Source organism: Terrapene carolina, unplaced genomic scaffold (assembly GCF_002925995.2).
Source record: "Terrapene carolina triunguis isolate 2854851 unplaced genomic scaffold, T_m_triunguis-2.0 Scaffold199, whole genome shotgun sequence".
Taxonomy (NCBI): Eukaryota; Metazoa; Chordata; order Testudines; family Emydidae; genus Terrapene; species Terrapene triunguis.
In genome coordinates, this window is record NW_020664550.1 from 3,905,466 (window position 1) to 4,047,000 (window position 141,535).

The following is a 141,535-nucleotide window of genomic DNA, read 5'->3' on the forward strand; positions in this document are numbered from 1 at the left end:
GGTTCTTGGTCTATCTCTGAGAAGGTTTTTGTGCTATAACTCCAGCTAGGATCCTGGATGTTCCAGTCACAGTCTATCTTTGGACTCCGGAGATGGCTATAAATAACCAGGCGCTTTCTCTCCTGTGCGTTTGTTTAGGCAAGAGGGCGTTCAGGATGGTGGTGAACTTCTCTTTGGAGGGATTGACTCCAATTTGTACTCTGGTCAGATTGTCTGGACGCCTGTCACCCAGGATGCTTATTGGCAAATTGGAATTGAAGGGTAAGGTTGTTGTCATTGGTATTTTTTGTAGGAATGTAGGGCCTGATTCTGAGCCCATCATAATCAGTGGGAGTCCTTCCATTAATTTCAGTGGGCTTTGGAACATGTTTGATCATAATAACAAACATAAGAATGGCCACACTGGATCAGATGAATGGTCCATCTAGCCTGTCTTCCAACTGTGGCCAATGCCAGGTGCTTCAGCGGGAATGAACAGTACAGGACAATCACTGAGTGAACCATTCCCTGTTGTCCACTCCCAGCTTATGGCAAGCTGTGGCTAAGGACACCCAGAGCATGGGGTGGGTTGCATCCCTGACCATCTTGGCTAATAGCCTTAACCTGTCCTCCGTGATCAGACAGAGGACTCTGGGAGCCAAGACCTGGACTCCTGGCTCCTACTCCTGACTCGGCTCCTGGGTTCTACTCCAGACTCTGCCCCTGAGTCTCTGTGGGACCTTAAATAACCCAAACTTAAAAAGTTCCAGAGATGCCACGAGAACACAAAACAGTGGCTCTAACATCTCTAATGGCAGCACCCCCATGTTCTTGGTTCATCACGCAAGAGATGGGTACATCGCTGCGGAATTTTCCTGCTGAAGTGTCCTGTGTTCTGTTCCCTTAGTTTCTCTGTTGCCGGACAGTCCACTGGCTGGTGTAGCAGTGGCTGCCAGGGGATTGTGGACACTGGAACTTCCCTCCTCACTGCTCCACAGGCGGTTTTTTCGCAGTTGATGGAGGACATTGGCGCTCAGGAGAACAGCGATGGAGAGGTATGGAGAACAGCTGGCCACCGGGAGGCTTAAAAGTGGAAGAGGGGAAGAACCTTGCTGCTAAGCAGGTTTCTGTTAGGTGAAGCAGCTTAGAGAAAGTGTGGTCTAGTTGTTAAAGCAGGTGACTGGTTGTCTGGACTATTCTATTCTTGGATCTGCCACTCACTCTCAGTTGGGTCTTGGGCAACTCATTTAACCTTTTTTGTGCCTGTTTGCCCATCTGTAAGGTGGACCTAATAATCTCTGCTTGTTCAGGGTGTTGAGGCCTTTCAACTGTAGTAAAGCATTTGACTTCCTTCCTTTTCCATGTGATTGTTATAAAGAGCTTTCCCAGGCTGATGGAAGGCAGTCTGTGTGGAGAAGTGCGGGGTTCGAGAGTCCCATGGGATGTAGCATTTTGTCTGCAGTGGCTGTACATAGTACGCAAACCTGCTCTTGCTTCCTCTTTCCACAGTACATGGTTAGCTGCAGCAGCATTGACAGCATGCCTACCATCTCCTTCACCATCAGTGGAACCAGCTTCCCGCTGAGCCCCTCTGCCTACGTGCTCCCGGTATGGATTCTCATCGCAGTGCGCTATCCTCACCTTCCTCTACTTGCATAGTCTCCTCTGGGTGGGCTCCCGGAGAGCTGTATATTTGATATGGGTCTGCTGGGCACATCCGTACTTGTGTTATCCATGTGACGGGGTATGACCAGAGCTTCCAAACCAAAGGGCTTTAACTCAGCTTTCTATCTTCTTCTCAACAGAGCAAAAGCACCGAGTGCGTTGTGGGCATCTCACCCACTTACCTGCCATCCCCGAACGGGCAGCCCCTCTGGATCCTGGGTGACGTCTTCCTCAGGGCATATTACTCTGTTTATGATGTAGGCAAGAGTCAGGTGGGCTTTGCCCCAGCAGCGTAAGTGCCATCGACTGTCTTCCACGCTGCTCCGAACTGTCTCCTGCCTCTGCTCCAACCTGCTGGGCTGTGACACTCTGGCCCCCTCATGCCTCTTGCCAAGGATTTTGAACGTCTCTGTGTACTGAACTTTTGCAAATTTCTGAAGCCTCTCTCCGGTGAATTCTGGGCTCCCCTTCGAAGGTGACTGCAAATAAATAAAAGGCATTAAAAACATGAAGCACATGTGTTTTGGTTTGATCTCTTGGTGCAAAATAAACACCTGGCTGAGGGAAGCATGGCATCAAAGCAGTATGTCCTGGGCAGAAACATGCAGCTGCTCTGAGTAGGGGCCAATTTAAAGCTAAACCAACCACAGGAATTTCATTTAAATACCACCCACACTTAACATGGTGTTGTAGGATAGTCATGCTGCAGCTCCAAGTTTAAACACTACCTGGCTCACTACACCTTCCCTTCCTTTGTTGGGACTAGTGGCTTGATAATATGCATCTCTTTTAATCTGTAGATCTCAAAGCACTCTGAGATGTGGAAGCAGAGGCCCAGGGAGGGTGAGGTTTAAGCAGAACCCTGGTCACTTAGAAAATGATCGTCCCTCCTTTAGTTAAGATAAGGTTGATAAGAATGTTTGGTGGTTATGGCAAAGGCCTGAGAATCGTGAGTGCTGGTTCCATTCCTGACCGTGCCGCTGAATCCCTATCTGAACTCAGGCAAGTCACTTCCCTGCTGTGGGCCTCAGTTTACCCATCTGTTAACTGAAGACTACAGCTGGTCAGAAAAACTTCCAATTCAACAATTTGCCAATTCAGCAAGACCACAACATTTCACAGATCTGGTCCGATTTCACCAAAGAGCCAACGGAACCAGGAAGGTGGAACTCTAGGGAACCTGGCACATTTCAACACCCTGGAGGTGGGGCTTGTTGGCCCTTAATCTTCTGCTACAGAATCCGAGTTGATGTCAATGGGACATTGAACTCATGGGCAGAAACATCTAGCCACTCCTGATGAGCTACTCTGAGCACGGGCAAATCTAGGGGCCAAATTTTGCTCTCAGGTACAGTGCTGTCAGCTGCAATCAGTGGGAGTCGCTCGTATCCTGCCTTGGGGTAACGGTGCTCCAGAATTCCAGTCCTGGCTCTACTGCTGACATTTGATGTGACAGAGAGCAAGTCACTTTCCCTCTCTGCCATATGGGGATAGGAACACTTTCCTCCTTACTTAATTTACCCTCACAGCTGCCTAGGGTTGCCAGTTTTGGCTGGATGTCTTCCTGGAGGCTTCATCACCTGACATAATCTGTAATTAAAGTTTCATCTTTAATTCCTGGAGACTCTGGGATGATCCTGGAGGGTGGGCAACCCTGCAGCCTCCTCTTTCGACTTTTGTGAATAGAAGACAAGGATCCTGACTGCAGCTTAGCCTCCCCACCCAGCTCCGGGACTGGCGGGGCAGAAAGCCTGGGTGCTCAGTCTCCAGGCCCCCTCCAGCTGCAGGCAGGCAGAAGTGAAATTGACAAGAGCGCCACAGCCTGCCTGCCTGGGAGCTGTCACTTTGACTTTCCTGACAGGGAGTTGACATTTTTTTGGCAAAACCTGAAATTTTCCCATGGCTTTGCAAAAAGGGCATTTTTCTTGGGAAATGGTTCAGACAAATTATTTCCCACCAGCTCTAGTAAGAACCGATGGTACTAAATGACCAGGCCCCAGAAGGCATGTAACTGTAGGGCACGTTTTGTGGCTGGGTCGTGCTAAGGACAGCTTCAGCTTTCTCTTGGGATCTATGCAATCTGTCTTGGTCAGTGGCCACAAGATGTACGTGACTCTGTGAAAAGTTCACATTTCCCCTTGTTTGCTCTAAGCCCCTGCCCAGCCAGCCTCACAAGTACCTTTTGGAGGGTCTCAAAATGCTCTTCATAACTATCGCCAGGACTAGTATATTGTCTTAGTAAAACCGAGTGCCAGGAATGCCCTATGATACACAGCCCATGGCTCACTGGCAAATAGCAGGTGCACAAACTATTCCAAACACTAGCCTGTTAGATTGGAGTAAGCCTTTGTGTCTGTTAATTTGGAGACAGGGTTGGACAAGGTTGATCGTGGAGAAATGCTCTTCACAGCTAATGAGGCAAATATAATCTCTCTTCCATGTAAAGTAAGCTGATCCGCATGCAATACCGGCTTTATGGTAGGGTAACCAGATGTCCCGTTTTTATAGGGACAGTCCCGTTTTTTGGGACTTTTTCTTATATAGGTGCCTATTTCCGCCCTCCCCCCCCCCACCGCCTGTCCTGTTTTTTCACAGTTGCTATCTGGTCACCCTACTTTATGGGATCCTTGAAACGGCCACTATAAGGGTGCTGCATTCACTCCAGCTAACCTTGGATAGATTTCCAGAGCCCAGTAAGTGATATCTCTGTCCCTGGCTGTATCGCAAACGGTAGTGGATGAGCTTGAAAAAATTTAGGCATTGCCCCCTGGTGAAGTTTTTGCTTTCATGTGTGTTACCTTGAAATCATTGTAAAGACCGACAGCCCCATTCTTTTCCTACTGACGCTATAAGGGTGCTCCATTCACTGCAGTTAACCTTGGATACAATTTCAGCATCCTGTAACTGTTGCAGCTCTTCCTCTATCTTTTGGCCATATCACAAAAGGTTAGTGGATGAGCGCCCATCATTAAGCACAATTTTTGCTTTTATGTCTTATATTTGCTTTCGGAAGTGTTGGGGAGCAGTGACTTAACAGAATTTCCATAATCTCAGCAACTCTTTCATCGGTTGGTTTAACAAGAGTAAGGCTGGTAGGCATAAACAGCGGTCTTTCATTCAGGATAAATGTAAAACAGAATGGACCTCCTTTAAGGGATAAATAGCTGACACAATAGAAGCCTCCGCCCAAAGCAAAACCACAGGCAAGACGGGAGTAGGAACCAGCTTTGAGGCCCAAAGGGAGTTCTGTTGCGATCACAGCAGAGCAGAATTTTTTGGCTGGAATTTTTCCACAAAAAATGCAGATTTGTTTCAAAACCAAAACGTTTTGAAAATTTGTTTCAAACTCACCAAATTGTTTCAGTTGAAAAAACAAACAAAAACGAGTGTTTAGTTATGACATTTTATAAATGAAGCTTTTTGAGTGATTCACAACAAATTTTGTTTAGAAATGTACTCCTAGTTTGTTTGTTTTTATTTCAAAAAAAAAAAAAGCTCAAAAGCAAAACCAAAGGCTTTGTTTTGGGTTGAACAATGCACTTTGACCCAAAATATTTTTTTGGGTACATCCAATGATCTAAAAAATCAGTTATTCACACAGCTCTAACTGTGATCCGATAAACTCAGGACCGGGGGATCGATTGGACTGGAGTGGTGTGTCTGTGTGTGTGAGGGAAGAAGAGAAACACCACAGAAACAAATTCAGGAAAGGCCTGGGAGCGTGGCTCTGAGACACAGCCTAGAAAGAGGGAGATTTTGGGGCTAAGTGCTAGCTAGAAAGGGGCTTGGAACTGTGAGAAAGAAACTTTCTCCTGATGTTTGATTCCTGTTGTTTTCAGGGAAACAGGACTTTGTACGGTCTTTGTAAGTGAACCAGATTGCATCAAAGAAATATCTGACTCTAACATGACTTTCTTCTCCTAAGCAAAACAATCAGCTAGGCCTTGAATTTTGGCTAACCACTAGGGTCAAAAAGAGAGAACTGTATCAAATTTCCATTCATTGCAGCCAGCGATGGATTTCTTCATTTTTGGCAGGGAAGTTTCGAAGCAAACAGATAACGCTCCAGTGTGTTGACATTTTGACAACACCTTTCTTTTGTTGTGAGCAGAGGTTTGCTTCTGAGCAGATCTTAATTGTTTGATCTTGCTGTCAAAAGTGCTAATTGCTTTACAATCTCAGCACCCAACAAAAGAAACAAACATCTTCATACTTCACGGAGAAATAAAATACACCAAGTGTTGACGCTGGGTGAGCACCGTGATATGGGAATTTGGGTGCCAGCAGATAATGGAGCAGGGGGCAGTGCCCAGGATATAAAAGTAGGGATTGTAGATTAGATGCGTCAGCCTAGTTTTGTGGCAGTGACCGACGTGTTCTGATCAGGAGCTGCTTGGTGGAGAAATCGAGCACCATGAAGTGGCTCATCCTGGCTCTGGTTTGTCTCCAGCTCTCAGAAGGGCTGGTGAAGTGAGTATTCCAGAACAGATATTGTAGTGAGGAGTGCGTAGAAGTACCCACATAGTAAATAAATCAGCATTTCTGTATTCTGCTAAGTTATGTCCTTATGTTCCTTACAAAGTACTATTAATTGTATGATATTTGTAAATATATTTCTGCCTCTGCTCAGGCGTTCTCACTTTGAGTGATAACACACTGATCTGTAAGAGGTACTTAAGAGGAAGGAACGGCATTATGGCAGGATACAGAGAGGAACAACATGAGAGATGCTTGGGAGGACGAACCATTTCCTGAGCTGCTCTTGTTCTGTGCAGAGTCACTCTGAAGAAAGGAAAGTCTATGCGAGAGGTGATGAAGGAGAAAGGAGTTCTGGAGGATTTTCTGAAGCATCACAAAGTTGATCCTGCCAGGAAGTACCACTTCAATAATTACAATGTCGCTGATGTACCAATAGCCAACTACCTGGATGTGAGTATTAAGGCTTTCTCCCTGTCTCCTTTATTTATGTAGTCTTGCTAGCCTTCTTTCCTTCCCTATTACCTAGTCAATCTGTGTACTTCTGTGGTCACAAGTCAATAGATCCCTCTTTTCAGTCCTTGGAAATCTGTAACTATTTTGAAGTGGTTTGGATGAAAAAGATCTAACGGAATACAATGAACACACAAGTTCTGCTTCCAATTGTATTTCCATTTGGAGAAAAAGCAGAGTCTAGGTTGCCCTGCTTCCTCCCACTCCCACTTTATCACTCTCAAGTGTTTGCTTTGTATTCCCTGGGACACATAATGTGTCTTCTCCAGAGACTTGGCGTACGGTTCTAGTGCAGGACTGGGAGTCGAGAAGTCACAGTTCTGTTCTTGTCTCTGCGACTGACTTGCTGGGTGAATTGGGCAAGTCACTTTTCTTCATACCTCAATTCCCCCATATGCAAAATAATGGACCACCCCTGTGGAGCTTAATTCCTTAAAGGCTGTAAAGACCTTTGGCATCTTCAGATGGAAGATGCTAGAGAAGTCAAAATGTTGGAATCTGATTAAGAGCACAAAGGAATCCCCCTGCCCACACGTCTTCTCTCTTTGCAGTCCTTCTACTTTGGAGAGATCAGCATTGGAACTCCGCCCCAGAACTTCTTGGTTCTCTTCGACACCGGCTCCTCCAACCTGTGGGTTCCATCTACATACTGCCAGACTGAGGCCTGCTGTGAGTACTGCTCAGCTGTTAACTATTCAGTAGATGCATGTCCTGGGCGCATTGCTCCTGAGAAGCGGAGTCAAATTCCAACTAGGCAAGAAGATGCAGCATCTTCCAAATCAAAAATGATCCTCTCAGACAGTATTTGTGAATGTCATACTAAGATATCTGCTAGTCTCCTAGAGCTCTTTTCTAAGCCTTGAATACCGTATGGATCGCTCTTTCCTTATAAAAGGTACTACAGTATTCTAAAGTGGTAGTCCAGAACTCTACAGCTGAGAGACTGCACTGTAGAATACTGTAGTGTGTATACTAAAGTTTAAGCAGTCATGCTGGGAGTCAACAAATGCTATGAATGGCATAACTATTACCCAGAGCTTTAGCTGGTATAAATTGACTTCAATAGAGCGACACTTATTTATACCAGTTGAGGATATGGTCCATAATTCTTAAATGTTATGGTTACAGGTACAAGATAGGTAAATAAAGAAGATGGGCATTAAAAAAAGTCTGTTTGAGGTTATCTGGCTTAATATCAGTGCTTTGCTCTGCCATATAAGAACTCCCGGGCTGACTCTTGGTCCTGTTCTTTCACTCCACGTCAGCTGTTGGGGAAATGCTGCCTCGTCAGGGCACTCAGTCTGCAGTTGAATGGGACCGGCTCAAATCACATTGCAGCCACCAAAGAGAATGACCATGATGTTGCAATCTTGTTTTTAATCTAGCCAATCATGCAAGGTTCAACCCCAACCAGTCATCCACCTTTTCCGACATTGGAGTGACCTACACCCTGGACTATGGGTTTGGAGACCTGACTGTGGTTTTAGGTTACGACACGGTGACAGTAAGTGAAATTTGCGCCACCCCCATCACGCGTTGTCATTTGAGCTGTGTCTCTGGCACTGTCAGAGGGCATTGGGATTAAAAACATGTGGGGTTGTGGATAATAAAGTCTTGTTTTGAATGCAATTTACTGAAGCGTGTACCCCACATAGCAGCAGGAATACGTGATCCGTCTTTCTAGTTTAACTGCAGTGGGCTTGGAGACATTTATCTGAGGACACTTTATGAGCTAAATTCCACTGGCATCCGTGTTGTGACACCAGCAGTGAATTTGGTCCTGTACATATGATTTTTATGTTGTTAATTAGACCCTGTTAATACAGGACATAATAAGGGCTTGTGTACATGAGAAACTTGCACCAGTTTTAACTGAAGGTGTGAATTTAAACCAATTTAGTTAAATCCATGCAAACCCCAGTGTCGACTGTCCTATGTCCGTTTAAGAGTGGCTTATTTGGGTATAGCTGAATTGATCAGAAACATAAGAGGGCACAGTCATCTGATTTCGTTACCGTAATTTTGTGTAAAATTCCAGGTTAGAGCAATTGTTTTCTTCCCTGCTAGGTCCAGAACATTGCCATCACCAATCAGGAATTTGGTCTGAGTGAAGATGAACCTACCAGCCCCTTCTACTATGCTCATTTCGATGGGATTTTGGGAATGGCTTATCCTGCCATGGCAGTAGGGGGCTCCTATACACCTATGCAGGAGATGTTGAAGCAGGGCCTGCTTACTGAACCCATCTTCAGTTTCTATTTCTCCCGGTAAGATCTCTCTCAGTACCCCTCTCTCTCTCTCTATTACCACATATAACACTCTATTTTCCCATTTCTCTTTCACATTGTATCTGTCTATATATATCATATAGCAACTCACCCACCCACTCTTTATCTGACTCTATTTATCTATACATCACCCACCCACCCACTGCTATGTCTCTTCACCCACTGGGTGACAGGGGATGGATCACTTGATAATTACCTGTTTTGTTGATTCTCTCTGAAGCATCTGGCATTGGCCACTGTTGGAAGACAGGATACTGGGCTAGATGGACCTTTGGTCTGGCAATTCTTATGTCCTGTCTGTCTACTACCATAAGTACCCCTCTGTTTATTTTCTCTTTGTCTAACCATTGACCCCCGCCCCACCACACATACCATCCCACCTCCCATCCACATATATGTTACAGCTCCTGCTCCATCGGAGGGTAGTTTGTGTAACATATGTCTGACGTGTAACCATGTGTGTTTCCAGCCAACCAACATATAATTATGGAGGAGAAATCATCTTTGGAGGCATTGACACCCAGCTGTTCTCTGGCCAGATTACATGGGCACCCGTGACCCAAGAGGTTTACTGGCAGATTGGTATTCAGGAGTAAGTTCTGTTTGCAACCCCTGCCCCCCCCCCCCCTTTATTAACATAGGCAGGAGCCTTTCCTCCTTATGGTCTGTAGGAAGCCTTTCTGGCTGTAATTAGTGGAGTCAGTTGCCCTGTGTCAACTCAAACTCTCCATGGAGGAGGATGAATTCGGATCAGATCTGGATTTCAGGCACCCTAAAAAGGAGTTTGGATCCAGATTTTTGGTTCTAGTAATAAAAGCTCCTAACCTAGGTTTCTATTCTGCAAACCAATTTGAACTTTAAACACGTGAGGAAATCCCATTCATGTTAATGGGACTTAAGCGTTTACTTAAAGTGAGGCGTATGCTTAAGTGCTTTGATGAATAGAGATGGGCTTAAGCTTGTACTAAGAGTTAATCATGTGTGTCTGTGCTTTGCTGAATCGGGGCCAGGGACAATGCTTGGCTGAATAGAATAAGGGTCCCGGGGCTGCCGGTTATTGTGTATCCAAAACTGGGTCTCATCCTGCATCAGAGGCAGTTCCTTTTGCTGACAAGTTGCTATAATGAGGTTTCTTGTATTTCCCTCCTTAGGTTCGCTATCGGACAGCAGGCGACTGGCTGGTGCAGCCAAGGCTGCCAGGCTATTGTGGACACTGGGACGTTTCTGCTCACTATCCCACAGCAGTACATGGGGTACTTCCTGCAGGCTGTGGGTGCTCAGGAATCCAATGGAGAGGTAGGAGCAACAGGTGCCTTGCCGTGCTGCCGACGACGTCTGTGAGGGATTTTGCAATACCTGACACAAGGAATTTGAGACACAAGAAGATGAGAATGATGGGCTTTTGGGTGATCAGGCAAGGGTTCCTAGAGGAGCTCAGGGACAGAGTCTTAAAGCTGGTGATGGCACTAATTACATCTGGGGAACAGGAAGTCTCTCCTGAGGTTGGGGAGAGAGCTCCTGATCTCCCGTTCCCCGATGTAGATCAGAAGTAACTCTACCGACATCTGTGGGCCAGACCTGGCTGGTGTAAATCAGCACAGCTCTGGAGTGATGCTGATTTACCCCAGTTGAGGAGCTGGCCCAGTGTAAAATCAGCAGGAGATCTGAAGCCAGCGTGGTGAACGTAACCTTGCTGCTGTTCCCATGCAAGGCAGGGGAGCGTGCGTGGGGCTGGGGAAGCTGCTGCCCATGGGAGGGCGGAGTGCAGCAGGGCGGTTTCTCCCCTCTATTGGATAGAAGGGTCAATACCTGGTAGTGCTACTCGCCTCTATTGGAGGCCCTGTAAGGGCAGCTTCTGCTCTCGATTGTCACAGTTGTAACCTTCATTTGTCTTTCGTTTCCACAGTACGTGGTGAACTGCAACAATGTCCAGAACATGCCGACCATCACCTTCGTCATTAGCGGATCCCAGTTCCCGCTGCCCCCCTCTGCCTATGTCTTCAACGTATGTATTATCTGAACAGCATAAAACACTTTTATCTCGCCGAGACAGTGAGCCAGCAGGGAGTCAGAGTTTCTGTGCAAATGCAGAGACCTTTCTCCTGCACTGCAGCTCTGTTTGCCTGTCTTTCCTACCAGCACTCTAAATGACGGGGTGGTTGCATTCCAACACTGTGAGCTTGCAGGGCCTGCTCCCATCAGTCACTGCAAAGCTGCCACTAATTCTGCTGGGCCTTCCGTGGCTAGCCTACATAGCCCTCTGCCTAGTCAAACAACAGCCCTGATGCGACCTCTCTCTGTTTTCCCCCCTGATAGAATAATGGCTACTGCACAGTTGGGATTGAGCCCACGTACCTGCCTTCCCAGAATGGGCAGCCCCTCTGGATCCTGGGAGACGTCTTCCTCAAGGAATATTATTCGGTCTATGACATGTCCAATAACAGAGTGGGCTTTGCCCCATCAGCCTAGACAAGCAGTTCATCAACCTGAACCGGACGAAGCCTTTCCCCTTCCTCTTTTCCGCTGGACACTGATGGAATCAGACTAAGTTAATATGGACAGATTGCATCCTTCTTAATATGCCTTCCGTAGCTTTTCTTTGGCTTGCATGCAGCAATCAGTGCTCTCCAAATGTATTGTTACAAATAAACTGCAGTGAATCCAATGGTCTTGTGTCGTCTTTGGAGTTTGTTGAGTGAAGGTTGAGCCCAGCTGTCTGTTTGTGGGTCCTGCAATCTTATGATGGCGCACACACTACCCACTGGGACACAAAGCAGCAAGTTAACCTCTTTGGGTCCGTCTACACTGCCGTAAAACCCCTGCAGTACCGAGTCTCTGAGCCCAGCTCCGCTGACATGGGCTGGGGCTGCAGGGCTACAAATCACAGTGTAGAGGTTCTGGCTTGGGCTCTGAGACCCTCCCCACTCGTGGGGTCTCAGAGCCTGGGCTCCAGCCTGAGCCTGAACATCTACACTGCCATTTTTAGCTCCGCAGCCTGAGCCCCGCAAGCCCAAATCAGCTGAGCCAGGCCAGCTGTGGCCATGCCCTGGGTTTTTTATTGCAGTGTAAACGTACCCTCTGTTATCCACTCTGCGCCAGACTTTTGAAAGAGCTGGGCACTTAGGGTATGTCTACACTTCAATGTAAGCCTGGGCTCAGACCCAGACTTGAGCCCAAACCCCTTTCTGTCTACACACAAATCCTATCATGAACTTTCCTATTATAAATCAACCTCTGTGGTCTGAGGGCCTGCTTCCAGACAGTTATAGTAACCTGCTTCTGGACTGGCAAGGCTGCCCCCTTGCATGTATTGTTACACTGGAGGGTTAGGCCAAGCTGCTCACAAAGTTCCATATGCAAGTTCTGGACACGCTGCTGGTCAGCATGACAATGTGATCCCACCAGTCTGTGCTTGTGGCCCTGCTCCAGAAGGGCCGGTCTGCATAGGGGTGTCAGCGGCTATACCGGCTGTATTGAGCCACATCAGCCAGTTCACATCTGCAGTGTCTGTGTCCTCCTCCTGATCCATCCATAAAGTCTGCCTTTGGTGGGTCAGGAAACGCCATCAAAATGTCCACCAGTAAGTCATGGAAGCTCTGTCCGTTTCCTGACACAGGAGTGAAAGCGCAAGCCACAGAAGCTCTTCAAAAGGCGCCGCCTCCATGTTGCTGGCACCGGTAGATGGGAGCACACAGACCAAAATGGTGGCTCGGCAGGCTGTCTTAGTGGACTGTTCAAACTTCCTGTAACATGCTGGGTGGACAGGCAAGATTTCCCACTCTACACCACGGTCAAAGGACTAGAGTAGCCACATTTCAGTAGGGTGCTGGGGAGTCCGGGGAATGGTTGATTTGACTTGCGTTTGCGTGCTGCAGTGTGGGCACCAGAGCCCCAGGTTTGCACCCAGATTAGAAAATTCTTAACGTAGGGTTAACCATCAGTAGTTCCCAAACTGGGGTTCAAGAAATATTACAGGGGTTTCTCGGGGGGAAAAATCCCTAATGGCGGACAGAGCTGTCCCTAAGCAGATCAAAGCAAGCAGATCTATCACACTGAGGAGATTTAAACTTCAAGACTCCTTATAAGAAATGGAAAGGGAGGTGGATATTTTTTGCTGTTTTTAAAATAAAATAGGCAACTAGTATTGTTTTTAAAATTATTATGAAGAACAAGTTTAAGCTTTGTTGTAATGTGCGCTGTTTGCCTGGACTGCTCAAGACCTGAATGCTTGTGTAGGAGGAACTCTGAGCAACTCTGAGTTGGCTTCTTAAATAACTTCATGGTCACAGGTTGTTAAAGTTTGGGAACCACTGGTGTAGATGCTCAAGGCTGGAGTTTTTAAGCCAAGGTGAGCTGACTTGAATCCCACTAACCTTGGGCTTACATTGCAGTGTAGACAGACCCATGAAAACAGTGGAGAATTCCGCCTATATTCCTATTGGAAACCAAATTTCCGAATTCTCTTTCTTTGCACAGCTGTGATGGAGAGGCTGATAGTTATCTAGCTTGCACAGGGGACTGGGGAAGCTTCATTCACTGATATTTGTAATATACTTTGAGATTCTCAGATGGGAGAGGGCGTAACAGGACAAAATGTGGTTGTGGTGAAGGAGGGAAGGGCCCTCTGTGTTTCTTACCCATGTACAGTACTCACATGCTGTAACCCTGCATGGATGCCCTGAGGCTCTGCTTCTGTTCCTAGCCAAGACTATCCTAACCAGTGGAGTGGTACGTGGTGCCCCTGCCTTCTCAGAGCCGCACCTCTGCAGATTTAGTTTTGCCTGAGACTCGTTACTGTTTCACACGTTGCCAGTGCAGAACCTAATACGGAAACACAAGCTCAGCCTTAAAGAAGTGATGGACTAGAACAGGGGTGGCCAACCTGTGGCTCCGGAGCCACGTGAGGCTCTTCAGAGGTTAATATGCGGCTCCTTGCACAGGTGCTGACTCCGGGGCTGGAGCTACAGATGCGAACTTTCCAATGTGCCGGGGGGTGCTCACGGCTCAACCCCCTGCTCTGCCCCAGGCCCTTCCCCCACTCCACCCCTTTCCCCAAGGCCCCTGCCCCTTCCCCCGAGCCTGCCATGCCCTCGCTCCTCCCCCTCCCCCACAGAGCCTCCTGCGCATGCGAAACAGCTGATTGCGGGAGGCGCTGACTGGTGGGTGGGAGGCGCTAGGAGCAGGGTGGGGGAGCTGACGCGGGGCTGCTGATGTATTACTGTGGCTCTTTGGCAATGTACATTGGTAAATTGTGACTCCTTCTGAAGCTCAGGTTGGCCACCCCTGGACTAGAAGAAACCATGAGCAGCAGCTGTGCAAACCCTGCACCCATTGAAGTCTGTGGGAGTTCCGCCATTGACTTCAATGCGCTCAGGATTCGGAGGTGCAGTGCAGACAGACAGAAGCAGACAGCACCAATGAGCTGCCGGAGTGGCTGAGGATTCAGGACAGAGGAAGGTTCTGTTATGTGATGAAGCTGATGGCGAGGAGCTGGCGACTACAACGTCGTCATTTACCAGTGGATGGACGAGACAACTCCATCAGCCATGAATGCAGCATTAGCTAATTGGGCCTTTGGGCACCAGTGAAAAGGGGCGTCTGGCCTGGAAAGCGAGAGAGATTAGATCATAGAATCATAGAAGATCAGGGTTGGAAGGGACCTCAGGAGGTCATCTAGTCCAACCCCCTGCTCAAAGCAGGACCAATCCCCAGGCAGATTTTTGCCTCAGATCCCTAAACGGCCCCCTCAAGGATTGAACTCATAACCCTGAGTTTAGCAGGCCAATGCTCAAACCACTGAGCTATCCCTCCCCCCGATACTACAGTATACAACATGGTTCAGTCTGTGTCCAAAGCATGTCATCACTTACTGCACTGCTAGAAGGTGCTCAGACACTATAATGACGAGCATGGGATAAGAACCTCTATAGAAAAGAAATTCCTAGAAGGTGCAATGTGGCTTTTCTGCTATTATGTTCCCTTCAATGTGTGTGGGGTCCATTGGATGCGACCTAAAAATCAGGATGGTTTAATTCCAGGGCTCTTTCATAAGGTGAAGGATTTTCCCTAGAGACCTTGTTATCATTACTTAATATTGATATTACAGTAGCATTTAGAGGGCTGAATTGAAACGGAGGCTTATTGTGCTAGATGCTGTACAGATATATAAGGTACGGGGCAGCAAATTAACCCCTCTGAAGCAAAGAGAGAACACGCCCCTGGTCTGACATTTTGATAGGAGCTACATTGAAATAAAGCTAACTGTATATCGAAACAAGAGCATTCACTGAGGGGTTTGCAGTGGTTTAATTAATTGGTTGTAAAAGCTTTTTAAGTTAAACTAGTGCAACTTTTTCATGGAGCCAAGCTCTGACTTAATCAGAGTGTGGGTCAGTTAGGAATAATGTTAGCTACACTGACCATTACTAGGCATAAGCAGGGCCGTAGCAACAAAGAACGTGGCCCCCTCCGAACGGTGGCCCCCTCCGAACATATGTCCGGGCGGGGCCCCTTACAATGCAGAAACTGGAATGCGGTATTTATTTTGCCACTTTTAGGGGCCCCCTTCCTTGCTGGGCCCCCTCCGGTCGGAGGGTACGGAGGGCGCTCGCTATGCCTCTGGGCATAAGTTCCACAGCTATACAGATGCCCCCCGACTTATGCAATCGTTCCGTTCCGGAAAGCCTTGCGTAACTCGAATTTTGTGTAAGTTGGAAATGTATACCCATATGTTACGCAAAAATTTCTGCAACTTGAAAATCCTTTTTCCATAAGTGCGAATTTGCGTAAGTCAGGTCTTGCGTAACCCGGGGAGCGTCTGTATATATAAAGATATAGATATTCATTTGCTGTTTTTCGTCTATATAGTGGCCTTGAATTTTCTTCTCTGAGGCAGTGTGGTCTCCACTAACTCCCGCTCCAGATCAAGTATATGCAGCTGTTAAGAAAAGCAGCAGATCAGCATCTAACCTTTGTGAGATGCTTTATCTCATTTTTTTGAGCATCACTTACCCTTAATAATGAGACAGTCATTTGATTGTTACCATAATTTTGTGTAAGATTCTAGTTGGGAGCAATTATTTTCTGCCCCTCTAGGTCCAGAACATTGTCCTCAAACACCAGGCATTTGGTCTGAATGAGGATGAGCCTCCCAACCCCTTCTGCTATTCTTATTTCAATGGGATTTGGGGAATGGTTTATTCTGGCTTAGTGATAGCAGGACACAACACAGTTATGCAGGAGATATTGCAAAGAAGGGCCAGCTTACTGAACCCATCTACAATTTCCATTTCTCCCGGTAAGATCTCTGTCTCTCTTGCTATAATTCTGTATATCACCAAATGTTGCTTGTCTGTCTTTGTCTGTCCATCCTTCACACACATCCATCAACTAAACCTCCATCCCCATGTATTTTATGTTCCCTGCCTCACAGAAGGGTGGCTGCTGTGCATCTGATCCTTGTCTGATATCTGTTACCATTCGTGTTTCCTGCCAGCCAATGTATAATTATGGAGGGGACATCATGTTTGGAGGCGTTGACCCTCAGCTGTTCCCTGGTCAGATTACATGGACATCCGTTACTGGCAGTTCAGTATTAAGGAGTAAGTCCTGTTGGCAAACCCCTATTATCAATGTGGGCATGAACTTTTCCTTCTTATTGTCCGTGGGGAGCCTCTCCAGATGTCATCAGTGGAGTCAGCTGCCCTGTGTCAACTCATCCTCTCTGGGCAGGAGGCAGAACAAAGGAAGAAACATCTGTGCCATCCTCAAGATAAAGTGGAGGGATTACTGCTTAAAAAGAGGTCTGAACTTGGCCCAGGTGAGCTTGGCATTGGGATCTGGATTTCAGACACTCTCAAAAGGTGCTTGGAGCCAGTAATGATAAAAGCTTCTATCCTAGGCCCCAGTTCAACAAAGTTCTTCAGCATGTCCTAGACATTAGATACATGAAAGCCCTTAAAGTTAGCTGCATGCTTTGATGAATAGAGAGGGAGATAAGCATGCATTGAAAGTTAAGCGAGTGCTTCTGTCCTTGGCTGAATCAGGGCCAGTGACAGTGCTTGGCTCTATAGAATACGGGTCTCTGAACTGCAGGTTATCGAGTATCAGAAGCCTTGTGCTCTTGGCTCAGCCTGCATCAGAGGCATTCTCGTGGCTGACAGACGTGTACAGTGAAATCTCGTGGGCTTCCCTTCTTAGGTTCACTATTGGACAGCAGGAGACTGGCTGGTACAGCCAAGGCTGCCAGGTGGCTATTGTAGACACCAGGACGTTTCTGCTCACCGTCCCAGAGCAGTACATGGGGGACTTCCTGGAGGCTGTAGGTGCTCAGCAGAACAACCAGAATGTAGGTGCTATGAGTGCTTTGCACAGATGCTGAGGATGTCCTGTGAGGGTTTTTGCAATGCATGATACTAGGACTCCAAGACCATAAAGCTGGCCTGTGGTGTGTTCAGGCAAAGATTCCTAGAGGACAGGGCCAGCTCCAAGCACCAGCCGACCAAGTACGTGCTTGGAGCGGCACCGTGTAAGGGGTGGCCAATCTTGGGGTGGCTGGGGGCGCTCGGGGTTTTTGTTTGTTTGTTTTGGTTCGGCGGGGCAGCACTCAAGGTTTTTGTTTTTGTTTTTGTTTCAGCGGGGCAGGGCGGCGCTCGGGGGGGGTTGTTTCGGCGGGGCGGCGCTCGGGGGGGGTTGTTTCGGGGGGGCGGCGCTCTTTTTTTTTTTTGCTTGGGGCGGCAAAAAAGTTAGAGCCGGCCCTGCTAGAGGAGCCCAGGAACTGGAGGCTTAAAGCTGTTAACACCATTAACTACATTTGCAAGTACGTACAGCAAGTCCTTCCCTGAGTTTAAATTTGGAGAGGGAGATCCTGACCTCCCTTATATCGCTGTAAATCAAGAAGCCCAGGGGGGCCTATCACTGACTGGTGTACATCAATGTAGCTCTGCTGAAGCCAGAGGAGTTATGTTGACTAACCTCAGCTGGCCCAGTGTAAAATCAGCAGGAGATCTGAAGCAGGCTTGGTGAACGTAACCTTGCTGCTGTTCCCATGCTAGGTAGGGGACAAGGGAGCATGTGTGAGGCTGAAGAAGCTGCTGCCCGTGTGATGGCAGAGTGCAGCAGGGTGGTTTCTCCCCTTTGTTGGATAGAAGCATCGATACCTGGAAGTGCCAATCTCCTCTGTTGGTAGGCACTGCAAGGGCGTCCTCTGCTCTCGTTTGTTACAGACTTAAACCCTCTGTCTCTTTGCTTCCAGAGAACATGGTTGACTGCAGCAATGTCCAGAACATGCCGACCATCACCTTCCTCATTAATGGATCCCAGTTCTCTCTGCTTCCCTGAGTTTCGGTGCAGATTCAGAGACCTTTCCCCCATGCTGCAGCTCTGTTAGACTGTCCTCTCTAACAGCACTCTAAATGATGGGGTTAGTCTTCTAGCAATGTGACTTTTCCTGCTCCTATCAAAGCCACTTAAATCTCCCAGTATGTGTGCCAGAGCTTCAGGGTTTAGGCTACGTAGTCAAACCACAGCACTGAAGCTGCCTCTGTCTGTTTTCTCTCTTACAGAAACATGGCCGAGGTTGAGATCACTTACTTGCCTTCTCAGAACGGACGACCTCTTTGGATCCTGGGTGATGTCCTTCTCAAGGAATACTCTTCTGTCTATGACATGGCCATCAACAAAGTGGGCTTTGCCCCATCAGCCTAGACAAACCAGGAGTCAGCTGGACAGGACCACGCCATTCCCTCTCCTGTCTAAATCTTCTCTCCTTGATGCTGATGGAATCATACTAAGTTTATATGGACAGAGTGTATCATTCTAAATGTATCATGGGTCCTGTGTGAACCTGCCTTCTGCTTTTGTATATTCATCAGTGCTCTCTAAATCTATGGTTGCAAGAAAACGGCATTGAGTCAAATTGTCTCTTGTCTTCTTTGGCGTTTTGTTGAGTAAAGATTTAGCGCAGCTGTGTATTTGTGGGTCTCGCAGCCTTCTTATTGCACACAAACTAGTCAGGGTATAAAGCAGCAAGTTAATCCCTCTGTCGTATGTTTCTGGTCAGACTTTCAAAATAGCCGAGACCTCAGTAGCTTCCCAGTGAGAACAGTGGAAAATCCCCACTATATTTCTGTTGGGAATCATGGGTACTACTCTGTGCTGAGCACTTGTAAAACTCCTGCCATTTCATTTAGGTGTTTAAATGGGAACTGAGCTTTATGGAAAATATGGTCCTTCCTAGTCCACTTTTAATTTTAAGGGCCACACTTTCCAAAACAGCCTCTGAAATGGCACTAGCAGATTTCCAGGTGTATGTTTTTACATGGACAAATATCAGGTTGGAGCCTCAGCTAGCGTAAATCAACCTAACTGCATTGACTTCAGTGGAGCTGTGGCACTTTGCATCAGCTGAGGATCTGGCCCTTGCATCTTTGCACACAAACTGGATTGGGGAAGGGGAAACCTTGTGGCTGAGGCACAAGACTGGGGCTCAAGACAATTGGGCTGTAGTTCCCTGATCTGCTGCAGATTCCCTGTGTGACCACTTGAGATCACATCTTAAACCTGCCGAATACCTTGAATTCACATCAAATTCAATGGGAATTGCAGGTGCTCAGCACCTTTCAGGATTTGACCCATTACTTATCAGGGCTTCATCTTCCCTACTGTAAAACAGGGATAACACTGACTGACCTCACGGGGGATTGAGAGACTTAAATTAGTTAATGTTTGTAAAAAGAACAGGAGTACTCGTGGGCTACAACCCACTTCACTCGGATGAAGTGGGTTGTAGCCCACGAAAGCTTATGCTCTAATAAATTTGTTAGTCTCTAAGGTGCCACAAGTACTCCTGTTCTTTTTGCGGATACAGACTAACACGGCTGCTACTCTGAAACCTGTCATTAATGTTTGTAGAGTGCATTGAGATTATCAACTGGAAGGCAGCTGAAAAAATGTCAACTGTTACGGTGTGACTGCTCCGATCAGGGCGCAACATACAGAACTGTTTGCTTTTCATGTGTAAATGCCGTTTGCACACACAAGTCCAGGTGTTTGCATGCACACACACAAAAACTTAGAGGTGAAAATGTACGGATACAATTTTAGGGGTTGTTTGAAGGTCTTTTGAAAAACTCCATCCTGAACAGTTGCTCTCAGTTCCAGATGAGCCTGAATTGGAGGACGCGATGTGGAGTGGAAAGTTCTAACCCACCCAAACTTTGGGACAAGTTGGTTTTGGTTCTGAACTGCTAGCCTCACTCTATGACTCCTCTTCAGTCCTCATATTCTATCTCTTTATTACTAACATAGACTCACAGGGTCGGGCGAATGGCTTTATGATCCCTATCCGACCTGGTGCATCAGCTGCAAGCAGCTTGCAGGCTAATTTGGTAGGTACTACAGCAGAGAGGAAACAGAGTGAGCCATCATATACACCATTTAGCATTATCATGGAAATCCTCAGCAACCCGTCCACATGCAAAGATGCCTAACTTAGGAGGTGTTGGGTGTGCAGACAGAGCAGTGACATGAACATCCCTTTATTGTCTTAAGACCTCAGTGCTTTTCAGCACATAAACATTAAGTCCTATGCATTCAGGGTGGGATTTTCCAAGGAGTCTAAAGGGTCTAGATGTCCAAACCCCAGTGAAAGCCAGTAAGATCTGGGTTCCTAATTCCATTACACTCCTTTGAAAATTCCAGCCTCAGCAGCTGGCTGTATTCACCTAAACTGGGCTAAAGATTGCTCAGGGTCCAGGAGGATAAGGAAAATGAGTTCTGTCTTCAAATACTAACTCTGAAAAGTTAACTCTAAAGACCCATGGGGGAGAGTGAAGGTTCTATTAATATTTTGCACAGACAGCGGCCTTTCATCTTTGGATCTCGATGGTGAGATAATTTCCCCTCTTCCCTGCAAGGAGGTAAATAGTTTACAGTGGGCAAAACCGTGGCACAGAACGTGGAATTGATTTGCCTGAGATTACACTGTGAATCAGTGACAAAATGGGGAACAGAACCCAGGTGTCCTCCTATCCCTTCTGCTACTTCAGTGTGTGACATGAGTGTAACTGAAGGCTGGCTTTGGCTCACTGATCACACTCCTTTGAGAGATGTATCATGGGCTAAAGGCACCAGGAACAGCCTAATTGTTTATTATGCATAACTTGTGATTGTTATTACCGTGTTCTGGAAGGTTTGATCTCGCACTACTATAGTGGGGTTTCCTATGTGATACAATTACAGACAGATTCAGTATTTCTCATTCCCCTGACCCCTTCCACATTCAGCCACTCACCAACTCTTTCTGGATGTGTTCCCAGAATCCTTTGCACTGATTCCCATGCCTAATCAACGGAGGTAGCTGGGGCATCAGGAGAAGATGGTTTAAGAGATGCTCTTGAGGTCTGAGCAGGACCCAGTTGCAGCCAATAGGGCAAACCTGGTTCAGGAATGGAGCTGGTTCATGAACTGCCCAGGTGAGCAAACATTGTACTTCTTTCTCTTCTCTCACCTTCTCTTCTCTTGACCATACTGAAGAAGTGTGTTAGGAGGCGAGCCCGAGGGCTGAATTCCCTTCAGCTGAGTTAATTTATCACTGGTCACCTACACTGAGCAGGGGAACCTGCAAGTCCTCAATCTGTCCCTGGAGCGCCTGCCTTGGCAATCCTCATAGGCTCATGGAAATAACTTAAGCCATTTCTATTTTTCAATATTTGGAGAGTGCTCAGGTACTATAGTGATGGAGACCATCTTGGGGAAGAGATGCAAGCCAGCTCTTGAACATAAACCTATTGAAATTCAGTGGGTGGACTGGAGCTAGATGAATTTAGATTAGCAATAAGGTGCACATGTTTAAATGAGGGTTAAATTAACCACTGGGACAATTTATCTAGGGATGTGGTGGGCTCTCCATCACTTGAAGGTTTTAAATCAAGCCTGGATGTCTTTCTAAAAGATATACTATAGCTCAAACAGAAGTCATGGGCTTGATGCAGGACTTATTGGGTGACAGTCTATGGCTTGGGTTATGGTGGAGGTCAAACTAGATGCTCATCATGATCCCTTCTAGCCTTAAAAATATGACCATATAAGCACTAATGCAGGTAGACAGGCAGACTGAGAGGGCAAATGAAAGGGGACACGAAGGAAAAAGAGGGGAGGCTGAAATGAAAATAGTAAGTTACCACTTTTCTATGCCTCAGGACGCAGAGGTTTGTTGGACCCCGTAGACTCCATACCTGGTGTTTTCTGTTTCATGAGCGCCCAAAAAACCTTCTTGGATTTTTTTTAAGCAAAACATACCTGGTAAGTTGAGGTGAACCTTTGCCATTGTTTATTCAGTTTGTGACTGATAAGATTTGTCCACGTACTCACTCCAAGGAAAATTATCTGTCCGCTCCCGCTGAATAGCAGGGGACTGATAAGCACAATTTCCAAAACTGCCTTTAATAAATTAACGTGGATTAAAGTGTGTTAGTGGAACACCAACAAGCCCCAGGCGTTGGCAGGCAGGATTGAACCTGGGGCCTCTAGAGCTTAGTGCATGAGCCTCTACCGCCTGAGCTAAACGCTGTTAGCTCAGGCTGTAGGGTAGACTCATTTTACCTCTCTCTCTTAAGTGGTCTCAATGCCATATGATGGGACAGAACACCACACCCAGAAGGTGTGTTGGTTACATTTGGTTAACCCTTCTCCATGCTGAGACCATGCAAACTCAATTCCATCTGGACCGGTATAGTTAACAATGTGTGGACCCTGGTATATCGGTCTGGATACAGCAATGCACCCAAATACAATTGAATTGAATGCGTGTGCATTCAAATTACAAAACCATATATACATATAAAGCATTGGACATTCAAATTAATATGTCAGTCACCTTATTTGAATGTGAAATCAGATGAGAGGCGTTGGGTTGACTTTCTAGTTTGGAAACGTGTGCTCTGTATGTTACTGTGGGATTGCCCTTGAGGACTGACTAAGACAGTCCTATAAAGCCTGGTCCATGTTGTTTCTAACCCTATTTTAACCTTGTTCAGTCAAAACAAGATCAAGACCAGCAGAGGTCAAAGATGTTTCTTCAACAGTATTTAGAATCTGGAAACTTCAGCACCAAAGTACACATCCCTACCACTACTTCAGCTAAAGGAGTAACTTCAAGAGCAAACAACAGAAGTAGGCTGTTATCCTATATGTAAACCAGCCACTAGAGGAGGACATGACACATACTTTACAAATATTTTACATTAACACTTTGAAAAACATATTATTTCAGTTACATGGTTTAAAAGCCGCAGGAGCTGAATGCTCTGATTGAGGGTAAATCTGGCTGTAATACCATTAACTTCAGTGCCGTTACTCAAGACTCATTTTGGTTTAAATGAGAACAGAATTCACCTCACAGCATGGACAAGGACTAAAATATTTAAACTCTGGCGAAGTGTCTCATAAATAAAATCTGTTTTGCTTAATTTTATAAACACATGCACCAACTAATGGATGTTTTATTTTCTGAAAGAAACTTTGGACTGAGGTGACTAAAATAACTGAGTCTTTTGACTTCTTGATCACCCCAATTTTTCCCCTAATTTATCAGCAAGTTTGTTCCCCCTTATCAGATCCTAATCACTTCATGCTACTGTAACTGGCAATACTTGCTTTTACTGAAAGGTCAGTGGAGCTGTAAGGACTTTCTTAGCATACTTAAGGCAAGAAAACACACAGAAAGTTTTGACCTTGGGTGAGTGCAGTGATATGGGAAACTGAAGTGTAAACAGATAGGGCACCATGGGGCAGTACCCCGGGTATAAAAGTAGGGATGCTAGACTTCAACTCACTTCTGCTGCATTGCCCAACGTGTCCCGTATAGGAGCTGGTTGGTGGAGAAACCAGGCACTATGAAGTGGCTCATCCTGGCCCTGGTTTGCCTCCAGCTCTCAGAGGGGCTGGTGAGGTGAGTATCTCAGCTCAGAGGCTACAGTGGTGATTGTGGTCAGAGTAACTCACTAGCCAGCCAGATAGCTGGAGCAGTGCACACGTATGCAGCAAGGCCGCACCTGGCTTTATCGCTAGCAGAGTAGGTCGTGTTAGAACTCACCCTTGAAGAGCCACAGTAACTAATACTATGTTAAACTCTCAGTGAAGACAAGGACATTGCACCAGCTAGTCATGCTTAACTCGAGGGCAAACTCTACAGTTAACCATCAGCTGCTGACATGATGCTAAACACAACAGTCCCTGTCTATAGTGAGTGGTAGTTCATGGCTAACCTTTAATTGCCACAACTTCTCAAGTCCTGTGAGTGGCAACATAATTAGCTGTGGGGGGACCCAAGTGTAGGGAACAGCATCATGGTAGGGTTCCTAGATGGACAAATGCTTGAAGGATGAGCAATTTCTCTGCTGAGTCCCTGGCCTCTTCTCTTCATTCTGTGCAGGATGACCCTCAAGAAAGGCAAGACTATCCGAGAGATATTGAAGGAGAAGGGAGTGCTGGTGGAATATCTGAAGCACCACAAAACTGATCCAGCCAACAAGTACCGTTTCAATGAGTACAATGTTGCTTTTGAACCAATGGCGTATATGGATGTGAGTAATGGTTTCTTTCTTTCTTTCTTTCTTTCTTTCTTTCTTTCTTTCTTTCTTTCTTTCTTTCTTTCTACCAACACAAATCACTCTCTGTTCGTCTCTCTTCCATGGGCCCTGTCACCACAGGATACATTATCTTTAAGGGACATGGCTTGTACCATGTGCCAGAGAAGATGCCCCCAACTTGCAAGATCTTTGACAGGCTTCTTGTCACATTTCATGTTCATTTGGCCAAGGGGCGCATCTGGAACTCAAATTTCCCGTTCCCTTTGTGAGCGCCCAGCCATCAGTGAAGAAACAGGAAATTGATCTGATTTGGGGATTACTGTCTGTTCTCCAGAGTGTACAAGGGACCAGCATTATTTCTAGTGTAACTCTCTGGCTGCACGGGGAGTTACACCACAACTCAGTCCAGCTCACTGTCCTCTCTGGGAGAACCTCTGTTGAAATTCATATTGCAATATGCCCTCTCTAGGCATCCTACTATGGGGAGATCAGCATTGGAACCCCGCCCCAGAACTTCCTGGTTCTCTTCGACACCGGCTCCTCCAACCTGTGGGTGCCATCTGTGTACTGCCAGAGCCAGGCCTGCAGTGAGTAATCCATCCCGGCCGGCTGTTAAAGAATTTTGCTTCTAGGTGATTAGAGCCTTCAGTTAATGCACAGAGACACGTCCTCAGGACAGCTCGATTCCTGAGAAACCGAATTCATACTGAATTTTCATCAGTCAAGAAGCCACAGCCAACTGGATTCTGAAGGCCGATCTCTATATAATAGCCCCTATAATGAATCATGACTACCTGGCCCTTTCACCAGATGACTGCAACACACTTTCCAGGCATCAATTAGGCCTCACAAACTCCATGGGAGTTCAGGAAGTGTTACTACCTCCAATATACAGATGGGTAGCCGGAGGGATGGAGCCGGAAATAGAACCCAGGAGTCAGGGCTCCCACTTCAACTAGGGTTGCCAGGTGTCCGGTTTTCGACCGGAACACCCCGTTGAAAAGGGACCCTGGTGGCTCCGCTCAGCACCGGCGACCAGGCCATTAAACGTCTGGTCGGCGGTGCTGCGGGTCTAAGGCAGGCTAGTCCCTACCTGTCCTGGCACCTGCTGTGCCCCACCCCGAGCACCGGTTCCACATTCCCATTGGCCAGGAACCGTGGCCAATGGGAGCTGGTGGGTGTGGGGGGGCAGTGCCTGTGGGCAAGAGATGGGCGTGGAGCCTCCTGGCCCCCCTCGTCTAGGAGCCGGACCTGCTGGCCACTTCCCGGGCACAGCATGGAGCCAGGACAAGCAGGGATCCTGCCTTAGCCCCACTGTGCCATTGACCGGGAGCTGCCCGAGGTAAGCTCATGTCCCAACCCCGAGCCCTAACCCCCTGCCCCAGCCCTGAGCCCCCGAGGTAAGCCTGTGCCCCCAAACCTAGAGCCCCCTCCTGTACTCCAAACCCTCATCCCTGGCCCCAGCCCAGAGCCTGCACCCCCAGCCCAGAGCCCTCCCCCCCACACCCCAACCCCCTGCCGCAACCCGCAGCCCCCTCCTGCATGCCAAATCCCTCGGCCCCACCCCCCAGCCTGGAGCCCCCTCCTGCACCCCAAAACCCTCATTCCCAGCCCCATCCCAGAGCCCGCACCCCAGCCGGAGCCCTCACCCCCTCCTGCACCCCAACTCCCTGCCCCAGCCTGGAGCCCCCTCCTGCACCCTGAACACCTCATTTCTGGCCCCACGCTGGAGCCTGCACCCCCAGTTAGAGTCCTCACCCCTTCCCACACACCAACCCCCTGCCCCAGCCCAGTGAAAGTGAGTGAGGGTGGGGGAGAGTGAGCCATTGAGGGAAGGGGAATGTAGTGAGTGGGAGTGGGGCCTCGGGGAAGGGGGAGGGGCCTCTGAGCAGCGGCGGGGCTAGCGTGTTTGGTTTTGTGTGATTAGAAAGTTGGCAACCCTAGCTTCAACCCTTCAGAGCTGGGAATCAAACCCAGGACTCTGGTCTCCCACGCCCATCCTCTAATTCTGAGACCACAGAATATATGAATACATATTTATATGGAAAGCAAGATGGGGGGACAACTAGCGGTAAAATTGCATTGTGTTTCTAGGCAACCATGCAAGATTCAACCCCAGCCAGTCCTCCACCTACTCATCCAATGGGCAGACCTTCTCCTTGCAGTATGGCAGTGGCAGTCTCACCGGGTTTTTCGGCTATGACACCATGACAGTAAGTATTATTTCTGTGACACAACAATCCGTCGAGTGAGTCAGTCTAGTGATGACTAACAATCATTAGGATCTTTTTGGCCAAAACCTACCGACACAGAGCCCTGGGGCGGCACTCCGCCACGAATCTCTAGGCCTTCCCTCCCCTCTCACAATCGAGTTGTTCTGGTGTGAGTGAGAGGAGAACCAGGCCCCGGGGCATATTGTGGCTACGAATCCGAGGCCTTTCACAATCCCTTAGTACTGGTGTGAGTCACCGCTGAGGAAGCTTCCCCTCATCCTTAGGGCTGTGGTAGCCAATCTGCTCCCCATGCCCCCCCCCCCCCATCACTAGTGGAAAGGGTGACAAGGAGACCCTTGAATGTCATCAGTGAGGCCACTTGGCCATAGGACAGCCATGAGCATTCTACCTCTCCATACCTCACAGGTTGTATCAGTGAGACAAGGTGAGTGAGGTGATATCTGGTATTAGATCAACTTCTGTTGGTGAGAGAGACAAGCTTTCAGCCTACCCAAAGCTCTTGTGTAGCTCAAAAGCGTGTCTCTCTCACCAACAGAAGTTGGTTCAGTAAAAGCTATTCCCTCCCCTACCTTGTCTCTCTCATATTCTGGGATTGACACGGCTACACCACCACTGCAAACAGGCTTAGTGACACTTTCCCGCCCTCTCTTTAGCTCCAGAACATCGCCGTCACCAACCAGGAGTTCGGTCTGAGCGAAAACGAGCCTGGCACCAACTTCATTTATGCTCAGTTTGACGGCATTCTGGGCATGGCTTACCCTAGCCTGGCGGTAGGAGGCGCTACCACTGCTTTGCAAGGGATGCTGCAGGAAAACCTGCTTTCTCAGCCAATCTTCAGTTTCTATCTGAGCAGGTAAGGGAGCAATCGAACCATCCATCTGTCCTATTATTTATTTTAGTGCCAAGAAATAAAGGCAGTCCAGGCCCCAAAGTGCTCACACTGGCTCCATCTCTCCATGTTTTCTCATGTCTCTCTCCCTGCTTTGTGTTTTCTTTTCTTTGCCTTTCTTTTCCCCTCGATTTCTCTCTGCCTCAACTATCCACTCGCTCTCTGTGTCTCCTTTCTCTTCTCATTGGTAACATAGGCAGCTGTAGAAATGCTAACCGAGGACGTCATCACTTTTGATGTCACCACTGTTGGTTGTGATGGCCCATGTGGCGCTCCCTTCCTTGCACTCCACTGGCCTTGGCTGTATTGTGTTGTGAATGTAGGCAATGTCGAGAGCCAGAGGGACATGCTTCCTTTGTTTGCGTGTTTTCATTTAATTTACCTTGAATTGAAATCCCATCCCCGTGTTAACTGTCGATCTGTCTCAGACCCATTTGCTTTGCTGGGAAACCAAAGACAAACAAGAAGGGGCTTTTCTGAATGCTGACAAATCCCCATCACCAGGCAGGGAATGATGTTCTTGTCCTTTTAAGTCTGGAGAGCTACTGAAAGTCTCTAATCCCGCTGGATATACAGTGTCTTTGCTAGATTATTTAGAGATTACTGTGTGTAGCTGATCCTTTCCCTTTGTGCTCACAGCCAGCCAAGCTCTCAATACGGTGGGGAGGTCGTTTTTGGAGGAGTAGACAGCAGCCTTTATTCCGGGCAGATCTACTGGGCTCCCGTCACTCAAGAGCTGTACTGGCAGATCGGCATTGATGAGTGAGTTGAGTTTCCGATCCCTGATTTCAAAATCATTCATTGTCTGTAGTGGGCTTCTGCACCTGAACATGTGGGGCCATATCGCTGGGTCTGACCCTTGCACACAGCTCAGGAGGGGACTTTATCATCCTCAATATAAAATGCATTGATGCCCCCATGAGCAAGGAAAACTCCTGGCTCTAGGGGTTCAAAATAAGGAGCTGAATTCTGCCCTTGTTTTGACTCATACTTCTCCCACTGCACTCAGTGGGATTTCAGGGGTGCGACACAAGGCATAACTTGGCCCAAGAGCTAGCACTGGAGCCTGGCTTCCTAGCAGGTAGGCAATGCTGAGTAAGGATCCTTAAGCCATTAGTGTATACGGGGAGCTTCTCACACTTGGCTCAACGTTTGCACCATGAGCCCTGCTGCATTTATCTCCTCCTTAGGTTCGCTATCGGTGGACAGGCAACGGGCTGGTGCAGCCAGGGCTGCCAGGCCATCGTGGACACAGGAACCTCCCTCCTCACCGTCCCACAGCAGTTCATGAACAGCTTCCTGCAGGATGTAGGTGCTCAGGCGAATGAGTACGGCGAGGTAGGTGGAGCAGCTGCACTACAGAGTCGCTGGTGGTATCCCTATGCCAGTGATTCTCAACCCGTGGTCCAAGGGCTACTTGAGGCCCAATCAGCACACAGCTGCGGCCCATGTGACATCCTCAGGGTCATAGAGGTAGTATATATATTGTGTGCATGAGGCCCACATAACACACAGAGAGCTGTATATGCGGCCCACAATGGTAAAGAGGTTGAGAACCACTGCTCTATGCTCATGGAATGCCAGGAATTGAGAAGCATGGCACATTGGGCCTGGTGAGGCTGAGTACGGCCCCCCAGTGCTTATGAGAGCCTGGGTGGAGGAAGGAATGAGGCTGATAATCAGCTTTTCTATCTGCTGAAACTGCTCAGTGCACTGTGGCGGCCGGGGAACCTCCTCATGGTCAGTGCTACAGTGTCCCTCCCAGAGTCCCAGCTCTCTGCTGGTACAGGCTGTTCACGTGACCTTGCCTTTCTTTTCACAGTATGTGGTTGACTGCAGCAGTATCCAGAGCTTGCCCACCATTTCCTTCACCATCAATGGAGTTTCATTTCCTCTGCCTCCCTCGGCCTACATCCTCAACGTACGTATTATGGGTTTGGAAGGGACAAGCTCCTCTGACATCTCTTTATAATCTGATCGACAAAGAGGAGAGCCAGGATTCTTAGTCAGTAGTGGGACTGTGTGGAAATATTTCTGATGATATGATATCATACAGTGCAGTGCACTGCAGTACCGTGCACTGCAGTGCCACATAGCAGAATGCAAAGCAATGCAACGCAGTATCATGCAGTACAGTACAATGCACTGCAATATAGACTAATGCAATGCAACAGAGTATATTACAGTGCACTGCGAAGCAGTATGGTACAATGCAATGCACTACAGTACAATGCAGTGCAATAGAATAAAATTAAATGCATGTCAATATAACTTTGTTTAGCATAGCCTTCTTCACACAATAACTGCGTTCCAAATAATTTTACACTATTAAATAATCACTAGGAGAGGGAGGAAAAAATTAGCAGACACAGGCAAAATTGAAAAGGGATATTTCCAGCTGAGACTGGGCATGAGATGGAGAATCAATGAAGAGCAGGCACAAGCAGTTAGTTCCAGACTACAGGACTCGGAGCTTCAAAGAATCATGACAGGTGGAACAGAAGAGTAAGAATAACAGATTTCTTTGCACCTGATCCTCAGCTGGTGTAAACTGGTGTAGCTGCATAGACAGCAATGCAGAATCTGACTCTTTGTTTATATAAAATAGACATTTGTGGGGAGTTCAGATAAAGCTATGGTGAGTGCGGTATAAATACCTAGATAGAGAGAAACTTCCAGTATTGCCAACCGCAAGCATATAAAAATCATGTGTGAGGCTGCAAATATCATGAAATTCACGTACAAATCCTGAGATCTTTAAAACAATACATTTTGGGTGCTTTTTATTTGCCTATTGAATTCTGAGCCTTTAAGACCCATTTGCTTCATGTTTTTAAGCTTTTCTTTGCAACCATGAGAACTAGAAATGTACTTAAAAAAAAAAAAAAAAGCTTAGACTCTCATGCTTTCTCCAGATTCCAGCAGCTGGGGCTTTAAAAAAACGCACCCATATTGAGGGAGTTAGTTAGCTACAGTGCTAGATTGATGGAAGGATGGATACGAGTGGCCAGGTTGTATGAATAGCCAGAGAGGAGGCTGATGCTACACAAACAGTGGGTGCAGAGAAGGCAGAAGTTTGAGATCATCTCTCCTTGTGTGTTTGGAGTATGTGTAGCTCCTTGTAGGCGCTGTGGCAATATAATAAATAAATCACATGTCAGGCTGGCAGCAACAAGCCTGTGGCGCATTTTACAGATGAGGCGGGCAGCTCTGAGCTGGCTCCTGCAACGAAGAGGGTGTCAGCAGAGCTGTATGGGCCTGGGGATGCTGCAGTCACCTGTTTTTCTTCTCCTTACCCATTGTGTAATGGCCCAGCCTGTCACTTGCATTCTCACAATCCCCACAGAGGGCGCTGAAGTAGGGGGGTGTTTTCACGGGTTGGATGTAATTTGTTCAGTTTTCCACCCTGGGCTACCTTGTGCTCATGATGTCCCAACCCTTCTGAGTCTCACTCATCATGTCCTACCTCCTTGCTTCACAGAACAATGGCTACTGCTCCGTTGGGGTTGAGCAAACGTACCTGCCCTCCCAGAACGGGCAGCCCCTCTGGATCCTGGGAGACGTCTTCCTCAGGCAGTACTACTCCGTCTACGACATGGGCAACAACAGGATCGGTTTTGCCGCTGTTGCCTAGACCTCCTGACCATCACTTGAGCTTGTCTGAGTTTTCCCACACACTCCTGTTCCTTTCAGTTCCTGTGGACGGATCCTTCTGAACTCACCTTCCTCTGGGCTCTCTTTTTCCTTCCTTCAATCAATAATAATAACCTTTGCTGCAATAAGTCATTAAAAGCAATGGATGCTTCGAAGTCTGTCATGTATGCCTCAAAGTCTGTTCCTGCCCAGGGGGGTGCGAGAGCAACACGTATTGCTACAATGCTCAGGGTCTGCCTGTAATGGTCCTGCAAGGTCAGATAACAGCGGCCAAGCTGACACCCAGCACCTGCCGTAAAGAGTTTGGGGGAGGTTATTGGGGTCTCTATAGCCTCAGTCTCTCCATGCTGCAAGTTCCCCTTCCTTTCCCTTTCATGCTCTGCCTCAACATACGTACTTTTCCCCGTGGATCTTTGCCACCCTGTTGTCTGGAAGAAGGAGACTCTGCTGCCAGCTTCTCATCAGGAGGCCAGGGAAGAGTACAGCAACCTTTGCTCTGCTATCACAGATAAATGATCACTTCGCTGAGGCAGCAGTATGACCCACAGAATTGCTTTAAGACCCCCCAAACAGCAAAGAATTTAAGCACATGCTAAAGTCCCATTGAGGTCCATGTTCAAGCGTGTGCTTAAATACATAGCAGAATCGGGACCTCAATGCAGAATTGCCCTGCAAACAGCTTGCACAGCATCCTCGAACCCCTGAGCAGTGGCTGATTGTTCACTAGCCTATGGGAGTGTCTGTGGCTTTTTCACAAATACACAGGAATGATCACATAGAATCATAGAATATCAGGGTTGGAAGGGACCTGAGGAGGTCATCTAGTCCAACCCCCTGCTCAAAGCTGTTCACGAGCTGTTCCTGAACAATTCACTAAGGGCTGGTCTACACTTACCGGGTAGTTCGACGGCTGGCAATCGAAGTTCCGGGTTCGATTTATCGCGTCTGGTCTGGACGCGATAAATCGAACCAGGAAGTGCTCGCCGTCGACTGCGGTACTCCAGCTCAACGAGAGGAGTACCGCGGAGTCGACGGGGAGCCTGCCTGCCGCGTGTGGACCGCGTCTGAACCGCGGTAAGTTCGAAGTAAGGTATGTCGAATTCAGCTACGTTATTCACGTAGCTGAATTTGCGTACCTTACTTCGACTTGGGGGGTAAGTGTAGACCAAGCCTAAGTGTGCCCAAATATTTGAGTGCGTGCATGAATTTTTCATGAATCATTCATGTGTATTTGCAAATAATTGGGGAGCAGAGCAGGCAGAGCTTCATGACTTGACTCTGGATTCGAACTGCCCCAAAGTTTGGAGGTATTGGAATCTATCCCAACATGCAACCCCACATCTAGATGTTGCAATGTCCAGATTTTTGTCCTATAGGACAAATAGAGAAGGTGGTAACTGTAGGCAATGCCTTATGTAAGGTGATATCAGTGATGCTATATTGCCATCCAGCGGTCTAACTGATAATCTAGTGGTAAGGGTGACAAGGTGGGTGAGGTCATATCAGCTTTTATAGTCAAAGAATCAAAAGGCTGGGAAGGAACTATCAGCTTATGTAGTCTGACCTCCTATATAGCACAGGCCACCATAGGGTGACCAGATGCCCCGATATTAGGTATTTTGTCTTATATAGGACCATATTACTCCCCTCCCCAATTTGTCACACTTGCTAGTTGGTCATCCTAGGCTAGTGGTTCTCAAATTTCATTGCATTGTGACACCCCCCCCCCCCCACAACAAGATTACGACACGACCCCAGGAGCGGGGACCAAAGACCGAGTCCGCCTGAGCCCCACCACCCCGGCCATGGGGGGGGGGGCAAAGCTGAAGCCCAAGGGCTTCTGCCCTGGGCAGGGGACACGTAACCTTAGCCCTGGGCAGTGGAGCTTGGGCTCGGGACTTGCTGGGGCCCAGGGCCAACACCAGCCTTGGTGATCCCATAAAAATGGGGTCCCGACCCACAGTTTGAGAACCCCTGCCATAGGCCACCAACTCCACCCACCCACTAGACCCACCCACTGAAATTAGACCACAGGAGATTAGACTATTATGTGCCGCAGGCAGGGAACAGGAGGGACTCAGGTGCACCAGTGCCCGAGGCTCTGCAGTGGCAGGGAAATGATTCAGAAGAGCCCAGCACTCATTTAGACACCTAATAAAAATACTCCGGCCAGGGCTACACTACAGACCGATATCGATATAACTATGTTGCCCAGGGGTGTGAAAAATCCACACCCCAGAGTGACGTAGTTTAACTGACCTAACCCCTGGTGTAGCCAGCCCTATGCTGGCAGGAGAGCATCTCCCACTGACACAGCAACTGCCTCTCACGGAGGTGGATTAACTACGCCGACAGGAATTTCTGGAGCAGCGTCACTTAAGCACTACAGCGGTGCACTGCATTGGTGCAGCTTTTTAAGTATAGACCTGTCCTCAGACTTGCAAAAGGGCTCAGCAGCGGCCACTGAGAACAACAGAGACTCCTCCCACCCAGGTCTGCCCAGAGGATTCAGGGGGCCTGAGGCAAAGCAATTTTGGGGGCCCCTTCCATAAAAAAAAGTTGCAATACTATAGAATACTATATTCTCATGGGGTCCCCTGTGGGGCCTGGGGCAAATTGCCCCCCTTGTCCCCCCCCCCACCCCCCCAGCTCCCACCCCGCGAGAACAATGGGAGCTAATGAGAGCATTTTTGAAGCTCTGATGACTTCTCGTGAGAGGCCTAAATGGGAGGTGAGCGCTTTTGGAAAGCTGGCTGTTTAGGTCTGATTTGAAGAGGTGCTGAGCACGTGCAGCCCCCATTGACTTGTGAGGTGTGCTTGACACGTTTAAAAACCGGGCCCAGGGCATGTCTAAACTTAAAATGCTGCTGTAACACTTTAATGAAGACTTTCCCATCAGTTTAGTTAATCCACCTCCCTGAGAGGCAGTAGCTATGTGACAGGCAGTGGCGGAGTAACGCACGGGCCCTGGCCAATTTGGGAGTCCCCGCAGGAGCGCTGGAACCTGGGTAGAAGTGGGGGGACACCGGTGCCGGAATTGTGGCCCCGCCCCCTGCTCCTCCTCTTCTACTGCGGCCCCGCCCCCTGCTCCTTCTTTTCCATTGAGGCCCCGCCCCTGCTCCTACTCTTCCTCTTCCCCTCCTGGCTAGGCCAAAAGCCAGAGACGGGCAGTGGTAGGAGCTGCCCAGGTAGCTTAGGCTGCTGTGGGGAGCTCTGGACCCTCCACCTGTCCTGGACTGGGGCTGGGGTGCCCAAAAGCAGCCGCCAGCCTGTGTCTCTGCCCTCCCAAGGCACGACACTGCTGGTGGGACCCAAGGACGGGGGCTCCTCTCTGGCCTCTTGACTCCTCCCCGGGGCCTGCAGACATGCTCTGCGGGGAGAGGAAGCACTGCCCCGACTGGGAGGCAGTGGGGAGCCCTGGGACAGTCTCAGGCAGCAAGGAGCTGGGCAGGGAGGGCTTTTCCAGGACAGCTCCCGCTGCTACTGGCCTGGCCTTAGCAGCCACCGCACTCTGCTCGGGCTCGCTCAGTGTCTGCAGCCGGCTCCTGGCCTCCCGCTGCCAGGCTGCCCCGGACCAGGTCCCTCCTGCTCCCAGTGACAGGCTGCCCCCGCTGCTGCCTGGGCTTTGTGCCCGAGGCAGCAACCATGTACGGCACCATTCCTCCTGTCGCCTCTGGCCTGAGGCTTGCAGCTTTGGGGGTCAATGCCTCTTTCCCCCCCAAACTACGCCCATGCTGCTGCCGCGCCGCACCTGCCTGAGGCTACTACCCATGTTAGAATGTGGACAGGCATGGCCCTCCTGCTTTTAAAAGTGTGGGGAGCCATAGCCCACCGGCCTCCCTAACTCTGGCACCCCTGGGCCCCCAAGGTGTGAGGGGCCCAAATGTTCTTTGTGCCAAGGGCCCCAATAAATCTTAATCTGCGTCTGGCGACAGGAGAAGCTCTCCCGCTGACATAGCGCTTAGGTCGGTATAACTACATCGCTCAGAGGTGTGAATTTTTCACACCCCTAAGCGATGCAGTTATAACAAAACAGGGCTGTAGTGGAGACCAGACCCTGGTGTGAAGAAATGTCCCGGATGTATTTCCCTGTTTGTCTCATCTCTATTTATTATGATTAATTATTATTTTATGTTGTATTGCAGTAGCACCTAGAAGCTCCTGTCTCAGATCTGGACCCCCACTGTGCTCGGCGCTGTACAAACCCTGAACAAAAAGAGGCCTAAATACCTCTTAAAACTTTCCCTGTGAAAATCAATCTGGGGGGAAAATATAGTAAAAATGAAAAATTTAAAAGAAAAGTTATGTGTGTGTGTGTGTGTGGGGGGGTGAAATAAATAATTAACAACTTCTATGCTGGCGGGTGGGAGGAAAAAAAAAAGCCACAGGGAACAAGGACAAAACTACAAGTCCCATCATGCAATGGGCACCGGGTGGCTCTGGAAGGGCAAACCCCCCCAGCGGCGCCGGGGAACTACAAGCCCCGGCATGCCCCGCGGCGGCGCGCGCCCGGGGAGTGCTGCCCTCTTTTGGGTGCCGCGAGGAAGCGGGCGAGAAGGTGCCTGACAGCGGGAGGGGGGAGCGCTGCCTGCCCGCCCGGGGTCCCAGGGGTGACGAGCCCGGCCGGAGGCGCAGCGCGGGGAGGGCGGGCGGCAGCGGCTGGAGCGGCCCCCCCCCGGGGAGCGGCCGGGTGTCCGGCCAGGCGCGCGGGGCCGCCGGGACTTGGAGCAAGTTGGGGAAAGTCCGCGGCGGGCGCTGACCTTCACGGGAGGGTAAGTGCGCGGGGCGGGGGCGGCGGCAGGAGCCGGCCCCTGCCCGCAAAGCAGCCCGGGGGGCGGGGGGCGAACGCAGCTGGGGCGTTGGGGGGACGCTGGGGTCCCCCCCGAGTGGGGCAGGGTGCGTGGCCGGAGAGCGGCCCTGGAGCTAGCGGCGGACCCAGAACCGGCTGGGGGCGAGCGGGCAGGTGGGCTCCCTGCCCGGGGTGGTGGCGGCAGGGGGTCTGTAGCCGCTCAGGGAGAGAGGGGGCAGGCGGGACTCCGGTCCCAGCACCCGAGGGGCAGGCGTGAGTGGGTAGCTGGGACACCCTCGCGGGGGGATGGGGGCGGGAGCACGCACACTCTGGCCCCGGTACCAGAACCGGGAGCTGAGCACAGCAAAGGGGGGGGGAGTTACCCCTTTTCCCAGCAGACCCCATGGCTGTGGGAGGGGGGGAAAGCAGGAGGGTGTGTGTGTGTGTGTGGGGGGGGGGTGTCTGCTTTCGCAGCCGCGCAGAAAGCAGATTAAAAGTGAGTCTCCTGGATCTTATGTAACTTGTTACGGTGGGAAGCCAGCGCTTGTGTGAGCGTCAGGCAGGGCTGCGCTGCTCGCAGTAACGCCAGGCAGCAGAGTTGTTTTGTACTTGTTCCTTTTGCCTTCTGGAAATAACTGCCCAGGCTTTTCTTTAAAGATGAAATCAACTTTGGAAAGTCCTTCCCTGTGCTTGAAAACGGCACTAGAAGTCCAGCAGGAAGGAACTTTCTGGTGTTATTGATACTGACAAGTGTTTGGAAAATATTGGGTGGCAAACTCTCTGGGTGGTTGGTGTGTGATTGCAGTGGGATGTTTAGACTGAATAATGAATAAATACTTAGTGCTCATCTGAGAGTCCGGCTCTCAATGGGCACAGTGTGGATGCAACAGCGCTTTTTGCTTTTGAAGCACTCTACAAACATGGTCTGTGCTTTATTATTTACTATCTAAGGATTGAGTGTACGCGTTTGGTGCTGCATGCTACAGCTAATGTTTAGACTCTGAGGCACTGATCCTGCAGTTGTATCTGGGAAGAGGTGAGTGGAGCCTGTGCAGATCCTGATTCAAGATTAGAACCTTTAACACACAAAACAAATCAGACCCAACGGGCTGTATTAGCGCTATTTTTTAAAAGCATTATTAATAATAACTTAGCACTGCTATTACAGTACTGTTATTATTTAGATTGTGGTAGCTGCAGGCACTTTTCGGACACAAAGGAAGATACACTATCAGCCTTAATCTGTGTGCAGTTTTAACATGTTTTCAAAACATGTTGCAAACCTTAGCTAGCTAGTACTCGCCAACCCCTTCTGAAGTAGAAGGCCCCAGTCCTGCTTTGGGATCCATTAGTGTGAGCCCCTTTGCGTGTACTGATTCCCACTGACTTCAAGTGTTGTTAATCCCCATTTTATTGATGGGGAAACTGAGGCAGAGAATCCATATTTGCTGTTGCTCTGCACCTTGCCATTGACACCAGTGTAGAGTGGATGTAAAATGCCCTTCTGATTTGGTGTGGTTTTCACATCCATGATGCGTTGGCGTCAATGACTCCACAAAGTACAGGTCAACTGTGAGTTGGGCCCAGGGAAGCAGGTCACTCGATAAGCAATGCATTGTGTTAGTGTCAGGGATAAAACGCAGGGATGCCTGGCTTCCAGTCTTGCGCTGTTAGCGGTGAGAACACACTGTGCCAGATTCAGATTGGGTGCAACTACAGCCTCTGATTAATTAATTGTAAATCAGGAAGGATTGCAACAGCCCTCCAGCATGTTTCCTGATTCCACTGAACCTCAGCAAGTCAGATGATGGGGAAATTTCCCTTTTAAAAAAATGTGTTTTTTTTATTATTGTTTCTTTTAAAATGCAACAGATTCTTCATGTGACCGGGGGGGCTTCTCCTTGAATTGTTTGCAATGATTTTGGGTTGCTTCTTGTTTCTCTGAGGGCCTGGAGACTTTCAACTGGAGAGAGTTGAATAGATGGTTAGCTTTTTCTTTTTTTCTTTTTTTTGCCTTTTGATTTCCTCTGCCATGTTTATTTGACTTCATGCCACAGTGCTCCTGTGCGTGGGGGCTTGGACTGGGGCTGTGTGGAAAGATCCCTGTTTAGTGCTTCTCCTTGTACTTCTGTTTATGAATGCTGGATCTACACCTAAACATGACTCTCTCTTTCTCTGTCAGGTGGGCGGATCTAGTAAATAGCGGTAGTGGTTTGCTTTATTTCCAGAGCATTTGTCTCTCAGATTCAAAGACAATTAGAACGGGACTACTAAGGCCCTGATCCTGCAATCAGATCCATGTGGGCTGGACTTCCATGCTTAGGGCTCTGGCTGAGTGGATCCAACTGCAGGATCAGGGACTTGTCAACTGATTATTTGTACATATGTAGCGTTCATGTCGGTGAAAGGGTCTGGATTGACATCCCTGCAGGCTAACCGCAGGGCAGGCAGCAGGGAAAGTGATGCCCTATACTTGTAGGGCTATGGAGTGGCCACTGTTGAAAGCACTTTAGGTTTTGGGAATAATCCAATTGGACAGCAGAAGCCATGTGATTTAGGTGACCAATCGTGCAGCACCAAAAGCAAAGGATGAATCCCAAGTACTTGAAGCAGTAGTCAGGGAGCAATCCTTAGCAAGCGGCTCAGTAACATGTTTACTGGTGGATAATCTGCAAATGCAAAAAGGGACGGAGCTCTTGCAATGAATTGTTAAGAAGATAAGAATGATGAGACTGGGTCAGACTAATGGTCCATCTAGCCCATAGCCTGTCTTCTGACAGTTGCCAGTGCCAGATGCTTAGAGGGAATGAACAGAACAGGCCAATTTATCGAGTGATCCATCCTGTCATCCAGTCCCAGTTTCAGGCAGTTAGGTTTAAGGACAACCAGAGCATGGGGTTGCACCCCGACCATCGTGGCTAATAGCCATTGATAGACCTATCCTCCATGAACGTATCTAATTCTTTTTTGAACCCAGTTATACTTTTAGCTTTCACAACATCCTCTGGCAATGAGTTCCACAGGTTGTGTGCTGTGTGAATAACTATTTCCTTATGTTTGTTTTAAATCTGCTGCCTGTTAATTTCACTGGATGACCCCTAGTTCTTGTGTTCTGTGAAGGGGTAAATAACACTTTTTCTCCACACCATTCATGATTCTGTAGATCTCTGTCCTATCCCACTTTAGTCATCTCTTTTGTAAGATGGAGAGTCCCAGTCCTTTTTAATCTCTTGTTGTATGGAAGTTGTCCCATAGACCTAATCGCTTTTGTTGCCATTCTCTGTGCTTTTCCAATTCTAATGTATCTTTTTTGAGATGGGGTGACCAGATCTGCATGCTGTATTCAAACTGTGGGCATACCATGGATTTATATAGAGGCATTGTGATATTTTCCGTCTTATGAGCTATCCCTTTCCTAATGGTTCCTAATATTCTGTTAGCATTTTTGAATGCTGCTGCACGTTGAGCAGATGTTTTCAGAGAACTATACACATTGACTCCAAAATCTTTCTTGAGTGATAACAGCTAATTTACACCCCATCATTTTGTATGGATAGTTGGGATTGCATTTTCCAATGTGCATTACTTTGCATTTATCAACATTGAATTTTATCTGCCATTTTGTTGCCCAGTCCCCCTCTTTTGTGAGATCCCCTTGCTACTCTTCGCTGTCAGCTTTTTGAACTTACAAAATTACCCAGGATAGTTATCTGCACACTTTGTCATCTCACTGTTCACCACTTTTTCCGGATCATTTATGATTATGTTGAACAGCACTGGTCCCAGTACAGATCTTTTGGGGACTCTGCTATTTACCTCGCTCCACTATGAAAACTGACCATTTATTTCTACCCTTTGTTTCCTGTCTGTAAGGACCTTCCCTCTTATCCCATGACTGCTCTTTTAGCTTAAGAGCCTTTGGTGAGGGACTTTGTCAGAGGCTTTCAGGAAGTCAAAGTACACTATATCCACTTAATCACCCTCCTCCACATGGTTGTTGACCCCCTCAAAGAATTCTGATAGATTGTAAAGGGAAATCATGCCTCACCAAAAGCCGTGTTGACTCTTCCCCCAACATATTGGGTTCATTCATGTGTCTGATTGTTCTCTACAAATGGCTCGCCAATCTCTAGTGCGTGTACTCGAGGAACTTGTTGCATTTATACCTGTCTCTGTATTTGCACGCATAAATGTACATGCGGATCTATTCTAATCTATTATTATTTAATTGATTGTAGTACAGAAAAGACATTCTCTGCCCCAAAGAGTTCTGCCTCTCTGCTCATCCCATGATGAGCGCTGTGGTATCTGAACATTGTCACTGCTGCTTGAGCTCTTTCTGTAGAGCAGAGGTGGGCAAACTACGGCCCGCGGGACCCTCCTGCCCGGCCCCTGAGCTCCTGCCCTGGGAGGCTCGCTCCCAGCCCCTCCCCTGCTGTTCCCCCTGCCCCGCAGCCTCAGCTCACTGCGCCGCCAGCGCAATGCTCTGGATGGTGGGGCGGCGAGCTCTTGCCGGGCAGCGCAGCTACAGAGCCGCGGCCTGACCCGGTGATCTGTGCTGCGCGGTGGCGTGGCTGACTCCAGCCGGGCGGCGCGACTGCCTGTCCTGGTGCTCTGGGCGGTGCGGCTTTAGCGCCGCCAGCTACTGATGCTCCTGGCAGCGCGGTAAGGGGGCAGGGAGCGGGGGGGTTGGATAGAGGCCAGAGGAGTTCGGGGTGCTGGTCAGGGGGCAGGGGTGTGGATAGGAGTCAGGGTGGTCAGAGGGCGGGGAACAGGGAGGTTGAATGGGGGCGGGATCCCGGGAGGGCAATCAAGAAGGAGAGGGGGGGTTGGATGGGGCAGCGGGGGGCAGTCAGGGGCAGGGGTTCCGGGGGTGGTCAGGGAGAAGGGGTGTTTGGATGCGGCAGGGACCCCGGGGGGCAGTCAATAAGGAGGGAGGGGGTTGGATGGCGCACCGGGGGGCAGTCAGGGGCAGGAGTTCCGGGAGCGGTCAGGGAGAAGGGGTGGTTGGATGGGGCAGGGGCCCTGGGGGGCAGTCAATAATGAGAGGAGGGGTTGGATAGGGTGGTGGGGGGCAGTCAGGGGTGGGGGGTCAGGGACAGGGAGGGGTGGATGGGGCAGAGGTCCTGGGGGGGCTGTCAGGGGACAGGGAACAGGGGGGGTTGGATGGGGCAGGAGTCCTGGGGGGGCCGTCAGGGGTGAGAAGCGGGGGGCAGGGGCCGGGCCATGCCTGGCTGTTTGGGGAGGCACAGTCTCCCTTAACCGGCCCTCCATACAATTTCGGAAACCCGATGTGGCCCTCAGGCCAAAAAGTTTCCCCGCCCTTGCTGTAGAGGCTCCTGCTGTATTAGTGATCAGTGTGTGTGCTGTGGGCCGGTCGCCTTGTGGGAGGATGAGCAAAAGGGTAGCAGGTCAGCTTGTGTGTCTATAGACACATAACTGCAAAGTACACACTCTAACATCTGGGGTATTTGCAGAGGAGGTCAGGGATGTTTTCAAAGGGACACTGGGCTCGCCTGATTCCAGGGTTTGCCCTTATCAGTAGGAAATTACACCAAGGTGTGGCTCGGTGGGACAGCATGAGTCCAGTTTCCGGGTGCTTTGTTTGAAGCCTCCGTTTTTCGATCCAGAGCAGCAGGTCCGCTGCACACATGTCCCAGCAATTGAAATCAGGCTCCGCCTCCCACCCTGCAATGAGTTTTGCAAAGCCGGCCAGGGGAGACAGCAAACTCTCTGCAACGCTGTCTGGAAAGGGAAGAGAGAGCCCTGCATTTCCTAGGAACTGAAGTGATTAGTCATTGTGTGTGTTTGGGGGTGGGGGTCAGCCACAGTGCTAGGAGGATGTAATGGTAAAGCCTGACCTGCAGCAGTAGCAAAACCTATTGTATAATTTAACACAGAGAGGCTGTGGAGGCAATGCAAGGGACTTCCCCAGCACCACACTGGGGAAAGGGGTTGAAGGGCCACTCCTGTAAATGCCCTTCTGCTTCCCCAGCAACCTTTCCCCACCTGCCGAGAAGTACCAAGCTGGGGCTCAGCCTGGGAAACCCGGTGCTCTCCTGTCATGGTGGTGTGTTGGTTGACCTCTTGTCTCGTGGCATGACTCTGTGTGGTGTGCTGGGAAGCTCTGTGCAGTGTTGTGGTGCCTTGGCCGGGCTCGTTGAGTCATATGGTGCGATGCAAGCCCTGGGCTGTAAGTGGTGCTGGGGCTGCTCTGGCAGTTACGATGCGGATCTCTGGAGCGCTGGCTCAGCATGGCTTTCCCCGGGGTTTGGTTATTGCTTTAATGACATGATTAGCTGAGGTTTATAGAGTCTCTCAGCACCTGTAGCCGACAGGGAGGCAGGCTCTGGAGAGGAACCTAGGTGGTGAACTGCAGACTGTGTCTTATTCCTTGTAATCTAATTTAGTCCTAGTGAAAGTTGCTAGAATGACTGCCCTGGAGAATAACATCTTCTAGTTCAGAGTACGGCCCGGGCCGTGGCAGGGCAAGCTTCTCCATCATGATGCATCAACTGGCTTTTAAGGGGGCCCCTAGCGAGTAGTTCTCCATGGCCTATTTGGTTGTTTTCCCTGCTGACGAGGCCAGGTACAGGGGTGGAACGAACTCCCACAGGAACAAAGAATGGTCACAGACCTCACTATCTTCCCCTCCCTCTGCACGGTGTGTTTCTTCAACCTGCCTTCTCTGACATAAACACAAAGCAGCGCGGACGTTGAAAAAAGCCAGCCCCCCAAAAACAAAACTCTCCACTCCAGGCACAGTTCTCCCCCTTGGATAAGGATGAGAGAGCGAATGAACCACACCTGTTAGTCATGTCATTTAATGCACTGCTGGAAGGCGTTCACGCACTGCCGTGAGGAGGACAATAAAGGAACCTATTTGGAATAGAATTGGGATGGGGCCCGGAAGGCACTGGACTGACACCCACCAAACTGATTCCATCTCAGGGCGATCCAGCTCCCCCTTTCCATCAGTGTCTGTGTTGCTAGCTCTTGGTCACTTTCTTCCTGTTTCTGTCCATAGATACGGCGTATTTGTAAATCTCCCACTGAGATTAGCTGAAGGCCAAAGGCTTCCATTAAACACAGAAAACTAGGGTGAGTCTGACTTTCTTCTCCATATAGATTTCCTTCAGCAACACTGACAATCCAGATTTTGGTCTGTCTAGATGCTTATATGGCCAACATTTGGATAGCATCTGAGCGCTCCCCAAGTGTGTTTAGAAATAGCACTGAAATCTTCCTTCTTCCCTCCTGGCCTGTAGGAGAAATAGCCTGATTAATTGTGTGTCTGCAAGTGGGTGTGTTGCGTGTTCATGTGGTTGTGTTGTGTTGCGTTGCTTGTCTGTCTTTGGGTGTGTGTGTGCATGAGATGATTATTGAGAGGAAGCTGAGTCTTAAGCTTTGCATTTAGTTCTGAGCATGGTGAGGCCTGTGTGTCTAATCTCATTGTTGATCTTTATTATCTATGTACTGTGGTAGTACCTAGGAGCCGGAGTCCTTGCTCAGGACCCAATTATACTAGGTGCTGTACAGATGCAACAAGAAGATGGTCCCTGCCTCAAAGAGCTTACAATCAAAGTATAAGGCAAGAGACGACAGGTGGGTACAGACAGACAGATAGGGGAGCGCAAGGAATGAGACAGTCTCTTGAGGCAGTGAGTTCCACAGTCTAGGTCAATCTCTTGTGAAAGTTCCATCTCCTGCATTCATGAGCCTTTGCCTGTTGGTCAATCGTTTCATTGTTCTGATGGGATGTAGCCATCTGGGCAGTGCGGGTTCCAGAGAGAGACGACCTCTCAGGTAGTCAGGACCAATCCAACTGGAGCTCTTGTGTGTGCTGCACCAGTAATTTTTTTGGTCTCTTAGACTTAACAACTCTCAGGCTTTTGATACCCTGCAACATGCTGCTGATAATTCATCAAAAGGTTCCCACAGAAATTCCTCCTCGAGAACCTATGGCTGCTCCCACAGAAATCAATAGCAAAACGCCCATTGATTTTAAAGGGCCAAGTCCTTAGTCTTTAACACCCCCCCCGTCCTGGGTAAGTGTGTTTCCCAGACAGGAGGGGTCAGGGACTGGCGCATCCATCCCTTTGTTTCCTCACTTAACCAATAATGCTTTCTCATACTCCAGAAAGGAGGCAGCACCAGCTGGCAGAAAGAAGTCTGTTGAGGGCACTTGCTGGAATTGATCCTGAGGAGGATCTGAATTATACTGGTAGGAGAGAATGTGGGCAATTGTAAGTCATGGCAGTGGGAGTGAAGACTCTGGGGTATCCTGGCCTATTCTTAATGCAGATGCTTCCTTGCCATGGGTATGTGAGCCCCAAGGATAAATTCTCTCTGGGCGGGCTGATCTAGCTGTATCCAGGGGGCAGAGATCTATTGTAATGTTTGTTATTGTTGCACATATTTATTGTGGCAGCACCTAGAGGGAAAAGGGTGGGAGAGGAAACAGAGGGGAAGTGACCTGCCGGAGATCAGACAGCAGGTTAGTGGCAGAGTTGGGAGTAGAATCTAGCTCTCCTGAGTCCCAGTTCGGTGCCCTAGCCACTAGCCTATGCTGCCGGTCAATGATACTGGTTACTCCATTATTCCAAGTCTGGCAAGGTGTCAGGAACTGTGATTTTCCAGGGCAGGATGCCTCTCTTTGTAGCACTCCCCAGTGCAAAAAGGCAAGGCCGGCTGGAGAAAGCATGGGATTGTGTTTTCCTGGGTCTGATTCATGCTGGCTCACGGTCACTGTTTCCTGTCAGGGGCTGCCATGGTGCCGTATTTGCTTTCGGAAATTTACAAGGAACTTTATAAGCTGCAGATGCTGATATACTCAGCATTTTACAGTATTGTACAAGAGTGCATGGGTTGAGGCTCGGCGCATGTCTAACGTAGCACTGCATCGCTGCTGGGCTATGCAACAGGGAAGCAGACGTGCCGGGTACCAGCTCTTGAAGCTGTGGATGGCGGAGTCAGACAACGCAATTGTCCCTGTACTCATGGTTGATATTGGTAAAGCACAGTATGCGGCGGGAGGGAGGGAGGAGAGAACTTAGGATTGCATGAGCAACTGGATTCCTCTTGCACCAGGTGTGGACAGTCCGCTCAGGTCATAGCTTAAGCCTGGTGTCATGCTGGGGGAAACAACATGGTTTCAGTGGAAGCTCAAGACTGGATGAATATGGAGACTGCATTTCCCCATGGTGACAACAAGAGATGGCTCTTTTACAGTTGCGGCCTCTCTGAGTGGCGCACCAGCCTCTGGAAGGCAACTGATGCCTGCAGGACTCTATGCCAGCATGGGAAACCATGGTACCCCAACCATACCGTATTAGCACCTTCTAGGTTAGGATTGTGTTACATGGAGAAGCTTGTTAGCATGTCTTCCCACTTTTGGAAATCACCAGAAGGCAATTCTCACTGCCTCGTCCCGCTTCCCAGTTGGCTGATGGCTGTTTCCCAGGAAAGGTTTCTGGTGAGCCATGTTGTGACTGAGAGGAAGACGAAAGCTGGAGGGGGCCGTGCTAGAGAGTCCAAATTTGCTGTTCTTATTTTAATAGCAGGAAATGCTTTCTGAAGTGCAGAAAGAGAAGTTTGGGCTTTAACGTGCTGGAAGACAAAGGGATTTTTTTCCATGATGTATCACAGTGACAAGAAGTATGAGTTAACTTTTTTTTTCTCCATGTATCTTCCTCAGCAAGATCCCTGGAAGATCCCCTGTGATTTATAATAATGTCATGCCTCTGCCTTCTGACAGATTTTGAGGCTTTGCAGGTTTCCTGTTGGAGGAGAAATCAGTGAGACTGAGACAGGGCGTTTTCATAGTGTGACTTGTTTATTTACACAGAGACACACTAGTCTGGGAACCCAGGTGGTCACAAACGGCATACAGGCAATCTCTTCTTTCAGAAATCTCAGATCAAACACCTGTGTCCTGTTCTCCAGAAGCAACCCTGCACTGAGAATTAAGTCTAGAAAGAGAGAGATCAAGGCAGAGACCAATCCTTCTTGGTGTTTGCAACAGCTCACTCCAGGTAATCTCACTCAAAAAGCTAGTACAAATATAGCATATCTTCAAAGACACTACTCCCACACTAAGAACCCCGCCCCCTTGTTACACAGTTTTACATTGCCATCTGCTGACTGCCCCATAGCAATGATATCTCATGTTTATATAGTACCCATCACCTTGAAAAATGCCAAAGTTCTTTACAAACTTCTTTGAAATTTTTGCTTTGAAATTTCAACATTGCTTTTGCTGATGTAAACAAGTAATGTACCTATAGATAGTACATTATAAAGAAAGAAAAATGCCACACAATTTCCCTGTGAATAGAGGAAGAGAGAGAGAGAAAGAACCACATGTGACAGATGTTAGTCATATTGCTCAGTGCATGTCTGGGAAGCGCTCGTATTATGGTGATGAGGACAGTACAAGAACTTCAATAGAATGTAACTTCAGAAAAGTTTAAGTGAATTTAGCACTGGCCACAGGTGCTGAATTGACTCCTGGATTCTTTTCCGGATTCTGTCATTAACTTGCTCTGTTTCTAACTACTAGACCATTAGAAATAAGGCATGCATTTTTAACGGTGGTGGTGATTCACCATTGGAACAAACTAGTGGTGATTCTCCATTCTTGGTGTCTTCAGATCCAGACTGGATGCTTTCCTGGAAGATAAGCTTTAGTCAGACACTAGTTCTTGAAGTCAGCCAGAGATTATGGGTCTACTTCAGGAGCAAGTGGGTGAGGTTCTGTGGCCTGTGATGTGCAGGAGCTCAGAGTAGATGATCATGATGGTCCCTTCTGATCTTAAAGTCTATGAGTCTGTGATACAGAAGTGTAATTCTGTGGCCTGTGCTATACCGGAGTCAGATTAGATGATCACAAATGCCTTCTGATTTTAAAAATGTGAATCTAGACCATAGTCCAGCCTTGAAATATATTTTGGGGAGGCCTTCATTGGCTGGGTAGGTTAACTACAGGGTGCTGCTCCTTCTCTGTTCTGTCTGTGCCTCTGTTTTCCTAAGTGGGATACTAATACCACCTAAATAAGGATGATCATACTTAACTGCATCCCAGGGAACGTGTGAGATTTCATTGCTACTTTTAAAGTGACTTGAGGCTCTTGGCTAAGAGTTACTCTCGAGGTATTATTATTGTTGTTGATTATGTATTATCAGCTTTCATCATATATTATTAACAAGGGCAAAATCCAGCAGGTTTTTGGGGGTTATTGGATATGCTTAGGCTCTAACTTAGGTTATGTAGTATAAAGCCTTGCTTTTATGGACTTAAATGGTGTGGCAAACTTGGCACGAGGCGTTGGAGTGATTTTATTTTTATTTTGCTTTAATTTTAGAAGCAAAACACCTGGGGTAATAATTCAGTGATTTGTGGTGGTTTTGCCTTTTTTTAAAGCTTTTATTTAAAATATATACCGTATATACTCGTTCATAAGCCAAATTTTTTTTAGTAAAAAAGGGAAACATCAGAGTAGGGGGTCGACTTATGAACGGGTATAGAGGGGGGAGAGGTGGGACACAGCCCCCTCCCCCAACAGAGGGGGCAAGGAGAGGCAGCAGAGCCAGAAGGGAAGAGGCGGGGCCAGAGTCTCTCCTCTTCTGGCCACGCTGCTCTCCCCCCCAGCCTCCGAAGCAGCTGCAGCTTCGGGGCTGGCAGGCTGCGGCTGTGCCGCTTGGCCCCGCTTGCCGGAGCACGTTGCAGCCAAGCCAGAGACATCCTCCCCTGGCCCACCCCAGCTAAGGTGGGAAGGGATGGGATGGGGAGAGTGTGGAGGTCCCGGGCTAGGGGTGGGTTGGGGAGGGGCTACACGGGGAGGGGTCATTTGGGGAGGTTCCAGGTTAGGGGTGGGGTCATGTTGGGGTTGGTCACAGAGGTTACTCCCCTGACCCCCAGCTTCTTCCCTCCCAAAATATTTCCCCACCAGTTGCTGTCCCGGCCTGTCAGGGTAAGCCGCTGGCAGGCCAGGACACTTTGTTTACTTAGGTTTACTTCCGTGCCTGCAGACGCTCAAGGTAAACAAACCTTCTTGGCCCGCTAGCAGCTTATCCTGATGGCCCGGGAACCAAAGTTTGCCGACCCCTGAATTTTAGGGTCGGCTTATGAATGGGTCATAGAAATTTGCCATTTTTACTTAGCCATCTTGGGGGGGTGGGCTTATAAACGAACCGGTTTATGATACGGTACTTAAGAAATCCGAACAACTTAGAGCCAAATGCAGTGCTAGTGCAGTTCCTACGGACATTGCTGTGGTCCCACGGTTGTAATGGAGAACAGAATGTGGACATCCAGGATTTAAGGAGACTTTGTCTGGGTAGTGTGTCCAATAGAAGAAAAAAGGTGGGCTCAAACCTAATGGAAATGCTCATGAAATGGATTTCATTGCATTTCTCTGCCTCTCTCTATCCACGCCTTTCAAATGTTCCTTGTCTTGGGTCTTGTCTACATGGGAACATTGCACTGGTTTAACTTAAATCATTTTTAAACTAATATAATTAAACTGGTGTGAATGCCATTGTTGATGGTCTTGTTTTAAGAGTGGCTTAGCCTGTTCCCAGTCGATGTAAGTGAAACTGAAAAATGCCACTTTTTTATTGGAATAAGAATATTCACACAGGGGTGTGACCAATTGAACTGAATTATTATTTTGTGTATTGTGGGAGCAGCTGGGAACCTGAGTCTGGGATCCAGCCCTCACTCTTCTAGGTACTGCACAGACACAGAACAAAAGCCCCGGCCCCAAAGAGTTTACAGTCTAATCTGTTTAAGTTCATACTTTAAATTAAGCTGGTACAACTTTCTTGTATAGATAAATCCCAAGACCCAGGGTCACTAATGTTTCATGCAGATTGAGTGTCTCCCCATTTTTATTGTTGAAAATTTACTTCAGAAATAAAGAATCCTGAAACTGAAGTTATAGGTAGTCATTTATGTTAAAGGGAGGAATCCCAGAATATTTCAGGATACCTACACGAAGATTTTATTGTACTGCATGCATCTAATCTAATCTATCCGTCGTCCTCCTCCATCACTGTGATATGTGGGTAGCTCTGTTTTGGATTTAAATAGCCCCTGAGAGGGCTGAAAGCTAAGCACAACCGTGCAGTTGTTGCATGAGAACCAGGAAGGGAAACTTAGCAGAAACAGAAAGTGAAACTGACCAGGCTGGCTTCACCGTTGTATGTGGGGGCTAGCTCCATAGATGGTACTGCCAGCACTTGTGCCATCAGTGGTGAAAAATAAGCCAATCAAGTGTTTAATGTGGGTGAGTTTTCGCTTGAGGAGGGAATTGCTGATTCATCCTTTGTATTTCTGAGAGCAGGGTGCCTCCTTGGTACTGGCTGGAATCAGAGCAGCCAGTCACCTGACTGATTTGTCAGATTCCCTAGCAGCCTGGTGGGAGCTCTCAGAAAGGCCTCAAAGCTGCAGCAAGACTGAGGTAAACAGTGTGTTGTAATATTAGCAGATGATAATGCAAAACCACACGCAAGCCAGAGGGTGGGGTGGGGAGGAGGAGGGAGGCAAAAGGAACAGATATGCTCCCCTCCCCTGACTGGAAAGACATGTTTACAGCCAGAGAACAGAGAGGGGACTTTTTGGAAAGGTGGGAGGGAATGGGAAGAGATTCCTCTAGCTTCCTGAATCGCTGAGAACAGCACTAGCTTTAGAGCATTTCCTCCTAGCATGAAGGCTACTTTCCCCAGTCCTTTGAGGGAAGATGATGGGTGAGGTTTGGTTTCAGCATGAAGTGACTGGGGGGGCCGGTGAGAGGAGACCCACACCCTATCCATGGGGTGAGGCTCCCAGAAGATGCCCAATGAATTGGGACCGCAGAGTTGTGTAACCTAGTGCGGAGGGAGCTGTTCCATGCTATTGCCCTGCAGAGCTCTAGCTCAGGTCAGAGGGACGTGGGGAGAATGATGCGAGCCACCCTGGGTCAGTCGAATTGCCAGATATTTCTCCAAGCCACTACATATATTTAATATCCGCTAATGTGGGAAATACAGCCCTGTCACCTCACCTCTTTCCTTGTCTGAAACAGGTTCAGGACACAGCGGCCTATTCCATCTCCTCCGTGCGAAGGCCCTTCTCCTTTGTCTTTCAGGACTCCAACCTGTGCCCTTCTGCTCCTCTGGATTGTCCCTTTCATAGGATCCGTCCCTTCACGCCCCAATCCTTTTCTTCCCATACACTCCTCAAGGAAGCTAAGCGACAGTGCTGATAATCAGACACAGCTGCTTGGGCCAGAATCTCTTGGCTCGCTAGTGATTGAGTTGGCACCTGATAGTCGGAGCCTTGTGGCAGCTCTCGACCCCACCGTTGCGAACCCAGGCCTAGGGGGTGCCCCGTTAGGGCTGGATCCTGATCTTGGTTGTGCCAACATCACTCCATAGTTTTCAATGGGATTACTCTGAGGTCAGACTCAAACGTAACCTTCAATAAACTCTAAAATGCGGGGCTTGCACCGAGTGGGGAGGGGGGGGAGGGGGAAGAAGCAAAGCTGGTGTTGCTGATTTCTTCATTGTCGGTTACATTTTTACAGCTCGGAACTCTGCCCTCCGTTAATTAACATGCCTGAGAAGTGGGCTCGGGGCTGGGACAAAGGTAGATCCGGGTGTGAAAGCAGGGACAGTTGTGAGGGCTATTTGGGAAGTCAAGTCACACTCTGTCCTTTTGACTTGTTTATTATTGGGTATGAGCAACAGCTGCAGCTCCTGTGTCCAGAGAGGCCGAGAACTCATGGGGCGACGCAGGCACGGTACAATTACATGCAATCCACCTTGTGTTAACTCTCCCGGCCGCCCAGGGTGGGCTGGCTGATGCACATTTATAAATACTACCTGCTTCCCAGCACTGCGGTGCATCTTCCAAAACAGCCAAGGTGAGGGGAGACGAGGGGGATGGTTGGAGGTTTCATGTAGGTCCACCTCCCTTAGGAAGGGGTATAGGGTTCCTTCAACGACTGGATGCTTTATCCCTTTAGTTTGAGATTGCCAGGAGCTTGCAGGTATATCTATGCTTCAAGCTGGAGCTGTAATTCCCAGCTCAAGGAGTGCTAATGCGAGCTAAGAGCTAGTGTACTGGTCTGATTCTGACCCCCATTGCCCCTAGTTTACATTGCTGTATCTCCTTTAACCTGTTTGAGTCCGAGCAGAATCAGATTTTGCTTGTGTACCGGTCTTCTGTGGTAACTGCTGGACCATGATCCTTTTTTTTTTTTTTTTTTTGTAGGTTCCCCCCTTCTCCCCCTCCGTTCTCATGAGCCGTATGGGGGATCGCTCCTCCAGGGGTAGCCATTAGATGAAGTGGGCTGTAACCCACAAAAGCTTATGCTCAAATAAATGTGTTAGTCTCTAAGGTGCCACAACTACCCCTGTTCTTTTTGCGGATGCAGACTAACACGCCTGCTACTCTGAAACCTGTCATTAGAAAGTGCGGCCTTTGCTGAAATTAATCTGAAGGGCTGCCATTTCCCCTGTGTATGTGCGGAGAGCCTTTCACAAGCTTTGGCCAAAGTCATTCTGATTTTCCCTTTGCCCTTTTGCTCAAGGGTAAAAAGGATGGGGGTGGGTGGTGTTTTACACGCTCAGTCCCTGAGTGTTGCTGGGTTCCCTTTGCCTCCTTTCCTGGGTCACTGAGCTCGAGTTGATTTACCTTAAATGGAGGATTGATCTCCTGCCGTGTCTTCAGGGTGTGTGGTCTTGTGACTCGGTTAGGACAGAGTTTTAGTGAGCTTTGTCCCGCCTCCCCTCCGCTGCCTGGCTTGTGATGTTTAATTCTGGCGGGGGATTGCCACCCCTCCTTATGAGTGCACCGCTGGCTAGGTGCACTACGGAGTAGTTCTCCCTTTGCTCTGAAGCATCGTCTGTTGGTGGCCGGATCCCCAGGCAGAGCGGAACACTGGGTTGATCAGCTACAGAGATCCCCGTCTGTGTTTTCCGTACCGCCTTCCAGCAACTTGCGTCTGGTTTGCCTTGCGTGCGTACCCAGAATCCTTTGCAGCAGTTGCATGGTTCCTAAGTCAAGGGGCGAGGGGAATGAGTGCAGAGGCACCCAGTGTCCGAGGAGGACCAGATGCCAGGGACGGGCATGGGGCCTAGCCGATCCTCCTCCTTCCACATACGGGCACTTTGGAGGCTGGGGGCCATGCTTTGAAGTGTGATTGATCGTTGATCTCCCTGCCCGGGGTTTGCTTTCCCTCACCTAGGATGAGGGCACTGGCAGGTTTAGAGAGCTGGTTTTATTAACTCTCTCACTGCTGCCACAGAGGCAGCCAGGGGCATGGCAGTTTGTCCAAGGGGATGGATGTACCTGGCACGTTGGGTCAGAACTGGATCCTACTGTGTGCCTGGGGCAGCACCTGTCCAGCTCAGGTGGCTGCGGATGCTCCGGTAACCCTGACACAAGTGGAAGTGCCCCAAGGTAAATGGGGCTTGCGTGTCCCCCTCAGCCCGGGTCCTGCTGTTGCACGCCTGCCTGGAGGGGTAATGTTTTCACTGTGCTAAATGTCTGGGCTGCTTCTGACTGTGGTATTTAAAGTAAGGGAAGGGAAAACATTTGGCCTCTGACCCAAGTGCCTGTTAACAACACAGCGGTCCACGTTGCTGAGATGCCGGAGCTAAAAACAGGCCCTGTGACTCAGTCACTCGTTGGCCTCCTGCCCTTATTTGCTAAGGTCTCCCCTCCTGGTGGGCTCCGGGGGGCCTGCCATGCCTATTAAAGGGCCGCTTCTCCCTTTCAAGGCTGCGTGTCCCCGGTGACATGAAGGGGGCCCAGCCCAGGATGCCGCCCATGCGGCTGTGGGCGGTTGTCTTCCGTCCATCTGCCTAATCGATCTCTCTGCCCCTGCCTGCTTCAGCTGTGAGGTATCGAGGGCAGAATTTCACAGTTTGCCACTGGGCTTATGCAGCCGGATGCCAAAGATGTTTGGAAACAGCGATGTCAATTAGCTCTCCCCTTTGGTCTCCATCCCCTTGCGTCTCAGCCCCTTCACAAAGCCAAGTGAATGGTTGGCAGGTTTCATTCCTGTTCCATCTACTGGTGAGCAGCAGGGCCTTGTTTCCACATAGGTGTGTCGCCCGTGCTGTGCCCACATCGCTTAGTCTAGAGGCCTGCACTAGATGGGATTGGATCGGAGAGTGAGTCGGTTGAACTGTCCGGTAGTGCCCACCACGAAACTTCACTAGTGTGACAAAAATAATAATAATAGTATGTTGGTGGTGAGCCATGAACGCACAGCGAGCGTGCAAGTGGTGCAGAGCTCGGACACCAGTGATATACTACCAATGCACAACTGATATGCCAGTGCACAGCTAGTATGCCAGTGGTGCGCGAATAGCACACCAGTGGTGCATGACTAGTATGCCAGTAGTGAACTGGTGGTACATAAATAGCATACTAAGGCTACCCTGCCAATTCACAACCAGTTCTCCAGAAATATGCCACTGCTGCTCCTCCAGTGCACTAGCAGTTGGCTCTTTCGCTATTCGTACGCCCAAACTACGCTGCTGGCACCCCAGCACACCATCAGCTTGTGAGAGGGACCCCGGCGATGTGCGCGTGCAAACCCCTATTGCCATTGGCCTTTCTGGGGTCGCAGAGGGCTTTCTCATGACTGAGAAGTACCACAAAGATGGCAGGTGCTATGAAGAAGGTACTAAGGATCAGTCCTAGAGTTTAAGGCCAGAAGGGACTGTTAGATCATCTAATCTCACCTCCTGTGTCTCACAGGCCAGCCCTCCCTTCAGCGTTCAGCGTGCGAAGAGACATAGCCTCGCGGGAAGCTGCCTGAGCCACAGAGATGGCTTTCCGATGATACAGCCTCCCAGGGCCTGCCAAGGGCTGTAAATAACCCGAGCGTCAGCAGCCAGCCGTCGTCTCAGTGTGGGCTCATGGCATATGTCTCCTCAGGTTTGCCCTATGCTCCGCCACATAAAACAAGACTTGCAGTCCTTTGGGGACACTAGCTTCTTGTTCATAGTGCCCCTCTCATGCCTGCCTGGGGTGGGACGTGCCTCTGGTGCCATCTGCTTTGACCCTTCTGTTTCAGAGGGCTTGGGTGAGGAGGCTTTCGGCAGCTTGTGGTCTCTTCTCTCCGCTCATTTTGGGCCTGATCCTGGGAATTGCAGGGCATGGCAGTTTGGAATCCATCGGGATCAGGCCTTTGGAGAGGTGGCAGGATTAGCTGGACTGGGCACTTCGTTGCCATGGCGCACTGAGAGATGCATGTTGCGGCAAAATGTCTGGCTTGGGGATGGGCTATGGAGCCTGGCACTGGTTCTGATCCCACCCGGGTCAGTAGGTACCAGAGTTGTTCCCGTCTGGCTATTCGACGTGATGAAGGTGGGAGTTGGTCTGTTGGGTAGCAGACAGGTGCCCAGTTCGCATAGGTCGCCATCATGTGGCTGGGGGATGGGAAGTGCTGCCCCTTGTGTTAGTCTAACAGGAGGGGCAAGGACTGGACACTGAACTCCCCACTCACGCCCCACAGGGTCCCGCCAGGGGAAGGCTGGGGCCAGTGGGGGAAGCTTGCCTTGCGGCTGCCCTGCTCTGTGCTCGTAGTGGGGGACTCCATTCTCCAGAGCCGTCAATCCAGTGCTTTTCACCAGCACGAAACCAACTTCGAATCAATAAGGTGTGTCTGATTTCCCTGATCCTGCGGGCGACTTTGGGGCTGCTGCCATCAGCCAGCTAAACCCTAGGAGGCCCCCCAGCCGAGGGGGGCATAGGATGCCCAGGAGATCTGTGCCCCATCCCCCTACACATGGGGAGAGAACTAGCCCCTGGCTTGCAGTTGTATGTGCCCAGTTCTGATCTGTGTGAACGGGACCTAGAAGGATTCTGTTGATGAGAAGGGCGCTCAGCCCTGCACCCTCCTCCAGCAGTGTGTGGACGAGGTTTGTATGCACTAACTGGTAAATAAACAGAGGCCTTCCATGTCCCTCCTAGCTATTTAAATCCACAGACAAGTGAAAAGATAAAGATAGGCCCTTCAGTTCAGCTGGCCTGGGAATACTGGCAGCGGGAGCCCTGCCGTAGGAGCCTCTCTGACCCCAAACACAAAGGGGGGAGGTGGTAAATAGACTCTCCACAAGGGAGGGTGTGTACTGGAGTCCCTGGGCAGCAGAGCCAGCTGTGTGAGCCTTCACACAGAGTCCTTGTCGCTGTCCCCCTCTGAATCGGACTCTCGCCCCGGGGGTTCCCGCTGGTGCCAGCTCGGAGTGAGAGGCTCCTGGCGTCAATGCCGCATCTGTCTGAGCTACCGTTGTGTCTCTGGAGTGTTCCGATGGCCACAGGGAGCTCAGGGCTCCTGCTATTGAAGCCTGGGTGGGGGCAGATATTAGTGAGAGTGTAGTGGGGGGGTTGGGGAAGGAACATCTGGCTGTGTGCGTGCAAGAGCCATCATCCTTCCCCTGGAGTATGGGAGCTAGCTGTGAATGTCCTGCACCATTACTTGGTCACTGTCAGCTGTGGGTGTGCCCAGGGGCAGGGGAAATGCTGCAATGGGGTTTTGGTTTGTAGCCGCAGCTGCTCCCCATCTGCTTACCCCTGCTTTTCTGCATACACCGTCTTTCTGAGCGCAGCACCTTTGCCTGCTCGTTTGCCCCTGACAGGCCAGTGCCGTTTCACGTGGGTTGGGGGCAAAAGCTGTGGCGGTTGTGCTTCCTCCCCAGCTTGTGCAAACCACAAATGATGGGTGTGCGGGAGACCAAAGAATGAGACAACCTACAGGTTTGTGTGTTCAGAATAGACAGGGGCGTGGGTTGTTAGGAGTAGAGATGAGGCCAAGCCAACACCCCCCCACATCAAGGCACCCTGAATTTGGGGGCCAGTTTGGACCCGAATCCGGACTTTGTACCTGTCAGGTTGGGAGCTGACGGCCATGCCCTGTGCCACTGGAAATTCTAAGGTCTGATTCTCCGTGATTCCAGCGCCTTGTGCAATCAGTTACTCCAGTGCAAAGGGAGTGTAAAATACTACTGAGTGGGAGTGGCAACGATTTACACCTGCTCTGCCCTGGTGGAAATGACTCCCCAAGGTGTAGGGAGAATCAGGCCCCTGATGTGGTCACTGACAACACCTGTGCAAGGTGGGTGTAAAACTCGAGCACATCTGGCTTCTTCCCTCATTCACACTCAGGGCAACAGTCAATGTCCTCTTTGCCTAGGTGGCATTGAGTCTGCAAGCTGCAAAGCAGGGCTTGGCTCGGGGTGTTAGCTTAGCTCTGTGTTAGCTCCTAACAGCCTGGCCAGGGACCCAGCTCATGTCCTGATCCTCAGCCGGTATAAATCAGCACAGCTCCCTTGAACGTAGTGAAACTACGCTCACTTACACTCGCTCAGGATCTGACCAAATATGCCCAGCCACTGGACTAGAATGAGATTCATTTGCAAGGGCAAACGCAAATAGCAGAGCTCACTCATCTCTGAAATGCACCTTGTTTCCCTTTGACTTCCCCAGCATGTGCGCCGGGAGCTTTGCTACGATGGGGTGCATATTAGCTGTCTTTCCCTACTGCTTCCCCATCATTGCTCCCACTGGTGGTAGGACAACAAGGGTAGACAGGACTCTGGTTGGCAGCTCAGGGTCTGACCATTGGGATGTCTAGCCCTGCTCAGAGCAGGTCTAGGTGACGCAAGGGTTAAAATGCTGTCACCGTGCCTACTATAGGGCTCTGTTGATAGAGCCCCGCAGGTGATAGCAAGGGGGAGTTCTAGGGGGAAATCAGGGGAGTTTTACTGGAGAAGATAGCGTAGGCAAGGTCTGCGTGAGAGAGGAGTTGGTCCCATGGCTTTTCACCAATTGTGGCCGTGTGAGCTGAAACCAGCAGCCTCTGTTTCATTAACCCTGTCACTAACCTACTCTACCCAGAGTAACAACACTTGATTGCATCATAAAAGGGGCTTCTCTGCTGCCAGAAGTGCCATCTTTGGGGTGAGCTGTGAAATCAAGGCCCTGACCCTCGTGGTCAATAAGGATCACATGGCATTTATCGCAAGAATAAGGATGTTAGTCTCAGGGTCCTGGGCAAATTCCAACTTGGGTGACTGGATCCTTCCTATTAAAATTCCACCCTCTCCCCCTGCAATTTCAGTTAGATCCATGATTCTTCCTGCTGCTGCTCGGAATTGCTATGCAGCTGTTAAACAAGTCTCCTTCCCCAGAGGCAGCTGCATTTCAGCTGTGGGAACTCTGAGTCCTCCAAATTCGTAAAGCGCTTTGAGTGCCATTTGGACAAAGGGCAAGTCTAGTGCTGAAAGCACAGGTGTGGGGGCCGGTATCCCACAGACTCCCCCTGGCCTTGGGTAAGTCACATCACTTGTCTTTGCCTTAGTTTCCCTGTCAGTAAAATGTAGCTGATAATTCCTGCCACACACGGGTATTGCATGGCGTGGTTAATAAATGTCTGTGTAGCTCTTTGATATCAGTGGGCAGAAGTTGCAAAGGAAGGGCGGAGTAATATTCCCTGGAGGCTCATTAGCCTCTAGGAGAGGTTTGTGGGCCTAGTGGTTAGAGCAGAGGACTGGGAATCAGGCTTACCTTGGTTCTATTCTTGGTTCTGCCACTGACTTCTTGTGTGGCCTTGGGCAATTTCTGTAGCTTTGCTTCGTATCTTCGTTTGCATATCTGTAAAGGGAGGATAATGACCTATCTTGTGGGGTGGGTTGTGAAGCTTGCTTAATTGATTTATGACTGCAAAGCACTGAGAGATCCTTGGATAATACCAGGTAATAATAGTTCCTGGCTGTTATGAGTGCCATGGTAAGACTATGCCCGGGTTGAACAGAGCCGCCGAAGCCTTACATGCTGGCAGAGAGGAACTATAGACATGCGCCCTCGACCTGTCCCCATGCAAGGGGCATCTGAGTGTGACTGCAGAAGCTCTGCCCCCTTCCTACACATCACAGGTGGCTGCTCACATCCCCTCCAGCTAGTGGGCAGCAGTTGGGAGGTGCGGGAAATGTGCGTGTCGTCTTGGAGAGGTCACAGTCCGTGCGGTAGGAGGGCAGGAGATGTGGTGACGCCTCGTGGCCGTTGGGTCTATTTATTTATTTATTTTAGCCTGGCTTAGTAATTTCTTCGTCTCGTTAAGAGAATGAGACAAGCAGTCCCGGGGGCCTTTTGCAACTTCCTCTCCCCCGGCGCTACATTAAAAGCGGGGCCCTGAGGAAATGAGGAAATGCAGGAGTCAGACAGATTTACCCGGGCAGTGACGGGGGGATGCTGTTGGGTGTCCCCGTCCTAGTGAGGATCTGATCTCATCTCTCTACTATTCCTGGCTGCGGGGAGCCACGCTCGGCATTCAGGTAATGAGAATCGTGAGCAGCGGGCGTGTTGCACGTTCCTCCGTCCCCACTCCCAGTGGGTGCCAGATAGAGCAGAGCAAGTGGCTGTCCTTGCAGGACAGGAGAGGGGGGCACAGGTGAAGAGGGCATCTGTGGGACTATGTGATGACCGAACTTGTTGGTTTCCCCCATGCTGGAAGCAGAGCTGAAAGAGGGTGTGGTTTAAAGTGCCAGGGGGCTCTGTTCCTGGGACGCCTTGTAGGAGAGTAGCCAGCTCTGGATGGGGAGGAAAAAAGTTCTGCAACTTCGTGGTGCCCCCAGAGAGCACTGTGACTGTGGGACTGGGGTTCCGAGGGCAGGGGGAGCTGTCCGGAGGAAGCTGGATGTCCGAGCTTTCGGCTGGCTGTTGTCATTACAATTTCATAGTGGGAAAACAAGAACAAACCAAAGCCACTGGTCACGGTGGGGTGAGGACAGGAAAGGCCTGGCACCTGTCGGAGCAAATCTCAACGCAGAGTAAGCGTCTCTGCTCTGCGCCCTGTCTCGGTTGCCGGTTCTTACTGGCTCTGCGTTCTGAACCGGACAAGCAGGCATTCGGTTTAGAAGGGAATAGGGGCAATTTCGTCACCCCCACGTCTGCGTGCCTCCCTCGTTGTTGCTCCCTGTCCATCCCCGTGGTGCATACCAGCACCACTGCAGTGCCCTCTGGGTGCAGCTGGGAGCTCTGCCTACACCTGCTGTGCAGTACAGCCTTCGCAGTGTGACGTGCACAGCGTGAGCACCTCCATGGGATAGAACGCTCCATGCCATCTGCAGTGCAGGGCCTGTTTGTTACAGCTGTGCAGGGTTGCAGTGAGCTCAGTGTGGAATAACCAGCTGAGAGATGCAACCGTGCAGTGGCTTCTGTGCCAGCTGTGAGTTGCGCCCCCTCCTTGACTCCTCCTGGCTCTGGTATCCCGTGAACTCCTCGCTGGTGGCACAAATCTAGAGCAGGGACGCTCAGATTGTCGTCCCCCCACCCTGTCAGCCTGTGACGTGACCCCCCAACTTTTAAACCACGAGCTGGGGCTTGCGTCACTGGGCCCCCAGAGTCTCTGTGGGCTGTCCCTAAGTTTTAAACTTGAGGATGGTGGTGATCGCCTGTGTGTGTGTGTGTGTGTGTGTTATTTTTTTTTTTTTTTTTTTGGGGCCCTGCGAACTGGGTGTGGCTCTGAGCCAGTAGCAGCTGCTTGGTTGGGCTGAGTTTGGGTGCCCCGGTTTTTTGGACGTGTCTGTATATCTCTTGGATCTGCTGGGCCTCTGCCAAAACTGTGCGAGGCTTTTGGTGCCGAGCCGGGCCACCCTTTGGTGGGCACTGCCCTTTCCTTCCCTTAGTGGCATTCAGAAAAGAGAAACAAGGAAGGAAGATTGCTCTTTTGTGTGTGTGTGTGTGTATAAAGAAACAGAGTTATTTTCATTTCTTTCTTTTCTGTTTCCTTTCCTAAACACTTCTGTTTATCAGTGAAGCAGCACAAACTGAGTGTCGAAGGTCGGATCTCCCCCCACCCACCGGGCCTTCCCCACTCCCCGTTGGCTCCCTGTAGCAACCTTTCCACTGCTTGGGAGTCAATATTCTAATTGATCTTTCCATTCATAAAACACCATGATCAGCCATGGTTGGGTGGCTCAGGGGATTAGCAATGGGCCATCGAGCCTCCCCCTTCTCGGCCTCCAGTTCGTATCTGTTCAGCAGGCCTGTGTGGAATGAGTTTGGTGGCTCGTAGTTCAGTCTCCAGCTGAAAGGTGTCGAAGGCACCGCAGTTAGTCCCCTGGGTTGGGCTTCTGAGCAGAGAGGCTTCCCCCTGCTCCCCAGAGATCTTTTGAGAGCAGGGTTGTGGGGCAGTATGTAGGAAGCTTGCCCTGCTGTACGTGGCGCTGTGGATCAGTCTCTGGGGCGGGCACTCTGGCCCCCTGTGCTCAGTGGTGCTGGAACAGTTTTGTATAGTGTGTGTGTGGGTGAGGGGGGGGAGGCTGAGAGCCATTGAACCAAACTGTAAACCTTGCATATAATGGAAACCGCTTCAAGCCAGGGGGTGCGGTAGCACCCCTAGTACCAGCACCTGTGCCTGTGCCCTAGGACTGTGGGACACTCCAGGCAAATCTGTTACTCCATAGGGGATCCTGTCCACCTGTGCGTAGCATCCGGTGCCCAGGGATGTAAATCAGAGTGACTTCTTATAAAGCTGATGTATCAGTGACACCAGATCACACAACCTCATCTCCCTGTAACAGTGCAGCTGCTCTGCCCTGGGCACTCAGACTGTGCCCTGAAAGAATGGTGCTGTGCGTGTGCCTTGGCAGCTGGATGTATACTATCTGTGGCAGGGACAGACAGCCGTGCCCAGGATATTGCATCCAGGGGCCCTGTCACCAAGGACTGCTTGGCCCCTCTGCCTTAAAGCTTTTATCTGTGGTCTTTCTATGGATATATTATTTACAGGGCATTAAATGTGTCTTCTACGGTGAGGCCCAGCTTCTCCTCTGCTATGCAGGACAGTGTTCCTGCCAGTGTGAATCTCTGTCAGCCACTCACCAGAAGCGTAGATAGTGCTTGGAGAGGCAGCATCCCCTCCTTCTGTCCCATCTGTCTGGAACACGCCGTGCGCACAGAGTGAAATGGAGAGCGGAGGGGCCAGCACGAAGCGCTGCGGAAGTCTCATATAAACCTTGATATTCACCCCCCCTGCAGGGGAACCCTGCATGAGGCCTACAGGGGTGCCTGTCCTACCTCCTTTTCGGCCTCCCAGTGAGTACCATGACAAGGCTGGCAGTTGGTTCCCCTTAGCTAGGGTGGGGGCCTGTAACCTGAGCCATCCTGTGTGCTTTGCATGTGCTATATCTGGAAACTGGCTCGTTACGAGCTTTATTTTTAGTTCTGATTTTTATTTTGTTCGCTTCCACTGACTGCGTGGCTCAGACTTTCCCCAGAGCCATTCGGTGGCAAGGAGGGTCCCATTGCTTGGGGGATCTGGACGGTAGGAGATTGGGGGCGTGGGTAGTTCAAAATGGCAGCACCTTGCTGTGTGAAGGAGAAGCTGAGCCCTAAGCAGCGCTGGGTGTTAGGCTGCCATTCCTTCTGTATAAATAACTGCGGGGCATATTTTAAAATGTCACGGGCCGTACTGAGCCAACTGAGTGATAATTAGCTTCTGGGCAAGCACAGCGGTGCCTGGTAACAGGCAGCTCCACAAACCTGGTCAGTCGCTGAGCTACGGGTGTATGCAACTTCGGAAAATACACCCTGTTGCCAAGCAACTGTCCCGATGCACCAGGAGTTGCTGTCTGTTGGTTGATGCATGAACGGTCAGTAAAAACGACTCCAGGGGTCTGATTCTCTGGTGCTTCACAAGTGTCATTTGCACCTGTGCATAGGGAATGCAAAGTCCTCCCACAGCACAGCCTTCCACTCCCACCACTGGTAACATTTTTGTACCTGCTTGTACTCACTTTGCATAGGTGCAAGTGACAACTCAGGTAGGGAATCAGACCCTGTGGGCTTTCGTCCCGTGGTGACGTGTGCTGTATAAAACCGATCATAGACAGACAGGGTCCAGTTCTGTCCTTGGTTTGCACCAGTTCTGTTCTTGGTGGAATTACTCCAGATGAACATTGGTGCAAATGAGAGAACAATAAGATTATGACCCCAGTGAAAATGAAAAAGATCCATCAACAAAATGTGCATTGGTAAATAACAGTGAGATACTTTTAAGGAAGATTAATTCTTTATTCTGGCATCATCCGTTGTATTTCAGTCCTTTAATTTAATTTACTGTGGATATCAGAAATAAGCGGTTAGCTCCCATGCTACAGACTTTCTCTCTGCAAAATCACTGTGGGAGTGATTGTCTCACTTACTCTGGTGTAAAATGGATGAGATTGGGATTAAGTCTAGTATTTTATGTTTACACAGCAACTTTTCCCCAAAGGATCCCAAAGCCCTTCACAAACTTAGGGCATGGTCCTGCAAACCTGTATGACTAGGGGCTGGTCTGCACTACAAAGTTAGGTTGGATTAGCTATATTGCTCAGGGCAGTGAAAAATTTCACACCCTGTGCAATATAATTAAGCCGCCATATAACCCAGTGTGGCCATTGCTAGGAGAGGTGGATTTACCACATCGATGGACGAACCCCTTCCATTACTGTAGTAAGTATCTATGCTGCAGCTGTGCTGCTGGAGCGTTTCTAGTGTAGATATATCCTAGATTTTCCAAAGATCCGAAGGCCAGAGTGCTCAGCACCCAGGATTGGGGCCAGGCTTTCCAAACGGCTCAGCACCTAAATGTGCTGTGTCTTTTGGAAAAATTGGCCATTTATTATGCTACCTAAGTGGGAACACAGCTCTTTAGAAAAACGGATTCTTAGTGTAGTGGATCTCCAACTGTGATCCATGCTATATAAATCCAAGCTGTTGGTTTCTGTGTGTGTTCTTTTCTCTTTACTCTGGAAATAGGTCCTAAAGTGCTACAAATTCAGAACCATACAGATATTATCTAAACCTACCCTTGTGCGCGCTGTTAAAGATTTGCCGCATGCCACCCCAGAGACAGCTCCATTTGAGTGGTAAGTGAGGTGATCCCCATGTAGAATTTGAAGATCAACTTCTAAAGCTCACTGGGATCCTTTGGACTTAATGGATTTTAAATGCGACGGGCCTGAGTCTGATTGTCCTTTAAATTATCCCTGTGTAAATCTGGAGTAACCACATTAGTATCAGGGGTAAGTGAGGAGAATCCGAGAAATAGATCAGTTCTCTCCTGCCATAACTCTGTTGGCCCAACGTGTTGTTCCTAGAGTCCCACCTGCCAGAGGGCAAATGCCATCATGGTATCAACGTGGAAATTCCCCAGCAGGTGATAGCAGCAACCTCCCTGCACCTTGGCTCATGCAAGGAATATACCCCAGATTCTGCACGGAATGAATCTTCCTCTCTTGGTCCCTGTCTGGCACCCAGTGGGTGATCAGCATTGTGTTAGCGTGAGGTATGAATCAGCCAGTCCCCACCCCGATGTGGCTGATACATGCCCTGCAAGCCAGGGAGGAGCAGCTCTCTGCACTGTCGAATTCTTGGCCTGACCCCCAGCTGTGGCTCTGCGAGGCTCCCATTTGTAGCTCAAGGCTGCACACACAGTGCCTTTGTTAGCCTGAGCTCCAGCCAGTGGGGTTGGGACGCAGAGCACGTTAACTGCAGAGCATCGCTTCTTCTGAGTGGGCCACTCCGTCCCGCAGGCAGGGAGCAAATTCATGGATGCCATTGGAGACTGCATAGGGGAGTGAGCAGCCCTTTAGCTCAGGGACATCTAGCACCCTGATGCAAGGGGCCAAGACACCAGCCCTCAGCAGCGTAGTTGGGGACCAGGCCCTGGGTATCGAGTTCCTAGTGCACATTGGGCCCACTCCTGCTGGTCAGGCCTCTTTTTCTCCTCCGTCTCCCTTACTGCTCTGCGCCTGCTTCCCATCCTCCTCCACTGCCCATGCTGCTCTGGACCCTTCGCCTCCCTGCTGTTCCCTAAACCATCTGAGTTTAGGATCCACCTTCTGCTCACCATTCACGGGCTGGACAGTGTTTGTAGTGGGGTGTGAACAAGACTCCAGCTTTCGAGATCCCAACAGGTCTCTTGTGCAGGTATTCCAGCCCCACAGCTGACCAGACCTGTCCGTCTCCCCGTCCCTACTGCTTGCCCTCTAGGCTTCCCTGAGGCATAGGCTACCGGACACCTGTATTTTCCCAGGCTCGGGACTTTGTCCGAACCGTGTGAGACTGAGCCCTGTGAAACAGCTCGAATGCAGTCTGGCTGGGATGGCTGTGAGGTAATCTTCAGAATCTGATGTAAATCCCCCACCCCTATTGAAAGCTGCTTGTGCTGTCTCATCACCTGGTGTAAATCGGCTTTGCTCTATTGACGTGAATCTACATCCGTTGAGGCTCTGATCTTCTGAGAAACTCAGAATGTATCCCTGCATGATGGGGTCCTGGCTTGTGACTGGGGCTCCTAGGTGCTGTGGTAATACACACAATAAACAATAATTCATCATGGTGCAAGAGATGCAGTGAAGCTAGGGGAAAGGGGAAGTTATCCTGCATCTGGCGTGGGGTCAAACCAGACGTAGCAACACATGCTATCTAGAAAAGTTCACAGACCGCATGGATGTGGGTGTATGTCCAGTAATAGAATTGCCCTGCCAGCATGGGACAGATCGGTGACCGTAAGGACCAGCCCACAGGTAGTGACCCTAACAGGATAGGAACAGGTTGTTAACCCCTTAGTGCATGCTGTGTAACCAAGAATGTGGTTGGTGGTGAGTTAAAGGCACCAGGAAGAATGTTTCCCTGTAAGCAGCATGGTTGGCCTCTGAAGTGACCCTTCCCCTCCCTGTAAAGTGGTCTCCTATCCTGGGGCCGGAGGTACCTGATAATGAGGAGGGGAGTGGTACTGGTCGATCTGGCCCCAGGCACCTCTACCCCTGTGTGAGTGAGTGTTCTTGGGGCCCTCATATGACCTCCTTCCAACCCTGGCTGCCTCTCCCTTGCCCCACTGTTGACATGAAATCCAATGTCTTCCTAAATATATAGAAGCCTGGAATCCAGAGAAGGGTCATCCAGGGACACAGTATGAGCTGAAACAACAAGGAGTCTGGTGGCACCTTAAAGACTAACAGATTTATTTGGGCATAAGCTTTCGTGAGTAAAAACCTCACTTCTTCAGATGCAGCATGAGCTGAGTGATTTATAGAAGGCACCTGGGCTGTTTGGTTGGTTGCAGCGCCCCATTTGTGCCATTCAGGCTCCTGCAGTGCAACAGCAGATGCTGCTGCAGGGAGAAAGCATCACTCCCAGAAGCATGGTGGGTCCCTGCCTCTCCTGCTCCACTGTCTTCTCTGCCCCTGGAGCCAGTGGCCTTTAGAGCTTCCCCAGCTCTCCCACCCTGGGGCAGCCACACGGCTCCTGGAGGCTCATCCCTCTGAGTTTCTTCCTCTCCGTTTCTCAGCCCCAGGTCAGCAGCAGCAGCCCAGGGGCCATTGAGACCCAGTGTAACCTGAGAACATGATCCTTGCCAGGGTGGTGGAGTAACTGCCCTGCTTGCTGGAGCCCCCTGCCCTGAGCTTCCAGCAGGGAGGGTGGCTTCTGGGGTGGGTGTCTAGAGCTCTGTTTCAGATGATCTCGTCCCAGATTCTGGGGCAGAAGGCAAAGAAATTCTATTCTCTTCCTCTTTTTTCTCTTCCTTTCTTTCCTTCTCCACTCCCCATTTGTTCTCTTTTGTCCCCTCTCTTTCCTTCCCTCCCTCTGTTCTCTCTATTTTCTTCTTCCATTCCTTTCTCTCCTCCCCTCCTCCATTGCCTATACTCTCTCTCTCCTTCCTGTCTGCCGTTCCCACTCCCACCCTTCCCCTCCTTTGTTTTGCGAGTCCTCTGGCCTTACCGCCCAGTGACTGACAGGAGGCACTGCTCCGAGTGGGGCCAGTGGGAACAGGTGTTTGGGTCGCAGGGCTGGAAGGAAACCCAATCCCATTGGCAGGGCTGCCTTGCTGGCTGACTGCTGATGCACCCTACAAGCCCCGAGGTTGGGCCTGGGGGCTGCTGCCCGAGACAGAGCAGCCAGGTGGTGCCTTTCGGTTGGGGTCTTGTCTTGGTTGGGAGGAGCAATTGCTTAGATTCATGTCAGGCCCTGCCTAACTGGGATGGTCCCTCTCCCTGGCCTTGTCCAGGTTTAATCTGGGTTTAGACTCCGATGCGATTGCACTAGTGCAGGTAAGACCTTGCACGAGGAAGGGCCCTTTTTCTCTCCCCCTTGCCAGAGGCCTGCCCCTCTGCGAGTCACTTGTTTCCTTCTCCGGGGTAGGAGCCAGTCAATGGGATATCATTCTAGCTGCAGGGAGGGATGGAGCTAATAAAGGTAGGGAAGGGGTTACAGAAGTGGGGAACGTGGCTGGAGTGGTGGAGCGAAGGGGGCAAGGTGGCTGGGTGAGAGCTGGAACCTGAGAATGATCTGAGCTGTAATCTACCTCGTCTATGTCTGTCTATACTTAGATCTAGTTTGTCCATGACTATTTGTCTCTAGATCTAGATGTTACTGGATGACACTGAGGCTAACGCCTCTCATCTTGCAAAGAATAACAAGAATCTTTAATGGTCCACAGCTCGCCGGGACCTCACTTGTACGTCCGGCCTGAAAGAAAGCACTGCTCTGGGCCAGTGGTTTGGTTTGCTCTCGGAGGGAAGAGCGCCCCCCTAGTGAATCACCAGCACCACATCCTGCAGCACCCTGGGCTTTCCTAGGGTGGGTCTCTCCTCCAAGTGCTGACAGGCTCCCCTCCCGCAGCTTAGTTCAGGAAGGTTCATGAGACCCCAGTCTGTGGTGACCGTTCTCCAGGCTGAGCTTGCTGCCTTCAGTTTTCATGGCCCTTGTGACTCCAGTGGTTTTCATTCTCCTTCTGTCAGACCTGTTAGCCTCCCCCCACGCTGCGGGTGAGTCAGAGCGAAAGCAGAAGCTGCTGAGCGTTACTGAGGGTGAAGCCAAGCAGAACCGGCCGGGCTATTTTAAAACCGGCCTGATTTCCCCCTCCCCATTTCACATCAGGGGCCTGCCCTCACTTCGGCTTCCCTTTTCCCCTCACCCTCACCTCTCCCTCTCCTCAGGTGATTGGCTGAGGAATTTCCTAAGGGGAAATAGCAGAATTCTCCGCTCACCGCCACCCCCTGTTTCTTGTAAAGCAAGTTCACAGTTAGGGGAAGGAGGGAGGCACTGAGTGGCGCAGATTTCTTGGTTGTCCTAGGCCGTGTCTGTGCTCACCGACAGCCCCACTGAGAGACCAGTGGCCAGCAATCAGTCGTTTGACTCTTGCTTGTTGTCTCTTATCTTGTGTATGTAGAGTGCAAGCTCTTCGGGGCAGGGGCTGCCTTTTTGCTCTGCGCATGTACAGCGCCCAGCACAGTACGGCTCTGACCTAAGTATAGGGCCTCTATGTGCTACTGTCATAGCAATAATGAACAATGATGGTGACCTCTTAAGCCTCAAGACGGATATGCAGGAGTTTGCACCCACTGAGCTAATCAAGATCAATACCTGGTTACCTGCACGTGGTGGTGGTGGCGTGTGATATGCAGGAAGTCAGACTGGTGGATCTGGTGGTCTCTTCTGGGCTTAAACTGTATTTATTTACTTGGCATATGCAATCCGGTCATGCCAAGCCACAGCATTCTTCTCAACAATGTTCAAGGCACGACCTGCCTAAGCATAGGGGTCAACCCTGGCCCAGCTACACCCACGGCTAGGCATTGATGGCTGACTCAGGGCATGTAAATAAGTTCCTCAGTCAAGATACGCCATGGATGGTTTTCCTGTCCCCTAGCGTGTTTTACAGCAGTGTGAGGGAACCTCCTTGCTACCTGCTAATCTGTGCATTGATTCTCTGTGCCGGTGCATTTTTCTGCATAGACTCTCCAGTGCTTCCAGTTGTCTTTGATCTGCCGATATTTCAGGTGCTTTCATGGCAATCCCAAGCTGGATCCTGAAGGGCACAGAGTACCCTCAGCCCCCCCTCAAGGGATGTGAAGGCACTCGGCACCTGACAGAGTTCACCCCCCATGTCATCTCTCTCTTTCATCTCTTGGTTGTGTCAGCAAGGAGGGAGAAATGCAAACCCGACCAGAAACCTGGAGTCAGGAGAAGCAGAGTTGCTTGGGCATCACGTGGCAGAGTGAGGAGGCAAAGGTCGCTGGGGGCTCTGGTACTACGGCGATGAAGGGGCCATGTGAGACTCTGGATGGAGAGGGGCTGCGTTGTGTTCTGTTGCGATACCATGAATCTGGAGTAACTCCACTGAAGTCAGCGCAGCTGTTCCACATTTATGTCAGGGTCGCTGAAAGCAGGGTCTGGACTGGATGGATGGCCACGTTGCTGGGCAAGGGGGACGGATGCCATCATTCTGTCTGCACTGCCTGGGTCCGCTCCCACGGGAGTGTGGACTTTCGGCTGCAGCGACAGGGCAGGAAGGGAAGCAGGTTCTGGTTTACGGTGACTGTCAGGGACAAGCCTGCATTGTAATCTGAAGTGGGTGGTCATGGCTCAGTGCATGTCACATGACCCCCTCCTCCCCAGTAGATAGCCTGTTCTGACTCTGAAGGGCCCAGAGTGGGCTACTGGCATCCTGTAGGACCCGGCCTCTGTTTTGGCAGAGAGAGGCAGACTCATCCTGGAGCGGAAGCAGAGCTTACTCAATGCCCTAGGCTGAGAGCCGTTCTGTGCTTTCATTTCCTACTCCTCCCTCTCCCATCCTGCTCATCTCTAGGTTTGTCCCTACAGCTTCCCCCTCTTTGGGCGCTTCCAGCCCCTGCTGACCTTGGACGTGAGCTGGGGATGCAAATTCAGAGCCTCCAATGGCAGCACTAACTCCTCCTATTCCCTGACCCAAGGGGACCACCTGTGCATGTGAGAAGGGAGTTGGGCCTCTCTGGTCCAGGCAGTCTTTGGCCTGGTTGCTGCTAGCAAGTGCTGGTGGGTTCTGTGCTGTGGATACCGGTCTGCAAGGAAATGGACTGAGGCCCATTCTCATCACAAAGGTGACCAAGCAACTTCACAAGGGCTGGGTTTGAAATCCCTCACCTGCACAGCTGTTCTCCGATCAGCCTTCCCAAGCCACCCTGTCCTCAGTGGAAGGGATTATTAACTGCTTCATTGCCAAAGCGTGCCCCAGGTATATTCATGAAACGTGCGCCTCCAGTTCAGGGTTTCATTTTCACTTGCTCTCCTGACTGTGTAGAGTTGCGGTGTGGCTTTTAAACAGCTGCTGTTTAATAGGGAAGCAATTTCAAGACCGTTTACAAAGTGCTTTTGGGTGCCTCCAAGATGGGCTCATATGATTTGTTGTCACTGCTGCTTTAAGGCTTCTCCTTGCATGGGACACTTGATGTTTATGATGATTACTCCTCACTTGCATTAGCTGAGACTTGTCCACAGTCAGCCTTATTTTATTAGTTCCAGGCCAGTCTATCATCTCTCCCTCCCTGTGGCGTTTATTTCTGCACTTCCCTTGACTCTGCTGCCCCTCAAGGCTTAGCATCATCTTACAAATTTCGCCATGTACTCTGCTGTGTCTTCTAGCTAGTTTGCAAAAATCATCTAACTGAAATGACACTTAATACCCCTCCCAGTGGGACCCTATGGGCACCCCTCCCCCCCCCCCCCCCCCCCCCCCAGCGAGATGAGCCACCACATATAATTAATTACCTTCCTCTTGCCGTTCAATAGCCAGCTTTTGATCCATGTAATCGTATTTCTGTCCAAGCTGGCTTGATTTAATTTCCCCCTTAGGATATCGCGTGGCACTGTGTATCAGATGCCTCATTGAAATCCAGATATATTGTATCCACCACGTCTCCTCTGTCTAACATTATGTATTTTGTTTAAATAGAAAAACCCTTCAGATTTGTCTGGCTACATTTATTCCTAAGTAAACCCGGGTTGTTTGGCTTCTGTGTTCCCCTTTAAATATTTCCTCATTCCTTTTGGTAGAGGATGCGAGTTAACTCACAAAGAGGGTCTTTACCCTGATTGTTCTTTGTTCCCTCTTTAAAAATTGGTATCAGGCTGGCACAGGTTGTGCCCTGGAATGAATGGAAAAAAACCAAATAAGCTACTAGCTGGTGCAGTTTTTTCCCCTCCTATGGACCCTGGCCTCGATTTTTCAAAAGTGACTAGTGCTTTTGGATGCCTAGTTAGAGACACCGTAAAGGGGTAGAGGGGCTCAGGGCTGTCTGATAATCAGGCCCCTTTTAAGAGGTCTCAGGTTAGGCCCCCAAACCTCTAGTGCAATGGTTCTCAACCAGGGGTAGGCAGAGGTCTTCCAGGGGGTACACCAACTCATCTAGATATTTGCTTAGTTTTACAACAGATTACATAAAAAGCACTTGCAAAGACAGTACAAGCTAAAATGTCATACAGACAATGATTTGTTTATAGCATGCTCTGTATACTATACACTGAAATGAAAGTACAATATTTATATTCCAGTTGATTAGTTTTATAAATATATGGTAAAAATGAGAAAGTAAGTAATTTTTCAGTACCGGCATGCTGCGACACTTTTGTATTTTTATGTCTGATTTTATAAACAAGTCATTTTTAAGTAGGATGAAACTTGGGGGCAGGCAAGACAAATCGAACTTCTGAAATGGGTACAGTCATCTGGAAAGGTTGAGCGCCATTGCACTTCTGAAACTCTTGGCCTGTGTCTTTTGCCTGAGATGTAAAACTCCGGCCCTGCCCACCTGTAGGTCATGAGAGAGGGAGGATGGCCTAGTGGTTAGGGTACTAAGCTGGGACTTGGGAGACCTGTGTTCCGTTTCCTACTCTGCCACAGACTTCCTGTGAGAGCTTGGGCAAGTCACCTAGTGTCTCTGTGCATCAGTTTTCCCCGTCAGCCCTGCCCTGCCTCACAGAGGGTTGTGAGGAGAAATGCTTTAGAAAAGACTGTGAGGTGCTCAGATGGGCCATATAAGTGCCACGGATAGATGATGATGATGCATCTCTCTTCCCCCCCATAGATCTTAGGTTTCTTATAACAGTGGATCAGTATCATTGTTCCTGTTTTACCAATGGGGGAAACTGAGGCACGCAATGGGGATGTGACTTGCCTGGCTGAGGTCACACCGTAAGTCAGTGGCTGTGCCAGGACCAGACCCTAGAGCTTGATTCTCAATTACTCCATTTCCATGCTGGAGGGAAGGGGGCTTTAAGCCACTTCTTCACTGCCTGGATTCTGGAGCCGTGCACGGGCCTGCCCAGTCCCCTACAGACCTTGGGAAGCAAAGAATAACTACAGCACAGTACACTCTGCCCATGCCTTTGACCCCCCCCCCCCCCATGCCAGGGGCTGGGAGCAGGGGCCATATGGAGCCTTTTCATTAGCTCACACTTGGGCGTGCAGTGTCTTTTCTCAGAGGTCCGTTCCACACCCTTTAAGGCCCTTTTATGCTGCCAGAGTAGCACAGAAGGGCCATGACATCGCTGAGAATCAGTCCTCCTGTCTCTTGATTTGTACTCCAGTGCCCTATCCCCCCTAGGTCATGTATAGCTCTTTTTGCAAGCGTTGTGATGTTAGCTCAGGTGTCCTGGACAAATTCCCTTGGAGCTAATTGCATCCTGCCTCCACGAATACCCTTTGCAGTTTCCACTGGACTTATTTTCTCCAAAATGCAGTGCATCCTTAAACAGCACCCTGTATTTTGCCTCAGAGGTGACTGCATTTTAGTGGTGCGAGAATTGATTGCTAATACAGCAGCAACTCTGTAGTGAAGGGGATGAGACAGTTTCCATTCTGAGCCCAGTTTTGACATGTTCCCACCCCCTAGAATATTAAAATGCTTTGGGGCCTTTCTGAATGAAAAACACTCAGTAAATGTAAGTCAGTGGCTGGGCCTCTGGACTGGATTATTATCCAGAGCTGTTGATTGGTTTGTGTGTGTGTGTTGGGGAGCAAAGATATGGTATTTAAAAACAATACACCTGTTCAGACAGTGTCTCCATGTACCCCACACCTTCCACATCAGATAGGTAGCATTAGCCTCGCTTTGCAAACAGAGAGAATGAGGCGCAGAGAATTTAGGGGACTTGCTGGTGGTCCGAAAGCCACAGATGGAGCTCAGGGGTCCTGGCTCTGAGGCTTGTGCCTTAAACACAAGATCATCCTTCCTCCCGCTTCCGTGGTTATCAGCATCATGGGTTCCCAGGTGTTCGAGTGTGCAGACCTTGGAGAAGAGAGAGAGGCAAGGGTCAGAAGTGAAGCGCTGACAGGACTGTGTGGGATGGGAGTTAGACAAGTCCTCTCCCCCTGCTGCATTTTTCTGCTCTGGATTGGCCTCTGTAGGACACTTTGTAGTGTCACCGTTCATGGGAGTGGCATGTCTTGGCTGAGTGGGAAAGGTACCCCATTTCCCCCTGACCACGCTCAGTTCCTTAAGTCCATTCAAAATATACAAGGAAGCATCCCTTCCCTGTATTGCCAGATTCACTGCTCCTGCTGCTGAATTGTGCACCTCCTGCCGCCTTCTTCTCTACTAATATCTCTCCTCTCCCCTCCTCCCCCCCACATGTCTTCAGCCACTGCAGTCTGGAGGGAAAATTCTGCTTTGAACCACTCACCATCTTCCCCAGGTTATGGATGATGGGCTATCCCAGTGTGAGCTAGCAATTAGAGTAGTGGACTTGGAGTCAAGACCCCTGGGTTCAGTTGCACAGCCTGCATCGGCAGGTGGTTTAGTGGATTTGTTCCCAAACTTTTCCTAAGGCGACTCACTAACTGCATTTTGTCTTATTTTTATTTTGTTTTTGCGACCCATCATTACATATAAGCACACTCCGCCCCGGCACCGCAGCCCTAACCCCAGTGAGCCGTGCCTGCACTGACCCAGCAGCTCCTGTCCCGCAGGGCCAGGCCAAGCTCCGGGCTCATGGTGGGCTCACCCCCACCCCTGCAGGAACTCCCCCTGGCCCGAGACAGAAGGAAGGGTGTGTTTGCTTAGGCAAGGGCCCCGTGATGGGTTAATCCGGCCCTGGATGTGGTGACCCACTTAGAACCTTCCCGCGACCCACCATTTGGGCGACTCTTGTCTAGTGGGTAGAGCGGACAGTCCCAAGTCAGGACTCTTGGGTTCTGTTCCCACTGACTCCCTGTCCCCATCTGGAAAATGGGGGTAATGACACTGAGCTGTACCTACCTCGCAGGATGGATGAGTCCGTAATACTCAGTTATGGCTCAGGTAGGGCGGCTCCCTCTGGAGCCCTCTCGTCTCTGCAGGCTTCTTTAGCACTGCTTCACTGCACCTGAATGGACTCCCATCCCCTTTGTATGGACAAACAAGAGCCCTGTCTGTGTCTGGCTGCGTCGCTCTCCGTCGCCTCGTGCTGCCTCTCTCGCCTCCAGACTCTTGCGTGCAGGCTTGTGGGACAGAAGGGGCATTGTTTGCATTGTTCGAGGGTTAAGGTTTCACTCTGGCTTTGAGTTTAATTACTCCTGACAGTCTCCCCACCACCATGCTATGGGGAGCACCTCTAGGTTTAGGGGACAAGGGAGACTGGGTGTGGGTCATGCTAGGTCAGCGAAGAGACAGTTAAACCATGTCATTCCACTTCCCGTGGAAGGTTCTTTTCTTTCTTCCTCTTTCTCTCTCTGGCTGTCTTTCTCTTTTTCATGTTCTCTTTCTCTTCACATATCTTTCTTTTGAGTCCCACCAGCAGCACATCAATGGGATTTCCTTTGAAATCCAGGAATAACTAACCGGCTATTACCCTCTTTCTTCTCTCTCTCTGGCCTATTCTCTTGTCTTTCCCTTTGTGCTCCCACCCCCACCCCCAGCTGGGTTCCTGGGCTTGAGTTTCTCTTGTAGCAGTAGAGACATCACCTGGAAGCTCTCCATGGAAATAAGAGGCAGTCTTGGGTCTGGGTGGGTGGCAGAATATCTGGAACCCTGACTGGTCTCTTGTCTCAGAGCTGGGAAGTGCCTCAATCCAGGGCATCGATTTCCAGCTTCCAGGAGAAACTAGCACAAAAAGATCAGTGAGCACTGGGGTCTGGATTCGCCTCACTGCAAGGATTCCACGCATTGCTGGTTTTCTTCACCCACCCACTTTCTCTCCCTCCTATCGGGCAATGGCTCTGATTAGGAGCTCTCTCCCCTTCTTCTGCCAACTGGCCCATGTTTGACAGCAAGGCAAAGTGACTTTGTCATGAAAGAGCCTGGCATCCGAGTACACGCAGGGACCAGGCCTGAATCATTTCCTCTCCCAGAGCAGGGACAGCAGCGAGTCCAGGCACAGTGGGACTAGAGACACGAAGGCCAAGATTGAAAAGAAATGGCGGGGCCTGAACTGAGGCTCCTTGGCGCCTACTTAGATATGTGGCTGTGTTCAGCTGCTATGCCCACAGGACCTTCTGGTGCCTGGCATTTCTGAAAATCAGGCCTCACTTATCTAGGTGCCGAAATATCGACCAGGGCACTGCATTTTAGACCCCTGTTTTTGAAAATCTTGGCTGAATTTCCAATCCCTCAGCAGAAGATGGCCTACTGAGGTCTGGGGGGTGGAGAACATCAGGCCTGAATCACTGGAAACTCGTCTTCCCCCCCTTCCCTAGCAGAGGGTTGTGCCTTTGGTCCCGTGATATGGCAGCATCCCTTGGGAAAGGGGTTTGGGTCAATGAATGGGGAGCGTGCACCATGGCCTAGTGGATAGAGCACTGGACTAGGACTCAGGAGACTTGGTTCTATTTCCAACTCTACCGCTGGTCTGTTGGGTGAGTTTGGGCAAAGTCTCGTCCTTGCCCCGTGCCTCAGTTTCCCCATCTGTTCAGTGATCTCCTTTATAAAGTGCTTTGAGCTCTCCTGATGAAAAGCGCCAGATAAGAGCTAGGGATTATTATTTATTCCGAGCGCCTTCAGTGGGTCATTCCAGATCAGTGGTCGAAGGTGGAAAGATGATGATTTTGGCCCCAAGTTTAGTGTTGTGTTTTTTTTTTTTTTTTTTTAAACCCCAGGATTTTACAAACCGAAGGACAATTTTTGAAGCTGTCACGGGAAACAGTGGATGGCTTTTTTGTGTATCTCTCTTTTGGGGGTTGGTTTATTGCCGTGGCTGTTTATTTGTGCTGGGGCCCAAAGATTGAAGCTCTGTTCTGCTCGGTGTTGACTGGGAGTCAGAGGGTCTTTTCCTGAGTCTGGGAGGCAGTTTGACACACTGGTTAGAGAACTGACTTCCCGCAGTTCAGTTCCCTGCACTTCCACAGGCTGCCTGCAGGTCATTCAGCCTCTCTGTGCTGCAGTTCTCCAGGTATAAAGCAGGGATAATAATCCTTCTTTCCTTTGCCTCATGTATTTCGATTGTAAGCTCTTCCGGGCAGAGGCTTTATTACGTGTACATACAGCACCTAACGTCCTCATACTTAACCCTTATATCGCGCTTTTTAGAATGATCCCTCAGGGAATAGTCACAGGCTCGCGCTGCCTTAGTAGGACTAGTCTTGCAGTCCTTATGGGATCTTGGCAGGGATGCCACTAGTGGTAGAGGTCACTTGGCTGTGGATGCAGCTGTCATGCAGAGAAATATTCTGGGTGCCCATGGGCAAGCTCCTTTGCTGCCCTGTGCCTCAGTTTCCCCATCTGTAAAACGGGGATAACATTACTGACCCTCCCTACATGAAGCACTTTGAGATATCTAGATGACGGGCACAACCCAAGAGCACTGCCATTAGAGCCGGATCCCTTGGGCTTGATTTAATCCTATCGCAGCCTTTGCTATGGTCCAACACATCCCATTTCTCTCTCTCTCTCTCTCAGCAATTCCTTTGTGCCTCGGGAAGAGCTGTGACCTGCCCCACACGTGCGCCATGGCGTCGCGTATCGGCCTGCGGATGCAGCTTATGCGGGAGCAAGCGCAGCAGGAGGAGCAGAGGGAGCGGATGCAGCAGCAGGCGGTGATGCATTATATGCAGCAGCAGCAGATGCCGCTGGCCCCCACGCCTGCCATCAACACTCCAGTCCAATTCCAATCCCCACCGTCCGTGCCCGGAGAGGTCTTAAAGGTACAGTGCAGATTAGTTTGTTTCCTTCTCTCCTGGGGGGGGAGGGGGAGAGTCTTGGCCTTGTTGAGAGCTCTAATTGTTTTCCCCTGCCTGGGGGGTGTGTGGATTTTTAGGTTCAGTCGTACCTGGAGAACCCCACCACGTATCATCTGCAGAAGTCACGGGACAAGAAAGTCCAGGAGTATATCTCTGAAACCTACGGGAACAAGTTTGCTGCTCACATCAGTCCTATCCGGCACTCTCCGAAGCCTCCCCCTGCCGCCTCGCCGGGCGTCAGGCCCGGCCATGTCATGTCCTCTTCAGCCGGCAACAGCGCCCCCAACAGCCCCATGGCCATGCTCAACATCAGCTCCAACCCGGAGAGGGAGGTAAGGAAATGGCTTGGGTTTATAGAGCACCAAGATGACTAGGGGAGAGGAAGGGAAGGATTTAGAAGTGGCATGTGATCAGTGTCTCTCCAGTCCTGGGTTCTCTCACAGGAGGTGCTATAAGGAGCAGAGCGGAGAGCTGGGATTTCCCAGCAGGAGGCGTGGTGGGACATAAGATATAAATACCTAGCTAGCATGTAGCGCATTTCATGGACAAGGTAGCACATAGCATCAAAAATGAAACCACCGAACTGAGGAAACCCTCAGCTGTCTCTTCGTTTTCGCCCGGTGACCCCGCACCTCCAGCCGTGTGCTCTATCAGAATGCAACTTTCTCTTCCAGATAGACGAGGTCATTGATGACATCATGCGTCTGGATGACGTTTTGGGCTATATTAACCCGGAAATGCACATGCCTAACACCGTGAGTGTCTCTGATTGACTTCCGGACGGTTATCCTGACTCTGGAGGGAGGGGAGGAGCCGGCATTTGACATGTGCTGGCTAGGGAACAATTAGAGTATATGTGCTCTAGGTTAGGGGAGACTGAGCTCTTCCAGCTAAAGGGTAGCTGCAAGGGACCCTCCAGGGAGAGTGGTGACTCTGCTACCCATACCCTCTGGGACGGATTGTCTGTGGCTCTCTGCCCCTTCTCTTGGTGGCCGAGAGCCAGGGTAACCGCTGTACACTAGTGCAGTCTAGCAGACCTGGCACAGGGGGCGTGGACGGAGCACTGCCGTGCTCTTGCTATTCTCAGCTGCCAGGCCAACCCCTCGGGGCTGTGGGGAGCAGAGAGTAAGCTAGAGCAGCCTCAGTGGCTGCTCTAACTCACACTGGGGGCCAGACAGGCTTTTGGCCGGGCTCAAAATATAGGGAGGCTCACCAGAGGCATGAAGCTGCCTTTACCACCCTGCCCCCTCAATTCCTGCCCTGAGCGGAGCTCGGCTGGAACGGAGAATCTGGCAACTGGGGTGTCCCTGCATCGATTGCTGCTACTAACTGTCAAGGCTGCAGCCTGGGATTTTGCTGCACACTCTCCGTATGTCAGTGATGACTTTTGCCTGGCCCAGCGCCCGGTAGGCAGTGGGAAATCATGCGTCGTGGTGTGTACAAACTGACTGAGCCTCTCTCCCCCTGCCCAGCCCCTGGAGTTGTAGTGATTATTATTGCCGAGTAAGTCAGCAACAAGTGCTAGTCTGAGCTGGCTGCAGCCTGACCTAGAGACAGTAAACATCAGGTTGGCGTTGCTGTGTGTGGGCTGGGGGAGGGGAAAGCTGTGCAGTAGCACGACTGACTGCTATGAGACTCCATGAGCCCTTTCCTTAGGCTCCTGCTTTTAAATGAGCCCCAAAGGGCTGGGAGGGCTTAATAGATTCTAAGCCCAGAAGGGACCATTGTAATCATCTAGTCTGATGTCCTCTACGACAGCTCTAGAACCTCTCCCAGCTGTTCCTTTTATCTCAACCGTTTCTTGTGCGGGAGCTGATGCCTGATTTTTTTTTTTTTTAAAGACTTCTGGTCTTGATTTAAAAAAAACCCAGATTCTGTTTTGTGCAACCGTGACTGTCCCCCATCGTGCAAACTCAGCAGGGTTTGAGGCCTGCATTCCCTGCACTGGCTGCTACCACTTGAACTTTCGGCCTGACTGTGAGGATCACAGTCTGGTGGTTAGAGCAGGGGAATCGGGAGTCTTGGTTTCAGTTCTTGATTCAGCCACTGCGTGTCCATGGGCGAGTCCATTTACCTCTCAGTGTTGCCATCTGTAAAATAGGGCTAAGGATACCTAACTCCCAGGGTGCGTGGTGAGGCTTTCTTGATTATGCTTTGAGATCCTGTCCTTGGATGGAAGGCACCATAGCAAGGTGAAGATTGATTGATTGATTTTTAACATCCCTTTCCGTCACCTAGCGTCCCACCGTGAGAACGTATCATGCAGCAGTGAGGGAACTTAGGGCTTTGTAAATGTTTCTAGCTGGGGTTTTCAGTGTGGTTTAAGGGAGTTAGTGCCTAGCGCCTAGTGACAGTCAATACCTCCCTTAGAAAATCTCAGCCTGATGGATTCCGTGTCTGAGTCATCACCACCCTGCCCCTCGTGAATTAGGTCAGTAGCCTTGGTCTCATTTTGCACATAGGGAAACCGAGGCACGGAGTGGTGAAGTGACTCGCCTAAGGTCCCGCAGAGCAGGGAGTAGAAATCAGGAGTTTCCAGCTCCCAGTTGCATGCAGCCCCTAGATTGTGGTGCCTTCACGCAAGGCCTTATGATTTGGAATCTTCCCGGAGAGCCAGCCCTGAGCCAGCTTTCTAGCTCCCTGATCCCATCTCCCGCTCGTCCAGGAGGAGGACGAGAACCATACTAGTCCCGTGCTCCCTTGTTTTTCAGCTTCCAATGTCCAGCAGTCACATGAATGTATATAGTGGTGACCCCCAGCTGACGGCCTCCCTGGTGGCTGTCACCAGCAGTTCCTGCCCCGCTGACCTCACTCAGAAGAGAGACCTGACAGGTAACGCATGTGAGTTCTGACTGCAGCCTATGTGTGCGTCCGTGTCTATCAGGTCGGGCCAAATCCTGCGTCAATGCTCGTGCCACTGATGGTGGTGAGGGTTACGTGGGGTGAGGGTCAAACAGAATCCTGCCCACCCTGTTTGACGTTAGGTACTGAGTGATGCTGGGAGAGGTGGTGAGAAAACACAGCTTTGTAACAAGTGTGGTGTGACCTCTTGGGTTTGTCTTGTAGATGCCGAGAACCGTGCCTTGGCTAAAGAGCGTCAGAAGAAGGACAATCACAACCTGAGTGAGTGGATGGTTCATTCTAGCTGCAAGGCTGGGTCTCCTGCCCTAGTTTCCTTCAGCCCAACCCCCATTCTTTTCCTGGAGGCCCCTCTGTCTGTATCGCTGGTTTCCCTTTCACTCTACCTTCATCCTACTCATCTGTCTGAACAGCCCATTCCACCTAGCGCCTCTCGTGCATGGCATATAGGGATCCCCACAGAATCCCCCGAGCAGGGCTCTATCTAACCCAGTACCCTGGCTGACAATGGCCAGCCCCAGATGTTTCAGAGGAAAGTATAAGAAACCCCATTATTGTGATTATTTTATTTTTATTGCAGTAGTGCCTCAGGTCCCCAGTCATGGACCAAGCCCCCATTACGCTAGGGGCTGTACATACAGAACAAAGAGACAGTTCTTGCCACAAAGGTCTTACAATCGAAGTAAGATGAGACAGTCTCTTCTGGACAGTTATGGGATAACCTGTTTTGGGGGAAGTTTCTTCATGAGCCCTCATTACTGGCTTGTGCCTTGAAATATGATGGTTTGTATCCCATAGATATTGGTACCATGTCTAATGTAACTCTAATATTCTCTTTCTCCATAGAAATGTCTCTTCCTTTGTTTGAATAGTGCTAAGCTCTTGGTTTCAATGGTTTCCTATGCTAAATAGCACCCTAAATCTCTCCCACCCCACCTCCGAGCCCCCTTGTCATACCCAGTACCTCCTATGACACCACATGCTACCCTCAACCACTTCTCTCCCATCCAATGTGGCTCTACACGGCCCCACCTTTCCCAACGTCTCTTGCAACCCACCCTCCTCTCTATACCATCCCTCACTCACTGAATGTTTCCCCATCTAGACCTTTGCCACCCCACCTCTGACTGCCCTGTGCCCATGGAATCGATCACATGTAAACTGCAGTCCTCCAGAATTGAAGGATGCATGTTTGGGTGACAGGGACAAACCAGCTTCTGAATAGCTCTCCTAGTCCCTTCGCCCAAAGCTGGGTGAGGAGAACAAGGGACGAGAATCTCTCTGGGGAACTTGGTGATTCCCATAATCCAGGCTGGGGACAGTGGGGGGCTGAGTGTGGTACAAACAGCAGAGCGTTGAAGCTGGTCCCAAATTCCTAAACCTGGGTCAGTTTCCATCTCTCTTTCTCTTCCCTCTTTAGTTGAAAGAAGACGAAGGTTTAACATCAATGATCGCATCAAAGAACTCGGAATGCTGATCCCAAAAGCCAATGATCTGTAAGTATCACTGCAAGCAGTACAAGTCGCCTTGTCTTAGATATCCCATGTGGATTTGGTGGTGCGTGGCAGAGGAATTGTTAAGGATGGTCCAAATGGTGTGGCCCTGGGGGATGAAACTTATTCTGTAGATCAGGAGAAAACTTCCTAATGGCAACTGTTGAATGTTCGTCCCAGAGAAACAGTGGGGGTCCCGTTGTTTGACATGTATAACTTAACTGGACAAGGCACCTGAGGATTTACGGTGGAGATCAAGCTGGCCCTGGCCAGGGGATGGACTAGATGTAGATGATTGTCTGCTGTTTCCTAGTAACAGCTTGTTCCAGTGCCGAGTCAGATTCTGTTTCACACACTGAGAATTTTCATTCCTTCATCTGATCTTCCAGCTGGGCAACTGCTTTGATACTGGCCGGTCAGGTGTCAGTGTCTGGTCCCACATTGAATTCCCTAGGAGTCTGGTGCTTGGTGTTTTCAGAGACTGGGATAATGGCGTGTGTATATTGACCCAGGCCAGTGCCATTCCCTACATCAGTGTGTCCAGGATGGTAATTCAGGGCATTACGTTTGCAGAGGCACATTTCAGTACAGCAGTGCTCTGCAGAACTTCTCCGGGCCTTGGAGCTGGTTAGAAGGAGCTGACAGCACAGACTGTAATGACTTCTCCCATGTTGAACTCCAGGGATGTTCGCTGGAACAAAGGGACGATCCTGAAGGCCTCGGTTGATTACATCAGGAGGATGCAGAAGGACCTGCAGAGGTCGCGGGATCTGGAGAATCACTCTCGGCGTCTGGAAATGACGAATAAGCAGTTACTGATCCGTATCCAGGTGGGTTCCTATCTTCCCCCCGTCCCTCCCTGTTCTAACCCAGCCTGAGGGTACGTCCTCACTGTAATAAGAGACCCACGGCACGGCCACGGGTCACCTAGGTCAGTTGACTTGGGCTCACGTGGCTAGAGCTGCATGCTAAAAATTGTAGTGTAGCCATGCAGTCTTGGGCTGGAGCCCGGGCTCTGAAGCCCTGTGCAGGAAAGGGCGTTGGAGGGCAGGCTCTGGCCTGGCCTTCGCTGCTGTCTTTAGCTCCACGAGCCTGACTCAGTTGACCCAGACTTGGAGACTAGGTGCCACAGTTTTTTTTCTTCTCTTGGTGTTGACGTACCCTAAAACACCTTCAGGCGCTCCAATCTTGTTCTTGCCCCTTCACAGTGGGTCTGGGCCAGATTCTGTTCTCCCTTAAGACCCTGAAATTGGAGCATCTTCATTGACCTAAATGGAGTCCGTCCAGACTCACGCTGGCATCACCTGAGATTTGTTTCTGTCCCTTTGAGATGCTCCATGCACACGCTGAGCCAAAGCTAGTGAAGTCACTGGCTAGGTTCCCACTGACTTCGGTGGGCTTTGCATCAGGCCCCTAGTAATGCTGTTTGCACAGCTCACTTACTGCAGACATTCAGGTGTGGTAGGGGGCTGCTCCTGTCTTGTGACTGACTTGTGAGTGCTGCTTTGCAGGCCAGGCCCTTGGCTTGCAGCCCACCAGTGACAGGGACGAGCTAGTTTGGGAGAGGTTCCATTCAGCACAAGGAACGCTCGTGGCATTCGCGTGGGAGCCAGGCTTGCCGTGTTCGTAGCTATTCCTGCCGTGGGGTGGCCTGTGCTTCCCGGGCTGTGGCACTTGGGCTAACCCTTTCAAACCTGTTTGCTAATGGCAGGCTCCAAATCCATCTCTGGGCACCTAAAGAGAGGTTTTTAAGGAGCCTCGGTATAGATTTAGGAGGCTCACTAGGCCGCCAGGTTGACCTAGGGTTTATGGTACCAGGTGGGGATGCTGGCGCCAGCTTTACCCGGAGATTTCATGTAGAGTAGCGAGCAGCCTGCTTGCACTAAAGCACTGAGCCCACAATGTCTGCCTCACCTTATCCTTGGGTCGCTGACCACTGGAATTCAGCCTATGAAATAGCAAACCTGGCAGGGACTGGGGACTTTAACCCATAAAGTTTGAAGTGCTGTTCTCTTCCTCCTTCTCTCTTTCCCGGGCATCCCCTCCCACTCCCCCTCTCTTTGTGTAGTTTGCCATCTTTCCCTTCTGCTGTCTCTCTTGGAATCTCTTCACCCCTCTCCAAGGTCCCCAGCTGTCTGCCTTTTCCATCTGGCCTTGTCACCAGTTCAGTCCCCTGAGAGGGATATTTGAAAGGGGTGGTGCAGCTCGAGGATTTGAAGTGAGCCATGCTTAGTGGCAATGGGAAGAGGTGGGAGTAACCACAAAAATGCTGTTAGTGGTTCAGGGAGCCATGGGTCTTATTTGCCGTATTTGGAGTGGGTGGTGGCCAGGGCGAAGGTGGTCAAAAGTGCCTGACTTAAGACATCTGAAACGGTCCTGATTTTCAGAGGGGCAGGTGCTCAGCCCTGTCTGAAAATCAGGCCCCTTGAAGGGGTCTCAAGTTGGGGGCCCAAAATCATTAGTCGCTTCAGACAATCTTGGCCTGTAGCATCCGCACTGGCAGCTTTGTAAACCCTGCGGTCCTTAATGTGACAGTGGTACCTTTCACCCATTATGCCTGGCTGCCGGATTGTGTCAGTTCAACTCTCTGGCTGGGGGAGGGTTCCCCACAGAGCAGTTAGTGGCTCCCTCCCGCTCCCTGTTGTGTCGTTGGTGCCCCTAGTAAGGACCCTTGGCTTGTGTTCTCTGTCCTACAGGAGTTGGAGATGCAGGCACGCCTCCATGGGCTGCCCGCCTCCTCGCCCTCCGGCGTGAACGTGGCAGAACTAGTTCAGCAGGTCGTGAAGCAAGAAGTGACCGGAGAGGACGGGTCGATGGAGCCTCAGCAGCCCCAGCTACCTCCAGATCAGGAGACGCAGCAACAGCCACCCCTGCCGCTGCTGCCTCCATCTCCCTACCAGCTGGACTTTACCCACGGCCTGAGCTTTGATGATGGCTCCAGAGGGTTCCGCGACCAGCTGGACCCCAGCCACCATGTCTCTTTCCCCTCTTTATCCAAGAAGGAGCTGGACTTGATGCTGATGGAGGACACCATGTTACCTCTGGCTTCTGACCCCTTGTTCTCCGCCATGTCCCCCGAGGCCTCCAAGGCCAGCAGTCGCAGGAGCAGCTTCAGCATGGAGGATGCTGACATGCTGTGACAAGGAGCCGCTCGGAGCCTGGGGAAAAGGACGAGGAGTGAGGCTTGTCGGTGAAGACACGCCCCCACCCAAGAGGACCCCAGCCCACACTTGAGCCTACATAGAAATACATTTCTTATGCAAGCGTTGTCACAGTCACTGGGAAAGTCAGACCCTTGTTGCTACAACTTGATCTGCAAACTTTCTTGCTTTGCCATTAACTAAGCGGAGCTCCCTGTCTTCGAATGACCCTAGATTTACAGCCCAGCTGCCTTGCCTTTCAGCTGAACTTCCCACAAGCCACACGCAGTGCAGGAGTGGAGGCTGGAAGCCGGGCTGTCAGGTATGAAAAGGCGCCTTCGAGTCCTGGTGGAGGCTAACAGGGGGCTTGTCGCTCAGAGCGCCTTGCTGCAAATGTGCATCCAGCCAAGCTTTACCACATGAACCCGTGTTCCCTCAAAGTCTTCCCAAGCCCTGGCGCTGTCGCCCTGAAGACATCGGCAGAGGCTGCCTCGTACCGTGTTCCCGCATTGGGCTTCCCCTTCTCTTTTCGGGCAGGGATGTGCAGCTTTCCTGAGGGAGGGTGTGGTGTCCCTGGTCGTCACGGCGTAGGGGAGGTGTGTTTCTCAAGGCTCATTGGGTAAGAAGGCTGCAGGGGGGAGGAGGAGGAGGGTAATCTGAACAAATTATTTAGTGATACCAGAGGGACACTTTCAAAGCCGGGAGCAGGAGTTGGATGCAACAGTCTCATTTATTTGTCACCTGGGTTTGTAAAGGCACCGGCTTTGAGAGTGGACCTATTGAGACCCACTCAACTTCCACCCCATTAGAGATGGGACCCAGCCTCCAACTTCGGAAGTGGGTTCCTAACCCTTGAAAGCGTGTAGGGGGTTGGGATGCCGGTTTGGGCCCATCTCTGCTTCCTCTCAGTCTGTTCAGATGAATCCTGAAACTTCCAAGTGATATTTGGTCAAAACCATCAGTGTGCGCCTGGTATGGAACTAAACCCTTACTGATGTTTCCAGACACCAGCTCTGGCTTTGCACCCGCACTTATTGGTGCCAGCCAGTTTGCACTATAAAGCACTTGGGCAGCTTTTTCAAATGCACCTAAGGGTGTGTTCACACTGCAGCTGGGATAGGGTGACCAGAGAACGAGTGTGAAAAATCAGGGTGGGGCATAATAGGTGCCGATCTAAGACAAAGCCCCGAATATCGGGACTGTCCCTATAAAATCAAGACATCTGGTCATCCTAGCTGGAGCGAGCCTCCCAGCCCAGGCAGATACGTGGTAGCCGGGCTCACACTAACAGGCTAAGAACAGGAACGTGCTGGTTGCGTCGCGACCCAGGGGTTGAGACGGGCTTGTACTCAGGCTGGCCTGCATTGCTGCCTGTGCCGTGCCATTTATATTGTGGTTTTTAGTGCGCTAGCTGGAGCAGAGCGAGCATGTGTTCGCCTGCCTGAGCTGGGAGGCGCACTCCCATCTGCACCTGTAGACATGCCCTGAGTGACTTGCGACTACCGAGTAGATCTTTGGGCTGCATCTGAACCTGAGACCTGGGGGCATATGTGTGTGGGAACCTCCCCTATGAACCACACCTGGAAAAGGTGTTTGCATGTGCCCCTGTACACTGAAACCTCCAAGTTGGGACCCTCATACCCAGCATCCCCAGTGCCTGAACCTAGCAAATCAAGCTCATGGAAGGCACCCTAAATAACTGGTTCAGTTATCGTCAGGGTGAGCTTAGATCGCTTCTTCCGTTAAAACACTCAGAGGGCCAAATCCTGGCAGGCTTTGAGTGCCCTCTGCTCCCAGTGAAATAAGTGAAAGACCTGACTGAGTTGTTTTCTTTCTCAGTCTTTACTCAGGCAAGCCACCCATTGGGGCCAGTGGGAGGTTTTGCCTGAGTTAAGGGGCCTCTGGGTTTGGCTCAGTGTGTTCAGTGTCATCACGAACACGTGGAAGATGGCCACATGAGGTCAAGGGACCTGGATCCAAATGCTTTCTGCTGAAATGTCCATGGGAGGGGATTTTTCTGCCCTTAAAGAGCACAAACCCAGCCAGCAGGGCCGGCTCCAGCTTTTTTGCCGCCCCAAGCGATGAAGCGGAATAAATAAATAAATAAAGCCGCGATTGGCGGCACTTCGGCGGCAGCTCTACCGCGCCGCTTCATTCTTCGGCGGCAATTCGGCGGCGGGTCCTTCGCTCCAAGAGGGACTAAGGGACCAGCTGCCGAATTGCCGCTGAAGACCTGGACGTGCCGCCCCTTTCCATTGGCCACCCCAAGCACCTGCTTTCTTCGCTGGTGCCTGGAGCCGGCCCTGCCAGCCAGGGTTAGAAGCTGGGGGAAGTTACATGGGGTGGAGGGGAATCTGAGTTCATTGCTCAATGAGCTTGGCTCTGAAGAGGAGGAGAACAAGGTCTCTGTTCTACAGGGTTCTCGGGCAGAACTGAGGAGCTCAGTGATATGGGGAAACTGGAGTTCTAAATCTCTCAGGTGGGTGCTCCTCCAACCCATGCTGCCCCTTCTTGAGGTTGATCCCAGAACCAATATCCCTTTGACGAGGAATTGCCAGGGAACGTTAAAAACAACCTCTTCCCTCCAACAAGTCCCTCTTCGACTTCCTGTGTCTTCATGTTCAGGTTGAGCGTTCTCTCGCTGGGCGTGGCATCCTAGAAACCATGGAAATTAGCCCTGCTGAGCTCAAAAGCAAACATCAAGGAGTTATCCTACTCTGGGAAAGGTTTCTTCTGTGTCCTCATTGTGGCTCTCTGTCTTCCCCCTCGCCCCCAGTTGCTTCCATGTCCGCTTCCATGTTTCTGGCAACACAAGCCATGTTTTTGCTGATTGGAAGAGGATATTTCTATCCCTGACCAAAACAAAGTTTGGTCCATTAAGAGAATGGAATCGAGGACTCCTTCAACATGACCAGCGCTGTCTCCTGACCTCATTTACGTCGTCATAATTCTGAGCTGGGGTTCTTCAGACAGAAAGCAAATCGGTCTTTATACTGTGTCTTTTGGATCCTTAATGTAAACCTGTATCTGGGCCCCCACACAGAGACTGGGTAACAGGGCAGCCACCCTGGTGTGAAGCAGCAGGAGGAGGATTGTACGTACGTTGGTAACGATTGCCAAAATCTTAGCCAGGGCTCTTTGGCTTCTAAGAGTCAATCCCCCCCCCCCCACCCCCTGTTATCCTCAGATAGTTTTTGGCCTAAAGAGCCAAACCACTGAAGAATTTCTTTGCACAGCTTCGTAGCTCAATTGTTTTCTGCTTTCTCAGTGCTGTTGATGTCGGCACAGCCACAAGGGGAATTGGGATGGGGAAGAGGGGGTGCGGGGATCACTTTTATTTAAAAGAAAAGATGACAGTATTCTACAGTAAGAGCCTAAGGGGAAGATGGGGAAATCTTTAGTAATGATTAGGGTTGTCAAGTGATTAAAAAAATTAATCGCAATTAATCATGCAATTAATCGCGCTGTTAAAAATAGAATATCGTTTCTTTAAATATTTGTGGATGTTTTCCACATTTTCAAATATATTGATTTCAGTTACAGAATACAAAGTGTACACTGCTCACTTGATATTTATTTTTTATTGCAAATATTTGCACTGTAAAAAACAAATAGTATTTTTCAATTCACCAAATACAAGTACTGTGGTGCAATCTCTTTATTATGAAAGTTGAACTTACAAATATATAATTATGTACAAAAAATACCCTGCATTCAAAAATAAAACAATGTAAAACTTTAGTTTAGAGCCTACAAGTCCAATCAGTCCTACTTCTCGTTCAGCCAATCACTCAGACAAACAAGTTTGTTTACATTTGCAGAAGATAATGCCGTCTGCTTCTTGTTTACAATGCCACCTGAAAGTGAGAACATGCATTTGCATGGCGCTGTTGTAGCCAGCGTCACAAAATATTTACATGTCAGATGCGCTAAAGATTCATATGTTCCTTGATGCTTCAAACATCATTCCAGGGGACATGCGTCCATGCTGATGACAATTTCTGCTTGATAACGATCCAAAGCAGTGCGGACTGACGCATATTCATTTTCATCATCTGAGTCAAATGCTACTAGCAGAAGGTTGATTTTCTTTTTGGGTGTTTTGGGTTCTGTAGTTTCCACATCAGAGTGTTGCTCTTTTATGTCTTCTGAAAACATGTTCCATACCTCATCTCTCTCAGATTTTGGAAGGCACTTCAGATTCTTAAATCTTGGGTCAAGTGCTGTAGCTATCTTTAGAAATTTCACTTTTGTATCTTCTTTGCATTTTGTCAAATTTGCAGGGAAAGTGTTGTGGGCAGCATTATCTCCTGTAAATGTTAACAAATTTGTTTGTCTTAGCGATTGGCTTAACTGGAAGTAGGACTGAGTGGACTTGTAGGCGCTAAAGTTTTACACTGTTTTGTTTTTGAGTGCAGTTATGTAACAAAAAAACCCTACATTTGAAAGTTGCACTTTCATGATAGAGATTGCACTACAGTACTTGTATGAGATGAATTGAAAAATGCTATTTCTTTTATCATTTTTACAGTGCAAATATTTGTAATAAAATTTCAATTAGTATTCTATTGTTTAACAGCGCGATTAATTTTTTTGAGTTAATTGCGTGAGTTAACGGCGATTAATTGACAGCCCTAGTAATGATACTACATTATACCCCAGTAACTGCCTTAAGTATTGCAGGAAGGCTACAGCGAATTGTAGTGTTTGGGGCCATTACTGGAGAATGATGTAATATCTTTTTTTATTAGTAATGTCTGGATCCCAATCCTCAAAGTTCAGGAGCGCTCGGATCCAGGCTTTATAGATCAGGCCCCATCTCCAGCCCTGATTCTGCACTGAGAGCTGCGCGGGTGGGACCCCTGCGCACACACAGAGCTCCCTTGACTTCAAACCCTGGTGACTCGTGCTGAGCCAGGACCTAAAATCATAAGGGAAAACTCAACCTGCCAACTCCCTGAGAAGGAAAGAGCTCAGGAATTGGATCGTAGGGTGCTGAGTGTGAACGTGACCATAGGGTACAGCTCTGGGGCAAGCGCGGGTCTGTGATGGGAGTGAGATGATCTCCAGGGTGTAGGCATCTCCCGAGCTGACAATGAGAAGTGCCAGTAGGAAGTGACGTTTGCATGTGATGGCAAAGAAAGCGAGTGAGAGAAAGGAGGGGAGAGGGCGGCACCCCTTCACCTCTTGAGATGGGCAATCCCCAGCCCCTGGCAGGAGAGTCAGCGTAGAGCAGGGGAAAGGGACGTCCCTAGCCCGTATATTTGGTAACAGGAGATGGAACGACTAGTCAGTGCCCTGAGATAGGAGTCCCGCAAGGGGAGCTCTTACAAATGTCAGTAATATAAATGCAGGGTTTCTGGGGGAGGTGAGCAGACAGGATTCTCTGTGGCTCTTTCAGTGAGTGGGGCCTGCAGGATGGGAGTGTCCGTTGTGCCAGGTTAAACCAAGGTATGTGCTCCCTCCGAGTGAGCCATGACATGCCTATGAACGGGAGTAGTCCTTCAGAGCAGGCCCCTGGAGCCCTGTAGACTCGTGTTAAGTGCCTATGGATGTGCAGTGTTCATCCTCCAATACAGCCATTAAACTCCTTTACGCAACGCAAGCGTCTGTGTGGACGCACGGTGTTCCTGTACACCTTTGAAGTGTCACCCGGAGAGTCTTGTGGACTTCTGCTAAGTGCCTGCGGGTAGGCAGTATGCATCCTCTGCAGCAGAACCTATAGAACCTTATAGATCCACGTTAAGTGCCTATGGATGCACTGCCTGTCGGCAGAGCCTCGCACATGTAGACCTGCGGATGTAGGCTAAAAATCCAGCAGATACTGGAAGTGGTGCACGGTCAGAGCCAGTTTAGGAAGAGTTGGTGAAGTTATACTAGGGTAAGATTCCAGGAAAGGTGAGTGGCGAGCCGTGCCCAATGGGATGAGAGTCAAATTCTTGGAAGTTCTGGTGGAGCCATAGCCAGTGGGCTGAGAGGAACATACCTAGACAGGCCTAGTTTGCTTTGTTGCTCAGATGCTCTCATGAGGAATCCCTTAGAGGAAAATAAAACTGCCTGGTTTGAATCCAAAGCTCTTTCTGAACCCACAGCAGGTTGATTCTGTGTTATAACTGTGCACTATTCACAACATGCTTCAACAAACACAGGATGCGGTATATCGTGTGCATTATGCCGTGTGCTTGAGTGGCTTCAGGACGTGGTATGTACTAAGGATGGGCACATATGTAATCTTCACTTAAGATGTCAGCTTGAATCACTTGACTTTTTTGTTCTTGAGGTCTGAAACCGTGGCATGCCTTTACGCTTCCTTTCTGTTGGTGGGTGGGACTGGAAGTGATGTCATCTAGTGGAAAGATTTTTTTCCCCGTCTGTTGCAGCGTCTGCAATCTGACCGAAGCCAAGATTTGTGTGGGAAGATCTGACATAAGATTTCAGATATGATGCGGACCCAACCGTCTCAGAAAAGCATGTGAATTTGGGAGGGCAAAGCTTGGAAGCCAAGGTTTGCAAAAGCGACTAGTGACTTTGGGTGCTGTATTTTCAGACAGTGCTGAGCACCCCACCCTCTGAAAATCAGGCCCCTTTAAGATGACTTGAGGTGGGTACCCAGAATCACTAGTCACTTTGGAACAACTTAGCCAGACACTTTGTGAAGTGCTCCTCCTCAATAGTATATACCGTAGTGCGGCATGCTTCATGGACTGTGAGTTGCGGTGTGTGCTGTATGCAGAATGGGGTCAATGTCTGTCAGATACAGTATATACTGCACTCAGCTCATGGCTATGGGATGCAGAACATGCCACACCATTATCCCCTGCTCCAGCCTGCGTGAGAAGTGGGGTGCTCCCCATGCCATGAGAGAACAGTCATGGATTTTTTATCTCTTTTGTGTTTTGTTTTTTAATGCACTGTGCTCTGATTTAAAAATTTTACTACTGTTTTATAAATAAATGTACAAAAGAATGAACTGGAATGGGAAAAAATCATTAAAATATATTTATTTACAGCCTATCCTTGTGTAGGGGTTTATTTGTGTGGGGCGAAGGGCAGCAGCCATGGTGATCCCATGCATTTCCACAGTGGCTGTCATCCCAGAGATCTCAAAGTGGTTTATGAAAGCAAATCAGTATCACTTATGCCCATTTTACAGAGGGGAAAACTGAGGCACAGAGTAGAGAAGTGACTTGTCCAAGGTCACATGGGCCAGAATTTTCAAAAGGGCTCATCTCCCATAATCAGGGACAGATTTTCCAGAGAGTTCTGGTCACCAGATTTGGGGTCAGGAAGGAATTCCCCCCCATCCCAAATCAGATTAGCAGGAATCAGATTTTCACCTTTCCCTATGGCACGGGGTGTGACTTGTCTGCTGGGATCACCTGGGCATTTTTCACCTAGTCAGTTCCCTGACATTGCAGGGGTCTTGGGCATTTGTGGCACCTTGGTCTCTCATCTCTGCCTGTGGCACCCAACAGTGCAGTGTCCTGAGGACTAAAATGCTTTAGTTTTACTGAAGTCATAGGGGTATTAAGGGGAAACTGAATGGTCTGGGATATGTAGGACGGTCAGACTAAATGATCTGGCCTTAAACTCTATAGTATTCTATGAAACTATTTAGGTGCCTAGATATGTAGCCAGGTTTTTGGAAGAGCCCTGCACGTGCTGAGTTATTGAAAAATCTGGCCGTGAGTGTCACAAGGGGGAGTTGCCGGGGGCTAAAAATCTGTTTTTTTTAATTGGGTGCCTGAATGAGAGCTGAGCTTTGCTGAATGCTGGTCCCACAACAAGTCAGTAGTTCTGGGACACTTTGTGACCAGTGGACTTAGTGTTCGAATCCTGACTGCCATCAGCCACAGGTACTTTTGAGTTCAGTGGGATCAGAATCATCCCCTTTCATTTGTCCTTCCATTTGTCAGATGCTTTTTTTTACACACATCTCCTCCCATGCATGTTTTCTCTAATGATGCTACAGATTTTATGCATGAATATAACCCTGACATCCACATGTGCCTGGTGCTAGAGAAATCTGTGTCCGTATCCATCATTCAGGATCTTTTCCAGGATGTAATTTTTGCCCCGTGATGCTTGTCACTGAGAAAAACCGGATCCTTATTTATACAGGTGCACTATTATTGCATTTGAAACATACTGCACTTGTGACTTGGGAGCACAAGATGGTGCTGTTGGCATAGCTGTTCCAGAGCTTTATATTCCTCTGCAGGTTTTGATTTTGACGCTGGAGCTCACTCGCCTTCTGCAAAGAAATCAATGAGAGGAACTGGTCTATAATTATTTTCCTTTGTCGTGGGTGCTGAATAGTGACAGTCAGAAGCCCTTTAAAGACGCACCAAAACTCCCAACTTTTGGGGGGAATTCAGACGATTTTGATTTATTTTTAAACGCTGTAGAATTTTGTTTGCAGTGTTGTTGTAGCCGGGTTGGTCCCAGGATAGTAGAAAGAGAAGGTGGGTGAGGTAATATCTTTTTATTGGGCCAACTTTGCTGGTGAAAGAGACAAGCTTTTGAGCCACGCAGACCAAACCCTCACAATCCCCCTGGGAAGCAGGGCAGGGATATTATATCCAGTGTGCAGATGGGGAAACTGAGGCAGGCTCTGACTTGCCTCAGGTCAGGGAGTCTGCAGCAGAGACCCAGGTCTCGTGTCTGAGGCCAGTGCCCTAACTGTGTAGACATTCTCCCTCTAGTTGTTTGTGTCACTCTCTAAAGCACACCGGCTCTGTGGTGTTATCAGCTGCCACCCATCCTCAGTGGGTGAGTTTGGGATGATCTCTGATATGTACATGCAGTGGAGGGGGGTGCTAATGGAGAAAGGAACCCTGAATCCACGGTGTGTCCAGACTCGGGCACAATGAAAGTGATAAGTCTGGCCTGGCTCGGTTCCGTGCCATGCTGGCAATGTACCCCTCTGGGTGATGGACGCATGCCATCCTCTGTCCCTGCTCTGGTGTCAGTGGCATACCGCCAGCCTGCCAGAGATGAAGGTAATCATCTCTCTCTACCTAAAGCACTTCAAGTAGCTGTTGAGCAAAGCACCCTTTCTAGTGCTATTGGGGGGGGGCGTGAGTCCCACCTTCAGCCTCGCTGTAATTGGCTTGAGCACAGGGACTGCAGCTCTCAATCTGAACATTTACGCTCTCCAGGTGGGATGCAGGGAACCGCTTCTGAATCTATTCAGGGGTTCTCCCGCGGTGCGGTCAGGTTTCCCTGAACAGTGGGGGTGTCTGAGGATAAAGGGAGAGAGCGATGCCAAGTTTCCCCTTGAATTTCTTGGGCTATGTCTACGCTACGACCAGCGGTGCGGTTCCCCTGCTTATGTCCACGTACTCAGCTGCGTCTCCACTGCCGCTACCTGTGCTATACTGCTGTTTATGCTCACGCAAGCTTGATGGGAGCTAACGTGTGTACCCAAGCAGGGCACTCTCACCCCTCCCTTGTAGGGTCGATGTAGCCTTGGTGCTAATGCCCTGGAACCATAACCCAGTGGTTAAAGGGGAGGTTGCGGAGGCAGGACTTCTGGGCTGCACTCTGAGCTCTGGGGAGGGACTAGAGCTTGAAACACACCGTTTTTATGCCTGCCTGTGGCAGGGAATGGGGTTTAGTGGATAGGTCACTAGCCTTGGCCTCGGCCTCAGGAGCCCTGGGTTCTAGTCCTGGCTCTGCTGTGTGCCTCAGTTTCCCCTAGCTGTAAAATAGGGATGCTGCTGCTGACCTCCTTTGTCAAGGGCTTTGAGATCTACTGATGGAATGTGTTTGGGTGGAGCTTTTAGTGGTTACAGCAGAGGGGTTGGGAGTCAGGACTCCTGGGGGCTGCAGACAGCTCCTGGCTGGAGCCTGGTTTAGCCATTGCAGTGAGGAGCTAGCAGTCAGGATGCATGGGTTCTCTGTCCAGCTATGCCACTGTGTGATCTTGGACCAGTCAATCAGACCAACAGTTTTCATATTGGGTAGCGAAGGCTCGGCCCCTAAGCAAATGGCCTGGCTTTCAGAGGTGCTGAGCACGAACGGCTCATCAGCTTGACACTGGTTGAAGATCCGAATTTGGCCAATTTAGTGTTAAGTGCAAATGAAGCTCCCCCATCGCTGTGTGAAATCCAGCTTGGCCCACAGGGCTGCCGTGGGTAGAAAAGCAGTTTCCCCATCCCCTCAAACTCCCCCTCCCACCAACCAGCCATTTACATTGGGCCCATTCTGACATCCTGCCGTGTGGCTGAGGGGCTGTGTGCCTGGGCCTGGTAACCATGGTGACACCTTGCAGCTGCAGGCCTCTGATTAGCAGTCCAGCTGGCTAATTAAACCCTCTGGGAAGGTGGGTGCATGTCTCTCAAACAAGCCAGATCCTACCTGAGGAGTGGTGCATGCGTCTGTTAGAGCCTGCAGAGAGGGCTGCCTTCGACTTCCACGGAGGAGCAGGTATTTTTTTTTTTTATTCCTATGTTATCATGCAGGGGCACAGAGTTCGAGTTTGCCTCTCCCCACCCAGCCATCTCCCCTCAAAACTCCTCAAATTCATGCATGACCTGGAGATAAATTTAAGGGCCTCCCCTGAGTTGACCCAGCAGCAACCATAGCGGGGTTCTCGCTAACAGTGGCTTGTTCCCCCCGCCATGGAAGCAAAGGGACTGGGTCTACAGCTGGGGAACATGCCAGCCCTTCCAACCAGGCTGCAAAGTTTAGGAGCAGAGAGGAGAGATGAAGTTGCCTAGTTCTGATCAGGTGATCTGAACCGCCTGAAGTTCACAGGAGTGGTTCAGAAGTGGGCGTTTGGGTCACCCCGTTCCAACGAGAGGGGCCGTTTGACAAAATTTTCATCTGGATCTGGGTGCATATGTCAGGTGCTCTAAAGTTCATGAGAGTTGGATCTGAGCCCATCTATAGGCAGAGGGAAGTGGGGAAACTAGCTTATTGGATCTTTTTCTCCAGGCCTTTTGGTTAAAACCGAGGGCCTGATCCAATACCCATTGCAATCAATGGGCCAGACCTCAAGTGCAATATTATTTTAATTTCTCATTTGCCCTCTGTTAGGTGACTAGCTGCCAGAGCAGGGAGACAAGCTTGCTGATGTAATCTGCCTTTTCCATATTCCTGCAGGTTGACCTTTTCAAGAGCGCCTAAGTGATTTAGGGGCCGAAGGGCTTGTCTGTGCGGCGCCGCAGTGCAGACTCCAGGGATGTGACCTTGTAGACCTTGCTGGTGTGAACTAAAAGGCGTTGATGTGGTCCCGTTTCAAACAGGACTATGGTAATATGCACGAGGTACCTCGTCGTTTGCGCCAGCAGGGTCTAAGCTGGGTAGTTACCGTGCTCCACAACTCGCACCCCCATAGTCTGGACTTTGGTGTCGTGTAGACAAGCCCTAAGTCTCACTGGGGATTTGAGTTCCTCAATTGCTTTTGAAACTGGAATTAGGCTCCTAAGTCACTTTGCTTTTGAAAATGTTGTCCCCTGGTTTTTGAGGCCGGAGATGGAGGATGGCCCAGGGATTAGGGTGCTGGTCAGAAACTCAAAAAACCTAGGAACAATTCCTTGCTCTGCTATAGGCTTTCTGTGTGACTTGGGCAACTTATGCTCTGTTCACCATCTATAAAACGGAGAGAACCGCTTTTCCCAGGTGCATTGTGAGGATAAATCCACTCAAGGACCGTGAGGCACTCAGATACTACAGTAAAGGTGGCAGTTAAGTACCAGAGGGAGGTAGGTTCCATTTTATCATGAACCACCCCACAAATCAAACCAGAATCAAATCCCGCAATAACAACCTGCCGCACCATACAGCCAAGGGGTTGAGCATATGCTTACCAAAACTCCTCACATGTCTAAAGCTTCAAGGGACCGAGCTCTTTGCCAGTGAGGTATTTTAGGAAAAAGCTGCTCGCGTAGGCGGAGCTGCAGCATTTTTGTCTGTCACTCGTGAAAAGTTCTGGCTGTGGGTCAGCTCCCCACAGACAATAGAATTAAAAAAAAAATAAAATAAAAAAAAAAGAATACCTTAAAATAGACTTCTGGGATGGAAAAATCACACAGGCTAATCTTGGAAACTTTGTTAAAAGCGGGAGGGGGGGGGGAGTGGAGAGGAGAGAGAGAGAAAGTAGTTTCAGACACTTACAAAAAAAACCCTGATTTGATTTATCTGGGGAGTGTGAACACTAAATAGAGAACAGCGCCTGAAGTGTGAATTATTTCCTATATTAACACAGAGAAAAACTGATAGCCTTTTCATGTCAAGAGAATAGCGAGGAGGGGAGGAAGGGGGAGGGTGAATGACATTGTTCAATCTCTGGGTTTGCTCACTCTTTATCAGACTGAGATCAAAATTTATTCCCAGGATGAGGCCTGCGGCCCGGCTGAGGCCCTAGAGATTTTTAAGGGCCTAATTAAGAAAACAGGATGAAAATGGCGAAATAAGAGGGCAATTTACTTCTTGCAGAATAGGGAGATCAAATCAACTTATGAGCAATTAATGTGCACAAGGAGAGAATAAAGGGATGCCGGGATATGGTAGAGGGCCTCATTTTAATGACATGCTCTGGTGTTGGCATAGAGGATTACTCTGAAGGTCAGATGTAGATTGAAACGACCTTGCAGATTCTTAACCCTCCTTCCAATTAATAGAACCAACTCAGAAATGCAAAAGACCCTGGCTTGGAGCGCTGTCATCCCTTTACGTTCAGAAAGGGGGGGGGGGGGAGAGAGGACGAAAGGGGGTTTCCTTCAGTTAAACAACAGCTGCCAAAGATGGGGAACTTGGGCAGGCGGGAGAGAAGGGCTCTTAATTACTACATACGAGCCATCCAAAGGAAAAAAAAAAAATCGGTGTCAAGGCTCCAGCTAGGATATAAAAAGGCAGGAGCGTGCGAGTTGGGGTTGCAATTCTTATTAACTCCCCTGCAGGGATAGCAGCACATGGGTGGCGTGCTGGGTAGGAGTCATGTTGCTGTTCTCTTCCTTGGGGGGCACTCTGGGACCAGGAAGCAATGCTGACACGATGAGGGTGGTGGTGGGCCTTTAAGCCAGATCCACAGACGCTCCTGTAGCTTGTGTAAGCTCTTTGCACCCGTGCAAAGTGTGTGTGAATCACAATGGTCTCCTTTTGCACAGGTATAAATGACTACACGGGGCAATGGAGACCAGGGCTCCCTGATCCGGCCCGATGGTGCTTTTCCAGCAGTCTTTTGAACCAGTGCAAAGTGGGTGTGCCTGTGGGTGCTATGAGTTGGGGGTGTTTTACCCCCACTGGGTACAGGGGTAAATGCCCGTGCAAGGCATCAGCCAGGGAGAATCAACCCAATATGTTGTTTGAATGATGTCAGCCCCATTTCCCTTGTTTTATTTGTTGATGGAGCCTAGTGCATTGAAGCTCTTTGATGGTCGTGGCTGGGGCCTCAGGGAGCGACTGCAATCCAGTAATCGATAGAAAGAGAGGGGGGAGCCAAACTCTGGATCCAAACCCTGGGAAAGCTGACATTTGTCTCTGACTCTGGTGTTGGGGATGCCTGGCCATCTCTACTAGCTGGATGCATGTCACCTGGCTAGAAACTCCCCTTAGTCACTCAGCTCCTTTGGACAACTAGGGACAGAGTCTCAAAAGAACCCAAAGGAAAACACCATGTGAATAAATAGGTCAGTTTCCAAAGGGCTATGCAGCATCCCGAAGCTCCCACTGAGAATAGGGAACCCCCCCCCACTGAGAACCATGGGGAATCCCCTCCCTCCCATCCCCATTGAGGGCAATGGAAGCTGTTGGGTACTGAACAAGTAGTGACTACAAGGCCACACCTGGTAACGCTTTCTTGGCCCCTTGTTATTGTGCTGGGCAGTGTCACATGGCGACAGCTCCATGCTGTGGACAGACGTGATGAGCTGAACTGGAGGTGGTCTGGGCTGTGTGAAATTGCACCCTGATCTGTGGCTATATCTACCCGGCAATGTAAGCCCCAGGGTTAATGGGACTTGAGTCTATGGACCCTGGGTTTCCAAGCCCAGAGCTTGAGCATCCACACGGCATATTGACCTTACGTTAAGAAATTTGGAGCCCAGGCCCCACCAGCGTCCGCCCTGTGGTATGGAGAACTGAGTTCAATCAACCATATCCCAGATTTCCTAGCGCCCTCCCAAAACATGGCTGCTCTAGCCCTTTGTTCATGGTGCAGTATGGGAAAACTGGGCTATCCGCCCCCGTGTGACACATCCCAGCTGAGATTAGGGCCCCACTGTGCTATGCACTGGACACAGACAGAGTAATACAGTCCCTGCCCCCAAAGAGCTTACAGTCTACATAGATAAACTGTACATTATTTTTATTAAGTCTGCATAAGAACCCTACATAAATAAATTACAACTATCTGGACGTGTATCTGTGGATATTGATTTGTTTTTCCTAAAGTTAATTAAGTATTTTAGGAAAAATTCTCCGAGCGGCCACCAGCAAGAGTTGGTGGCTGTACTCTGAGGCCACCAAAAAATATGCTGTGAGAACCGCTGTCCTAGAAGCTGTTTCTCCAGATCACAGTAACACCATGCAATTACTGCAGAGGGGGGCTGCAGGTAAGGGTGATGGGGCAGCATCAAAACTTGATGGGGTCCCAGATCTGGAATGATAGGCTCAGCTGAAAGATACTGCTGTCGTGCCCAGACAGAGCTGGGTAGGGGAGTTCCGGAATCACAGCTGGTTCATGCAGGGCAGAATTGAAGTGCTTTGGCAGAGCTGAGGAGCGGCACAGGACTTGCATAGCTGGGGTGTTAGGTTTGGATTGATATGCAGTGATTGATATACATGAGGGGAAACTGATACAGCACTTACCTGTGGCGGGGGAGCATAGGCTAGTAGTTGGAGAATAGGTCTAGGAGTCAAGATTTCTGGTTTCTATTCCCAGCTCTGCTACTGGCTTGCTGTGAGACCTGGGGCAAGTTATTCAATGGTTCCGTGCCTAAGTTTCCCTGTCTATAAAATGAGACTAATAGTACTTGTCTTGCAAGGATAGTTGAGAGACTTTTTATTAACGACATCCTCGGCCGATCTCTTTCAGGTTGGGATCATGCGTTCTGTGATGTTGCACCCACCACCAAATGGAAGGGCCAAAATGACGAGTGAGCACTGTCCTGTTGATATCTAGGACTAGCTCTGCACTGGGGGTTCAGACCTCTTGATGTATGAATGATATGTTACAAAATCAAGCTTTGTCTTAACTCTCCTAGTGTATTATTGGCAATAGTAAGGTAGCACCTGGAGGCCCCAACGAAGGTCAGGGCCCCACTGTGCAAGGTGCTGTATTTACACTTAGTAAGAATCATAGAATATCAGGGTTGGAAGGGACCTCAGGAGGTTATCTAGTCCAACCCCCTGCTCAAAGCAGGACCAATCCCCAACTAAATCAAGAGATTGTCCCTGCCCCAAAGAACTTTCAGTCTAATTAGAGAAGAGAGACAAAGGCTGGGAGAGGAAAGAGGCACCGAGAGGGGAAGTGACTTGCCCGGTGTCACAGGGCAGAGCTGGTTTGCACCCCTTCTTGGAGAGAGTTTCGGCAAAACAACGGTAATGGTTAGGTGGGAAACAGGATAGACCCTAGTATTTTGCAGGACAGTAGTGTATTGGCTTTGCGAAGGGAAATGCACACTGGCCCAGCATCAGATCCCCTCCATGCAGTTCTTAATCTGCCCTTACTTAGGCAAGAGTCCTTAGACCTGGTCTACACCAGGTCAGCTTAGCTATCTCACTCCTCGGGGAGGGGGTGAAAAATCCACAAATTCCCACTGGAAGCCAATGGGGGCAAGGAGGGGGCATAACTGTCCCCAAATAAGTGCTGAGAAGACGTGGAGGAAAACCAGAGAAGAGCAGCTAGGATTTGGCCCATTATCCTGGCTGGATCTGTAAGGTCAGTCACCTCTGTTAGTGACCAGCCTAGCCCTGGTCGTTCAAGGGCGCGTTTTCTCTTGAATCTCCTCTTCCTCTGTTCTCTTTAGGCCTAGTTCTCCTCTTACAGTGCTGTACCTCTCTAGTGCAGGTGGGAATGCTACCCTGGTAGGAGATGAATCAGGCCCACTGAATTCTGAGCTAGCCCTCTCAGTACTGGGACAAGTACCACGGGGGGCATCTCTCTGGGCCCTGCCACCACACCTGCTCAGTGTCAAAGGACTTTCCTACACTTGGATTCTCTTTAACTGAAATCGCTGCACTGTTGCAAACCCCTGGTCTAGAAAGTGACTTGCACTGGTGCAACACGTCCGTGGTAAGTGTTTGCACTGAATGGTTCAGCTAACAGTGTATCTACCTCTTGCCAATCCAATTCCTTAGTGTAGACAAATTCTTTGTTCCTTGGTGCAAGGCAGATGGCTGCCACTCTTGCTCCAATCCCTCTCCTATGGCTTGCCACCATCTTTCCCTGCTTCTGTGATAGTGAGTTTGGTGATGACATGGATGCTATGCCCACCGGGTACACGAGGGGGCAGCATGTCAAAGGAACAGCCCTGCAAGCACTTCAAACCATGCTGTACTGAGATGCTTTAAGTTCTCTTCAGTCACATACATTCCATGCACCACTGCTCCCACTCTTCCCCCGCAAAAGCCCGTCTCCTTGGCCACTGACCCAAGTTCAGTATCAGCCTGTTGTCATCGAGATGGGTATGAGGTCACAACAGGTAGTCAGGGGGAGGATGATGATGTCACAATGTGTTTTCATGGAGAAAGCTATGAGGTCACAGTCTTTCAAGAAGGATGTCTCAACTCTGGGCTGGTAGACGGGGAGAGTGGGTGGGATTGGCTCCCAAGTTTAGCTCTGATTCATGGGCAGCCAGCTCAACCTTGAATGGACACGGGATTGCTCAGGGTTTGAGACAAAGGGCTCAACCATAACTACCCAGGCAGGAGCCGTGGAGGGGAGAAGGAACAGCAGTGGTGGGGGGCAGGCAGCGAGAAGAGAGATTGAGGTCCTTACTGGTGGAGATTTGGAAAGCCAGGTCTCTGTGCCAGGCCAGGCCCTTTCCCAGAGAGCTACGGGGAGCACAGGGAGGCATATTAGAGAGAGGGACACATAGTCCAGGAAAAATTTGTTAGTCTCTAAGGTGCCACAAGTACTCCTGTTCTTTTTGCGGATACAGACTAACACGGCTGCTACTCTGAAAATAGTCCAGGAAAGACAGCCCCCCACCCACAAGGCAGAGAGGTTTCTGTTGAGCGGTATCAAACACCCCTATTCTGCAGCTGCTTCCTATGTGCTCCCCCTTCCCCTCCCAAGGCCAGATGAGGTGTCAGGATGGGAGCCATCTATTGCAAAGATGGGAGGGTTAAAAATAAACCTGACTGGAGACAACAGAAGACGAAGAGTCTGAATTTTTTCCCCAGAGGCGCTGAGCAGCTGCAGCTCCCTTTGGAGTGTGGGTACTTGGCACCTCTGAAAAATCAGGCTCTGAGAGTTTAAAAATCAACTCATGTAAACTGCCAGCACGTCTAGGGAGGAAAGCATTGCTCCTGAAAGATGCCTGGTTTTGAAATAGGCCAGCGGGGAGCAGAGGGGCTGCTGGACTGGAGCCCTGGAAGCTGGGAGTACGAGCAAAGCCGACGCTTCCTTGCAACAAGGGGTGGAAGTGAAATGCTTCATGTACTACTATATTGTTGGATCACAATGTCACTCCTCCAGGGCTGGGATTCTACCCAAATGGGGCCCAGGAAGGAAACCCAAGGAGATGGCACTGCTTGGATAGGCATACCTGTACTAGTTTTGAGCTAGTTAGCATGGCTAAAAAATAGCAGTGAAGGTCCAGCAGCATGGGTTTTAGTGAGGATTGTACAAAAGCCATCCCTGGATATATCCTTGGGTTGCTAGCCTGCCCTGGGATCGATGGCAAAAGCACTCCCCTCTCCTTGAGTTCTGGCTGTTGAATCCCTACCCTATCCCACCCTCACCTCTTAAAGGCACAAGTGTATAAATCACGTGGCACATCAGCCCCTTAAACTCTTTACTCTGCCAGGGAGTTATGCTGTTTGCCCTTGGGCATGTTTAGCCTACGGGGAGCCTCCTCTTCCTCCTGGCACTCAAGAGGTTATGATCTGCTTTTAGGAACATAGGGACAAACAGACTGAGCCAGACCAATGGTCCATCTAGCCCAGTATCCTGTCTTCTGACAGTGGCCAGTGCCAGGTGCTTCAGAGGGAATGAACAGAACAGGGCATCATCAAGGGATCCATCCCCTGTCGTCCACTCCCAGCTTCTAGCAAACCAAGGCTAGGGACACCCAGAGCATGGAGTTGCATCCCAGACTATCTTGGCTAATAGCTTGGGGAAGACCGAGTCCAAAGCATGCAGATATTTGTACACTCTAGGATCTCTCCCTAGCTTTAATGGGATTGCTTCTGTAAACCGGAAACAGGTGCTGGGCTAGAAAGTTTTCCTTCATTTTTGTTTCTGAGATCCCAGGGCCTGCTTGTGCCTCACACTGCGCAGGACGGTGTAGTACAAGGGGCCTGATTCTGATATCACTGATGTCAGCTCGGCATCAGTGCAACTCCACCCGTTTCAGTGAAGTTACTCTTGTTTTATGCCAGAGTAGGAGAAGAATCGTGCCCAGTAGGTTGACCAGAGGTACTGATTTTATAGGGACTGTCCCGATATTTAGGGCTTTTTCTTATATAGGTTCCTGTTACTCCCCACCCCCGTCCCAATTTTTCCACACATTCTGGTCACTCTAGGGGCTTTACCTCTAGAATCAGCCCCCTTGAAGTCTAATAAAGTCACGCTCTGGAAACTGGAGTGGACAAAGCAAAGGACAGTATCCTGGTGGCAGCAATCCCACAGCCAGGGGACACGGAGATGACTTAAGAGGCACTTCAAAGCTCTGATTCTGTGGGCCAAACACTCAGGTCTTTGAAGACAATGGAAGTCATGCCTGAGTAAGGACTGAGAGACGGGACCTCAGGCCTGGGCTGCGTGGCTCTGCAATGATCTCCTATTTGGGGAAGACCAATATTATCCTGAGGAAGCGTCACTGCGGAATTGGCCAATCCACGTGTGACAGGGTTGGGGGCTGGTTTTCGCTATCTCATTGAGAGTTGATGGATCTTAGGACCTGGATTTGAAGGGCCAGAGATGCCTTCAGGAAGCCATTCTGCTTCTAGGTCTTGTGGTATTTCTGTATTTTCCTCCCCTTCACCCACCCTCACCCGCCTTTCTTTCTGACTAAAGATGAGCCCCTTTAGCTCTGCCGAGTAAATCCGCTCCGGCTGCTCCTTCCCTGCCTGAAGTCATAATCCTCCGTTGGTGACATCACCGGGGGTTGTTGTGGAAATGGTTGCAATGAGGTCACAAACAGGGGATTATATTTTCAGGTGGGGAATAGGCAGCAAAGCCGGACTGGCTTTGAAGAAACAAGAGTAGCTCTTTGCCGGTAAATCTCCGTGGGTAATAAAGAGAGAGCGAGAGATGAGAAAATATCTGATCTCAGTCCAGAATTGCTTCCAAAGAGAAGGAGTCAGGTTGATTCTCCGGGTGAGTCCATGGCTCCAATGGAGTTACGCTGCAGAGGCCTTTGGCCCAGTGTTTTACCATATGTGGCTTTTTAAGGCATTAGGATTCTGCTAGCGAACATGGAGCTTGTAGACAGCTTAATTACAGCCAGGCTTATTGAAGAGATAGGAATAACAAGCAGAGTCCCAGTAGCAACTTGCCACCAGCCAGTGACACCAGCAGATCCGGAGACGAAAGGATTATGACTCATCAGGCAAAGGGCTGGGAAGGAGAGCATGCTGCAGTAGAATTGGCGCTGACAGAAAATGAGGCCCAGGTACGGAGGCCAGGAAAGGCAGCTAGGGCTGCTAGCCCACGGGAACAGCAGCTCACGTGAACCTCTCTGGAGCAGAAACGGATGACGCAAGAGACGGACGAGGCAAGCTCAGCATCCCTCTGAGACTGCTTCCAGCGCTACATCTGGTGGAGACTTAGAGAGCAGGGAACGTAGTACCGGGGGAAGTGCCAGCTTGACACCCCTGGAGCGTATAGGCATCTGTCCGTCCCATGCATTGCTACAGGCTGGGGACCGACTGGCTAAGCAGCAGTTCTGCAGAAAAGGACCTGGGGATTACAGTGGATGAGAAGCTGGATATGAGTCAGCAGTGTGCCCTTGTTGCCAAGAAGGCCAATGGCATATTGGGGTGTATTAGTAGGACCATTGCTAGCAGATAGAGGGAAGTGATTATTCCCCTCTATTTGGCACTGGTGAGGCCACACCTGGAGTATTGTGTCCAGTTTTGGTCCCCCCATTACAGAAGGGATGTGGACAAATTGGAGAGAATCCAGCGGAGGGCAACGAAAATGATTAGGGGCCTGGGGCACGTGATTTACGAGGAGAGGCTGAGGGAACTGGGGTTATTTAGTCTGCAGAAGAGAAGAGTGAGGGGGGATTGGATAGCAGCCTTCAACTAGCTGAAGGGGGCTTCCAAAGAGGATGAAGCTCGGCTGTTCTCAGTGGTGGCAGATGACAGAACAAGGAGCAATGGTCTCAAGTTGCAGTGGGGGAGGTCTAGGTTGGATATTAGGAAACACTATTTCACTAGGAGGGTGGTGAAGCACTGGAATGGGTTACCTAGGGAGGTGGTGGAGTCTCCATCCTTAGAGGATTTTAAGGCTTGACAAAGCCCTGGCTGGGATGATTTAGTTGGTGTTGGTCCTGCTTTGAGCAGGGGGTTGGACTAGATGACCTCCTGAGGTCTCTTCGAACCCTAATCTATGATTCTATGAGAGCCATACAACATGGCTGGTGGCAGGGCAAGCTCCCCTCCCTCCCCCCCGATGGCCCTGCCAGTGCACCTCAACCTTGACCTGGAGACATCTCCTCTGGGTAGGTGGGATATTGTGTATATAGCACATTCAGTCTTTGGCCCCTTTGCTAAGGCTGCCATCACAGAGGCCAGCTGTTTTTTGGTAGGAATTGTTTAGACCTAGATCATAGCTCTCTGGCTTGGGTCTGTTTCTTACTGCAGCGCAAGCAGGCCTAGGGATGCCACCTCTGTGGTACAAAAAAACCAGGATACCCGGGATGATCCAAGCCCCTAAAACTGGATGGCTGGCAATGTGTCCTGAGCATCCTGAGGGTTTCCCAGGATAGCTACCTGCACGGGGGCTCAGTGACCGTTCTGGGCCTATTCTGGCACCCACAGTCAGGTTCAGCAGCCCAAAGGAGCCCCAACTGCTGCCCTGAGACTAGTTAACCATTGCTCTGCTCGCTGTCCACCAATCACTGTGGTACCTTCCATTGCAACCCTTGCCACATGCCTGATGCCTTCTGAAACAGAGCAGCTGCCTTCAAGCAATGTCTCTGGAAAGTTTGCCAGCAGCTAAGTGGTTAATGCTGCTCTCTTACTGAGATGCCTGTGTATATTTCAGAGGGCACTAAGGCTCAGGCTTAACAGTGCAGTTCAGAAGACATCAAGACAGAGAGTAAGGATGACCTGGTGGAAAAGGCACTGGCCTGGGAATCAAGACCCCTCCCTTCCCCAGCCCCCAGCTCTGCCACTGACTCATTGTGTGATTTTGGGCAAGTCCCTTAATCAATCCGCGCCTCGGTTTTCCCATCTACAAAATGAGGATGACGATAATACTACTGACAGGGAGGGTAAATTAATTGCTATTTGACTGATTAGCACCTGGAGCTCCTCAGGTGGAAGAGGCTGTATAATTGCAGAGTGTTAACATTAAAAATGTCCTGATCCCGCTTAATCTATCAGCTCCTCTGTGTGACTTTTGGGGCCGAGTCTAGTGACAATTAGAAAAGGGCCCTGCAGTGCCAAAACCATCAGACCTCAGCCAGCCTTGCTCTGCCTTGCCTCATGCATGATGAGCAGAGCTGAGCGCTAAACACAGCCTGGAGAATCCTTAAAGCTGGTGATGCTGGGCTCAGGTACTACAGGGATGGGTGCAGTAAAAGAGACACACAAAGCCAGATTGGATTCAGTGGAGCTATGCTGATGAACGCCAGCTGAGGATCTGGCCCAGGGATTATATTTGATGATAGGCAGAAAAAACCCAGCTGGATTTTCGGAGCCTGGGCTGGGGCTTACCGCACTGGCCTCTGGAGGAATCACTCGTTGGCTTGTCAGTTGAGCAAAATGGCTCTGAAATTATTGAGAGAGAATGAACAGAGGACCCCTTGATGCCATCTTTACCGTCATTTTTCTGACTGCAGAAGCACACACCAGAAAATCCAGACACTGGACTTCGGCTTGGAGTCTTGGAAAATGGGAACTTGGTGTCCTCTGCTCACGGGCAAGCTGAGATCCCTAGATCCAGGATCCTCGACTCCTCGGGAAACAAGGTCTCAAAATTAGTTGTATATAGATTACGGTACCACCTAGAGGCTCCTACTGAGATTGGGGGCCCATTGTGCTGGGTGCTGTACAACTGTAGCAGAGACAACCATTGAGATCCCAGTACATTTGTCCCTCTAGCAAGCTGGGTCACTGGCCCCAGTATCCTTGGCCCTTAGGAAAGCTGGAATTCCAGGAACCTTGGACTCAAATTTGCACTGGAAAGATGGGTCTTGGGGTCCTAGGATCTCGGACCCACCAACTCTTGGGAAATTGGGGGTTTGGGACATAGCATCCAGTGGATTCCTTGGCCTAAGCTCAGTGGGGGAGGGTGTCTGTCTATCCCACAGTCCGAACTGGAATTCTTTCCTTCTTTTCCCCCACATTCCAGAGCCAGTTTAATCAGCCTGTAGTTTTCATTTCATGCCTTTCTCCTTTTTGAGGGGGCAGTGAAATTTATACAATATTTAAGCAGCATAGCGGAGTCCTGGAAGATATTATTAATGTAAAAGGGACAGGCTGGAAATGCACTTGAACCTGGTTACAATTAGAGGGTGATTTTTCTAAAGGTCAATGAATTCAGATAATATCCACAGGGGGGAAAAGAAATTTAATACCTTTTTAGTGAATTAATTAATTATAATATTATATCGGCTTGGGGTTCTTTTCCAGAGTGATTAAGGGAACGATCTGTCTTCCGAGAGGCTGGGGGAAAGGCAGCGAGCGAACGGAAGACTGACAGAGGGAGCGAGCGAGAGCAGGAGGGAGAGAGAGTTTAATGCAAGAATAATGGAGCCTTTTCTTTCCTTTCAAAACTTACTGTATTTCAAGGCCACACATTCCGGCCTTGCTGGGCTCAGACCCTTTCATTATGGTCTCACCCAAGCCATAGACGGTAGAGGCCGTCCTTATTTTTATCTTTTAGGAAGTGACTTTGGAGGGTTTATATATATATATATATATATATATATATATATATAAAAAAATATGGGTATGTATCTGGAAGTGGTAGAGAAAGCAGCAGTGAGGGAAAGGCATGCTGGAAGCAGGGGCCATGCATGTGTCCCGTCCCACCCCACCCAGCTCAGTCCTGCCCTTGCAAGATCCCGTCACTGACGTCCTGTCCCCCACACCTCAATCCTAACCTGCTGCACCCCCCATCTATTCCATTCCTGCCCCAGCTCTATCCATGCTCCTCAATCCTGACCCTCCCACGGCTGTCCCACTTCTGGCTCCCTACCAGCTCCAGCTCTACCAATGCACCTGTAATCTTGACCCACCCCCTGGCAGCTCTGTCCTGACCTCCAAAAGACGTGTTATTCCAGCACCATTCCCCTCGGCCCCACCTCCAGCTCTGCCACAGTATCTCCGTTGTGATCAGCAATGCGTGTAGTCCAGCTCTCTCTCTCTCTCTCCCCCCCGTTACAGCGCAGGGATCTGTACTGCGATCTCCCGACACTGCCCTTGCCAGTGACCTAGAGGTACACCATAGACTGCTGCAAGCTCTGTGCGCTGCCCTGCGGTAGGCTTGAGCAGTGGTACAGCTAGAAGTGGAAATTTGGTGGACTCCCAATTTGTGGTGCATGGGCGATGAACTGTCCAGGGGGTGAGTGACCGAACTCCCCTATTCCTGCATGGGGGAAGGAGGGACTTCATGTTTGTCCCAGGGGCAGAGGCATGGGTGAGCTTGGGGAGGCAGTGGCTGGGGGAGGAAGAGGGTATTGGGAGCAGAGAGGCAGTAGGGAAGGGACACGCTGCTCTGTCCGGAGGTGACTGCTCACCTGTCCAGATCCCTGGAGTCGGACAGGTTCTCTTCCTGCCCTTGCCTCACATCTTCCCCACCAGCCCCACTCCAGAGCTGCCCCATGCCTGGCCAGGTGTGTCTGCCAAGGGGAGGGTGCTGGGATGGGACAGGAGCCCCGATGACCCGGCTTTGGCTGCAGAAGGGAGCGGGCCAGGTGGACATGTTGAGCTGGGTAGCAGGCAGGGGGCACGAGGCCGGAGCGGGTGAACTTTACACGGGCTTGGGTAGGCTGTGGCCCACTTTCAGTGATGCCCCTGCTTGAGGCTGCAGCGTAGGCATCTGCCCTGGATGTCCTCCTGGCTGCCCTGCCCCTGACTTGCAGGTACAGCAGGGTGATCTGAGCAGCTAGCTCCCCCTCACATAGTTCTCTGACCCCTGCCCGTGCGTCTCTGCCGGGACATCCTAGGCCTGGTCTACACTAGGACTTTAATTCGGATTTAGCTGCCTTAATCCGAATTAACCCTTCACCCGTCCACACTACAGAGCCAGTTAATTCGAATTAAAGGGCCCTTTAAATCGATTTCTGTACTCCACCTCGACGAACGGAGTAGAGCCTAAATCGATTTTGTTAATTCGAATTAGGGTTAGTGTGGACGCACACCACCGAATTACTGTGTTTAAGTTAATGGGGTAGTGTGGCCGCACACCACCGAATTAATGTGGTTTAAAACCGAATTAAGGTGCTTAGTGTGGCCGCGCACAATCGAATTTATACAACCTGTTTCCCAAATTCGAATTATCTAAATTCGGATTAATCCTGTAGTGTAGACATACCCCTAGTCTCCGGGGAGCAGGTCTCCTCGCTGCGGGTGCCTGTGCAGGCAGCTGTGATATCGGAGGCCCCTGTTTCCCAAGTGCCCCTCAAGTGGGAGCGGTGCTCAGGACATTGCAAAGGGTGTGAGGCTCCTTGTTAGGATGGTCTCTGGGGGCCTCCAGATAAACTCTCCTCAGCCTTGGGTGCATCTTCAAGCACCCCTGCTCCCCAACAGGTAACATGGCTCACTGGACATAGACCTAGGAACTGGGACTCTGGGATTCTTGGCACTGGTTGTGCAACCTTGGGGGAATTTCTTCCCTTCTCTGTGCCTCAGTTTTCCGCATCTGTAAATCAGAGTTAATGAAACTTACCCTTTTAAAGTGCTTTAAGACTTGTCTAAATACCTTTTCTAATGACATCCCTCCTTCCGCCCAGCACGTTTTGTGAGGGGGCAGCATGGTCCACAGAATGCAGGACTCCTGGGTTCTGTCCTGCACTATGTGACCTTGGGCAAGGCGTTGCCCCTTTGTGCCTCAGTTTCCTCTTCTGTCAAGCAGGGACAATGGTACTTGCAGCAGAGAAGCATTTTGAATCCACACTCACACGCCCAAAAGATTATTCTTTTTAGCCGGCTCTAACTCCAATTGGTCCCTGGGAACCCAGCAATAGCTTCAGACCAGAGTCCCTTGCTCCATAGCCTTCCCTGGTGTTAGTTTATCTGCAGCCCAAGCCGAGGCTGAAATTTACACTCTCCGCTAATCCACCCAGCCACTGAAATTAATTAGAGCCTTGTACATTAGAAATTAACATAACCTTTCTGGATATATGTTCTTATAGTGCAGGAGGGGGGCAAATTCCCTCAGCTGCCTGTAATTGGAGTTGCTTTTTTCTAAACCTTTCCCCCTTGTTTTTTAAAGATGTGGACATTTCAACTCATTAATCACGGATCCTGGTAGCTGGTAAAGTTTAAGAGGCCCGTAATTGCGTTCGGTCCTGGCAGTGTGTCTCTATGGGGGGGGGGGGAGAAGAGGGTAGGTGTGTCTTATATGTCATGAATATTCAAGTTGGCACGTATAGGCGGGAGAGAGTGAGGAGGACTGGGGGTGTGGCGGGGGGAGAAGCCGGGAATTAAACTGCCTTCTCTCTGAGAAACTGCAGTTCCTCTTGGCATGGGTGACGTGCAGAATGTCGTGTGTGCCAGTGTGTGTCTGGGTGGGTGTGACCTCAAAGTCTAGGCTGGGAGAATGCTTAGAGGTTCTTTTGGTTTTTGGAACCTGTTATTAAGAGCTTGTCTACAGGGGAAATGGACTGGAATAGCCCTTGCGGCCGAAGCCGTTCGGCAAGAGCTACTCCAAAATAGCTCCCCATATGGATACTAGTCTGGAAAAATGAGTGCACTTGCAAAGCGATGTCATTATTCTGGAATAAAATCACCTTTATTCCGGAACATTGTATCCCCACAGGGAACTAATCTGGAATAGCCACTGCAGTCCATTTCCTTCTGGAGACAAGCCCCCAAACCCATCAGGGCCGGGAAGGAGCATTTTGTTCTGCAGTCTTAGATCTTGATGGTCGCATAGTTATACATAGATTAAACACCTCCACCTCCTGCTATCCCTCCTCATACCCTCTCCTCTCATTTCTCCTCCTTTCCGTCTCCCTGTGTCCATCCCTGCCCCCAGGCCTCTCTCTTTTCACACATCCCCTTCCATTTCTCTCTGCTCCTTCCCCAGCCCCCTGCCTCTCCACTCCCATCCTTGCCTTATCTGGTTCTTTGCATGTATCCATTTCTCTCTTCCATTCCTGCACTAGTTTTAAGCAACAGTGAAGAGGCTATTTTAGTAGCCCACTTGGCCTTCTCAAAGCTATTTGTGGGTCTGTAGTACCTTCCAGGACCTTCCCCCCAGTATTTCATGGTGTTGGCTGGGACGGGGAGCTTCATAACTACCTTGTAGATGTTCCATTGGGTTGAAAGGTGGCAGATGAAGGCCGCAGAATCGAAGGCTTAATTATCTTTAGATACATCTGCTCCTGCATTTGACCGGGGGTAACTCTACTGCAGTTGAAGAAATGGTCCCTATTTCTACACCCACCTGGCCTGATGGGTGTAGAAACCAAGACAGTAGATGCCACACTGGGGCTGTTGCAGTATTGTGGGAGCAGAACAGGCTGCTGGGCTCAGCAGTGGCTTTGATCAGTGTGCCGGGTGCTGAACCCTTGGAAAAAAACAGGCCCCTGATCTGAGGGCCGAGCACTTGAAAATCAGGCCCTGGGCTCTTGAGAAAATCTAGCCCCACCGGCACCTTAATGGTGTCTGAGAGATTAGCCACCTGAGAGGGAGTCATGGGGGAAAAGGGCGTTTAAAAAGGCCAAGCTATTAAAGAGTAAGAAGGGGGCTCCTCGACCATCCTGATGAGCAGTGCCCCATGGAAGGCCTAGGTTTGATTTTTCCCAGCCCAGCCCCTGGCTGGCAGGAATTTGGAGAGCTATGGAGACTGCCTGTTCAGCCTCGGGCCAGGAGGGACTCTAGTGACCTCTCAGGTTGATTACCCACATCAGTGCTCCCCGAGGTACTGTAGCTGCCATCTGGCCCACCTTGGCACTTATCCAGCTTGGCCATACCTACACTACAGACCTTCAAGGTTAGGGGCCAGATCCTGGAGTCACTCCACGGAAATGGATGGAGCTACATACCAGATGAGCATCTAACTCAGCATTTTCACTGGTGGCTACTAATTTGTATTTATTGCTTCTGTTTTTGGCCATGTGGCTGCATGTAATTAACCCTCACAGATTCCTGTGTGTGTGGGTGTAGCAGTGTGGACTCACCAGCAGGGCGTCTCCTGCTGGTTGCCTCGGGAATTAGCTCAGCCTCAGAGCGCCCCCTGCTGGCCAGTGTCTCACCTGCCACAGGCCCAGTGTCCCTTCTGGACCCCAGTGCCCCTTACCTTAGAGTGCTGCCCCACAGCAGTGCCCCCCACACTCTGGGTCTCCCTTCCCAGGGGAACCCCCTCCCCCTATGCCCACCTTGCCTCAGTGGCTACTGCCAGTCATCATCTAGCCCCCCTTTCTCTGGGGCAAACTGCAGTCTGTAATGGCCACTCATCATTGGCAAGGGGGTTGGACCTGCTGCCTTTGCCTATCCCGGGGCTGCACCTCTGCCACCCCAGTACCTGCTTAGGCTTTAAACAAGGCCTCAGCCTGGGGAGTTGCCAGGCTGGAGCTCCTCTTGTCCTTCCCCAGCACTGCTGTGCCTCAGGTACCCTATGATCCCAGGCAGCTAGGTCCTTCCCACTTCCAAGCTGGAATGAGAGTGACCTAGTGCCTCCCTTAGCCCTTATGTCAGGGCCGGGTGTGGCCACAGCTGTGGCTGCTTCCCCAATCAGCCTACCCTTTTCCCCAGGAGCGGGGTAACTGCCCCACTACAGTGGGGGTCATTATTATTATCCCCATTGTATAGATAGGGAAACTGAGGCACCAAGTAAGAGGAAGTGATTTGCCTAGGGTTACACAGCAAGTTGGGGGCAGAGCTGGGATGAGGACTCGGAACCTCCTGTCTCCCAGCCCTCAGCTCACTCCCCCGCACCTTGCTTTCTGATTGTGAAGTGCTTTGAGAGCCCCCAGGAGGAAAGGACCTGACAGACCGCACCCCGGCATTCGTATCACTGAAAGGTAGGCTGTACCCTCACTGGGTATGTAAAGCAGAACACAAGGAAAGCCAACACAAGATCCTGCCGAATCCCCACTGGTCCAAAGACATGTCCCTGCGCTGCGTCCTTATCTCATCCCCTTGCCCTTCTCCTCTGAATGGCAGCTGTGTGAGGAGTGGCTGGTTTGACAGCCCAGACTCAGGGTTTCCTGCCTTTGGCTGAGGCCCTGTGGTCCTACCAGTGAAATGTTGGTGAGGGAACTTGTCCTTTATTTACCACCCTTCCATCTCCCCTGCTACTAATGTCCCTGCACCCCAGCAACATGTTTGGGGAAGCAGAGCTTGGCACAGTCCCTGGCAAGCTCTGAGGGGAGAGAGAGGCACCCTGCCCAGGCTGACACAAAACCTCTCCAAAGGGGGTCCAGCGTTGGCCTGTTGATATTCAAGGGGGAATCCGTACCACTGAGGCCTGGAGAGAACATCCTGCGGGGAACCTGAGAGCAGCACCGATGCCTTCAGCAGCTTCTCCTTCCCACTGGGCTTGGATACGACTGAGAGAAATTGCTTGCCAGACCCATGGGCATCTCTCTCTCTCCCTCCTTCCCCATCTCTGCCCCTTAGAAACCCACCATCTTTTATCAAACCAGCCCTTTCATGTCTCCTCCACCTCCCTCAGCCAGCGTGGCTCTGCCGGAGAGAGCCGGCTCGCTCCCATTGTGCTATCTTTGGGTCCTAAATTAAAATTTATGACATCTTGAAATGAGCAGTGAGGGTAATTTTGCTTCTTAGCGAAGATGCTAATGAGTCCCCTTAATGGCGTGAATAAGGAGTTGACGGGTCGTGTGTCACTTTGCGCAGCCCGCGCCGGTGGTGTAATGGCCGCAGTAAGTGTCTGTAATTATACCCTGTCTCGCTGTATTTTGGCAGCCGTGGTGGGAGAACAGGCGGCTCACTCACATACAAGGGAGGAGGGGGAAGGGGAGAGAAGGAGAAATCCCAGAGACCCCTGCACTTCTCCCTGGTCTCTGGGTCCGTCCCTCGGTCCTTGCATCTCTTTGATGCAGCAGGCTTTCTGGGCTTGGCTGGCAGCGTGGAAATGTTCCCTAGTTTCTGTCCTAAAGTGCAAGCTGGCTGAAGATCGTTTTTTTTTTTTTTTTTTTCCTCACAAAGTCCCTCCACCCCCTGCTTCATCATAGCTGAGGCTGGCACTGTTTGCCACACAGTAGAAGCAGGAGATGGCAAAGACCTGTTAGATCAGTGAGTGCCGAGCAGGAAACAGTCTCCAGGGGTGGGGGCCAGGGATGAAGTAATGGAGAGCCCAGAATGAGCACAGCTTCCCCATCGCTGCTCAAAACAGAGGGGAGATGTCCATCCCCACTTGGCTTGGGTAAGCAGCACATGCCCCCTTCTCTCCCTGGCCTGGGTGTTGCCCCACAGTTTCCCCAGCTCTATTACTGATGCAGCAACTGCTTCCCAGCTGTTCAGTCTACTTTAACCCACGGGACAGGAGGTATCAGCCATGTGAACTGATGCTGCCCGAGCGGTTGAGTTCATTCCTGGATTGATTCCGACGACCGACGGGGTTTCACCGGGGAAACGTCTGACCCTTGATCTCAGCTGGAAAAGCTCCGAATTTACCCCTGGGATTCTTGAACGATTTGTTGTGCTATTGAAACATTTCACAGGGAGGCAATTGTGGTAGAGGGGAGAAATCTGCCCTGTTTACTCCCCAACATACAGAACAGGTGATTGTGACCTGGGCAGGAGGTGGACTCTGCCAGTGCATTTCATCCCAACTCTCACTGATTCCCTCCACCCAGCTCCTTGGCCCTTGTTCCCATTCACGAAGCCCAGCATGAGTACTAAGGGCACATGCACACTCGGCAGTACCATCACTACTCCCACCGTGTCAGGCTCGATTTTCAAGACTTCAATCCCTATGTGCCGAGCTCGGTAGAAAATCTGTCGCTAGGGGTTTGTCTGCGCATGGAGTTCATCAGGAATAATCTGCTTCAAATTCACACCCTAATTTATTCCAGAATAGTTTCATGTGTAGACAAGCCATTAGTTTGGGGGGGGAGGTCCAGCTTTGCCAGGGGTGGCAATTCAGAGCAGGGTTAGATGACATGATTAAAATGCCAGATATGGTTGCGTCTACTGTCACTAGCAACTCTGCTAGACCCACGCTGGGGAAGCGCTAGCGCAGACTACAAACTCTTTTGGGGCAGGGGCTGTCTCTTTGTTCCCTGTTTGTACAGCACCTAGCGCGATAGGTCCATGGCTGTGGCTCCGAAGCACTACCGCAATACACGTAATTAATTAACAGGTAAGGCCCAAGTAGCTAGAATATACAGCAATTGACGCAGTTTTAGTTGGCTCTCCAGGCAGTCAGGAGTTTGGCACAGAAGGGCGTCCAGCATGGGAGGGATCTGCAATCCCTTTGCTGGGTGGAGTATATTTACACAGAATTGTATTTACACAAAGTCAAGTGACATATAGTGAGACTCATAGGCTTTAAGGTCAGAAGGGACCATTGTGATCATCTAGTCTGACCTCCTGCACACTGCAGGCCACAGAACCTCATCCACCCATCCTGGAATAGACCCCTAACCTCTGGCTGAGTTACTGAAGTCCTCAAATCTTGATGTAAAGACTTCAAGTTACAGAGAATCCACCATTTACACTAGTATTTGACCAGCCTGGCTGGGTTGTTTTTTTTATGGATTTGCCAGTTGCCAGAAAAAGAATTTAATCTACTGGTTTTTGTTTTACGTGGGTCTAAAGATTTGCATTATTAGCACAATGCACTGGGATATCTAATGTTAAAAGTTTCCGTGTCCAAGATAAAGATACTGCAGTGTTCCCAGTTCTGCAGTTTTAAGCGATAACAGATCAAAACTGTTGAAAACACAGCAGCTGTCTGCCCACCACCAAATCTTTAGACTGACTAGAGGAATCGCCTCAGTACTGAAGTGGTCAAATGTGAGCTTTGCATTAGATGCAACCTCAGCTATTCCTGTCTGGAATTCTATGACATTGCCGTTCAAAATAAGAAATCGCTAGAAATGGCAAAATCGAACGGCAAATATAAATTCAAGAATAGACTCAATGGATTCTTTTTATGTATCAAGTTCCAAAATGCTCACATTCATGTATATAGTGTGACAAAGTTCCTCCTCTATCTTGGTGGGTCCTGCGCTTATTGGCAGATTTTCTTGCCTCAGAGATTCACCATGTGGGTTGGGGAACAGCCCAGAGACCTTCCCCTCTGGAAGAACCCACAGTCCAGGTCAATTGGGAGGTTTGGGGGGAACCCGGGCCCGCCCTCTACTCCGGGTTCCAGCCCAGGGCCCTGTGGACTGCAGCTGTCTATAGTGCCTCCTGTAACAGGTGCATGACAGCTACAACTCCCTGGGCTACTTCCCCATGGCCTTCTCCAAACACCTTCCTTATTCTCACAACAGGACCTTCCTACTGGTGTCTGATAACGCTTGTGCTCCTCAGTCCTCCAGCAGCACACCCTCACCCTCTCACTCTCAGCTCCTTGCGCCTCTTGCTCCCAGCTCCTCACACTCTCGCACTACAAACTGAAATGAGCTCCTTTTAAAACCCAGGTGCCCTGATTAGCCTGCCTTAATTGATTCTAGCAGCTTCTTCTTAATTGGCTCCAGGTGTCCTAATTAGCCTGCCTGCCTTAACTGGTTCTAGCAGGTTCCTGATTACTCTAGTGCAGCCCCTGCTCTGGTCACTCAGGGAACAGAAAACTACTCATCCAGTGACCAGTATATTTGCCCTCTACCAGACTCCTGTACCCCACTGGTCTGGGTCTGTCACAATAGTTAAAATACAGATTCAATGCAGTTTGGGAAAAAATAATCTCAGTGAAGACGGGCACAAACAAAGCAGCTTGGAGAACATGCCCAAGGTAAGAAAATGAATCGTGAAATTAAAAAAAAAAAGAATATTGGGTTCTTTTTCCTTTCCTTCTGTTTTCTGAGCCTTTTGAGCTGCACTCGGGTACTGTTTTCAAGCTTTTCTCTGCTGTGGCGAGGGCTAGAAACTTACCTTTTCCCCTTTTAACAAAAGCTGAGATTCTCACCTGACTCCAGGAGCTGGGACTTTAACCAAACCACCAAATATTCTGAGACTTGCTATAAAAGCATGAGAGTTGGCAGCACTGTATTGGGGTCTAGCCCTGTCCAGAGCAGGTCCAGAATGAAGGCATCTTGTACCTCCTGTATTCAGGAGCCAGTGCAGGTTAGGGAAGCCCCAGCTGACGGTAACAACTATAGACCATTCCCACTGGGCTCAGAGGTCCCTGTGTTTTCCCCTGGAGTGCCTCTTGTGAGAGGAATGTAAAAAGTCCACAGTCTGTGGGAATCCACCTCGCATGGTGGGCTGAGCTGAGGCATTGTGACTTGGGGCTGCAGGGCAATGCTGAGTCATGGCCATGTAGCCTGCTCTTTAGGAACCTAAATACCTTTGAGAAAGGCCAATTTAGGGGCAGGCCACCCAGGTGACCGCCTGGGGTGGTAGGCTTGGGGGGCGCTGGGCTTAGGGGGGGCTGGTTTTTTTTTTGTTAGTGACAAAAGGGAAAATAGAATGTTTGAAGTGACATGTTTCAGGTATTCTGTATGTGGAGTCATTTTTCATGAACCTCCTAGAATGTTCTGGACCTTTCTGGAATCTTGTGGAACCTTCCAGACTTTCTGAGAACTACATTTTCCTCAAACTTCCTAGAATGTTGTCAGCCAGGCCCTCGTGGGCAGATAAGGGGTGGGGCATCACCAGTCCATCAGTGAGATTAAAAATACAGAGTTACAGATCCTAGTGTGCAAATTTACCATCTTATATGACATGGATAAATCATGCATGGAAATTGTGCATCAAAGTTGAGAAATGGGCTACAAATGCAATAAAAAATAAGGTATTCAAAAGGGTACAGGAACAATTTTTATAGTGTGTGTGTGTGCTGAGAGCCATTGAAACAAACTGTAAACCCTGCATATGATGGAAACCACTTCAAGCCAGGGGGTGCAGCAGCACCCCTAGTTCCAGCACCTATGTAAAAGTTTAACAAATGGAGCAAGGGCTAGCCTTTGAGGATTTGGTCTGTAGTGTTTTACACCCATTTGCACATGACTCTACAGGTTGCAAAACAGAGCAGAATTGGGCCCATTCATTTCCTCCTTATCGTTAATGAATGGACCTTCGGAATCCTCTCCAGTGTGACCCCCCACCCCGGATAAGTTCGTAAGAGGCCTTGTTACTCCTCTTTACCCCTCGAGTTAACATTAGCTCATCCTGCCATGTTTGGGTGCCCTTATCTCTCTCCCGGCATCTCTTAGTGGATTTTGTGGTTGCATCCAACTTTCTTATTATTTAGATGCTGCAGGTAAGAGCTTGAGGGCCCCATTGTGGTGGGCCTTGCACAAACACAGAGTGAGAGACCGCCCCTGCCCTGAAGAGCTTACAAACCAAACAGGCCCATAAAGGGGAAGAGATGGGAAGTACTATTATCCCTGTTTTACAAATGGGAAACTGAGTCACAGAGCGATTGCATGCCTGTGTGTGACAGCTGCCATCTTGGCCAACGGGCAAGAGATTGCCAGCGCTGCAAGTGTGAGTCTTTCCAGTCTGTGCTGCCGAGCCAGGCCCTGGAGCTGGGAGCTGTAACCGGCTCACATCCTCGGTGGATCAGGCACAGAGTGGGACAGATGACCCACAGTAACCCAGGGGTTACACTAGGAAACTGTGACAGAGCCAGGATTCAGATCTCCTGAGTCCCAGTCTAGGGCCTTAACTGCGAGACCATCCTTCCATCTTTAACCTCAGAGCTCAAAGCCAGTCCTGGGGAAATCCTATTCACTGACTCCTGCACCTTCTTTGGGTGCAGTCCTTGATAATCACAGCATAGACCAGACCATGCCGAATGCAGTGCCTTCTGCAAAGGCACAGCTCAGAGTGGCCTGGGGCAGTTTTCCTTGGCTCTGTGTCATATGCTATTGTACCATGAATTTTGTGCATATGGGGGCAAGGAGATCCTGTGACACAGAAATTTTGCTCAGACCTTCACCTCTTTTTCCCAAGAACATGTCTCTTTGTTGCAGTGTTCTCTTTATGCATCCGTTACGCTCTCTTCTCTGTACATCCCTGCACTTTGGAGACGGAAGCCAGGGTTCCCCGTCTCACGAGTGAGTACCGTGGTTTTATGCCCCACCCAAACAGCCACTGCAGAAACACTGAGCCCCTCGTTGCTATGCGAAAGCACCGGTTCAGTGCTCAAATGTGCGGTCCAGTGTGCAGTAGCCCAGAAAATCATTCAAGAGTGCCTGTAGGGAAAACCATTAACACACCCCACAGCAGACTGAGTGGTCCAGTGGCTTGGGCACTAGGTTAAGATTGAAGAGGCCTGCGTTTAATTCCCAGCTACACCACAGACTGTCTGCATGACCTTGGGCAACTCACTTAGGCCCAGATCCTCAAAGGTTTTTAAGTGCCTCGCTCCCATTGATTTCACGTCTCTTTGCCTCAGTTTCCCATCTGTATAATGGGCATAATAGCACCGCCCTACCACACAGGGGTTGTGAGGCTAAATACAATGAAAAGAGTGAGATGCTCAGATACTGTGCTGATGGGGGTCAGATAAGTACCTGAGATTGACTGATAGCCTACGAGAGCTAATGCAGGGGAACTGCCTGACCGTGGCTCACAGATCTCCCCCATGCGATTATGCAAAGGTGTGCAGAGTTTGTAGCTTGCAGTGCTCCAGGGCTGAGCAATTAGACCAAGACAGAACAGTTCACGATAGACCCTGGGTACTGCTCAGATCAAGTTGGACCATCACCTGGGACTTATAGGCTCCAGTGGCTTTACCTCCTTATCAAAGACCAAGGAAGCTCCATCGATGCATGGAAATCCTCTCTTGCACATACTGGACCTGTGCCTTACTTCTCTTGGGTGCTAACATCTCTGGGCAGCTATGATCTATTTTATGCTGATTTATGTGGAACCCACTTGTTCCCCTGGCAAGTTGCCAACGTGGCCCTTTTCTGGGTAAAGTTTGGACAACCCTCTTTCCGTCTTTCCCTCGTTTCTAAATTGCCCATGACATCCTTTGGCTGGATGCTAGGATCTCTGGGCAGCTGTGCTCTGTGTTATGCCAATTAAGTACTGCCCTTGGCGAGTAGCCAATGTGTCATCTCGGCCAGGCAGCGTCTGGTCACCCTCGCCTCCCCTGGATCTAAATTCAACAAGCCGAGATCTTACTGGGCCGATGCCGAGTGTTGAAATCAGCCTGCTAATTCCACCTGCTGTGGGGAAAAACTGCCGATGCCAAGGGAAGCCCCCGGAGATCGGCCATCTCCAAAAGAACTTCCCGCGGAATCAATGAAAGTGTCTATTACAGAGACACAAGTGGCAGCGTTTTAAAGGACAATATCAATAATCTGCAAAGAGCTGTTCGCGTGCTCAGACTGGGGCTGGCAAGCAGATTGCCGGAGAGATCACAACCACTGAAATATTGAAGTACTTGCATATAAACTGCTCTTTCAAGTATTTTTGACAAGGGTACTAATTAAATCTTAATTGACACTGCACTAATTAGCTTCTTAATTACATGGAACCACATAATTAGCAGCACACTCTGCGCTAATTGTTAATTAGGAAAACCAGCCCCCTGTCCCCCCGCCTCCCCTTGTCTCTTTTAACTAAAGAGCCTCTTGTATAGAGAGGAGATGGGAACAATAGAGCTGGTAAATCCCCCTTCAGAAGGGCCGGCTGCCCCAGGAGAGAGCCGCTGCTGATTCTGCACACAAAGGCTGTGGGTGTGTGGGCTCCAGGTGTGGAGGCTTTTGGGAGGGGGTTGCAAAGGGTAACCCCCCATAAAAAGATAGGCAGGGGCAGGAATGGGTGATGTTTAATGAGGCCCTAGGGTGAGAGGTGTTCTAGATCTAAGCGCAAAGTGTTCATTCATGATTATTAATTATTAGTATTGAGCAAAGGAATCCCCGGTCTGGAAAGCTTACGAATGAACCAGTGGGCACCAGATCATTTAACCCTTCTCATGCCCAGCGGCTCAACCCCTCTGTGCCAGTCTCTGCTCTCTAGCTCTTCCAGAACATGGCTGATTAACCCCATGCATACCAGGGGTCTGTTCTTGCCCATCTAGTGCTGGGCAGTTTTCACTCCCCACACACTGCAGCTTTTAACCCCTCTCTTGCCCGGCCCCTATCTGGTACCCAGCTTAACCCTTTTAATCCGTGCCCACATTGAGCTGGTTAAAGCCTCCTGGGCAGAATCATGTAACCACTTGTGTGATGGCCTACCTACCTGCCTTCCACGACGAGCTGTTAAATGGCACTGTGCCATAGCATATAGACCTTCCCCGAGTGGGCCGTTAACCCTTTCTGTGCTGGGCTGCATAGCTGGGCCCCATGGCCCTTAACCCCCTCTGTGCCGGGCTGGAATGTTCAGCTCTTCCCGCCCACCCCAGGAGATGTTTACCTGGTTCGATGGTAACGCCCTTTAAATTGCCAGGCCAGGTCCATAGCTGGGGCAGTGGTTTGTAGTGTAATCTGTTGTAGCTCCACCAGCTGGGGAATTGGGCTCATGCTCGCCTGGAGTAAAAGCAGCGCCTTTTGTGCAGATCACTGTGTACCAAGCCCTGCTATTGATTCTGCGTCTGACCTTCCCCTCGAAAAATATCCTTTTGCTTTAAACTGTCTAGTGCTTAGTCATAGAAGGGGAGTTTTTCTAAAGAAGTTAGATGCAAATCAGCCAAGTCATTTTCGAGTGACACAGCTGCATCACCCCACCTCGTTTTTCTGGTTCATTTTTTCTTCTCTTTCCATTGCAGCCTCCCAGCTGGCTCATGCTGCACATCTGCATTCAGTCTCCTTTGGAGGCGTTAGCCCAGAGCGGGCATCCTGCCGAGTTTCCAGGTGTGAAAAAACTGCAATTTTTCAGTGGTGATTCAGGTTGGTTTAACCCTTTTATCTGGTGCGCATTGTGTTCTGGGGCTTGTCCAGAGAAGGGGAACTTGCACTGATGTTGCTACAGTAATGCAAACCCCTAATGTAGACACACTGTAGCAGTGGCAAATGAGGCTTGGACCAGCATGGAAAGTCCTGTCCTGCACCAGCATTGTCAGAGAATCCTAGAAATGTAGGGCTGGAAGGGAACTCAAGGCATCATCTAGTCCAGCCTCCCATGCCAAGGCAGGATTAAGTAAACCTAGGCCATCCCTGACAGATGTTTATCCAACGTGTTCTTAAAATCCTCCAGTGATGGGGATTCCAGCAACACTGGTGGGTTTGCACTGGTTATATTTACACCAGTGCAATCCCACCCCCACTATAGTCAGGGCATAATTCTCTCCCCCTCTCTTTTCTCTGTTTCTCCTTCTATTTCTGACTTGTCCATTCCTTCCTATCTTTCCTTCTTCCATCTTAAATCCGCCTTTCTCTTCCTTCCAGCCTCTCTTTTCATTCTGCTTCTTCCCTTTATTTCAGTGTCGATTTCCTTTCTTCCTCATCCCCTTCTTCCTTGCTCCCTCTCATCCTGCTGCTCTCTCTCTCACTTTCAGCCAAACTGCTGCAGATGCATTAATGCGTTTTCTTAAATGGTAAGTCTTAAGGTCTAAACAGCATGGGGCACTGTAGCTTGCATTTGCTTCTCAGCATTGCAAGGGCAGGAGCAGCATGTTTACAGCCAGATGAATGTGCTAGGGTGTGTGTTTGCATGGGGGTGTGCTCACATCAAGATATGCGTGTGCTAGCTGCACTCTTTCGCACAGTGTATGTAATTGCATGTGGCATTCATATGGGTGTGCCTGTTAATCATCCTGTATACACTGGCCTGTATGGTGTTAGAGTTAATGCATGGTAGGAGAGCGCAGTGTAAGTACACGGACAGTATTACGTGATCCTCTGAGTTTGTTGCTGCATAGGCATGTTACACCTGAAGCATGCTACTTGTGTTGCTTGTGTACATTTATACCAGCATATGCTGCGCTGCTGGTGCCAGATTCTCAGCTGGTGTAAATCAGTGGAGCTCCATCATGCCAATTTACCCCAGCTGAGGATCTGGCTCTTAATATTTTCATCAGTACGCATGACACCAGAAGTTGAACTGTACATATCTGCATGTGCTGTTTGATAGAGCAATGGTTTTCAACCTGGGGTCCGTAGACTCCGGGGGGGTCTGCAGACTATGTCTAAGATTTCCACAGGGGTCTGCACCTCCATTCAAAATTGTTTAGGGTCTGCAAATGAAAAAAGGTTGAAAACCACTGGGGTAGAGCATTGTGTGCCACTGTGTACATATGTCTGTGCATTGTGGGGTTTTTTTGTCCTTTTGTTGTTTTTGCACATATGTTTCTCAGTGGTGGTGTTTTGCTCATGTGTTGGTGTGTACCTATATGGGGTGGATTTTGTGTGTGTTGGCATGATATGCACACATATTGGCTTTTTTGTGTGCGTATATGCCTATATGTTGGGGTTTGCCCCCGTGTGGAGGTTTGTGTCTATGCTAAACAGCTGTTACGTTGTTTTGATGTGTCCCTATGCCCGTGTATTTGTGTACTGATGTGTGCCTAAGTGTTTATGTTGAATTGTGCCCATATGCTGGTAGGTTAGCTTGTGGCCCTGTGCTGGTTTGTTACATTGTGCACATGTATTGACACGTGCCTATGCTGAATTGTGCTGGTGTCTTAGGGCTTGTACACACTAGCGCTTACTCTGGTGGAAAAGCCACCCCTCTGAACGACGTGAGCTACCCCGGCGGGAGAAGCTCTCTGGTGTGTGGCATGACATGGCCATCAAGCAATCTCTCAGCAAGGACCGTGGGAAGCATCAGCATCTTTGCACAAAGGATAAGGCTCTGACCCAGTATTACCTGACTGTACATTTTAAGGCAGCGGTAGCAGCCATAACAAACAAATGTGTGGAATGCAGCCTTCAGCTCCTCCAAGAAGCTACCACAAATTGCATGGCTGCAGCTGAAACTGCTGTCCAAGATATTATAAAAGTCACGACTGTAAGAATGACAAATCCTTTGAGCACTGATCCTGGAACAAACCCAGACAACCAACAGCAACGTCTACTATGCCCCCACCTGAAACGGCAGAAAGTTTGTGCGTGATCGGAGAGAATGGCACACAAGAAATGAAGCCGTTTGTAACCAGTAGGTTACAAAGGGGGGGAGCTAGACCTCTCTGACCCCATAAAAAGGCATAATCTGAAATCGTTTGGTAATCTCAACAAACTAGTCGAACAAAAGAAGACACAGACAGCACAAGCAATAACTACTGTCCGCCAGATATCCAGCAAGCTGACAGTTATTGCCCAGACCAGACTTGTTGATATCCAGGGTCTGATGAAGTATGAGCTGGCACCTGTCCCATTTTCCCTCTTCAACTTGGATGGATCTCTAAGAAAGACCCAAAAGAGCAACACACTGTCTTGGCTGGAGAAAAAGCCGTCAGTGGTTGAGCTACAAGCATCCCAGGAGCCAAAAGAGACACTCAGAGACAAAAAGACACCTTGTAAAAATTGGAAGTCAAATCCTACTGAGGAAAATAGAAAGGAACACAAACTCTGGCAAGTCAAGTGTAAAGTAGAATTAGGGAGGCTGAAAAAGAATTTGAAGAGCAACTAGCAAAAGAGGCAAACAAATGGCAAATTTTTTTAAAGTGCATCAGAAGCAACAATCAGTGGGGTCGGTGGACAATCAAGGTGCTAAAGGAGCACTCGAGGAAGAAAAAACAGTTGCGGAGAAACTAAATGAATTCTTTGCATAGGTTTTCCACTGCGGAGGATGTGAGGGAGACTCCCACGCCTGAGCCATTCTTTTTAGATCAAATCAGAGGAACTGTCCCAGATGGAAGTGTCAGTAGAAGAGGTTTTGGAACAAAATGATAAATTAAAGCGTAAGAAGTCACCAGGATCAGATGGTATTCACCCAAGAGTTTCTGAAGGAATTCAAATATGAAATTGCAAAACTACTAATTGTAGTATGTAACCTACTGCTTAAATCAGCCTCTGTACCAGATGACTGGCAGATAGCTAATGTAATGCTGATTTTGGAAAAAAAGGCTACAGAGTTGACCCTGGCAATTAAGGCCTGTAAGCCTAACGTCAGTACCAGGCAAACTGGTTGAAACTATAGTAAAGAACAGAAATATCAAACACATAGATGAATGGGCAACAAAATGGCAGATGAAATTCCATGTTGATAAATGCAAAGTAATGCACATGAGAAAACATAATCCCAACTATCCATACAAAATGATGGGGTGTAAATTACCTGTTGCCACTCAAGAAAGAGATCTGGAAGTCATCGTGGATAGTTTTCTTGGAAACATCTGCTCCATGTGCAGCAGCACTCAAAAAAGCGAAATAAGGAAGTATTATTTACCCCTTCACATAACACAAGAACCAGGGGTCACCCAATGAAATTAACAGACAGCAAGTTTAAAACAAAAGGAAGTATTTCTTCACACAATGCACAATCAACCTGTGGAATTCCTTGCCAGGGGAAGTTGTGATGGCCAAAAGTTGTCGGTGATAGGTCGAGGATGATCTTTCACAGGTTTTATTTTTCATGGGTCCTTTGGTGACTGAGGAGTCCGATCCTTGAGACACAGGCTCGTTGGCAGACGTTGCAGGTGGTGTTGGAAGACAGGGTTGGGCCACGATTTCTGTGTGACAGTTGTCCGTCCTTTCTTTTCTGGCGTTTTTCTGTGACCAGGGCAAGGCGATTTTCCTCAAAGGTGGACGTTCCCTCTCTGACAAGTCTTCGCCAGTTATCCCTGTCCTGGGCTGCTGTCTCCCAGTGTGCGGTGTCAATGCCACATCTCTTGATGTTTATCTTGAGGGTGTCTTTAAAGCATTTCTTTGGCCTCCCCGTTTCCTTTCTCCTTTGGTGAGTTGGGCGTACAGCGGTTGTTTTGGTAGGTGTGCATCAGGCATGTGCACACAGTGCCCGCTCCAGCTCAGCTGGTGCTGGATAATCAGGCCCTCAACACTGAAGATATTGGCCTCCGTGAGGACACTGACATTAGTGTGACAATCCTCCCACTTTATGTTGAGGATCTTCCAAAGAAAGTGCTAGTGCTGGCATTCCTGGTTTTATAGGTCACCCAGGTCTCACATCCGTAGAGAAGAGTTGGGGTTACCACCGCCTGATAAACTAAACTAAAAGTCTAGCATGTGTTCTGATGTTATGATCGTTGAACGCCCGGCGAGACAGGCTGCCAAAGGCAAGGCTGGCACAGCGGATTCTGTGCTGAATCTCGATGTCTATGTCTGCCCTCTGTGAGAGATGACTGCCAAGATAGGCAAAGTATTCTACATTTTCCGGTTCTTCTCGGTCAATGTAGATCTTCCTTGCTGGGTCTGATGATTGACCAGGAGCTGGCTAGTGGAGATCTTTAGTTTTGCCGATGTTCAGAGTTAGCCCTAGGCTTTGGTAAGCTTCAGAGAAGCAGCTAACGGCTGTTTGTAGAGCCACCTTTGAGTGTGCAACTACTGCACTAACATCTGTGTACTGGAGTTTGGTTATTGTTGCTGATATTACTTTAGTTCTGGCACGGAGACGAGAAAGGTTGAAGAGGTTGCTGTCAGTCTGATATTGGATGCCAATGCCCTATGGTAGACGCTCTTGGGTTAGCGTTTTCATAGCTGCTAAGAAAATGGAGAAAAGGGTGAGTGGCAGTACACATCCTTGTTTTACGTCAGTTCGGATGACAAAGGGCTCAGAGTTAGAGCCACTGCACAGGATGGAGGCAGTCATCTGGAGGAGTCTTACAATGGTGGTAAATTTGCTTGGGCAGCCAAACTTTGACATGATTTTCCACAGAGCCTCATGGTTGACAGAGTTGAAGGCTTTGGTCAGATCGATAAAGGCCATATTCAGCTCCTGGTGTTGTTCTTGACATTTTCCCTAGATCTGCCTGGCTGCAAAAATCATGTCGGTGGTGCCTCGTGATGGTCTGAAGCCACCCTGGGACTCTGGAAGTGCTTCCGCTGCAAGAGGGAGCAGGCAATTCAATAAGATTCTAGCAAGAATCTCCCCAGCGATGGAGAGGAGGGCAATGCCTCGATAGTTGCCACAGTCAGCCCTGTCTCCCTTTTTGAAAATGGTGACGATGTTAGCAATACGTAAGTCAGCAGGGATTTCTTCGGTGCACCAGATTTTTAGGAGCAGCAAATGAAGCTTGTTAGTCAGTGTTTCTCTCCCCACTTTGAGTACTTCAGCTGGTAGGCCATCAGTACTTGGAGCTTTATTGTTCTTCACATGCTTAATTGCTTTGCGGACCTCCTCAGGTGTTGGTGGGTTGGCAAGAGTTTCGCAGATTGGGTGCTGAGGGATGGAGTTGATGATGTCGTCAGTCACAGATGATTCTCGATTTAGAAGCTTTTGGTAGTGTTCCTTCCAGCGCTCTTTGATGGATTCATTATCTTTAAGAAGGGCACTACCATCTTTGGATCTCAGCGGTGTGAGGCCACATGACCTTGCTCTGTACAGGGTCTTTTTCTCCTCACAAAAAAAGCTCCGCATATCATGTCTGTCAGCGAACGTTTGGATTTGTTTTGCTTTGTCCTCCCACCATTTGTTTTTGATTTCTCGTATCCTCCTTTGAACCTCAGCTTTGAGCTGATGGGAAGAGCTCTGCTTCTGACAGGATGATGGATGGTTTTGCCAGTCGCAGAAAGCTTTTCTCCTCTGGTCCAAAAGGGCTGTGATCTCAATGTTGTTGTCGTTAAACCAGTCCTGATGGCAGCGAGTAGCAAGGCAAACAGCGAGTGGCAAATGCCCTGCTCAGTCGTGACCGCTGCTGCTGAAAATGCCCTCCTATCCCAGTCCAGGGGCAAATGATGACCCTCTTGTGGTCACCGCCTGTGTGTGGGTCGGTGACTAGGGACTCCTTGTGATCACTTCACCTGTCCCCATCACCACTTGCCCATCGCCGCAGGACTAACTGGGTTCAAAAAAGAATTAGATACGTTCATGGAGGATAGGTCCAACAATGGCTATTAGCCAGGATGGTCAAGGACGCAGGCTCATGACTGCCAGAAGTTGGAACTGGACAACAGGGGATGGATCGATCATTTGATAATTCCCTTGTTCTGTTCATTCTCTCTGAAACATCTGGATTGGCCACTGTCAGAAGACCAGACACTGTGCTAGATGGATCCTAGGTCTGACCCAGTATGGCCGTTCTTATGTTCAACATTAGCTATTATTGACCTCATGATGCTTCTGGAGGTGGTCCCCACTGGTACTGCCAAGTGAAAAACGTTTGGGGAGCTGTCCGGTCAGCTGCTGAACATTGTTGTTAGACTAAAACGTGAATACAAGGCGGCTCTTGGTGACAATTATGCAAATGAAGAATCATTCAAATCTGGTGAGAGAGCCCGTAGGCACAATGTCCAATTGCAAGAAGTTTGGAACCCCACTGTGTTAACACCGTTTTACCAAAGCAACACGTGAAGATTATATCAATTTCAAAGGCTAATTTTAACATTGCAAACTTTCTCCTCGAGGTCTGGATCGTGAAGTGTGAGCAGACAGTGTCACCGGGTTGTGAAGTGCACCTTGCTGGTGGGTTTCACCATAGCGAATGAGCAGTGCGAGTAGTGCCTGGCCACCATTCTGCAATACTGGAACTCGAGGCAGTTCACGAGGAAGCAGATTCACCCATGATCTTGCAAGTTGATCTTGTACAGTGCTTTGAGGTCTGAAAATGAAAGATGCTATTTACAAATAATTCAACGTCAACCTTAATTGTCCCCCAAGGGAGACTTAACCTGGGGATTCACCCCAGAGCAAATACCCAGAGTAAACAGGGTGCTTGGACTCAGATATGGCATCTGTGTGGCTAAGATATTGCTCTATTCGTGGGGTACATGAATTCCATTTCAAAACTGGTGTTGGCCCAAAGAAGATATTCGTGCCCATGCGCAGAGTGGCTATGGAGCTGGGAATGGACGTGTGTCTTAGGCTGCCAAACAGTCACGCTCTCAGTGTGTGCGACTCTACTTCAGCTTTCAGTGACACTGGAAAAAAGAGATGGCTGAAGATAGCAGCTGAGCACCCAGAGACGTGGGTGGAGAAGGAATTTAGAGCTCTTCTTCCCATGTCTGCCCCCCCCTAGCAGCGGGAGTGTGGGGGAAGGGGTGTGCCAGAATGCCTCTAACATATTCATTTGGGCACCCCAACTCCCAGGCTCAGGGGCTATGGCATGCACTGAGTCTGTCTGTTCTCAATTCCCCACTCTGGTTTTGGGTGTGAGGCAGGGGTCTGCATGGAGGGTGTCTATTCTGCACTCCCTGCCCTGATCTGAGTGCTTCTGGCATTCACAAAGCATGTCCCTTCTCAGCTGTCTGGGTCTCAGGGAGGTGGCTGTGATATGAACTGAACATACCCACTTCCAGAAATCCCTCTTCTCTGGTCTGAGTTCATATGTCCACGGTGGGCCCATTCTCAGCACCCTTACAGTCACAGTGCTGTTTGCCTGTAATATGGGCCAAGTCTACCTGGTCTCAGCTCCCCTCTGTCTCCGCCTTGTGGCCCAGACCCACAAAGGGAATTGCGGGTTGCAATACACAGCATTGCCACCCCTAACTTTTAGAGGTCTAGAAAATCATTGGAACAACAGTGAGACCCTCAAAGCCTGCATGAGGTGGTTAGTGTCCCTCTACAATTAATGGGATGGATTTGAATAGGGATCTGTTATCTCCCAAGTGAGCGCCCTAATCCCTGAGCTAAGGGATATTCTGATGTGGGCTGCTCTTCATCTCTTGTTGAAATTGGGCCAAAGCAAGGTACACCTCTGAGAAGCCCTCTAGCACAAGGGATGGGGGTTTTCCCTGGCATGTTGATGACCCTCGTTCAAGTCTTCCCTCTGCCTAGGGTGGGACAGACCTTTGAGGTGAGAGTGCCCTCAGCCTTTCCTGTTGCAGCTGCTTCCACTTTAATTAACTATGAATTGCTCCAAAGCAAGTTCTTTGAAAGAGCTGCCTTCTCTGGTCTAGGGGTTTGGGCACTCCCCTGGGATGCTGAGGGCCCTGGTTCAATCCCTGTGGTGGGGAAGGGGTTTACAACATGTATTGGCTGCCTCTGGGGCCTTTTACTTAAATATTTGTGTGGGGGGGTCACGTGCACATGTGTAAAAAGCAAGTCACTCTTTTGTCCCCCGTGGCTAGGCTACATGCCCAGGCAGTGGGAGACCCCAGGCCCAACCCCTCCTCTGCAAGGGGTTGTGCCAAGGCTCTTCCACCTCCCAGTTACACCTCCCAGCCCCACCCCCAAACTGGCCCCCCAGCCACCGCACCTCCCGCCTCCCAGGCCCACGCCCAACCCCGCCTGCCCTTGCCCCCACCCACCACACGTGTAAAGTGAGCCATCTCTGTTCAAACCCCCTTCTGTTTCCAGAAAGACAAGGGCCTTCTGCAAGCGAAAGGGGACCTAAACAGGAACCTCCCACTTCTCCAAATCCTTTTAAAGAGTCAGAGGAAGGATTTGAACCCAAATTATCCACCTCTTAGGCAAGCAACTTAACCACTAGATTATAGAGTGACCCTAAACCTCTGCTTGGCCTGGCCCATAGTTAACTAAAGTGGAGACAGTTTCAAGAGGAAAGATCTCAAATCCCTTCTTTGTGGGAAGCAGGACTGGCATTTGAACTAGAGCCTCTAACACCACAGTTGGGGGCCCCAACCACCAGGCTATGCCAGACTTCTTACAAGGGTACTTTGATTTGGAGCATTTAATACTTAATTAAAGTGGAATGGCTTACAAGAGGTGAGGCAGGTGCTGTGCAAACCCCTTCCCAATCCCAAAATACTAGTCCAGGCAGGGCCGGCTTTAGGAAGTGTGGGGCCCAATTCGAACAGTTTTGACGGGGCCCCGGCAGGGATGACCAAAAAATAAAAAACACGTAAAAAAACACGCGGGGCTTGTACTCACCGGGCGGCGCTCTGAGTCTTCGGCGGCGGGTCCTTCACTTGCTCTGGGTCTTCGGCGGCACTGAAGGACCTGCCGCCGAAGTGCCGCCGAAGACCCGGAGCGAGTGAAGGACCCGCCGCCAAAGTGCCGCCGAAGACCCGGAGCGCCGCCGGGTGAGTAAAAATTAAAAAGGCGCCTCTAGCCAGGGAAGGGATTCTCGGCCACTTGCCCCCCACTCTGGGCGGCCCTGCCACTGGGCGCGGGGCCCTCTTAGGCGTGGGGCCCGATTCGGGGGAATTGGCCTAAAGCCGGCCCTGAGTCCAGGCTTTGTGCTCCTCTGGCACCGGTTTGCATTCCAGGCCTTGTTCAGAGCAGCACCACGTTGTAGTCCCAAAGTAAAAGTCTGCTAATGCTGGGCTTATTGGGTGTTGGAGCTGTGGGGTGGTAAGCTCAGGGGACGGCGAGTTGGAGACAGTGAACACTGCTCTAGCTTTGTGCAAAAGAAAAGTGATTTCATCCCCTCCCAAGAAAAGGCACGAAATAGCAGCTGTGCTGTATCAATAACCTAACGGCACATTGTAATTTATAAGCCTGCTTCCATTACATACAGTCCGAGCAGCTTTGAGGGCAAAGAGCAGAAACTCTCAGGCATGGTCACCCATCAGAGATGATCTGACAGGCTAGGCGGTAGCTATGTGTCTGCCTGTTGATGGCTTTATAAATTAGGACCATTACTTTGAATTCATGGCATGGACTGACCAAACTAGAGAATTAACAAGGACCCAAGCAACAGCTGAAGCAAGTAATCCTTGCTCAGTCTGGCTAGCAAGATTTGAAGGTAGGTAACTGCAGTCCAAGCCCACTGCAGCTTTTTCAGAGTCAGCAGCCTATGGGTCACCAGCACCTAAGCAGCAAGCATCTCTGGGAAAGGTGCACTATGAGTTGTTTGCTAAGAACAAAACCAGCGAGAAACTGCCACCAACAATAGCCTCCATCAGACAGCACCTGAAAGGTGCAAATTATCAGTCATGCCTATGGAATCATGCAACAGTTCAGTATCTTCAAGTGTCCTCTGTCAACTAGGGATGCGCGATAGCTAGCACAGGACATCTTGTTCCTACAATCATGGTGCTGGCACCTGCTCCTGCAGCCATCCTCCCATTTCTGCAGTGTAGCCGTGAGAGCACCTGTGCAACAAGGAGCTATAAATACGCAAGGAAGGGCTTCCATGCACGCACCTGTGACAGTGACGAGTGTAGCAAGCGCATGTTGAATACGTCAGACACAGATTCTGAGGGGGACTAGAAATGTTTCAACGATCTGCAAATTACTGACTATTTTTGTGAGTAAATATAGCTCAAAGTGGTGTTGCATTAGACGTTTAGTAGCTCATAATTATAGGTGAGGGTTACATGAAAATACATACCGGTAGTTATATTTTGTTATTCACATGATATATTCATACAAGACATTCTACAGTCCTTCTATTAAGAGTCATTGCTGTTATATAAGTAGTTTACATGTATTGTCATTGTATTCAGAGATAGTAAGAAGATAATTACAGTTATACCATGTGTGTTTTAGACTTAAATCTCCTGCCAAGCGGAAAACATCAAAAATATGTTTTATAATTAGGCGGTAAGGATCTTTTTATCTGCAGAACTTTATAAAAACAGCAGAGAAAAAACTTCTCTCAAAGCAGTTCATACTATAAATAATGGGAAAATGCCATGTGACTATAGACTTTTGCTTTAACCCGTGGCAAAAAGTAGAGGAAAGTGCATAAAGTATATCACCTGGGGCAAAATAGTTCCCAGAGTTTCCAAACCAGCACTATTTTGAGTAAATAGTTGCATTATTAATTGTGTTTAGAAGCTTTCTGCCAATTTTGGTCAAAATTAAACCATGTTTCTGTGAATTATGGCCCTTTGGGGGATTTTATGATTTTTTCAGACGGGATGCCCGATAATGTGTAAACGTTACGTGACACAGAAAAGCTGCATCACTTGCAGCATTTACAGCCACCCTGCTGCTGATCCCCAGATATGTGCCTAACATGTGATAGCAATGACATTTTTCTAGCTGATCCGTTACCCCTTAGTGCCCCAAATGGATCCTGGCTGGTAGAATACACGCCAATCTCCCCAATATCCAGCAGATCAGTTTCAGACTCATTTTTGCCTCTTCCACGTCTGACTGCTTAAAACCCTGCTCCAACAACCTTTCCGTAAGTGGATTCCATTTCCTCAACCCGCCACTGGTTCTGCAGCTCCTGTCCTTGATGCCTAAGCAAAGTCAAAACCCCAAGGCAGCGGTTTTGAAAGCTTCTTTCTCGCTGTCTCTGTTTTAAGCACAGTTTTCCAGGAAATATAAAAATGGCTTAACACCTGCTGCAGAGTTCGTCTTTCATGAGGACCTGAACGAATGTAGCTCTGGTACATGGTGCAGCTGGGGGAATGTAGCGCCCTGTTTATGAAGAAAGAGGTGGTGGTGGTGGGGGAGGAGAAAATAATTCAGATTTTTCACTGGGGGCAGGGGCGGGGGGAAAGGAGCTGAGAAAAATTGTTCACATTTGACAAATCTTTCCAATTAGGGGCCAATTATGTCGTCAGATTCTTAATTGGGATTCCGGCAGTTTTTCAAGCTTGTAGGGTAATTACAGGCACAAAAATTCTATTAAGATGGAAATTTGGGAGAAATACCTTATCATAACATTTAGGTTTTGCCATCTGTGCAGACAGGCCGTGGCTAGGATGGAAAGGGGGACGCTCCCTTTGGGGCTGTCTCTCACAGGAGACCTTCTTGAGCCAGATTCTGAGCTGGCTGCAAATCAGCATCTCTCTGTGAAACTGTTCGTTGCAACGGAGATTCTGGACCACATTGCTGGGGGAAGATGGGGGAGCTAGAGGTAGAAGGAGTGGGGGTTTGGCGTGTTTGTAGGTGTGAGGGGGTGAGGGATTTTAGGATAGGAACCTAGGGGCGTGGAGGCTCTGGAAGTGCACTCAGACACTGGGGATATGAATTCTAGCATTACTTCCCACGGTATGAGGATGACTCATGGTGCTAGTGTACTAGGGTGTGAATTCAGAACTCTCTACTATCTATCTTTCTAGATATGTCCCTGTCTGGGCAACCATGGCACCAGTGTCAGATCTGAGCCCCACAATTTCTAACTAGAAAGAACGACAATCGCTCTATCTTTTTTCGCAGCATGTAGAAGAAAAAGCATGTGATTAGTTTTGAGAGGCCTGATTCTCATTTTAAAAAATGAAGTGTTACAAAAAAAAAAAAAAAAAAGGCCTTAAACTGGATGTCAGCTACGCTCACTTTAAGACCCATTTGTACTGGCATCAGAGGGACTGAGTGTGAATGAGAATCGGGCTGTAGGAGTTTTGTTTGCTAGTTTGTCTGTGTGTGATTCGTTTTGTATGCATGAGTAGGTGGATTGTGTGTATAGGAGTAGGAGTGGGTGTGAAGAACTTACTGAGGCTCTGTCTTCACTGCTTGAGTTAATGTGGGTGATCGGTCCCCTGGTTCGCTTAGCCTGGGTGTGAGCAGCCACACTGCAAAGTCCCTCTGGAGTAACTGCGTCCGCACCAGTGCTGTCTCCCCCATGTGTATCGCTAGGACTTCTGGGGGAACATCCCCCTGTTCTTTGTGTTGCAATAAGTTGAGCTTTTCTAGGATTTTCTAGGATTCTTTGCAAGTGACCTTCTCTGTCCTTCTGGGTCCACGGGGCGAACTGGGGGAACTGGGGAGATACTGGAGGACCATCAGCATTCAAGTGACTGAGCCTGCACCCACACTGGATAGTGGGCGGTTTACCAGCCCAAGTCCAACTTGCACATGAGCTTTAACCCACACCCCTAGCCAGGTCAGCTACACTGATTTGCACCAGCTGAGGGTCTGGCATATGTGTGGATGCCACAGTATTACACCTGGTGCATGATTCTCCTTGTGTAAATCAAAAGCATCTGCACTGAAGTCAGGGGAGTTTTGCCAGGGGAAAACTGGCATGCGAGTCCCTTAGTCTCTGTCCCTTAGAGTCTGGAAGCAGGCCTCCTAGCACTAGTGCACAGGAGATGAAGATCAATTCCCTCGTCCTTTCCTGCACGTAGTTCCTTTCCCTGAATCGCTCCCTCTCCATGTGTCTCGTGACTCCATTCTTGGCACCAGCATTTGGTGAAAGGACCCGACAGGAAGAGAGGGAGGAAAATCAATGCCAGCAGCTTGGCGGATGTGTTACTGCTCCGTTCCCCTCCTTGCCCTTACCTGGGCACACAGACAAATCCTGCAGTGTTACACGGCTCCAGGGAGCTGTTTGTTTTCCTGCACAAAACTATCTTCAGGGTAAGACAATGCTCCATTCGTAGCCTCTCATGCCAGCGGAGCCTGCAGCTAATAGACAACTCCTGGGGCAGAGCGGGGCCATGTTTCCACATCAATACCCATCCCTGGATGGCTGGAGGGTTTGAACCTAGGATCTTCAGCATGAACCTCTACTACCTGAGCTAAAAGAAGAACTCCTCTTGCAGGTAACAATAGTAGACTCGTATCTGGATCAGCCACTAGAGGGGGACAAAGACCCATACTGTCTCGGATCCTAATTCATTTAACCACCCGCCTAGCTTTTAAGCACATGGGCCTAGATCCTCAAAGGGTATTTAGGCACCTAACTCCCATTGACTGCAATAGAAAATCTCCCATGATTAAATACCTTCCTGAATCCATCCTTAGTGCAGGTTACACTGGAATTTGAACCAGGAGTACAAGAGAAACAGTGTACTGCCCTCCTCTTACTTAGCCTGCTAAGCCCCTCCCTTCCAGGTCTTGAGCTATCCCTCCCGATCAAGGGAGGACAAAGATGGCTGGGACAATTAAGGTGCTGTGGAGCAGCGTCCCTCTAAGCCACGCCTTTAACTTGGGGTTCCCCAGCATGCCACACTGATATAGACTTCACTAATGAAACTGGCCTGGGGTAATTATTTTAATCTGGGTTATTGGGATGAAAAACAGCTCTTTCTGTGACTGCAAATTTATAATAACACTAAAAAAAAAAAGGAAAGAAAAGAAAAAGAAACCCCCCTGCTCTCCATAAGAGTCTTGCTTTCTTTGATCTTTTGTGCGAGGCCTCTTATCGGCAGGCGAGTAGGTTTACACAGTGGAAGATAGGGGAATAATACTCGACTGAGATAAGCCGCAGCCCTGGCTTTCCTTTGTGTAGCAAATTTGATAGCACTGGGAAAATATTTACTGGGAGACTTTGGGAAGGAATTAGTCCCCAATGCAGCTGAGAAAAAATAATTGCCTTGAATTATAATTAAAGGGCGGCGGGTTCAGTTTCTGCCTCCCTCTGTCTTAGTTCCCCTCCGCTTGTCTGGGTTGCTCTCGGCTTCTCGCTGTTGATTTGGAGAAGAGGTTTGGAGAAGAGGTTTGCCGGAGTTAGTCCCCATTGTATCTAGAAGTGGCCCATCCTTTCCTGGATGCTCTAGCTGACCCTGTCCAAAGTTTGCAGCACACAGACCATTACACCGATCTAGTTTCATTCGGACTATGGCACCGATGCAGATACACAATGGGACCCATTAAGAATCTCTTCTGAGGGGCAACTCTTTAGCAGAGGGCAGGGGAGGGGCAGCAGGGCAGGTCTGGGTAAGGCTGAGCACAGCATGTAGTGTGTTTAATGCAGCATATTTCATCTCACGATCACAGACATTAATGAGTTAAGCCTTGGGGCCCCCCCGTGAGTTGCGGGAGGAGTGAGCCCCACAGTACAAACAGGGAAACTGAGTCACAAATGTTCTAGCCACTGTTTCCAAAAATGGCCTCTGATTCTGGGTGCCCAACCCAGGACACCTTGGCCCAGATCCTCAAAGGTATTGAGGCGGTCTAACGCCCAGGGTCAGGGCTGTGGGGCCTGATTTTCAGGGGGGCTCGGCCCCCACATGGCAATGGGCGCGCTGCAGTGGCTCAGCACCCCAGAAAGGCCATCCCACGGTATAAGCATCTTAGACACTAAAAATCAGTAGCTATTTTTTAAAATGTTGACCTGAGTGTCTCGCCCAAGGGGGCAGACCAGGAATTGCTCCCTGAGCTCCTAAGTGTCAGTCTAGTGCCTTACTTCCAAAAGACCAGTCTTCCTCCCTTACATACACCCATCCAAAAACCACGGTGAGAGGGTATAAGAAATAGATCAATAACTACATCCATCAGCAGCAACATAAGTCACAACACAGCCGTATCAGATTTGATGCTTTCAGTTCACTCCAAGGCAACAGCCCTTCAGTTCTGCAAGGTGTACCATCTGCTTTGAACAAAGGCAAGCCGCCAAAATGAATACCAACGAATGCCACCTGGATTTGTGTTGAAAACAAAGCAGTCCCCGGTTTATTCAAAAGCAGGAATGGGTCTAAACCTTTTCAACAAACAGTCTGGGTTTGGGCTTGTTTTTTAAATGGAACGTGGCTTGTCAATCTGAACAACATTTTCACTTGTTTTTCAACCAAGCAAATGCCAGAAACAAACAAACAAAACACCCTCTCCCCTCAACAATACCCAACCAACCAACCAAAACCCATTTTCTGCTTTTCTAAAACATGTTTGCAGGAAACTTAGAAAACAGCCCAACTTTTTTTTTCTGAAGTTTCCACCAAAAAATAACCAACAACCAACCAAACAAAACCAATTTAGCCAAGTCCTGCTTGCAAACCTTGCTAGTCTCCTGACGTATGAAGCTAGAGGCAGGATTTGGGAGCCTCTCTATATTGACCCAAGGACAGCTTGTATTGAACAAAGTTCCTTGATTTTTATACTTTACCTAATGGCACATAATCCACAGCCTACTTCAGCATGCAACTCTGTCTGCTCCAATGAGAGCCCTCCAAGATGACCTTTGAACTTTGCAGCTACCCATCTCCCAGTCTAGACACGCCTTTATAGACAACAATAGCAGTTACTACACACAGGGGCCCAGTGGTCTGCAGTTTTCCGTAATCACAGGGAAAGGGATTAGACAAGGGAGTTAACAGAGCACAGCCATGAAGACTGGTCCCCATATGTGGTGCTGTACCAGGGAGATGTTTTTCCTGATTTTTTAAAAAAAATCTATTTAAGCAGTTACCTGGAATGCTGGTAATGAAGCTCCCTGATGCAACCTGTGAAACTGACGAGTCTGTTTTCACCATCAGAGCAGAGTGCCAAAAACGCAGTAACAGTGGAAAAGTAGAAAAGGAAACTGGAGTGTCTCAACTCCTTACTGCATTAACAACATACAGTCCTATTTATGGAACAAGAGTTAGTGGATACTGCCCCCTGCCATGTGTCATGCAGTATTAACCTTTTGTATCCTTTAGAGCAGCTCTGTGGCCTCTCTAATTTATGCTGGCTGTAGTGGCTCCCAATGCTGCTTGACCCATATCAGGGAGCTGGGGTCAGAAAATCAACACCACTCTTACCAGGAGGCTGCATGTCCTTCCAGGTAGAACAGGCTAGATGATCTTAGACATGTCATTTTCTCCGTGCCTCAGTGTCCCCATCTATAAAATGGGTATAATGATCCTAACGTCCTTTGGAAAGCACTTTGTACTCTAGTGATGAAAAGTGTTAGATAAACACTAGTTATTATTAGTATTATTACCAGCATCTTGATGGTAATTAGACACCTGGGGAATGATACTATAGGCGAGATCCTCAGCTGCTGTAAATGGATATTGCCCACGGACTTCGACGCAGTCTGTGGAGCTAAGCTGATTTACACCAAATGAGGTTTCCAGAGAGCCCGATTCAGCCCCCACTGACCTCACTAGGAATTGGATCAGGTCCTGCATCCCCCCACCCTGCCTGGGTTCCTGCTGTCCAGCAGCTCCAACTGGAGAAGCCGAGCAAGAGCCTCAAGCCTGCAAGTGAGAGGAATGGTGGGGGAGGTGAGTAAAGGGAGGGCGCAAAGGGTTTTGGGCGGAGAGGCAAAACATGAAGGATTTCTGCTGTCTCCTCTGCAATGAGTTTGCCAGAGGGACAAGGAGGGGGACTCTTACAGGTGCCAGAAGGAATTTCCAGACAGCTCTCAGCAGCCCCAGCCGTCCCTCCGGCTTCTTGGCAAGGATGTGGCTTTGCCTTAAAGACAACCCTGAGTCATTGAGGCTGGGACAGGGGGGACAGTCACCTGGGAAAGACCCCTCCATCCACGGCTGGGTAATCAGTTTCCTATTAATCAGGCTTTTTTATTATTATTATTATTGTTATTATTATTAAACATCGCTCTTCTCCCAAATCATCTCACCGCTGCAGCGAGGTCCCCGGTAATAGCTCCATAAATTTCAGCCATAAAAAGTAATGGAGGGAGACAAATGAGATAATTAGGAATAAATCTTGGCGAGGTCTCTATTCATCAACATCCCCCAGAACCGGCCAATATTCCAAATCATTAGCAAAGCCCGTAATTAACAAAGAGCCCAGGCTTCCAACGTTAATAAAGCTCTCTCGACTCTATATTATCAGGTAGCGGCTGACGAATCAGCCCCGTTAATATTATGGCCTTTGTTAAAGATCCTCTCTCTCTGCTTTTTTTTTTTTTAAAGCTAAAAAACCCGTGTCAATTTTTCCCCTCTTCTGCTAAATTTTAATTAGATTTTGCATGTGCATCTGTAGAGGGCGAGTAAGGGGACAAAGGGACAAGGGTTTTTCCTTTTATGTTCCGGGATGCTGGTGAAAGAAGAATTTTGACAGATGGTTCCCCCCCCCCGCCTTTTCTCTTCTGCGTTTATTTAGCATTATGTACCTCCACTGAGGATGCCCTTTGGATCAGAGATTGGGACTCCTCATGGAACATACCTTAAAAGCCAGATTTTTTTCCCCAAACCCCACATTCGGGGCTGGATTTCCAGGGCTGCTGAGTACAATGGGTGCACATTAGGTGCTGAGTGCTTCTGAAAATCTGTCCGTAAGAGTTATACTGGGAGCTGCTGAGTGCTCAGCACTTCAGCAACTCCGGATCCATGCGTCTGCAGAGGGCGTGAACCCCTCAAAACACACACTGCCTGCTTGTCCAGATCCCAGGGAATAGCACAAAGCAGAAGATACTTGCTGAAGAGTTTAGAATTTCATAAGCTCCTAAGGCTCAAGCTAGGACTCCAGATTCTCCATTGCCTAGCTCCTTGGTTCCCATTCTGAACGGTCCAGCTCAGCGGGCCAGCCCAGGGGGTGGAGGGAGAAAGGTGACTTGATGGCATCTTTGTGTCTCCTAAATTCTGGGCTCAGTTGAAGGTCTGTCCGTTCCCCTGGCATAAGTTAGAGCAGCCCTGTGGCCCCACTAATTTATGCTGGCTGTAGTGGCTCCCAAAGCTGCCCAGAATAGTCAAAACACTCTGTCCCATCTCGGTCATACTGAGGCAGTTGCCTGTGTCCCTTCTCCCTTGGCAGTAGTGTTAAATAGGAACTGCCACATCAGAAACAACCATTGGATCATCTAGTCTGACATCTTGCAGGCCATCTAACGTTCAGAGGAAGTTGCCAGAGACCTATTTATGGACAACTATGGAATAACCTGCCTGTAGGGGAAGTGTCTTCCTAACCCCAAAGCAGTTAATGGTTGGCTTTTGCCCTGAAGCATGAAGATTTACACCCCTTATACATGTTTATCTTATTTTATAATACTCTGAATTATAATTAGACCGTGGAACTCAATGCCTCAGGACGTCATAGATGCCAATAATTTACCAAGATTCAAAGAGGGATTAGATGTTTATATGAATCGCAAGAGTATCCAGAGTTATAATAGTTAATGTTAATAGAGTTTTGGAAGGGATAAAAACACCTCATACTTCAAGGCTTAAGACGATCTCTATCTGTCCAGGATTAGCTGGAATAAGCGTGGAACGGACTGGTCTATCTCGGGGTACCCCCCAACCTGCAGTTTTGTGCCTTCCCATTTATCTTGCCTCATAATGTAAGGACAAAGGGGCATCCAATGAAACTGACATGTACTGACAACATGTAGAAAACTGATCAGAACTGATGCTTTAAAACATACACAAAATGCACACAACCTTTGGGACTCATCGCCCCATGATATCTTCAAGGGCCAGTGCTTCAGAGAATTTAGATTGGAGCTGGATAATAAGAACATTCATAGAGAACTATGAGCCTTTGTCAGAGGCAGACTATTCTACACCTGGCTACTTTGGGGTTTCTTGCACTGTCCACTGAAGCATCTGGCGTTGGCCATTGTTGGAGTCAGGATACGGGATTGATGGCCCTCAGGTCTGACCCGGGAAGGCAATTCCATGTTCTCTATGAATGTTCTTATTATCCAACTCCAATCTAAATTCTCTGAAGCACTGGCCCTTGATGATATCATGGGGCAGTGAGTCCCAAAGGTTGTGTGCATTTTGTGTGTGTTTTAAAGCATCAGTTCTGATCAGTTTTCTACATGTTGTCAGTACATGTCAGTTTCATTGGATGCCCCTTTGTCCTTACATTATGAGGCAAGATAAATGGGAAGGCACAAAACTGCAGGTTGGGGGGTACCCCGAGATAGACCAGTCCGTTCCATGCTTATTCCAGCTGTCGTAGTTGTCCTGGTCACTGATAGGATAGAAGTGCTCACGTTTAGGACCAGATCCTCAGCTGGTTGTAAACTGATGGAGCTACGCTGATTTACACCCGCTGAGGATGTGGCCTTCCCTTGTCTCCAAGCACGGAGACGGTTTCCACAGCCATTTTGTGTCAGATTGTCACCGTACCAAAGTGAAGTTTCAGCCACTCTCTTCCTGAAGTTTGGTTATTAGCTGCTTGTGAAAGTCAAGTATAGGATGATGTGATTTCTGCTGCCAGACGCCTCTTAATGTTGCACACAAGGCGGTAAATGTTCTGAAACAGTGATTGGGAAAGGTGAGCGTGAAGTCGCGTAACAATTCATTGGGGGTTTTTTTTTTTTTTGAGAGAGAGCGCATCTTCCACATGGGGGTTTTCTGTCTTCTATTTTGCACGGTTCACCAGCAAGAGTCAACCAAGATTTGCTGCATTGCGCAATCACTAAAACCCCTCCTGAAGGAAAGGGAATTGAAAAGTCAACCTGGCTTGCCTCAGCAGCATGAGTTTGCTGTAGGGGACTGGGAGTCAGGACTCCTGGGTTCCATTTCCAGCTCTGCCCCTCTGTATCAGTGCGACCTCGGGAAAGTCACTCAACCTCTCTGTGTCACAGTTGCCCATCTGTAAAGTGGGAGTAATCATGCTTTACACCCCTATCTAGCATGCGCTGACGTCTGTGGATGAAAAGTAGTGGGGTACTAGGCTGGGACTCAGGAGATCTGGGTTCAGTTCCTGCCTCACCCAGAGTTCCAGTGGGACCCTGGGCACATTGCCTAGGACAGACTTTTTAGAAGGGCTCCTCTCCCACATAGTCACCTAAATAAGCGGCTGAATTTTCAGGAGAGCTCAGCATGTTGCATGCAAGGCACTTGACAAACACAGGAATTGCCTGCCCCTGGAATGACGTCACCTCTGGGGTGGAAAGGACAATAGCAGCTGTGTGCAGTACA

The 141,535-nt window shown here is 49.6% G+C and overlaps 4 protein-coding genes and 1 pseudogene across 5 annotated transcripts in view; all 5 read left to right on the forward strand.

Moving 5' to 3' along the window:
- Window positions 1-1,940, forward strand: part of LOC112109562 (gastricsin-like) — an 8,181-nt gene extending 6,241 nt beyond the window's left edge. The window contains exons 6-9 of the mRNA XM_024204128.1: window positions 139-261; window positions 887-1,034; window positions 1,489-1,587; window positions 1,785-1,940. Of these exons, the coding sequence (XP_024059896.1) occupies window positions 139-261; window positions 887-1,034; window positions 1,489-1,587; window positions 1,785-1,940 (526 nt within the window). The remainder of the gene's footprint in view (window positions 1-138; window positions 262-886; window positions 1,035-1,488; window positions 1,588-1,784) is intronic.
- A 4,118-nt stretch (window positions 1,941-6,058) lies between these two features.
- LOC113407166 (gastricsin-like) lies at window positions 6,059-11,390 on the forward strand. Its single transcript, XM_026655285.1, has 9 exons — window positions 6,059-6,114; window positions 6,420-6,573; window positions 7,185-7,302; window positions 8,019-8,137; window positions 8,701-8,900; window positions 9,391-9,513; window positions 10,073-10,217; window positions 10,828-10,926; window positions 11,238-11,390. Exons 1-9 carry the CDS (start codon window positions 6,059-6,061, stop codon window positions 11,388-11,390), a joined length of 1,167 nt encoding a protein of 388 aa, XP_026511070.1.
- Window positions 11,391-12,583: 1,193 nt separating this feature from the next.
- Window positions 12,584-18,626, forward strand: LOC113407152 (annotated as a pseudogene).
- A 5,189-nt stretch (window positions 18,627-23,815) lies between these two features.
- On the forward strand, window positions 23,816-31,268 carry LOC112109556 (gastricsin-like). Its single transcript, XM_026655284.1, has 9 exons — window positions 23,816-23,871; window positions 24,355-24,505; window positions 24,981-25,098; window positions 26,606-26,724; window positions 27,399-27,598; window positions 28,274-28,396; window positions 28,825-28,972; window positions 29,457-29,555; window positions 31,116-31,268. Exons 1-9 carry the CDS (start codon window positions 23,816-23,818, stop codon window positions 31,266-31,268), a joined length of 1,167 nt encoding a protein of 388 aa, XP_026511069.1.
- A 4,565-nt stretch (window positions 31,269-35,833) lies between these two features.
- LOC112109568 (transcription factor EB) lies at window positions 35,834-85,614 on the forward strand. 2 transcript variants are annotated; one of them, XM_026655280.1, is made up of 9 exons: window positions 35,834-36,060; window positions 75,756-76,000; window positions 76,114-76,368; window positions 76,711-76,791; window positions 78,748-78,877; window positions 79,103-79,159; window positions 80,316-80,391; window positions 81,071-81,218; window positions 83,085-85,614. In XM_026655280.1, exons 2-9 carry the CDS (start codon window positions 75,806-75,808, stop codon window positions 83,526-83,528), a joined length of 1,386 nt encoding a protein of 461 aa, XP_026511065.1. In that variant the 5' UTR covers window positions 35,834-36,060; window positions 75,756-75,805; the 3' UTR covers window positions 83,529-85,614. The 2 variants fall into 2 exon arrangements, with proteins under 2 accessions (XP_026511065.1, XP_026511066.1); XM_026655281.1 differs by having other exon boundaries at window positions 78,748-78,868.
- Window positions 85,615-141,535: the final 55,921 nt, after the last annotated feature.

Bases quoted from the DNA above. Each gene is read 5' to 3' on its own strand.
- LOC112109556 (XM_026655284.1), top strand. From the start codon at position 23,816: ATGAAGTGGCTCATCCTGGCCCTGGTTTGCCTCCAGCTCTCAGAGGGG. The intron at 24,506-24,980 runs GTGAGTAATGGT...TGCCCTCTCTAG, and splicing joins AACCAATGGCGTATATGGAT to GCATCCTACTATGGGGAGAT. The intron at 29,556-31,115 runs GTACGTATTATG...CTTGCTTCACAG, and splicing joins CCTCGGCCTACATCCTCAAC to AACAATGGCTACTGCTCCGT.
- LOC112109568 (XM_026655280.1), top strand. From the start codon at position 75,806: ATGGCGTCGCGTATCGGCCTGCGGATGCAGCTTATGCGGGAGCAAGCG. The intron at 76,792-78,747 runs GTGAGTGTCTCT...CTTGTTTTTCAG, and splicing joins AAATGCACATGCCTAACACC to CTTCCAATGTCCAGCAGTCA. The intron at 78,878-79,102 runs GTGAGTTCTGAC...TTTGTCTTGTAG, and splicing joins AGACCTGACAGGTAACGCAT to ATGCCGAGAACCGTGCCTTG.
- LOC113407166 (XM_026655285.1), top strand. From the start codon at position 6,059: ATGAAGTGGCTCATCCTGGCTCTGGTTTGTCTCCAGCTCTCAGAAGGG. The intron at 7,303-8,018 runs GTGAGTACTGCT...TTTTTAATCTAG, and splicing joins CTGCCAGACTGAGGCCTGCT to CCAATCATGCAAGGTTCAAC. The intron at 9,514-10,072 runs GTAAGTTCTGTT...TTCCCTCCTTAG, and splicing joins TGGCAGATTGGTATTCAGGA to GTTCGCTATCGGACAGCAGG.